This window comes from Rhinichthys klamathensis, unplaced genomic scaffold (genome assembly GCF_029890125.1).
Source record: "Rhinichthys klamathensis goyatoka isolate OS25496 unplaced genomic scaffold, OSU_Roscu_1.1 h1tg000527l_1, whole genome shotgun sequence".
Classification (NCBI taxonomy): Eukaryota; Metazoa; Chordata; class Actinopteri; order Cypriniformes; family Leuciscidae; genus Rhinichthys; species Rhinichthys klamathensis.
In genome coordinates, this window is record NW_026607004.1 from 750,262 (window position 1) to 894,440 (window position 144,179).

General features: G+C 38.9%; 7 protein-coding genes across 7 annotated transcripts in view; 3 read left to right on the plus strand and 4 right to left on the minus strand.

Annotated features, from left to right (window-relative positions):
* Positions 1-37,020: 37,020 nt before the first annotated feature.
* scg2a (secretogranin II a) lies at positions 37,021-39,217 on the plus strand. Its single transcript, XM_056238599.1, has one exon. It carries the CDS (start codon positions 37,060-37,062, stop codon positions 38,875-38,877), a length of 1,818 nt encoding a protein of 605 aa, XP_056094574.1. The 5' UTR covers positions 37,021-37,059; the 3' UTR covers positions 38,878-39,217.
* Positions 39,218-45,042: 5,825 nt separating this feature from the next.
* ap1s3a (adaptor related protein complex 1 subunit sigma 3a) lies at positions 45,043-50,443 on the minus strand. The gene is made up of 5 exons (XM_056238575.1): positions 50,339-50,443; positions 47,735-47,913; positions 46,336-46,444; positions 46,094-46,231; positions 45,043-45,457 (listed from the first exon to the last, which is right to left on the minus strand). The coding sequence occupies exons 1-5, from the start codon at positions 50,339-50,341 to the stop codon at positions 45,422-45,424; spliced, it is 465 nt and encodes a 154-aa protein (XP_056094550.1). The 5' UTR covers positions 50,342-50,443; the 3' UTR covers positions 45,043-45,421.
* Positions 50,444-51,625: 1,182 nt separating this feature from the next.
* On the plus strand, positions 51,626-60,370 carry dhrs12la (dehydrogenase/reductase 12-like a). Its single transcript, XM_056238574.1, has 10 exons — positions 51,626-51,741; positions 54,092-54,225; positions 54,307-54,389; positions 54,714-54,809; positions 55,430-55,511; positions 55,605-55,666; positions 55,737-55,841; positions 56,510-56,600; positions 57,485-57,622; positions 59,532-60,370. The coding sequence occupies exons 1-10, from the start codon at positions 51,686-51,688 to the stop codon at positions 59,645-59,647; spliced, it is 963 nt and encodes a 320-aa protein (XP_056094549.1). The 5' UTR covers positions 51,626-51,685; the 3' UTR covers positions 59,648-60,370.
* Positions 60,371-62,409: 2,039 nt separating this feature from the next.
* Positions 62,410-81,543, minus strand: wdfy1 (WD repeat and FYVE domain containing 1). The gene is made up of 12 exons (XM_056238592.1): positions 81,356-81,543; positions 77,666-77,733; positions 75,549-75,622; positions 74,232-74,286; positions 72,410-72,560; positions 71,094-71,206; positions 69,396-69,522; positions 67,041-67,146; positions 65,989-66,090; positions 64,743-64,873; positions 64,541-64,649; positions 62,410-63,504 (listed from the first exon to the last, which is right to left on the minus strand). The coding sequence occupies exons 1-12, from the start codon at positions 81,490-81,492 to the stop codon at positions 63,445-63,447; spliced, it is 1,233 nt and encodes a 410-aa protein (XP_056094567.1). The 5' UTR covers positions 81,493-81,543; the 3' UTR covers positions 62,410-63,444.
* A 4,100-nt stretch (positions 81,544-85,643) lies between these two features.
* Positions 85,644-99,692, minus strand: serpine2 (serpin peptidase inhibitor, clade E (nexin, plasminogen activator inhibitor type 1), member 2). The gene is made up of 9 exons (XM_056238598.1): positions 99,534-99,692; positions 97,337-97,600; positions 95,487-95,714; positions 94,522-94,719; positions 91,309-91,507; positions 88,892-88,989; positions 86,393-86,479; positions 86,207-86,290; positions 85,644-86,108 (listed from the first exon to the last, which is right to left on the minus strand). The coding sequence occupies exons 2-9, from the start codon at positions 97,584-97,586 to the stop codon at positions 86,071-86,073; spliced, it is 1,182 nt and encodes a 393-aa protein (XP_056094573.1). The 5' UTR covers positions 97,587-97,600; positions 99,534-99,692; the 3' UTR covers positions 85,644-86,070.
* Positions 99,693-100,676: 984 nt separating this feature from the next.
* On the minus strand, positions 100,677-114,586 carry prss16 (serine protease 16). Its single transcript, XM_056238597.1, has 9 exons — positions 114,331-114,586; positions 113,062-113,243; positions 112,431-112,663; positions 109,717-109,852; positions 108,506-108,620; positions 104,573-104,774; positions 103,437-103,527; positions 103,142-103,341; positions 100,677-101,047 (listed from the first exon to the last, which is right to left on the minus strand). Exons 1-9 carry the CDS (start codon positions 114,535-114,537, stop codon positions 100,938-100,940), a joined length of 1,476 nt encoding a protein of 491 aa, XP_056094572.1. The 5' UTR covers positions 114,538-114,586; the 3' UTR covers positions 100,677-100,937.
* A 10,262-nt stretch (positions 114,587-124,848) lies between these two features.
* zgc:85932 (uncharacterized protein LOC405875 homolog) overlaps positions 124,849-144,179 on the plus strand; it is a 38,176-nt gene continuing 18,845 nt past the window's right edge. The window contains exons 1-4 of the mRNA XM_056238623.1: positions 124,849-125,263; positions 132,472-132,541; positions 138,621-138,739; positions 138,812-138,945. Of these exons, the coding sequence (XP_056094598.1) occupies positions 125,033-125,263; positions 132,472-132,541; positions 138,621-138,739; positions 138,812-138,945 (554 nt within the window). The 5' untranslated portion in view covers positions 124,849-125,032. The remainder of the gene's footprint in view (positions 125,264-132,471; positions 132,542-138,620; positions 138,740-138,811; positions 138,946-144,179) is intronic.

A 144,179-nucleotide genomic window follows, 5' to 3' on the forward strand; every position in this document is an offset into this window, starting at 1 on the left:
AAGAAAGGTTAGTGTGACTCATACTCCCTGTAGAGGAAATGAAAAGCACAGCCTCCCTCTCTCTTTGTTTCTCTGAAACATCTATGGCATGGATGGAGAAATCAGGATCCGTGTTATTATTTCTGTGCAACAGTAACTATTTTGTGAATAACTGACCTGGAAACAGCTCTTTTTGGGTGTTTATTTATTTAATTTTTTTGCCAACAGTATTAGGCAGAATAGGGACAATGTTCTGGCTCTTTTGCATACAATGAAAGTGAAATAAATGATAGCTTAATATGAACTCATGATATTGTGGAACAAATTGAAATTGAAGCTATAGTTACTGAAAATGTTGCACTCACACATCCTTTTGAGTCGTGATGCAAATGACATTTGACAACGTTAAGCAGTTATTGAGGATTTATCAGTGAAAACAAAGTAAAAAATAAAATAAAAATTTTGGAGCCTTTTTTTTTTTTTTTTTTTTTTTTTTTGTGATGTCTATCAAATTGAAAAAAGTTTTGTGTGCTGACCTATTGCCCATATCACAATATCACAATAATGTAATGTTGCATTTTTTGGAGCTTAAAGGGATTGTTCACCCAAAAATGAACATGAACATCATTGGTTCTTGCTGAAGCTCAAAGTGATGCGTAACACGAGAATGAACCTCATTGGTTCTTGCAGAAGCTCAAAGTGATGCGTAACACGAGAATGAACCTCATTGGTTCTTGCAGAAGCTCAAAGTGATGCGTAACACGAGAATGAACCTCATTGGTTCTCACACGTCAAGTGAACATGCTTGAGCTTCAGTTTACCACAACTGATGTGTGAGTTGTTGAATGTTTGTTTCTAAATAAAAGCCTAAATTCAATCTGTTCATAAAATAAAGCGATCGAGTCTCTTCAGAAATGTTTTGACAAAACCGCTCAATTCATATGGATTAGTTTTACGATCTGTAATGTAAATTTTACATTTAGATGTATTTTCTACTTTTAGATGTGTTCTTTTATCTTTTAGATGTGTGCAACTTTTTATTAACGTTGAAGATTTATGTACTCATAAGCATTTAAAGGAAGATGTTCATATAAGCTGAAGGACATTATTAAAGATATAACCAAGCTGTTAGAAATGCATAAGTTAAGATAAGCTTTCTGGAACAAAATGTAGGCTATGTGTGACAGAAAACCAAGTAGCAAAGGGACTATGTGTACTCCAAGTAACCTATTGTGTACTTCAAGTGTGAAATGTATGTGTGCAGCTTTTGATCAAACAAGAGAGGCAAGAAGTGGGAATTCGAACACCAGCTAAGAACAGGAAACTTTAACGAAGATAAAGTCATTGTTCTGTCTAGATCAATTTATGTTAGACAAGAGATCTTGAACAAACACGTTTCCTTTTAAGGTAACAAAGGCAATCTTCTGAAACAGATGCAGCCTACACAGGATGTGTTTAGGGTATATAAGTTGGCGAAAGAGACCAGCCCGGTGCCTTCTCATATAGATGCTGTCTGTATTTGAATGCCAATTTTACTTCTTGCAAGAAATAAACATTTGATAATTTGACTTTTAAGGGGTTTCCACTTGTCTCCTTCCTCCTAGCTTTTCGAATAGAATTATTTCCACCACAACAGATCTCTTTATGAACTTTTTGAAGCATTAAAGTGGTAGATGTGTAGCTGTCAATGGAGGGACAGAAAGCTCTCAGATTTCATCAAAAAGATCTTCATTTGTGTTCTGAAGATGAACGAACGTCTTACGGGATTAGAAAGACATGAGGGCGAGTAAATGACAGAATTTACATTTTTGGGTGAACTATCCCTTAAAGGAATGGCTCATGCAGAAAGTAAAAGCTTTTATCATTTAACTTTTTTTTTTTTACAAAGATTAACAGATAAATACAAGTTTCACTTTTTGGCAGTGCACTTGTGCTCAAAATAAACCGTAAAATAAAAGTAATTTCTCTCTCTTTGCTCACTGATTTAGTCACACTGACATTTGATGCTAACATTTACAAAGTAAATCCCTAATACCAAAAAAAACTTTTTTTACCTCTGTCTCTTTCTTCTCTGACCTTTAAGACTTTCCATTTAATGGAAATGTATGTGGCTTGCCATGTTTTAAACGGCAAACAAACTTGTCGATCTGAATAGTCATATGTAATTAGAAAGATCAAGAGTGCCAATAATATTGAGCATATTGATAAGATGCACACACTGACCCAAACCATCCTCTGAGGAGTCTGAACACACGCAAATGTTTCATGTCTCCCGGCTCTTAATGAGAGTTTCTATGGCAACAGGTACAAGAGAAGGGCTTAATTTATCCGGATATCCGGATGGTGCCAGTGCATCCATGTGAGGGGACGTGTTGATGTGTGTGTGGGTGCTCCTGAAAAGTACAAGCAAGCACATAAACATTGAAACATTTAACATAAACAATTTTTTTTTTATTGGGACAAAGCATGTTAATGAACATTTGTATAAAATACACAAAACAAGCCGGATTATGGCAATTATTTGGAAAATTTCGTTTGCATGTAAACTGAGAAAACTGACTTTTAGGCAGCCGATGTCACAGTATGCGACAGAACTTGCACCTGCGTCAAAAGTGCGACCTTGCAAATCGATTCGTTCGATTGGCTAACGTCGGCATAATCACGGGTTCGTGTAAACGAACACTTTTCTGAAAACTGACAGGTGTGCATGATGTTATTTTTCAAAACGGAGAGGGTGAAATGTCCATTTATGAAAACTAGTGCAATGCCCGTGCAAAATCAGTTTTTATGTGTTTTAGTTTTAATTTTAATTTAGAATTAAACATTGTAGCTGACTTACAAATTCAGTTAAATCGCTACTTTTTCAAAAATGAATCGTTACTTTTTCAAAAATGAATTGCTACTTTTCTAAAAGAATCGATACTTAAAAAAAAAAAGAATCTAAACGTTTTCAAAAAGAATCGCTGCTTTTTTCAAAAAAGAATTGATATACTTTTACAAAAAGAATCGTTACTTTTTCCTTTTTCAAAAATGAATCGCTACTTTTACAAAAACGAATCGTTACTTTTTCGAAAGTGAATCGATACTTTTTCAAAAAAGAATCATTACTTTTTAGAAAAAAAATCACTACTTTGTCAATCGCAATTTACTAGTTTTCATAAATTGTAAGAATAATGTGTACATTTATTACATTGTAATTTATAATTACATTGTAATAAATGTATAATTGCACTGTAATAAACGTATAATTACATTGTAATAAATGTATAATAATGCTGTAACAAATGTATAATTACATTTTCTACACTACTTTTTTAAAAAGAGTCGGTACTTTTTCAAAAAGAATCGCTACTTTTTTCATAGAGAATAATGTAACAAAATTGCTACTTTTTCAAAAAGAATTGCTACTTTTTTCAAAAAGAATCGATACTTTTTAGAAGAGTGAATCGATACTTTTTAGAAAAAGAATAACTACTTTGTCAAAAGTGAATCGCTACTTTTTCAAAAAGGATCGCAATTTAATAGTTTTCATAAATTGTAATAAACGTATAACACTAATGTATTGTGATAAATGTATAATAACACTGTAGAAAAAGTATAATTACATTGTAATAAATGTATAATTACGTTGTAATAAATGTATAATAACACTGTAAAAAATTTATAATTACATTGTAATAAATGTATAATAATGCTGTAACAAATGTATAATAACATTTTTTACACTACTTTTTAAAAAAGAATCGATACTTTTTAGAAAAGTGAATCGATACTTTTTAGAAAAACAATCACTACTTTGTCAAAAGTGAATCGCTACTTTTTCAAAAAGGATCGCAATTTAATAGTTTTCATTATTGTAATAAATGTATAACAATGTATAATTACATTGTAATAAACGTATAATAACACTGTAAAAAATGTATTACATTGTAATAAACGTATAATTACATTGTAATAATGTATAATAACACTGTAGAAAATGTATAATTACATTGTAATAAACGTATAATTACATTGTAAAAAATGTATAATAACACTGTAGAAAATGTATAATTACATTGTAATACCTGTATAATAACACTGTAGAAAATGTATAACATTGTAATAAACGTATAATTACATTGTAATAATGTATAATAACACTGTAGAAAATGTATAATTACATTGTAATAAACGTATAATTACATTGTAAAAAATGTATAATAACACTAACAACTGTATAAGACTGTAGAAAATGTATAATTACATTGTAATAAACGTATAATTACATTGTAATAATGTATAATAACACTGTAAAAAATGTATTACATTGTAATAAACGTATAATTACATTGTAATAATGTATAATAACACTGTAGAAAATGTATAATTACATTGTAATAAACGTATAATTACATTGTAAAAAATGTATAATAACACTGTAGAAAATGTATAATTACATTGTAATACCTGTATAATAACACTGTAGAAAATGTATAACATTGTAATAAACGTATAATTACATTGTAATAATGTATAATAACACTGTAGAAAATGTATAATTACATTGTAATAACTGTATAATAAGACTAGAAAATATAATTACATTGTAATAATGTATAATAACACTAAAAAATGTATTACATTGTAATAAACGTATAATTACATTGTAATAAATGTATAATAATGCTGTAACAAATGTATAATAAAATATTTTTACACTACTTTTTCAAAAAGAATCGCTACTTTTTTCATAAACAACAATGTAACAAAATAGCTACTTTTTCAAAAGTGAATCGCTACTTTTTCAAAAAGGATCGCAATTTACTAGTTTTCATAAATTGTAATAAACGTATAACACTGTAGAAAATGTATAATTACATTGTAATAAACGTCAAATAATGCTGTAATAAATGTATAATTACATTGTAATAAATGTATAATAATGCTGTAATAAATGTATAATAATGCTGTAACAAATGTATAATAATTTTTTACACTGCTTTTTTCAAAAATAATCGCTACTTTTTTCATAAACAATAATGTAAAAAAATCGCTACTTTTTCAAAAAGAATCGCTAATAAATATATAATAACACTGTAATAAAAGTATAATAACACTTTAGAAAATGTATAATTACATTGTAATAAACGTATAACTACATTGTAATAAATGTATAATAACACTGTAATAAATGTATAAGACTAACAAATGTATAATTAAAAAATTTTACACTACTTTTTTCAAAAAGAATCGTTACTTTTTTCATAAATAATGTAAAAAAATAATAATGTAACAAATGTATAATAAAAATAATATAACAAATGTATAATAACACTGTAATAAATGTAGAATTACATTGTAATGTATAATAAAACTGTAATAAATGTATAATTACAACCTTGAAAAGAATCGCTACATTTCTCGAAAAGAATCGCTACTTTTTTACTTCAGAAGTAAACAGTGTTTAGCTGACAGAAAGTTTTTTTTTAAATCAAAATTTTTAAACCATAACCTTCTCTAATGTCAGAATGTTTATTTTTAAACCACAACTTCAATGTGTGCTTCTTTTACAGACATAATTAACGATATCTTTTGCATTTCTAATCCAAACAAGGTCAAACTCGGCACTGCACTTACTCTTGCCCGTAGCAAGACACCTGTCAAGTTTGAAATCCATCGGACTAGCGATTCGAGAGATATTCGATTAACAGACAGAGACATGTTTCTGTAATTTACAGATAGATAGCCGGCTACGTGTAATCGTAGCCTAAAGAATCTTTATTTGTTGTTAGAAATGTTATATCAAGCCCATAGGCGTCCTCTGCTTTGGAGCTTTTTAATGTATCAATATTTCCTACTTCTAATTCAGTTATTTCATCTATTTGAAAAATAGGTTGATCAAAATAAAATAGGTCTGTAAGTGATGTCTTTTATAGTAAAAAGCTGGGTTAATTCATCAACTGAATTTATCAAATGTGAATTAAAATTAGTAGCTATAGTTAAAGAATCCTTTACTAAAATGTTGTTAATTTTAAGTTCAAAACTTGTATCCATGTTCTTTTGTTTTCCAGCTAATTTATTAATGGTTTGCCAGATTTGTTTCCCCATCCCCTTTTGACCCCTCAATAATGTTCATAAAAAACTTGCGTTAGCCTTTCGTAAAGTCTGTATTACTTTATTCCTCATAGAAGTATATTTATATCGATCAGTTAAAAAAACAGTTTTTTAAGGAGCCAATCTCTATCCTTCATCAATTTCCTACATTCATTGTTAACCCAGGGCAACGTATTCCATTTTATTTTTGTTAATCGTCCCTTTCTAGTAAACAACTCAAAACACTTCTTTAACTTTTCCCAAAAAATAATCACAGCCTCTCTCTATGTTTTCGCTTTGCAGGACTTCACTCCAATCAATCTCTTTTAAAGCTATTCCAAGATTGTCTTGCTGATTTTGAAACATTATATCCAGGCATATTTACTACTGACTCTGAGGAGGAACAATTTAAACAAGTTTCTGATAATCCTAGAAAGTCAATACCGGAATTACAGAGTAGCCTAGCCTACATGTTCAAGTTGTTCGCGTTTAGGAGTCATAGACTACTCCTGATGTTTAAATGTCCGCCAAACAATCCACTTTACATCGTGTATCCCAGACAATTTTAGCCTGATTCAAAGTTTGGGGGGGAAAAATTGTTGATCGATGCCTTTTCATTACCGGATTCCTCGGTTTGAATGATCTGTTCAAATGTATGTTCGAACAGACAGGTGTTGTAGAGCCGAGTCAAACACTCACCACCACCAACAGGCTCGGCACTTTGCAAGCCAGCGTGCCCATCAAACAAATGCACTCGGTCCACTCTGCAGAGTCCGCACAAGAACACCTCCACGGTTACACACACCAGCAGCAATGCTCGGGGACCCCGAGAGAGCAGGCGTTGTGCCGAATTTTGACCCCCTGCCAAATTATTAACCCCCTCGTTGAAGTCAGTACCTGATTGCCTAATCCTAAACCCGCCCCTAATCCTAACCCCTCCCCCACAACTAATCCTAAACCTACCAATGCTAGGGGGGTAATAATTTGGCGGGGTTTGCACAACCATCACCATTTGATCGTGCCAGAGATTGTACACAGCCAAGGGCAATTTTTCCAGAAGGTTGTGGACCAGTATTAAGTTCTATATCAGCAGCCAAGCATAGGCTAATATTAATTTATTTTTATTTTTTATTTATTAAGTTTATTTGTATAGGGACAGTACAAAAAACATGATCCCAGTCAAAACTGGAAAATATGTATTGCACATAGAGAGTATAGCAAGAGCTAATTTGCATCTCAGGTCCCTAGGAAGGCTTTTCTAAAAAACAAAACAAAAAAAAACAAAACAAAAAAAACTATGACTCATAGAATAAAACTACCACAATGTGTCACTTACAGACAATCAAATACCTACCTATAATTATACATATCAGAAATGAGCTTACAACTTTAACATCACAATACACTTTTATGTTACATTACACTCTTACACTTTAATAAAATAAAATAAAACTTTTACTTTTACATTACATTACACTTTTACATACTAAAATGATTACATTTAAATATGCGTGCAGTTCTGGTTTATTTTAAACCACCGTTTTAACTTCAGTGTAAAGGACTTTATTTCAGGTATTACCTTAAACTCATTTGGCAGCAGGTTCCAGAGTTTGGAGCCCTCTACAGAAAAGGCTCTTTGCCCTTGTGTAGTCTTACGAAAATTAATCCTACAATTACCACCTGCTGAACTCCTAGTGATTCTATTTGTATCATCCTGTCTCTTTATCAATTTACATAAGACTGATGGTGCCTTATTGTGCAAACATTTAAAAATCAATTTTATATATGACACTCGCAAAACTTAGCATATTAGTTTTTTTTTAAAACATTGCAGTGATGCCATTGATTTGGCTTTTTATCCATTATTTTTAGAGCTCGATTATATAACATTTCAATTTTTTTTATTAAGGAATCACTTGTTTGAGTCCAAACTGTAATACAGTATGAAATGCGGGACAATATCATTGCATGCATAAATTGAGATATAATTTCTAATAAGTCTGAAACAATTTAAATTAATCCTTACCATTTTTGAGAGCTTTTTTATATGTTTATCAAATTTAAGTTGTGAGTCTAAAACAACACCTAAAAAATTAAACTCATCTACCTCCTCCATTTCTTTGTTATTTACTTGAATTATTACTTTTTCTTTTTGCTTACGATTAGAAAAGCACATAAAGACAGTTTTCTTAACATTCAGAGTTAGATGATTTTCCTGGAGCCATGTAGATATCCTTTCCATTTGTTCATTTAAAACTGCAGCAACCTTGACAGATGACATAGCCGATGTGTAAATAACTGTGTCATCAGCATAAAGTTGACATTCAACAACAAGGTAGGTCATTTATAAACAAACTAAAAAGCAAGGGGCCTAGAATTGAACCTTGTGGTAAGCCCATTTTGTTTCTTATAAACAATGATTTTGTATTATCAATTTTGACACACTGATCTCTTAGATTTAAATAAGAGGTGAACCACTCAATTGAACGTTTACTAAAATTAAATGCACTTAATTTAGATAAAAGAATAGTGTGGTTAACTGTGTCAAATGCCTTTTTTAGGTCAATGAATACTGCTCCCATCACAAGTCCCTGATCCAAAGAGTGTCTAGCTTTTTCCAAGAAATAGCATATAGCTGTTTCGGTGGAATGCTGGGCTCTAAAACCAAATTGATGTTTATGTAAGAAATTATTACTCTCTAGATAGTTTATTAATTGTTCAGCCACAACCTTCTCCAAAACCTTTGACATAACCGGCAAGATTGATATTGGTCGATAATTTGTAATCAGGCTTGGATCCCCTGATTTAAAGAGCGGTGTTACTACAGCCTTTTTCCATGTATTGGGGAAAACACAGTCTCTAATTGATACATTTGTCAGATGAGTTAACGGACCTATCATCACAGAGCTATATTTTTTTATCAAATTAATATCTAAATTGTAAACATCTTTTGCTGTTGAATTCGGTAGAAGCTTTACAATTTCAGTTGTTCTTTTTTCTTCAATCTCCTTAATAAAAAATGAATTTGGTAGCTCATCCTCCACCTTACTATCTAATGGTATTAGTTTAAAATTTTGAGCCAATTCATCTACTGAACTTATAAAATATGTATAAAACTCATGTGCTAGAAAACTTTTATCATCAATTACTTTTCCATCTATTTGTACCTCTTTAATTGTTTGCTGCTTTTGAGTTTTATTTGTTAAATTATTTAATTGTTTCCATAGGGTTGAGCTTTGACCTTTTGCATTCTCTATTATTCGTGTATAATGTGATACTTTTGACTTCCGTAATTCTTGTACTACTTTATTTCTGAGACTTTTATAGATTAAAATATCTGTATTTAATTTAGAGGATAAAGCCATTTTTAAAGCCAGGTCTCTTTTTTTCATAAGATTACGAATATCACTATTTATCCATGGTAATGATACATTTTTCCTTGAACATTTCAAAGGAGTATGGTATTTATTTACCAAATTAGTGACAGTTTCAGTTAAGGAAGTACAACACAAATTCCCCTCATTTATCTGTAATATATTATCCCAGTCAGTATTATTGATCTCTATTTCAAATTGACCTACTTTAGATTTCGGTATCCCAAACTTAATTCTATCTGGTCTCTGGTTTTTGAATCGGTTTAATCGTTGTTTAGTTAATTTCCTTACTGTTAATACCATATTATGGTCTGATAAACCTGTCAGTAGATTATAATGTTTTATAATACGCTCTTCCCTATGAGTAAAAATAAGATCTATCAAAGTCTTGCTAGTTCTGGTCACTCTTGTTGGCGTTTTTATCAACTGGTCATAATTATATTTGGACATCAGTATTTTTAATTTTTGTCTTCCTCTTTTATCTGCCCAATTTATATTAAAATCACCATAAAATATTGTTTCAATAGAATTATCAAACATTCCCAGTAGTTCTTTCATATCATCATAAAAAGAAAGAGTGTGTGATGGAGGGTTATATAAAACAACAATATTAAATTGCATTCGCGGAGAGAGTATCACTTTTATGGCTAAGCATTCAATTTTTGAGTTTAGATCAACTCTTATACATGATGCAAATAATGCAAATACATGCATAATGCAAAATAAACATATCAGTCCCGAGTTATTGTTGGATAACAATACCTTCTCGCGAGTCACTGAGGTAGGCTACAAGCTGACTTTACATTCCCATCATCGAGTACAGTGCGTGTTGACTCCTCAAAACCAGGGAACGCCATTGATCGCTTTCTTTAATACATCGATGTCGCAATGAGAGTAGCCTACCAATATTGCTAAAATATACAACATTACAGTCCAATTTTATAGAGAGGTTATACTGAGAAATCACATTTTGATGTCGATTCTTATGAGAAAATAGATGGCTTTATCGAACCACACGCAGCACCTGCCAGACGCGCGTGATCTTTAGCCGCCATGATTTATTTCATAACAACATTGCTATGACGAAGATCAAACTGGCCCAAAATACTGAAAAAAAATTATTGAAGAAGAGATTAAACCCTCTGCTATTAAAGATTAATGCACAGTCTGAAGTAAAACTACAAAGGGACACATGCCATTGAAGTTCCATAAAGTACTTTTTATAGTTCTTCAGAAAAACGTGTGTATTGTTGCTTTAAAGAACCTAAAAACTGATATGAAGAACTTTTTTAAATCTCCAAAGACACAAAGAGCAACTCGAGAACCTTAAACAGGCAGTAATGTTCACTGATAAGAAACCTCTTACCCAGCGAAAAAATAATAATGTCTCTTTCATGGATGTTTCATAACTTATTTAATGGAGATTTAATGGAGTTCTCAGTTGTGCTTCAGTCGAGCAACTTATTTTTTCCTAAAATTCCTAATGAGAGATCAAATAGATGCTTGATATACAGTGAGTCAAGTAAGGTATAACTGATGACAGGCCGTTGAACAATTATTAGAAAGTAGGCCTAATGCGAAGCGGAGTGACCGTTACATCTCGGTTGTGAATTGTTTTCTAATAATTGAATGGCCCGGAGTCAATTACTCAGCTTATACTACAGTTACCACACCTCAAGACATTGTTCAGATGTTGTATTTCAAGACTTTTGTCAGATTTCTGTCCTTAAACGCTCTTGTGTGTAGGACTGATTTATTACGCATCTCATCCCACGCCTCCGTTGCTGATTCCAAAACGCCATTTTAGAGCTCGTGACGGAGGCTTGAGCCACTGAGAGCAGAGTAATGCAGTTATTAATGCAGTTATTAGAGAGAGAGAGACAGAGAGAGAGAGAGAGAGAGAGAGAGAGAGAGAGAGAGAGAGAGAGAGAGAGAGAGAGAGAGAGAGAGAGAGAGAGAGAGAGAGAGAGAGAGAGAGAGAGAGATTAAGTGTGTACGGCAGCAGTATCTCTGCTAATAGTGAAACTGTAAGTTTATCTGTTTCAAGAACAGCGCCGTTATTTCCTCGCTAGTGAGAAACGTCATGTAGCGTTTAAGTTGCTAAACTATTTTACTGATAATATCATCAGAGTAGCGATGACAACACGTTTATGTGCGAGTGTGTGTCTCTGCTTTATGTGAGTGTGTGTCTGTATAGAGTGGGAGAAAGAGAGTATGTGCTTTCCGTACATAATAAAACATAATTCTGTGGCTAAAAAACATAGAAGTAATTTGTCATTTTAATTCTGTTGTTTACTATATTTATTGGTTCGGTCAGTGTCGTTGTGGGTTTTGGCTCTTTTGCTGTTGTCGCCTGTAAGGAGGACCTTTGAAATAACTGAAAACATTTGGTGAAGTGATATAAAACTGTAAATCGGTCAAGACCAGCCTGGATCTACTTTATCCGTGTGTTTCCCTGAAAATAACAGCGCACGTTCGTCAACCAATCAGATTCAAGCACTCAGCATCCCTGTAGTATAACATAAATTGAATGTTGGTATAGTTCGGATGATCATTGGGTCTTAGTAGAATTAAATGAAAAATGTTTTCATTTGAGATGTCCAATTTTTAATAGTATTCTCGAGAACTCTTTTGAAACTCTAAAGAAGACACGTGAGATTCCTATAGGGTCTATTTCTCAGAAGAAATAATATAACAAATGATAACCTCTCCAGTTAATAACATTGCTAAGTAGGAGAAATAAACGATATATTAAAGCTGAAGTGTGTAACGTCTCCGCAACATCATCAGATTGGTTGGGTTAGATTTGGTGTGTTGAGATGGTTGAGAAGATATCAGTCTAAAATTACTTAATTATAATAGTCTCTGCATCCTGAACAGAATCATAGAGGAATCATCCCCAAACTCACATCAATGCTTGAGTCAGACATATCGACCTGCTCAAACAAACAGATCAATGTTTTGAAATCATCAGATTCACAGTATTTCACTCTTCAGCCAACTTATATGGCGAGTCTGAACATAAAATTGAAATATGATTAAGAATTTTAACTAAAAATTGCAGCTATGGGCAAAAAAACGCTAAAAACCTTTATTAAAACTTTGGTTTTTACTCACTGATTAGCTGAACTTGACATCACAAAACAAAAGATAAGCTTTATGATTTCGGGAGGGTTGTAAGAGACCACCAGCTGATTTTCCCAAAGCTCTTCATTTCCTGGAGCACGAATACGTGCAGAGACACAAAACTGCCGGAAAACACACAATGCATGTGAACACACGAGAGAAAACTTGCAAAACATAAAACATGATGATGATCACAAGAAATAAGTGACTCTCTGAAAGTATAACTGGAGTGTGTGTGTGTGTGTGTGCTGTAAATCCCATAAATCCCAATGTAACAAGCTTTCACTTTGCAACCAAATCTAATGATAATGCTAACAAGATGTTTTTTTAGAGCTGCCGTCTCTGCGTATTTTGTGAGTTGTGTGTGCCTGAGAATCTTTGATCTTGCTTTCAACTTTGCATTGACCTGGTTGACATTAAAAAAATAGCTGTAAAAGCGTGCATGTTGCGGAGCAGATGATTAGATGTCGTCTGCTTTCATCTCTGCGGGGAGTCACTGCTAGGTTTTACCAGCTCAAGTTTGATTTGAGAGAAAAACAAATACAGGTGCAATTAGTAGGCATTTTGCCAAAAACATACTTTAGTGACACAACAGGGTTATTATCGTCAGCTAAAACATAAACTATCAAAAAAAATTGCTAACTGAAATACAGCTGAAAAAAAAATAAGAATATTACATGAAAAACATATATTTATTTTAGTTAGTTGCCAGCAATATTTTTTTATTTTCATTTACTTTAAGTTGAAGCACTAAAATTGCTAACTGTAAATAAAACAACTGAACTAAAATTAAAATTAAACCTAAATAATAATATTTGAATAAAGCTAAATTACAAAAAGCACATAACAAAATGACTCAATTTAACTCAAACTAAAATAAACACTTAAAGTACAAAAATAAAAGCTATTTAAAATATGAAAAACTATAATAGATTTTTTTCTTCTAAAAATAAATTCACTAAAGCAAAAAAAAAGTTTTATGATTTATGTATGTGTCCACAAAGAAAAATGCGCAAAGAGCTGGTAACACTTTACAAATAAGGTTCAATTTGTCAACATGATAGTTAACTCAATTATAATTCTGTCAATGAAAGTCAATGGGGTCCAAAAACCATTTGACCACACCATTCTTCAAAGCCTTTTGTTTTGTGTTCATGAGAAGAAAAGAAAGTCGTACAGGGTCGGAAAGAAATGTTGAAATGTTAATTTTTGGGTTAACTACCATTTTATTTACAATAGGTGTGGACCTATAGTGGACAGTATAGTGGAATCTCATTGGTCCGAAGTCCAGTTGGTAGTACAGTAAATATATAAGTATAGCATGTAAAAATCAAATATGTTCTGAACATTTTCACTTTGAGCGTAGAAACACATATGACCAGTCGCTGAAAACTTTAGGACACAGCTGGCTGGTGTTCCGCTTGCAGTTACACACACTGCTGTTCAGATCAGATTTATATAATAAATGCTAATAGGCAACTAGTTAAAAGTGGGAATTGAGCCCTAAAATAAAGTATTACCAAAATCTCAATTCAAGTAAAATCTTCTTTAATTAATTCCATATTTGCTTTGTGCCAAAGGCTGTCTAAATATATGTGAGCAAAATTCTGTTAAGCTGGATTTAAATGAAAAGGGTTATGTTGTGTGTGTGGGCACAGATAGTGCCAGAACGGACACGCTTGGAAAGACCGATTGGTGCAATGGTCGATGACTCACCGTTTGGGAGTATTTTTAGCATCCACACACACACACACACACACACACACAAAAAGAAGAAGAAGCTTTTAACCAGAGTATGCAGGGAAAAAAAATCTAATTACTCTCTTTCTCTTTCACATACATGAACAAATACACTTGCTCAAACAAAAACAAATGCTAGATACACGGACAGATAGATAGATGGATGGATGGATGGATGGATGGATGGATGGATGGATGGACAGACTGACAGATAGATGGATGGATGGACAGATGGATAGATGGATGGATGGACAGACAGATAGATGGATAGATGGATAGATGGACAGACGGATAGATGGATGGATGGATGGATGGATGGATGGATGGATGGATGGACAGACAGATAGATAGACAGACAGACACCGACGAATAGATGGATGGACGGACAGACAGATGGACAGAGGGATAGATGGACGGATGGACAAACGGATAGATGGACGGATGGACAGACGGATAGATGGACGGATGGACAGACAGATAGATGGATAGATGGACGGATGGATGGACAGACAGATAGATAGACAGACAGACAAACAGACAGACGAATAGATGGATGGACGGACAGACGGATGGACAGAGGGATAGATTGACGGATAGATGGACGGATGGATGGATAGATGGACGGATAGATGGACAGACGGATAGATGGATGGATGGACAGACGGATAGATAGACAGACGGATAGATGGATGGATGGACAGATGGATGAATGGACAGACGGATAGATGGACAGACGGATAGATGGATGGATAGACAGATGGATAAATGGATGGCTGGACAAATGGATAGATGGAATGGATGGATAGACGGATAGATGGATGGATGGACAGATGGATGGATGGATAGATGGATGGATGGATGGATAGATGGATGGATGGATGGATGGATGGATGGATGGATGGATGGATGGATGGATGGATGGATGGACAGATGGACGGATAGATGGATGGATGGATGGATGGATGAAGAAATGGATAGATGGATGGATGGATGGATAGATGGATGGATGGATGGATGGATGGATGGATGGATGGATGGACAGAGGGATAGATGGATGGATGGATGGATAGATGGATGGCCGGATAGATGGACAGACGGATAGATAGACAGACGGATACATGGATGGATGGACAGATGGACAGACGGATAGATGGATGGATAGACAGATGGATGGATGGACAGATGGATAGATGGATGGACAGATGGATGAATGGACAGACGGATAGATGGACAGACAGATAGATGGATGGATAGACAGATGGATAAATGGATGGATTGACAGATAAGATGGATGGATGGACAGATGGAAAGATGAATGGATGTCTGGACAAATGGATAGATGGAATGGATGGATAGACGGATAGATGGACAGATGGATAGATGGATGGATGGACAGATGGATGAATGGACAGACGGATAGATGGACAGACAGATAGATGGATGGATAGACAGATGGATAAATGGATGGATTGACAGATAAGATGGATGGATGGACAGATGGAAAGATGAATGGATGTCTGGACAAATGGATAGATGGAATGGATGGATAGACGGATAGATGGACAGACGGATAGATGGATGGATGGACAGATGGATGAATGGACAGATGGATAGATGGATGGACAGATGGATGAATGGACAGACGGATAGATGGACAGACAGATAGATGGATGGATAGACAGATGGATAAATGGATGGATTGACAGATAAGATGGATGGATGGACAGATGGAAAGATGAATGGATGTCTGGACAAATGGATAGATGGAATGGATGGATAGACGGATAGATGGACAGATGGATAGATGGATGGATGGACAGATGGATGAATGGACAGACGGATAGATGGACAGACAGATAGATGGATGGATAGACAGATGGATAAATGGATGGATTGACAGATAAGATGGATGGATGGACAGATGGAAAGATGAATGGATGTCTGGACAAATGGATAGATGGAATGGATGGATAGACGGATAGATGGACAGACGGATAGATGGATGGATAGACAGATGGATGGATGGACAGATGGATAGATGAATGGATGGATGGACAAATGGATAGATGAATGGATGGACAGACGGATGGATGGATGGATGGATAGATTTTCAAAGTTGAGCGCGTTAATTTTGTCTGTGAATAAATTCAGCTTAAATGAGAAATAATTAATTGCTCTAATTGACTGGAAGTTGTTGCTCAAGCATAGAACAAGCACGGTTGCCATGGGTCCAGATGTTGACAGCTGCTGTTGCTAGGGGTTCGGCAATAAGATAATGACAACAAGAACACTGCAAAATGTGTTCAGCATGTGTGTTACTATTGATTTTGAATCAGAACAAGGAAGTTTCTCCGTGACATGGTGCCAGTGTAATCAATACACACTTACTGAGTTATTAAAGCTGTTTGTCTTAATATGACAGTGTGTGTGTGTGTGTGTGTGTGTGTGTGTGTGTGTGTGAGTGGTTCCTCGACTCTTTGCTGAGAACAAAACGCTTGAGGAAATTATCTTTTCAACACCAGCCTATTTTATCCTGAGAGAGAGAGAGAGATAACACAACAGTCAGTCAAAATTCAGCCCAACCAAATTTTCAAAGCACAAAAAGAAAATGAACTGACTTATTGGACTGAAACAACACAACAACAAACTTGAATGTTATTTGGCCCTAAACCGAGGCTAAACAACAGCAGAAACCCTTAGTACAGTAAAAGACGGTAAACTAAGAAAAAATAATGTGGAAATTTGGAGAAGAATTCTATCCTAAATTTGAACTTATTTGTCCTAACTTCAGAAAATTGGATAGAAATAACCTAACAACAACCCAAAACATCATAGCAACAGCATAGCAACACCCTGGCAACCATCTACAACACCAAAGCAACATGACAGTGAGATTACTCAATAATCTAGCTTGGTTCGTCACTGTCCCTTCACACGTATATTGCACTGTTTTTCTCTTTTCTCCCCATTAAAGCTGATTTATATTCAGCCACACACACTTCTGACCTTTGAGTCATTGCTGGCAGCACTGCAAAACACTCTTCTATCATCCCATCCTCTTTCTCTCTCTCTCTCTCTCTGTCAGACTGATGTTCTCTTGTTTCTGCTCTCTACGGGCTCCTCCCAGTGTCCTGAGATTACCTGTCAATCACAGGGTCTTGAGAGGTCAGGAGTGTGTCGCCAGCGTCTGCATTAAACACACTTTAATCACAGTTCAGTTTTATGGCTCTTCTCGGTTTCCTTGAGTGGTTTCCTTTTCATTTCGGATGCCCTGGAGCCACACATGGTCCTTTTACTTTTCCTTATCTCTCTCAGAGTCTCTCTTTCTTCGTCTTTACACGTCTGCAGAGCCGCGATAAAGAGAAGTGACCTTGTTATGAGAGGCAATCATACGGCAAACAAAGAGAATCTATCTGAAAGATCTCCGATGCATTATGCCTTCAAATATTTTTCACCATTTTAAAACATTAACATGCGAGTATCTCAAAGCAAAGATGAATTTCAAGTCATCCAATCAAATTGCATGAATGAATTATAAGAATAGAATGAAAATTCAATTATTTACTCACCCTCATTTTGTTCAAAACGTGTATACGATTTTTTCTTCTCAGTCTTGGCTGGTCTTTTTCATGCAATAAAAGTGTTAAACTCCAAAATGGACAAAAAAACTTGAATTAAAGTTTTGAAAAAGTGTTTCTTTTTCACATTTTGGGTGAACTATTTTTTTATTTTTTTTACTAAAACCAAAAAGTAATGTACATAAATAGACAACAACAATAACATGAGGAGGATTACAGCCAAATGAATAGAGATAGGCCTAGATGTTGACAAAGATGATTTCTATACTTTAATATCCATTAAATTTACTTTTCCTTTCTGACGAGATGTGTGTGTGTTTTCCTGATAGCATCTGAACCGATTAAACAAACATCCATAACCTCAAACAGGAAACTACTCTGCTTTTAATGATTGCGTAGGAGGCATCATGGGATATGGAGTCCATTTCAACAATGAAACGGATGGAAATGTTGATCAATAATTGAGAAGAAGGGGAAGAAGAGAGAAAGACTGCACAAATGAGACACACACAGGACTTGTTGGCTCAGATCAGAGAAATGATCTGCTGTTGTGTGTGTGTGTGTGTGTGTTGTGGAGGGGAAGTAATTAAATTGTAATGCGTGTTGATCTGTTTAGAGTCCCTCAACAGGCTGCTGCACTTTCCTCAAGATACTGAAACCAACGAGCTTCTCACACACATACACAAACCAACTACACAAAACACTGCACAACACGAGACAGCAGAGAGGGAGAGGAAGAGAGAAACAGGAGGAAGTAACTAGAGCACAAGAACTGACTCAGGAGAAGTAAGCTATCAGGCGACTACGGACACACAAAACGTCTGTTGAGTTTACAGGCCTACATCTTGCATTATATGTAAGATTGTTGCTTTTTTTTTAAGAGAGAGATACAATTATAAAAATAAAAACGTATCATAAAATGCCCAAAAGAAGCTGCATAAAAATAAGTGGAATAGGCCTATAGTCGTAGTCATTATCAAAAAATAAACACCTATCACTGTCTGGCTGTGCATTGTCTCTCTATAGCTATTCATTTACTGGAAAAAATGTGGATGTGAAATATTGAACTGAGACAAAGTGATTGTGTAATTTTACCTGCATTTTATTTAATACTTTATTGTATTTGAAATATATTCCCTTTTTCAATAGTACATTGCACCCATGAATTGCAGTGCCATGAAAGCGAGGCTGTGAGGGATAGACTTACCGTGTTTCTAATGGCATCCGGTGTAAAAAGCTGTGTTAAGCTCCTAGATCACTTAAAATTTTCCACAGCTTATGTTGTCTGGAGGTTTTTGTCTACTGAAACTTCTTGTAAATACACACTCACCTAAAGGATTATTAGGAACACCATACTAATACTGTGTTTGACCCCGCTTTCGCCTTCAGAACTGCCTTAATTCTACGTGGCATTGATTCAACAAGGTGCTGAAAGCATTCTTTAGAAATCTTGGCCAATATTGATAGGATAGCATCTTGCAGTTGATGGAGATTTGTGGGATGCACATCCAGGGCACAAAGCTCCCGTTCCACCACATCCCAAAGATGCTCTATTGGGTTGAGATCTGGTGACTGTGGGGGCCATTTTAGTACAGTGAACTCATTGTCATGTTCAATAAACCAATTTGAAATGATTCGAGCTTTGTGACATGGTGCATTATCCTGCTGGAAGTAGCCATCAGAGGATGGGTACATGGTGGCCATAAAGGGATGGACATAGTCAGAAACAATGCTCAGGTAGGCCGTGGCATTTAAACGATGCCCAATTGGCACTAAGGAGCCTAAATTGTGCCAAGAAAACATCCCCCTCACCATTACACCGCCACCACCAGCCTGCACAGTGGTAACAAGGCATGATGGATCCATGTTCTCATTCGGTTTACGCCAAATTCTGACTCTACCATCTGAATGTCTCAACAGAAATCGAGACTCATCAGACCAGGCAACATTTTTCCAGTCTTCAACTGTCCAATTTTGGTGAGCTCTTGCAAATTGTAGCCTCTTTTTCCTATTTGTAGTGGAGATGAGTGGTACCCGGTGGGGTCTTCTGCTGTTGTAGCCCATCCGCCTCAAGGTTGTGCGTGTTGTGGCTTCACAAATGCTTTGCTGCATACCTCGGTTGTAACGAGTGGTTATTTCAGTCAAAGTTGCTCTTCTATCAGCTTGAATCAGTCGGCCCATTCTCCTCTGACCATACTGGATGTTTTTCCCTTTTCACACCATTGGTTGTGCGTAAAAATCCCAGTAACTGAGCAGATTGTGAAATACTCGTCTGGCACCAACAACCATGCCACGTTCAAAATTGCTTAAATCACCTTTCTTTCCCATTCTGACATTCAGTTTGGAGTTAAGGAGATTGTCTTGACCAGGACCACGCCCCTAAATGCATTGAAGCAACTGCCATGTGATTGGTTGATGAGATAATTGCATTAATGAGAAATTGAACAGGTGTTCCTAATAATCCTTTAGGTGAGTGTATTTTTGCAGTGTTTCGTCAGCAGAACAATTCAAAAACACATAGTAGAGTACAACCCACTGAAGAGATGTATGTCTATCGCTCTCACAGCCCCGCTTTCATTCCCGTTGAAATCAAAGATGGCGCTAATGTGAATAGCCTAATGTGTTCATGCGTTGTTAAGCGACCTTGCGTCTTTGTGTTCTCGTACGTGATCGTCCACCGCAGCGCTGCCACAGCATATGGACGACACTGGGAAATCTGACCACTGAATGTCGCGATTGACCAATCAGAATCGAGTATTTCAGAACGCTAGCAAGATTGACCAATCAGAATCGAGTATTTCAGAAAGCTAGCAAGAAAAAAATAATTACTTGATCTGCACGAGTTCAAAAGATTACACTTTCAGTTTTTGATCATACATAAAACAGGCTGCAAACAGTCACTGATGTGGAGGCAAACATGAAGCAGCAAGTGTGTGGCAATTTACAGTAACCTAGTATGAACAGTATCATTTGTGACAATTTTGGCATTTTGTTGTGTGGAATATATCTAAATATCAGGGTTAATGCATACTCAATATAGGCAGTACTCAGTTGCAAAACAAAACGCAATTTACAATTTTGCACAAACTTATGAGTACAACTGTAAATACACTCAATTTTACTGAAAATAGCAACTTTTTTTGCATCTCGTCCATAGGAGCACAACACTGTTCGCTCTGATAGAGCGGAAATGTTTTGCGTGTGTCTCAGTGTGGGAGGCACGATTTGATGCCCAGATACAACTGAGGATTCAGTGAAAATCAGGAGAACATTCAGCGCCGGGGGCCATGGGAAAACAGATAGCAAGAAAGGAGTGATGTATGACAGATAAACAAACATAATTTCCCTGAAATGTACACAAAAACTCAATCTTACCAGTTTATCATGTTCTCAATCTCTCCGTTTGTCACTGCACAAATGATATGAGTGATGCCTCACATTGTTTCATGAGAACATAAACTGTAAATACCTGACATTAATTGTAGGGTGTTCTTTCATGCTATAAGCTGTTTTGTATGTGTTTTTTTCCTATACCACAAGCACTACGCAGGGAAATAAACACGAGAAGACGCGTCACAAGAAGATGTGTCGCCGCTGGAAGGTTGCACATGCACAAGTGTGTGATCTCTCCTGTGAAGAAACCCTCAGAGAAAACAACTGACTGGATTAAACAACACCAGACAGTGAGTGCGGGGTTGCATCTTTGTGTAGGTGGAAGACAGTGTGGAAAACACACGGATTGATGCATTGTTTTGGCAGTTCCCTTTGGAGAATGTTTTGGGTTCAGAACAAGTGAAACTAATCAACCACAGCCTACTATAATTCCAACTCATTGAGCGTAATGCACTTACAGTGATTTGTTATTTTGTCATTCTGTCATCATTCACTCATCCTCATGTTGTTCCAAACCCGTACGAATTTTGTTCATCTTCGAAACACAAATGAAGTAGCCTGGCAAGCCAGACCTACATCAAGATGTTAGGTCTGGGAACTCACAATTGGCATACCTCAATCCGAGGGGCGGGATAAACGGTTGTCTTTCAATATCCCTCGGCACGCAATAGGATAGCGCTACAACCAACCAGAGCAACGAACGGCTGTGGCTGAGTGAGTCCCATGCGTTTTTCCACCAGTGAACCAGCTAGTTGGTATATTAAACTTTTGCCGTATCCGGTCGTCAAAACTCTGAACACATCTTCCTTTTTTAGGAATGACTTAAGTGACGTTCTCTTAACTCCAAGTCCTCCAGAGTCGCGGGCTAAGCCGATTCGAAAGACCGCTGTTCGCCAGCAGCATCTTTGTTTTCAAGCAGAGGGAAATCACCTGTGGAAATCACGCGGAACCGTCATAACTCTGCCGTCATTATGTTAAGCCCGCCCACCAACTCTACACGATCTGATTGGCCGGACCAGTTTTTTGTTTTTCCAGCTCAAAAGTCTATGGAGAGTTGCTAGACCACACTTTGCTGCAAAATAATTTTTGCTGCCGCTAGGGTGCGTCTAGATTTCTAGGCTACAAATGAAGATCTTTTTGATGAAATCTGAGAGCTTTCTGTCCCTCCATTGACAGCTACGCGATCTTCAGCTATCTTCATTTGTGTTCCGAAGATGAACGAAAGTCTTACGGGTTGGGAACGACGTGAAAGTGAGCAATTAATGACAGAATTTTCATTTTTGGGTGAACTAACCCCCAAGACAACATCAGTCTAGTGGCAATACTTTCAAAACAGTGAGTATTTAACATTTCATTCGAAACAAAGCTTTGCCTCATCCACGCAATTTTAAAGGGTAACTCTTGCCAAAATTGAACCTAGGCTCTTTTTGTTAATCTACCAGAGTCAAACTTTCGTGTAAAAGCATAATTAGAATGGAAACGCCACTTTTAAGATTGACCGTATTTTCGTTTTAGGTCAAATTGCCTTTTGAATGGGAGTGCATGGGTTCCATGGTAAACCTTGTGTACACAAACAATGTAGTCAATGCTCAAGTTCATGTGTAGAGACCCTGGTGATACTTCAAGCACATGTTGTGTCGAGCCTTCTTAGTGTTTTAAAAATAACGATTTTGATGCTATCATAGAAGTGCCCCATGCAAGAGTTACCCTTTAAGAGCGTTACTGTAAACACAATTTTGTTGTTTTTACAAATGGTGAGTGAAGATTTGACCATTTTCCGTGTTAATCAACAGCAATCAACAGAATGCTTCATTCTTTTTTCATGTACTTTACATCTCTGGAGATTTTTTTCTGTGCATCTCAGTGGCCAATTTAACCTTTTCTCCAGGATGCTATGAAGCCTTGGTTATCTTTGAATGACTTTTGATTTGATTTGTTAAGAAAACATCAGCTTTTATTACGCTAATGTTGGTGCCAATTTATCTGCCTGTTACCTTTTATTTTGGTGCATTGTAACAAGCTTTTTCTTTACTAATAGTCCAGTCATTTTATGAAAAAAGGTTGAACAAATTGCAACAGAAGCAAACTCAACTGATTTTGTATCCTCAATATGTCCTGAGTAAGGAAAAAAAAGCCCCGAATAATCCCATTAGGGGAAAGTTTAGAAAAAGACCCAAATATATCCCATTCATACGCCTATTCATTCTTTTTCTCACGTGAAAAGGGTAAAAAATTTAACCTTTAGATATCATCATGAAAATCGCTGAGTTGATTACTTACATCAAGACAAACAAAAAATGTATTACAAGTTTTTTTTAATTGTTTGTTAACATGGACAAACGGTGCATACTATAATTACGTATTAGCTAATTTGCATAATTACCCAAACAGATCTAAACATTAGGTATAGCAGGTGAAAATGTTTTTTTTTAATCTTGTTGACATATAACAGTAAAAGACTTAATGTTAAGGTCTGAATGGAACCCATTTAGGCTACCCATGAACATTAATACAGGAAGAAGTACTTTAGAAACCAGCCTTTATTAATTATTATTTCAGAGATGGGGTTTGGGCATTGAGTGCATTGTGTACGTAATTAGATTTTTTGATCCAGACACTTTTTATTTCTCCTACCTTTTGTCTTCTGCATTCTCCTTAACCATGTCTCCTGTTCTTCCCTCAAGACTCATCCCCCAGAAACAGCCCACTGACCCCAGCCCCAAACCCCATCTCTGCCATAATAATTAATAAAGGCTGGTTTCTAAAGTACTTCTTCCTGCATTAATGTTCATGGGTAGCCTAAATGGGTTCCATTTAGACCTTAATATTAAATAGTTTACCGTTATATGTCAACAAGATTCAACAAGACATTTTCACCTGCTATATACCCAATGCTTAGATCTGTTTGGGTAATTATGCAAATTAGCACATTATGTAATTAGATTATGCACCATTTGTCCATGTTAAAGCTCCAGTCCGTAACTTTTTTAAGTTAAAAATAATCCAAAATAATTATATTAAAAAAAACTTATTCTGCCAGTGGTCAAAACTATCTGCTTGCCATAGCTAGATTCAAAACGGTTAGCTTGTAATAATGATTTTAATTCCAGTGGTACTGGTGGGTTTCCGCGGGAAATTCGAGCATGTCTTTGCGTCATGACGTCACACCCGTACACATAAAGAAGGAGTTTCGGCTAGCCGGCTATACTGCGCGTGACGAGATGTTTAGATGTATAGGCTTTTCTCGCAGCACTTTACATAATTAAACTTATGGCATCCAGAAAGATCCAAACAACAATCATCAGTGTCAACTGGAGATTCAGCAGTTATAAAACCCAAAAGACTTCGTACTTCGGATTTAAGGTGGCTAGAGAAAGAGAAAGAAACCGTCTCATGCGAACACAAGGATTTCAACATCGGCGGGGCTTTTGAAAAGTGCGTGAACTCCGTGTTTTGAAGGGGTTCAAAACGGAAGAAGAGACGGCTTTTTTCTGCTGAACAAGTAAGACATTTCAATAGTTCAATCGTGTAACAGTACGTTTTCTTAATTCACACAGTTATGGAGTTTCCTTTGTTGTGCCTTTCTCGTTTTGCTATTATGGAGAATATTAATTCTGAACTACGCAGGTAACTATAAAACACATTAAATTTAACATTAGTCACGCAATGCTGATGTGATGTTGTTAACATGAACAATTCAGACTGATCTCATGATATGGCGTATGTATGACACGCCAATTCGTATTTCCATTTTTGGCGTGCTATCAACACGCATAATCGCTTTTCAGCGTGTTTCAACGCCGTTGACTTAACGTTATATTACTGTATATAAATATATGACCTACCCCAACCCCATCCCTAAACCTACCCGTCACTGGGGTTAATACCATTTATGAGTCTTCTCCTACCATCCTAGGAAAAAAAATATCGCTCCCCAGATGTAGATCTACATTTTGCTTCGTTTCGCTCGGACATTTAACGGCGTAGACGTACACGCAAAAGATGACGGTTCGTTTCGGCGTAGACATACACGCGGATAGCTCAAAATGCGTATAGATAACACGCCACTTGACTTGAAAGTGGCGTGTATGTTTACGCAAAGTCATGATGTCATGTTGCACAATTTGAGAACAAAGTAGGCTATAATTTGCACGGTTGCTGTAAATCGCGTTGATTAAATCTAACGAAGCTTATCATGTCGACTGCTTTTTCCCCCTTAGTTGGTCAGAACAAAAATGGATTTTACTTACTTGTTCAGAAGACATTTGTCACGGTTCATGGATTCAGTGACTCGCCCTCGCTATGTGTGTGTGTGTAGTACGAATGGGCGCGGCTCGTCAGCATTGCTCGTTATCCTCGCTGATGAGCTGATTTAGCGCCAGCTGTGTTGAATGAGAATGTCCTATATATTGTGTGTCATATCGTCCTGTCTTTGTCAGATGGTTGTTGAGGTTCTCGGAGTTCACCTGTGTTTCTCCTCGATCTAGTGTTTGTTCCTGTGCTTTGGATATTATTCGGTTTGGAGTTCTTCTGCCTTTTGACTGTCCCTGACCAACGGTGGATACCGTCCTGTTCTGAGTTTTCGCGGCCTGACTACCGTCTGTACCTGTTCCGGTTATCTTCTGGTCCTGATCTGTCTGCCCACGGAGACCTGCGCTATCGAGTCTGGTTTTCATCATCCTGCCGGCATATTCGTCCGAGACTACTGCTCTCTCTCTCTGTGTTTAAATAAACACCTGTTCACTTGCAATTGAATCTACGTCTGTTCTTTATCACCGTGACAGAACCATCTGACCATTCATGGATTCAGCGAGTGCGGAGAACGTCGGGCAGATGGTGGTCGACAACAACGCCCGCATGGATCGCCAAGACGAACAGATCGGAGCTTCGGGTCGGGCTATCCAGGCTCTGGTAGCGCAGGTGTCTGAGCTCACCTCTCAAATACAACGTCTGAGGGGTCCCGCTGTGCCAGCACCGCCCCCGCCTGTTCCCCTTGCACCTCCCAACGTCAATCGTCCTGAGCCGCGCATTCCCACGCCAGAGAGGTATTCGGGTGAACCTAATTTGTGCAGAGCTTTCTTAACTAAATGCTCAATCTTCTTCTCTCTCCAGCCTGTGACATTTTTTTCGGAGGAGAGTAAAGTGGCACTTGTAATGACGTTGCTATCTGGACGCGCGGCTCAGTGGGGAACAGCGGTGTGGCAAAACCAACACGAGTGCTGCTCCTCGTTCCAAGCACTCGAGCAGGAGATGAAGCGCGTGTTCGACCGCGCGGTGGCCGGACGTGAGGCGGCTCGTCAATTGGCCGATCTTCGTCAGAACAACAGTTCCGTGTCCGATTATTCCATCCAGTTTCGAACATTGGCCGCCGAGTGCAAATGGAACGAGGAGGCACAGTGGGACCTATTCCTGCATGGGCTGGCTGACCGTGTTCAACGTGAAATCTACACTGTGGAACTACCGAAGACTCTTGATGGACTGATTGAACTGGCACTACGTGTCGATGCTCGTTTACAACAAGGAACGAAGCGTCAGTTCCAAGTTCCTTTGGTCGACGGAGGAGACTTTTCCGGTCTCAGAGGCACGAGCACGGTCAGCCCCTCGAACGATCCTGAGCCCATGCAGGTAGGTCGAGCTCGACTCTCCCGGGAGGAGAGAGAACACCGTCGCTCGAGAGGTCTGTGTCTCTACTGCGGGGAGGCCGGCCACTTTGTTTCCACCTGTCCTTTAAAAGGCCAAGCCCGGCGGTAGGATGGGGGCTACTGTCGGGCGGATTATTCCGGACCAGACCCTCGAGCGCCACCCTTCTCCCGGTGAGACTCCAGTGGGCAGACGGATCCTTCAACGGCGAGGCACTGGTGGATTCTGGAGCGGAGGGGAACCTGATTGACTCTTCACTGGCCAGAAGACTTCACCTCCCCATCACGACCCTGAACCACCCCATCCACATCCACGCACTCAACGGACAGGAGCTCCCGGGAATCACTCACACCACTGGGGTTATCACACTCGTCACTTCGGGTAACCACACAGAGAGGATCTCACTCTATCTCACCCAGTCACCTCACGCCCCAATTGTCCTGGGTCATCCGTGGTTGGTGAAACACGGGCCCCGGATAGAGTGGGGACAGAACTCAGTGTCCAGTTGGTGTGAACAATGTTATGCCTCGTGTCTTTCGTCTGCTGTTCCGTCTGTTTCTCGTTCTATGTTGCAGGAGGAGCCGGTGAATCTGTCTAACGTGCCACCGGAGTATCTCGACCTGAAGGAAGTGTTCAGTAAGTCCCGGGCTGCTTCTCTTCCTCCGCATCGTCCCTATGACTGTGCTATAGATTTATTACCAGGTATGTCTCCGCCTAAGGGCAAGTTATATTCACTTTCTGTTCCAGAAAGGGAGGCTATGGAGAAATATATTTCTGATTCTCTGGCAGCGGGGTTCATTCGTCCTTCCTCTTCTCCAGCGGGGTCGGGATTCTTTTTCGTGGGGAAAAAGGATGGGTCGTTGCGACCTTGTATTGATTACCGGGGGTTGAACAACATTACGGTAAAGAATACTTATCCTTTACCGTTGATGGCTTCAGCCTTCGAGAGGTTGCAAGGAGCATCCATCTTCACGAAATTGGATTTACGTAATGCTTATCATTTGGTTCGCATCAGGAAGGGGGATGAATGGAAGACCGCGTTTAACACCCCCAGGGGGCACTTTGAATATTTGGTTATGCCGTTCGGGCTTTCCAACTCCCCAGCCGTCTTCCAGGCACTCGTCAATGACGTGTTGAGAGACATGGTAGACCAGTTCATATATGTTTACCTGGATGACATATTGATCTTTTCTTCGTCTCTCCAGGAACACGGTCAACACGTCAGGCGAGTGCTTCAGAGGCTGCTAGAGAATGGGCTTTTTGTCAAGGCGGAGAAATGCGCGTTTCATGCACAGTCTGTTCCTTTTTTAGGGTACATCATTTCGTCTGAGGGAGTGCGGATGGACCCTGAGAAGGTGAAGGCTGTGGTGGAGTGGCCAAGCCCAGATTCCCGTAAGGCCCTACAGAGGTTTCTGGGGTTCGCCAACTTCTACCGGCGTTTCATTCGCAACTTCAGCCAACTAGCCGCGCCTCTGACTGCCTTGACCTCCCCCAGAACGGCGTTCAGGTGGTCAAACACAGCTGAGGCTGTGTTTGCCAAACTGAAGGGCCGCTTCGTTTCAGCCCCTATCCTCATAGCCCCTGATTCATCACGCCAGTTTGTGGTGGAGGTCGACGCGTCAGAGGTGGGGGTAGGAGCAGTGCTGTCGCAACGTTCTCCCACAGACGACAAGATGCATCCCTGCGCGTTTTTTTCCCATCGTTTATCTCCCGCCGAGTGTAACTATGACATTGGTAACCGAGAGTTGTTGGCGGTCAAGTTAGCGTTGGAGGAATGGCGTCATTGGTTAGAGGGGTCGGGGGTACCTTTTATCGTCTGGACCGATCACAAGAACTTAGAATACATTAGAACTGCCAAAAGATTGAACTCCAGGCAGGCTCGGTGGGCACTTTTTTTCGGACGTTTTGATTTTGTTCTCTCGTACCGCCCGGGTTCCAAAAACATCAAACCCGACTCTTTATCTCGTATTTTTGACCGCTCCGAACGCCCGTCTACTCCCGAGTGCATTTTTCCCGAGACCCTAATTGTCTCCACACTCACATGGGAGGTCGAATCGAAGGTCAAGTCGGCCTTAGAAGGGGTAACGCCTCCGCCCGGGTGTCCACCGAACCGATTATTTGTGCCGGAGGGATTACGGTCTGACGTCATTCAGTGGGGGCATTGTTCCAACGTGGCTTGTCATCCAGGAGTCAATCGCACTAGTTTCTTAGTCAAGCAACGATTCTGGTGGCCTCGCATGGCTCGTGACGTACACAGTTTTGTTTTGGCTTGCTCGGTTTGTGCCATTGGTAAGACTTCCAACCAACCCCCAGATGGGTTACTCCAACCGCTGCCTGTCCCTTCGAGACCCTGGTCACACATAGCGCTAGATTTTATCACCGGCCTCCCACCCTCCCAGGGTAACACGGTCGTTTTGACTGTGGTGGACCGGTTCTCGAAGGCGGCCCATTTCATTTCCTTGCCCAAATTACCCTCAGCCAAGGAGACAGCGTTGGCCGTCGTAGATCACGTCTTTCGTTTACATGGCCTCCCGACAGACGTGGTTTCCGACAGAGGTCCCCAGTTTGTGTCCAAATTTTGGAGAGAGTTTTGTAAATTACTGGGAGCGACTGTTAGTCTGTCCTCAGGGTTTCACCCCCAGAGCAATGGTCAAACCGAGAGAGCCAACCAAGATCTGGAAAGGACGTTACGATGTTTAGTCTCTAAGAATCCTTCGTCCTGGAGTCAACAACTTTCTATGGTGGAGTACGCACACAACACGTTGCCAGTGTCGTCCACGGGTCTTTCTCCGTTTGAATGTAGTGTAGGATACCAGCCACCAATTTTTCCCAGTCTGGAATCCGAGGTCGCGGTTCCCTCCGCTTACGCCTTTATCCAGAGGTGTCAGCGCACATGGACCAGAGCCCGTGAGACTCTGCTCCAGGTGCGTGCTCGCACCAAGGCTAAAGCCGATCGCCACCGGTCTAAGCCTCCCGTATACGTCGTGGGTCAAAAAGTGTGGCTTTCTACCAAGAACATTCCGCTCCGCTCCGTCTCTAACAAACTTGCTCCTAAATTTATTGGCCCGTTTACTGTCGCCAAAATGATTAGTCCGGTGACAGTCCGCCTCAACCTGCCTCCAGCGTACAGGAGGATTCACCCCGCCTTCCATGTATCTAAAATTAAACCCATGTTTCGTTCTACCATTAATCCGCCTGCCCCGGTTCCTCCCCCGCCGCGACTCGTAAATGGGGAACCAACTTATTCGGTTAATCGTATACTGGATTCTAGACGGAGGGGACGCGGATTCCAGTATTTGGTGGACTGGGAAGGTTACGGTCCGGAGGAGAGAAGTTGGGTTCCGGCTAGGGACATCTTGGATCACTCCCTTATCGATGATTACAATCGGCAGGTAAGGGGGTCTGAGAACGCCAGGCGGCGTTCTTAGGAGGGGGGGTACTGTCACGGTTCATGGATTCAGTGACTCGCCCTCGCTATGTGTGTGTGTGTAGTACGAATGGGCGCGGCTCGTCAGCATTGCTCGTTATCCTCGCTGATGAGCTGATTTAGCGCCAGCTGTGTTGAATGAGAATGTCCTATATATTGTGTGTCATATCGTCCTGTCTTTGTCAGATGGTTGTTGAGGTTCTCGGAGTTCACCTGTGTTTCTCCTCGATCTAGTGTTTGTTCCTGTGCTTTGGATATTATTCGGTTTGGAGTTCTTCTGCCTTTTGACTGTCCCTGACCAACGGTGGATACCGTCCTGTTCTGAGTTTTCGCGGCCTGACTACCGTCTGTACCTGTTCCGGTTATCTTCTGGTCCTGATCTGTCTGCCCACGGAGACCTGCGCTATCGAGTCTGGTTTTCATCATCCTGCCGGCATATTCGTCCGAGACTACTGCTCTCTCTCTCTGTGTTTAAATAAACACCTGTTCACTTGCAATTGAATCTACGTCTGTTCTTTATCACCGTGACAACATTTTCTTATGAAAATTCTTATGTTGGTCAAACTTTCAAAAAGTGAATCTGTGATTCTGTATGACAGTATCCACACAGCGCGGTGACTGACAGCAGCACTCGCCTCAAAGCACTGTGTTCATCCGCGCTGTTTCATGCCGATTTACAACCCACGTAAAGATGATAATTCCGCGAATCACTGCAGTTACAGATTTCGAACAGAGAGATGGCGACAAAGAGGAAAAGATACGGACTGCAGCTTTAACAAACAATTGCAAAAAACTTGTAATACATTTTTTGTTTGTCTTGATGTAAGTAATCAACTCAGCGATTTTCATGATGATATCTAAAGGTTAAAAATTTTACCCTTTTCACGTGAGGAAAAAAGAATGAATAGGCGTATGAATGGGATATATTTGCGTCTTTTTCTAAACTTTCCCCTAATGGGATTCTTCGGGGCTTTTTTTTTCCTTACTCAGGACATATTGAGGATACAAAATCAGTTGAGTTTGCTTCTGTTGCAATTTGTTCAAGGTTGACCCCCATTTTGGCTTAAAATGACTGGACTATAATGTGCATGTTGCATTATGTATGTTTGCGTCAAACAAACTAATGCAGTTAAAGTAACACCAGGTTACTTTTGCTCTCGGGGTGGGGTCCCCCTACAGTTGGGAAACAGTATTGTCCTCTAGACCTCTACTACTGTCGTAAACTCTGTCATCCTACATGCACGTGCAATTGTTGACAGCCATGATAGCCCTGAACACTGTAGGAGGAGGTCACATGCAGGTGTTCTGCTTGCGTCTTGTCTGAAATGTCTTCATCCCAGGTACAGTGGCATATATTTCAGCATGTCATATGAATATAATTTCATGGGTTTTATTTTTTTCTAACGACAAATGATCGCGATGATCACGTTTACAAGCCAGCGTCATTATAGTAGCCTAGTCTATTGGTTACCGTTTTACTGGATCTATATGATACTTCAATGCAATGTTTGAGTGGTTGACAATAACCATATATCGTCAATATTATAATATCAAGCTACCATAAATGAATCTGCAAATTTTACAAATCGATTTGCATTATAGCTTGAGGCAAGACAAATAAACAAATATCACAGACATGTTAGGTATCCTAAAATATGATTTTGTACATCTTATATATTTACTTGCAAGAATGTAGCGGTAGCCCCTACCAAACTTGTACACGCCGTTTAGACATAGGCTTTCATTTGATTTTTTTTTGTTTTTTTGCCAAGTCCGCATCGGTCGGGCACCCCTCCTCCTCCTTCAGCTCACGCCAGCGAGAAAATGCTGGCCCAATGTTGATCCTCGTTCTGCCTTTAACGCGATCACTTTCTCTTTTTCTCTTTTTGCTTTGCTCCGATAAAACCTTTGCTTTCTTGTTTTTCTGTGCTGCTTCGGCCATGACTATAACATTTGGCTCGCAAGTCCGATTTTAAGGAAGTGGGGGTGGTGGTGGAAGTGACGTATATGCCGTAAACCAGTCGAATTTTGTAGTTCTCTTTGTTCGCCGGTTACTACCCGAAACCCGAAGTTTAAAAGTACGATTAAAAACGCTACAGACCCCGTCAGGCTATGGCAGACGTGTCATTCAACCTATTGTAAGTCGATGTACCATCACAAGAGACTTGGAATATATATTATGAAGGTTGAAAAGTTACCTGGTGTTACTTTAATACCAAAGTGACTACAGTAACTACTTTTCTGTGCATCTCAGTGGCCAATTTAACCTTTTCTCCAGGATGCTGTGAAGCCTTGGTTATCTTTGAATGACTTTTGATTTGATTTGTTAAGAAAACATCAGCTTTTAATTTATCTGCCTGTTACCTTTTATTTTGTTGCATTGTAACAAGCTTTTGCTTTCTGCTAATGTGCATGTTGCATTATGTATGTTTGCGTCAAACAAACTAATGCAGTTAATACCAAAGTGACTAACTACTTGCATATTGTGCATCCTTCAAAACAATGGCAAGCATCCCAAGATAACAGAGGCTTTATGCAATCCACTGAAACAAGCAAAAAACAGCAGCTATATAACATTTTGGTGGGGCTCAACAAAATGACGTGAAAACAATGTTTCCAACGTGAGATTTGCTTGCACACATCTATTTAACAAAACATTAAAGAGGACTTATTATGCTTTTTTCCACGTTCATCTTTCTTTAGTGTGTGATGTTGCTGTTTGAGCATGAAAAAGCTCTGCAAAGTTACAAAGTCCCTCCAGCGGGAGTTATTCTCTATATCAGTGTTTCTGAACTCCCTGAAACGCCTCCATTGTAGTCTTGAGTTTCTTCTGGGAACGAACACGTCACAATATTCCTCATTTAAATAATTCCCGCCCAATGGTTATGCGAAATAAAGGGGCGGGGCCTGGTTGAGTTAGTATGCCCTGTCCCAAATGGCACACTTTAAATGCACTTTCACCGCTTGTCCCATCTACCACTTTAGGTTTCCGAAGGGTGCTCGGAGCGCCCCCTTTGTGGTCGATATACGCCCTCGATGCGCACTTTTGCCGAGCCCGCACTGATGTGAGCTCCGCAGAAGACTTCTTCACCACAGTCAAAGCGGCGTTACGTCATGAATGTGTGGACTCAAAGGAAGACTGCAAGTGTTTATGGTGCCGTTTGTGACAGGGCCGTAGTGTGTTAAAACTCAAGGTTATGGTAAGGGGCAGGACATTTCCCAAACACACTCGAAGTGGTTGACTAATCTTTAATCTCCAAATCTTGAATCCAGCCGACCAATCAGAGCACAGTGTGCTTTTCAGAAGGAGGGGCTTCATAGAGACAGGAACTAAACAGAGCGTTACTGACAGACTGGGAAGAGAGGAGCTGCAACAATGGAGAATATGGGGGAAATAATGTGTAATGTTTAAACATTCATCTTTAAAATCTATTCTAGTAGAGCCCAAGACCAATTTGACATTAAAGACTTGGCTGTTTATTTTTGAACTCCTTCCACCTAGTAGGCAGATGAATATAAAACAGCACTCCAGCTTGAGGCCGTCTCAAGCCACACGTATCCAGACGTGTGTGTGTGCGTGTGTGTGTGTGTGTGATGCTCTGTGTTTCTCTTACATCCTCTATAATGTGATTCCTCTAAAATATGATTTGTCCTCTAAAATATTCAATGCATCCGTCACGCTGTATTCAGAATCAGCCAGAGGAAAACAAACAGCTTTTAGCCCATATACACACTTGCATAACAAAAGAGGTAAATGGAGCACACACACACACACAGGATGTCAACATGAATTGTTTACTGAAGCCATAATGTGCAGGACACAGATGAAAATAAAGGCGCAGTAATAACAATGGTGCACCTGTCTGATCACACACACACACACACACACACAGACGCACACATCTGAACAGCTTTGGGCTTTTTATACACATACAGAGGAACTGTATTACTGCTCCTGTACAGAAGAGAGGAGAGAAGAGAAGAGAAGAGAAGAGAAGAGAAGAGAAGAGAAGAGAAGAGAAGAGAAGAGAAGAGAAGAGAAGAGAAGAGAAGAGAAGAACAGTTGGGATGAGACTCGATGCAATGCCTGATTCTAGTTCGTTCAGCCTCATCTTGCTGAACTCTGTGTGTGTCTGTGTGTGTCTGTGTACAGTCTGATTCTTGTGTCTTGTGAATGGTAGTCGGCCTCCCACAGCAGCAGAGTGGATTTCTGAATGAACGAGTCTCCCGGCTCCTGTCCTGACACACTGCCAAACACACACTCACTTCAGAAAATGAGCTGCCAGACACACGTCAATTCCCATCAAAACACCAACTCCATTCCTGTCTTCCTCTCCGTCTCTCTCCCTGTCTCACACACCCATCCCTCTCCCCTCCTCTGCGGCTCCGCTGGTGACTCATCGTTCGCCAGACGCTTTACAGATGAAGTGAAATCAACATGACCAGAAGCCCACAGCCACCCGGTTCTGACACACACCAGTAACAGACGTCTGTGTGCACGTGAGAAAGACAGAAAGAGATGCATTCTGCTTACCGTACAGCTCATTTTCAAAATGCTTAAAAGGATTAAATGGCTTTTTTGGCACAAAAGCAGCTACTGTGTTCCCCATGATCAAATAAAAGATGAGCTAACGAGATCTCCCAAGAGCATTTTAGAAAGCAAAGTACCATCGCTCTTCAATGATCGACTGTTATCATAATATCACAATCAAACTGGAGAGCTTCAACTTCACATGATAAGAGGAGTCATAATGAGTGGGTTCTCTTCTTCACCGGGGGCCCTTTGGCACTGAAACCTCTAATCAGAGAAGTTGATAGGCGCTCTTTACAAACCATTACCATTGTAACCACAGTTTGCACCAAAATATACTCATGCAACCCTGAACAAAATTTCAACCCAGTAAATTTTAGTACAAGTTAATTGCTGATTTTGAAGTTAAATCAAAGTAAAGCCAAAGTTACAACAGTTTATAAGTTCATTGCACTTAGCATGTTAAATTTGATTAAATGTGTGTGTGTGTCCCCACATGTTTTGGTCCCCCCATGAGGAAAACAGCTTATAAATCATAGTAATTAATGTTTTTTGAAAATGTAAAAATGCAACAAAAAATCATTATGTCAATGAGAAGTCCCCATAAAACACGAAAACACATTTGTGTGTGTGTGTCCGTCCGGTTTTGCGTATGTTGTTTCAGTGACGCACGAATCAGATGGCGTCTCTTATAACGGGCGGAGCTGTCCGCGGTGCTGACGAGAGAGATATTCCGTGCTCGTGCACAGCCATAAACACACCGAGAGCGCGAGAGAGATGCGCAACGCACTCACGACTCGCCGTTAAAACAGACCGAAAGCAAAGGTAAGAGGGCTTTTGCCTCTGAACACTCATTTGTGCGTTGTTTTGAACGGAATGCATCACTGTTATGTCTGGTTTGTCTCTTTAGAAACGTGTGTAGACTTTATTCTTTATATCAACAACCTGCTGCACGCAAACCCGTGAGACGCGTAATTTAAGACGCGTTCGAACAAGACGCGTTCATAAACAGCTCGAAAGTTTAACAAATGTGTGCAAAAGTGTCTTTTATGAAAACCTACTTATTTTATCCCGCGATTATTTTTATTTAAAAGCTTACTAATGTTCGTTTTAATTGGTCAAATACATTAATTAAGAACGTTAATTTATACGTTCATTCCTAATATATGCATTAGGAAAAATATCCATGCTAAAGTTCTACATGCATTATTTCACACTCAAAAGCAAGTATAACATCTAACAGATTGAAGCATGTAGGGGGCCGTGCTCCGTTCTCTCTCATCCTCCTCTCCGTTTGACGGCACTTTGCGGTTCAACAGCAGTGCGGATCCGCGCACGGTCTCCCGTAGCAACGGGGTATGACTCATTTAGTCGTGGCAGCAATTTAGAAACTAATGAGATTTTCAGCGCAAGCTGCACGCGCGCTCTCTCGAGTGCTCCGCAAACACTCATCAACAGGCTTTCAACAGATACACGAGAGAGAGAGAGAGAGAGAGAGAGAGAGAGAGAGAGAGAGAGAGAGAGAGAGAGAGAGAGAGAGAGAGAGAGAGAGAGAGAGAGAGAGAGAGAGAGAGAGAGAGAGAGAGAGAGAGAGAGAGATTCAAACAGAGCGAGACCGAGTGGAGACCGTGATGGTCAATTTAACAATGTAAACAAGACTGCAATAACTCATCAATGGTAGATCTTTGTAACGAGATAAAGGAATAGCTCATCCGAATTACATTCTGTCATCATTTACTCACCCTCATATCTTTCCAAACCTGTATAACTTACTTTCTTTTCTCTGTGAAACACAAATTAACTGATTTTGTCTGTACACTGAAAGTGAAAAACATTGACTTTCATTGTATTGACACCGAGACAGGTTTGGAATGACATGAATGGGGATGAAGACTGAACAATTTATGTGTATGAAATTGTTAGTGCATATGTGTTTGTGCATGTGCTGATACTCTCTCAGAACAAAACAAAAAAAGTAGTATCTGGTGTGGTATCTTTTCTAAACATACACCCTTTGTACCTTATTTACCACTAAAGAGTGCATACCTTAAAGGTACATATTAGTACCTAAATTGTCCGTTTTAGTGCCTTTTGAAAAGGGTTCTGCCCTAAGGAAAGCATTTATCTTTTTTTCATGGAATAACTGTCTGACTCACCATCTCTCATCTTTCCCTCCCTCCCGCTCTCAGGTAAAACATGTCGTCATCATCTAGATGCTGTTCAACAGGGGTGTTCGTCCTCCCCTCGCTCCTCCTTCTGCCTCTTTTCCTCTCTCTCGTTTTTGGAGTTCAAGGAGCCACACTAAGAGAGCATCGCCTCAGTGGAAGTGAACCCGTCACTTATGGACCTGCGTCCCAGATCCGCCCTCCTCCGAGTGCTGAGATGCTCAGAGCTCTCCGATACATCCAAAGCCTCAGCCAGAGATCCCCCCCACCTGATCCCTTTACCGACGATCGTCAACCAGAAGAAGAAGAGGATGACATGGAGAGCATCCGATCCATGCTACAACTGGCAGCGCCAGGCCGGATGGATAGAGGCATGGAGGAGAGAGAGGAAGAAAGAGACAACACTCAAGAGTTGCTTCAAGCTGTGCTTAAGACACTACAACAAACTGAGGAACACAAGATGCCCAAGAAGGTCATTGCAACTCAACCTCAATACACCATCCACCCCTTTCCAAGGCCAAAACAACAACTAGAGGTCGAAACGCCAGCTGAGAACTATGGGAGGACCTCATGGTCCAATCAAGAAAGCCGGAGACGACACAGGCAGTATCCAATTATGCTTGAGGATCCGGAGGATCAGGAACAGCCGCTCAAACGGACCAATGAGAATGCGGAAGAACAGTACACACCCCAGAAACTGGCGACCCTTCAGTCTGTGTTTGAGGAACTGAGTGGGATCTCCACATCTAAGGTCAACAGCAAACGAGATGATGGTGAAGATGATGAGGAGGATGATGATGATGATGATAATGACTTGTACAGGCAGAGGAAGATGGCCTTGGAGGACATCATGGGAACAGACGAATGGGAACCTCTGGAGGAGCAAATAGAGACTGAAGAAGAAGAAAGAGAGAGGCATGGTTTTAATCGTGACCTTGAGGATGATGACCAGGAGGAAGACGAAGATGATGTCAAAAGATCAAACCAATCCAGCTGGAAAAGGACAGGAAAAGAGGAGGACCCTGAGGACATCGCAAAGCTTCTGGACTACTATCTTCTCCAAGTCCTTGAAAAGAAAGAGCAGGAGCAGCAGAAAAGACAAGAGGCCAGCAGGAGCGAGCAAGAAAGCAACCGAGAGATGGAGAAAAAAGATGTGGATGAAGACGAAGATGAGGAGGAGGAGGAGGAGAGGGAAATTAAGCCGATGCACAACACAATCCCCGAGTCTTTGTCCCAGATAATCAAACTCTCACAGCAGCTTCGGATCCCACCAAAGGAAGTCCTTGACCTTCTTCAAAACGAAAGGCAGAAGGATTTATTGGGACAGTCACGTACACCCTACGCAACCACTCACAACACACACAAGACTTTCTCCACAGCACCTCATCGAGTTTCGCCGCTCGAGACATCGGAGAGGAACAGCGTCGCCCAGGACATCCTGAGCATCCTTGAGTTGGTTAATGCAGCACAGCAAAACAACAAACGACCAACGCAACCCAACGCGCCACGTTATTACGAGAGGGAAACCAGCAAGGATGATTACGACAACACCGCTGGCGAGGAAGACGAATTGGCCAGTTACCTGGCATCTGAAATGCTCGCACAGGGACAGAGACGTGCACGGCCAACGCCATTGCGCAACGTGGATCAACCCCGGTATGGAAATCTGGAGCGCGCCGTCCAGGACTACTTTGATAAAAGCGCGCCAGAAAAAAGAACGGCGGAGCACGAGAACGCAGACATCGGATTAGATAACAACACAATGATGAAAATCATGAGGTTACTGGAACCGGAGAGCGACAACACCGACGAAACAGACTCTGAGGAAAAAACAGTCCCTGAAATGTAGATAACCATTATATTCATTGTTTAAATTGGCATATAATAAAGTATTTTGAAACAAATATATTCCCTAACTGCGTTTAGTCAATGTAGTGCTCCAGCTTTTCTCATTTGTCTTCTGTATAGCGCAAAATAAAGAGTATTTTAGTAAACCTGATTAACTTCTTTCTTAGTTAGTGACAAGAACATTGTTAAATGTCACCGGCTTTACCTCTTCAACATATGAACACACTCAGATTTTCTCCCTCTTAAAGACGCCAGCTATGTTTTTTTTCAGTCAGTATCTTGTGCGTGTGATGAGGTCATGTGTGATGTGGCAGAGGTAAATAAAGCATTTGTTCACACTATGGTCCTCTGTTTGTGTAATGTGTCTCTCACTGCCGAGCAACCTTGGCAACCTTTGCATGACATGAAATCATCGTTAATATTGTTTTAAATCAAAACTCATTTAGAGGTTATTTCAGCATACATGCAACCATTTTATAGAAATGAATTAACTATTTAATTCAGTTGGACAAATATTGAACACACATGATGAGCGAGGGATGCAGCGATTACCGGATTTCACAATTAAAGGTTCTCTAAGCGATCCTGGGTGACGTCACTTCTTGTTGACGTTCGAACTATTGTCAAACAAAACGGAGGCTAGCTAGACCCTCCCTCCTCCTCATCCGCACACTAACCCCCCAAACCACACCCCCAAACCATTCTTGTCGGTCATTGGCTGGAACAGTTTGTTATGTTTTGGGGAGCGGGTCGCTGCAGTTTGTTTTTGGTGCTGTTTGTGAAGCATGGGCTGTCTACAGAGATCGCGTTTCTTTACAGTGTGTTCAGGGGACAGGCAGCCAGCGGATAGTGAGGAGATGTTTGCTGTATGTGACAAAAAATGTTTTGGCCTAAAAAACACATGACATCGCTTAGAGCACCTTTAACCGCGCTTTAAAACGTCACGGTTAATTAATCGTAAAGACTATGCTACACCGAGTGTTCTGCACGGAACGGAACCATACCTGTCAAGTATCCCGTTTTGGCCGGGAAAGTCCCGTATTTAACCCTTCTTTCCCGCCGTCCTCCCGTATTAGGATTTTCCCGTAAATCTCCCGTATTTTAACCTTTAACAAAAAAACAAACAAAAACAGAGACGGATGATGGACGCTATGACAGAGCAAGGTACTCCTGCCAAAAAACCAAAACCCTCATGTACTAAATACCGCGATCAATGGGATAGCGAATTTACTTTTCTGAAGAGGAGCAGGGTGGGGGACAGTCACGCGTTTTGTAAGTTAACTGCGACTTTAGCATCTCACACGGGGAAGGAATGATGTATGTCAGCACGAGAAAGGGTGTTTTAGCATGGTACGAAAGATTGTTACAGAGAATAGGATGACGTTCCAGAACTGTTTGCTCTACTCTCATGTAAAATTAACCACTCTGGCCCAGCCCACAAATACACTCCTTCCAAAACAGTTAAAGTCTGCAACAAATTTGTTCAATAACTCACTAAAAGAGTAAAGAAAGGTTATGTGAAATGAAAAGAAAAACTGCAAATGAAAAGAAAAACTGTGAAAGAAAAGCAATATGAAATGAAAATAATGTGTGGAATGAAAATAAAATGTAAATGTAAAGACAAGCAATGTTAAATGAACAGAAAATATGCAAATAAGCCTTTAAATAAATGCTCTGAATACCCTATAATGTTACCATACATAGGCCTATTAAGACAGGTGTTATAGCCTAAATGAAACACACACACACACATATATTTATATGTGTGTGTGTGTGTGTTTTTTCATTTAGGCTATAACACCTGTCTTAAAATGTAAGGGATACTGGAGCTTGGTTGGGGTGGTGGGACTGCTCGCAGTGGGCGCCGGAAAATTTCCCTTATTTTCAAATCCAAAACTTGACAGGTATGAACGGAACTTTTGCACCTAACACAAAACGAAAACAAAGTTACACCAGCGGTGCGCCAGCTTAAAGTGCCGTGCTCGTCAACCACTGAGGGACTAAGCAGCAACGCTCTATTTCCACCGAAAAAACGCCTTGGGGCCTGTTCACAGATCGCGTCTTTTGCGCGCTCAAGTTCATTTCAAATGTAGGCGCACGGTATGCGCGCTCATAATGGAAGCGACGCGCTCGTTTTTTCCAAGCGCGTCCGCGCTGCATCGAGATAAAAACATCTCAACTTTTCAGAATGCCGCAAGCGCACCGTGGGTCAAGTGACAAGAACTAACAGAGCAACGACAGACGGCTCCGGAGCGCAACCGCCCTAGCGCTTTGGACAAAGGAGGACGCAGCGTGCAACTTTCAGCTTCCAGTGCAACGTAAAAAAACAACAACAACAAAACAGCGGAATGTTTTGGTTACGCAAGTCTGTGGAAAACAGAATATGACGTGCTCTCAAGAGTTTCAGTCAGTGAACATTTAACTTAATATCCTATTGCTTTCTCCTGTCTGTGTTGAGTAAATGTTAGGCTTTGTAGTTTTAATATGCCCGGTGCAAAACACTAACATAAGATCAGGGCCGTGTAGACGACTACCAACTGCATTTCAGTTATTAATAACACTGCATGAGAGATGTTCTCAGTTTCTTTCTATAATTTGTACTCAAACTTCAAACAAACAAACCAAAATAATGAGATTATAATAGATGATTTCCTAAAGGCACATGCAAAATTTGGATTAATAATTAAAAAAGAGTATTAAAATAAGTACAATAATATTGGTGGTAGGGTGTAACGGTACACAAAAATCACGGTTCGGTACGTACCTCGGTTTTAAAGTCACGGTTCGGTACGTTTTCGATACAGCAAAAAGAAAGAAATGCCAGAGAAATTTCTTATTTGTTAAAAGAAAAAATATTTTTAAATAGGCCTAACTGAGTTTTCCTACATCTTGAAACTTTCAGGTTTATAAATGGGGGTCATCTTTGAAGGATGAACAAATCATGTTTTGGTCATCACATTAAAAATAACATTTAAATATATATTTATTTATTTATATATTATTTGAGTTTTGAAGAGCTGGAAAAAGATGTGTGAAGTACTTGAAAGCAGTTCACTATTCCAGCCAAACTGGTTACAGTTGGTTACTATATTAAATCCATGGTGAATGTTGCTGGTCTGTGGACGTAAAGTATTACTAGTTCATTCATGGCACAATGTTTCTCCTGGTTTCCACGTCAGCGCTGTTTGATCTAATAGAGATCTACGGTTATTAACGGAGAAATGTGAATGCTTCTCACTAGATCTCGCAGCGATGTTCAGTGGCGAATTCAAATGTTTTCTTTACTGGATCTCTTAGCGCTGTGTTGTAACAGTGTGACTTGATCGAGATCGGCTCGCGCTGCACAGATGTTGCTGGTCAAACGATCCGTGAAGCACAATATAATGAGTAGCGCAGTTTCGTTCCGCTTTCATTACGTTTGCCATTTGATGTTGCGCAACGTTGTGGTGATCGCGCCAGCGCGAATTTTGTCGGCAAGAAAAATGGTCCAAGGAATCGTTCGGTTTGTATGCGTACCGAACCGGAAGCCTCGAACCGAAACGGTTCAATACGAATACATGTACCGTTACACCCCTAATTGGTGGATAACATTTGGACTATATTTGTTTTCTTTTAAAAGAAATACATAGGCCTAATATTTAGCTTGCATTTAATTCAATAGAGAGCCCTAGCTGCAGCCCTGCAGCCTTTGACTTAATTTGTTATTTTTAAAAGAAAAATGCTGGATGTTTACAAAGCACTTCTCTTTAATTCCAAAGGAAGAGATTGATTATTATTTGTCATTTTATAATTGTGTACTGTGTTGTGGCAGCAATAAATAACACATTACAATCTAGTGTTGAGTGTTCATGTGATATTATACATTAGTAGTGTTGTGAAATTAATTGATGCATAATAATCGTGATAATCGTTAAATCGTGATTATTTCTCAGACAATAATCGTACTTACAAAATCTGTAATCGTTGCATCCCTAAGCGCCACCACAATGTCGTTAATACGAGTGGGAAGATCAGGATTTTCACAATGAGAAGCATCGCAAAATGCAAAATTCACTTTTACATGGCGTTTGAACATAAATGTGTGTTGGCAGTGCGTACACAACCACCCTATAATGATAAAAAATTCACCCAGTGCTTTTTTTTAAATCCCCATAAATCATAAGCATTGTCTCAGAACAAGCCGTTCTCAGATTCAGGGCAATGTGACGTCCTTTTGCATATTAAAGCCCCGCCCACGACTGTTAACTGACACTGCAGTTTTAGCATAGCCCCGCCCTGAGTGAGCTAAACACCGTCCAACATTGTTTCGACGCTGGGGCAGATGTAGACAAGGGGGTAATCCATCGACCGGAAGTTGAAGCCGGACGGGTGCCGCCATGTTGTAGCAGAACTTCACTTGCGTTAGCATTTCCATTGACTCCCATTCATTTTTGCGTCACTTTGACAGCGAATAACTTTACATCTGAGGCGTTTAAAGACTCCATTTGTCCATTATTTATTTCTAAAGAAACACGACAATGTATAAAGGGCTCCATTACCTTCTATGTTACACTATGGCCCCGTAGAAACAGATTTAGTAAAAATAGGCTAACGATTGCGTCATAACCACTCGACTCTCTGTCGCGCTGTACAGAAGTTACCGTACAGACAGGAGGAGAAGCTCGCAGGCAATCGGGGGGACGTCCCGTCAAGGGAGAAGCCCATTGATAATGAGTCCATAAAAGCAACGGAATTCTTACTCCTGCTCACTCACGCCAAAGAACTCTTTGCTCAAGTTCCCCGTCTCTGCAAGATTAACGTTGGCCGTTTTCACGCACAGCTACTAGAAGATTAACGTCTGTCAGACAGGTTGCTCACCATCAAGCTTAGTTTGAGTCGGTCTGAGTCTGCGCGTCAGGAACGGAAGTTCTCAAAAATCGCTAAAAGTGGGCTTCAACTGTCTCAACTGAGTTCCAATGAGATCGCTCTGTCCATTTCTTTTACTGTCTATGGATGTAGACAAGAATGTCTTCTAAAGGGTCTTGGGGTGTTTTGTTGTTGGATGTAAGAACAGTCTTCATTTACTCTAGTTGTTAGTTGAGGATGGATCTGTACCAACTGCATGCAATATAACTATATAATATGTAGGCTAACGACAAAGTTGACAGTTGCTTCATAAATTCATTAAAAACATAAAAAGCAAAACACACCTGATGCACATTCTTTGTTGTCCATTTACTAGAAGAATAGATTTACAAACCTTGCTGTATTTTGTGTAGTCAATTAAGAGAAGGTACACCGCCATCTTAATCCGACGAGTAAACACGACTTCCCACCTCGTAAATACGAACATCTCAGGAGGACTGAAGCACCAAGAGTCGCAGCAGGAGTCAGATTTCATTTATCACGTGACTAGAGTATGGAGAGATGATTGACAGGGCGAGCGTCATTGCCAAATAGCCTTATCTTGTAAAATGTGCGGCCTGAACCGTGATCGCGAATTCGAGCGAGAATTCAAAAGTGATTTCAATACGATATTATATCGCTATTGTGGCAGTAGGTTTCTATAGCCTACCATGTGCAAATTTCCTCACCGTTAGTTACCCCTAATGTATTTATTTAACTACAATTTAGCCTACATTAATAAAAAAAACACACACATTTTTATTAAAAAAGCATTTTAATATTTATTATCAAAGCTTGGGCAGTCCATGCAAAACTTATTTTTTTAGATTAAGCATAATAAAAAAAAATCTTTCAGTTCAAAACAAGAAAATCTAAGATCTGTCTGAAGGTTATTGACTGATTGTCAGCCCGCAGAGAAAAATAAAAAATCTAATTTACCTCAAACTAAGAAGAAACCTGAGGGTTCATTTCACAGTGTAGTCAAGTGGTTAAAAGATATGGGGTCGGTTCAGATTTTCTAATGTTTTTAAAGACTCTTATGCTCACCAAGGCTGCATTTATTTTGTCAAAAATTCAGTAAAACCGTAATATTATTACAACATATGTTATACAACATAAAAACAGTTTTCTGTTTGAAAATATTTTAAAATGTAATTTATTCCTGTGAACCAAAGCTGTATATTCAGCATAATTACTCCAGTCTTCAGTGTCACATGATCCTTCAGAAATCACTCTAATATGATTTATGACACATTTTCAGGATTCTTTGATGTATAGAAAGTTCAATAGACAGGCATTTATTTAAAACAGAAATCTTTAGTAACATTATAAATGTAATCTTAGATCAATTTAATGCATCCTTGCTGAATAAAAGTATTAATTACTTTTAAAAAATCTTACTGACCCCAAACTTTTGAGCGCTAATGTACATGAGTGCCTCTCTCCCTTTCTGATTGTCTACAGCCAAAAACAGTGTGCCGAATTTCATAATAAATCCTATCATTTAATAATAGTATTGTCACTATCTCAAAAGTCTGAGTAAGGCAAAGTGTTGCTGTTTCAGTGTCGGAATGGCAACATAATTAAACACATTCAGCATATGAAGTTCTTGTTATTGTGTCTGAAGACTGAGGTGATGGCTGTGATTATCTGAAGATCCTTCAGTATGTGGGTTTGTTTAAATACTCCTCCATCGTCTGTCAAAAATAAACACAACACACGATGTCTCTTAATTATCACTTGTAAGAATTCATGAATTCATTCATGCTGTTATTATGATACTCATCTGTAATAACTTATTTGGTCAAGCAGACAAGATCAGGTTTTGTAACAACATCTGTGAAAATGTGATGAATCTCATCAAAAAGTGTGTGTGTGTGAGAGCGTGTGTCTGGTGTGTGCGTGTGTCTGTGAATGAGTTTTTGTGGGTGTGTGTGTATGAGCATGTGTCTGTGTGTGTGCGGCGCGCGTGTGTGTGTGGCGTGCGTGTGTGTGTGTGTGTGTGCGTGCACGTCTGTGTGTCTATTTGTGTCTGCGTGTGTGTGAATGAGTTTTTGTGTGTGTGCGAGTGTGTGTGTGTGTGTGTGTGTGCGAGAGTGTGTGTAAGTTTGTGTGTGTGTGTGAGTTTGTGTTTATGTCTGCGTGTGAGTGTGTGTGTTTGTGCATGTCTGTGTGTTTTTGTATGTCTGTGTGTGTGTGTGTGTGCGTGCATGTCTGTGTCTGTGTGTGTGTGTGTGTGTGTGTCTGGTGTTTGCGTGTGTGTGTGTGTCTGGTGTTTGCGTGTGTGTGTGTGTGTGTGTGTGTGTGTCTGTCTGTGTGTGTGTGTGTTTCACCTCCTGAAGAGAATCTGCCTCCTCCATTGATTTGGCCACAGACGCTTTAGATGTTTCCTGCACCTCTCCACCAATGACAAACTCATCCAGGATAAAGTAAGCCTTTTCAAAGTTAAAAATGAGGTCTAATTCACACACCTGCAACACACAAACATATATATAAAAAAATATATATATATTCACCAAAACCCTAATTTCAAGATTCAGAAAACAGGCGCTAGTGTACATGACCCAAACCTTACATTGCCAAAGTACTGATCCAGCAGCTCGACGTATCTGTGCAGAAGCTCCAGTGTGAGCAGCTCGTTGTCCTCTTCTTCCAAACCACAGCAGAAATACAGGCTCGCATACCTGCGGGTCAGAGGTCACGAGAAGCTCACACAACACAAGCTGACTGCAAGGTCATTGGGTTTCACAGAGGTGACTGCAATGTTTTTACATACAACAACACACAATCATAGGCTGGTTCGTCAGTACTTTCCTAAAAATACACATTTTCCACTTTTATTCTCAAGAACCATATTTGGCTGAATACTTTTATTCTGGAACCATATTTGCCTGAATAGGGTTTTTTGAGTTTTGTTTTCGAAGGAACCTTTTCGAGTAAAGGCTCTTGTATGGCACCATATGAACTTAAAGTCACCATGAAATCAAAATTGACAATTCTGGTTCCTTTATGAAATATTGCAGTAATTATTATAAATTATTTACTGGTGAAACTCGAAAAATTAGAATATCATACAAAAATGTATTTCAGTAATTCAACTTAAAAGGTGAAACTAAAATATTATATAGACTCATTACATGCGAAGTGAGATATTTCAAGCCTTTATTTGTTATAATTTTGATGATTATGGCTTACAGCTTATGAAAACCACAAGAGGCTTTCATAGCTGTAAGCCATAATCATCAAAATTATAACAAATAAAGGCTTGGAATATCTCACTTTGCATGTAATGAGTCTATATAATATTTTAGTTTCACCTTTTAAGTTGAATAACTGAAATAAATGAACTTTTGCACAATATTCTAATTTTTCGAGTTTCACCTGTATGTGTGCGTTATTATTTTTTTTAATTCATGTGCCTCGTAATATTTAACCAAAATGACTTCCCTTCCTTTGCAGCGACTTCTCGTCTCTGATGACGTTTATTGGCGCGAGGGCGGGGCAACCTGTCACTCAAACGAGCTCGACCAATAGCAAACCACAACATCTAATCAATTCCTCAAGGGCAAAATCAAGCCCCGCCCTACCAATTTCCTTGTTTGAGAAGCCGTTTCACTCGGATTTATATAATTTATTGTTCAGTGTCTATACTTTTACTATGCAAAGTTCCCTTTATGTAGTAAAGCAGAACTGAAACGACACTGATGCATCATGTTTACTCATTTACTGGATGTTTCATGTTAGTTTCTTCAGACTGAATAGCAGATACTAAACCTTAATCATGTGCAAAGATCTGAAACTCTATTTGCCTGTAAACGCAGCGCGGCGCTTTAGGGCTTGATGGCTGATCATTAACTGGGCTCAAAGGTTGTGTTCGATTATTCTACGGGAGAGAGAGAGCGACCGAGTTGGAAAGTTACAGAAAGCATTGTAATGACGAAGAAAGAACATGAGATAAGAAGGTGACCTCTGACCTCCTGTAGACGATCTTCAGATCCCTCCACTGCAGGAAGTTGCAGGCCTTCGGGGGTCGAGCCAGCACCATTTGTGTGACGTCCCGTATGATCTTCTTCTTGTCCCGATCGCCGAGAGCCGTGAACCATTTCTGCAGTCGCAGCTTCCCCTGACGGCTGAACAGCAGCAGAAAGCGCATCTACAGCCAACACACACATTCATTTCTCCAGGAAAATGTCTGAAAGCTTCATTAAGCTGCTTTTGAAAATGTGATAGACTACAACGTGACGTATTGACCTGAATACGGCACAAAACACACACACACACACACACACACCTACTGTATAGGTTAAGTACCACATGCTTTGTCATGGTCAGAATGTCAAATAACGCAGGACTATCACAGTTAATGTATTACTAGGAGTAATAATTAGGGTAATCTGTGCTGACACACACACACACACACACACCTTTCCGGCAGCATAGAAAAGCATTGAGCGTAAGACTCCTTGCTGAGACCCCAGTGGGAATCTGTGTTTGACATTTTAAGGCTGTTGCCAAGAGCCTGCATCCCTGTTAACACACACACACACACACACACACACCCACGTGTTGGGTTTCCATGTTTTATGGGGACTCTCCATAGACATAATGATTTTTATACTGTACAAACTATATATTCTCTCCCCTTACACTAACTCTACCCCTAAACCTACCCGTCACACACACACACAAACACACACACTAACCCGACCCCTAAACCTACCCGTCTCTAACACACACACACACACACACACACACACACACACACACACACACACACACACACACACACACTAACCTGACCCCTAAACCTACCCGTCTCACACACACACACACACACACACTAACTCTACCCCTAAACCTACCCGTCACACACACACTAACCCGACCCCTAAACCTACCCATCACACACACACACACACACACACACACACACACACACACACACTAACCCGACCCCTAAACCTACCCATCACACACACACACACACACACACACACACACACACACACACACACACACACACTAACCCGACCCCTAAACCTACCCGTCTCTCACACACACACACACACTAACTTGACCCCTAAACCTACCCGTCTCACACACACACACACTAACTCTACCCCTAAACCTACCCGTCACACACACTAACCCGACCCCTAAACCTACCCGTCACACACACACTAACCCGACCCCTAAACCTACCCATCACACACACTAACCCGACCCCTAAACCTACCCATCACACACACACACACACACACACACACTAACCCGACCCCTAAACCTACCCGTCACACACTTTCTGCATTCTTACATTTTCAAAAAACATAATATAGTAAGATTTATAAGCTGTTTTCCTCATGGGGACCAAAAAAATGTTCCCTACATCTGAGGAGGCATTTTGTAATATTTTTTATCATTAAAATTTATTTTGTGACGGGACAGAAATTTACAAATATATGATGTGAGATATATATATATATATATATATATATATATATGAAATGATTAGTAAAAAGACAATTACAAATAATTATTGTATAATTACAATGTATATTGTAATCTTCCATGGAAAGAATTTGTAATAGAAATTTTTAATAAATAAATTATTATGTATTTATTTATTAAAAATTACTATTACAATTTCTTGCCATGGAAGAATACAATATATACATTGTAATTATACAATAATTATTAGTACCGGTAATTGTTTTTTTACTAATCATTTCATATATATATATATATATATATATATATATATATATATATATATATATATATATATATGACCATTTGAAAAGGCAAAAAGGTTGTTAAAAAGTGTGAAGAACTGAAATGGTGACCAGTTAATTTAATTTATAATTACAATAAATGATAATTAGTGCTGTCAAATCGATTAATTGCGATTAATCACATCTAACATAAAAGTTTGTGTGTGTGTGTTACATCTTTATAAACTAAAAACTTGATACTGATAAATAACAAGCACGTGAAAAAGAAGGTTGAGCAGGACACTAATACACCAGTGCCAAGGTCATGGGTTTGATTCTCAGGAAACTGTACCGCTAAAGTTGATCCCTTCACTGCACTGTACGCTAATGCCACATGCATGCAATGGAATAATAAATAAAACTGCTTTTCAGACTAAAAATACACTATATGAATCATTTCACCTTTAATAACGTCCTGAGAATGAAGTATAGTTTACATACACACACACACACACACACACACTGTGTACATGCACTTCTCTCTGGGTGGTGAGCAATGAGAAACTGCAAACCAAGAAAAGAGGGATAAAGGCAACAAATGCACCTTTGTCTTCTTGGTACAAAAAGGAAATACAAATGTCCCTCTTATCAGCCAAAGAACAGTGTTTGTGTGCAGTAAAACACAACAAAAGCTCCCAGACAAACAGCTCTACAGAAGCGAGATACAAAGCACTATCTGACCGCGGCCTGACACTCTGACTCTTATCTGATAGTTTGATCTGTTTGTGATGCTAATGCAAGAAAATGACAGCAACATTAATAACAAGACAATAAATGATGATCAGCAATTGCACATCGTGACCTCACCATCCTGAGGCTTCAGAAGTCCTGGTCGACCCTGTGTGGTTTGCAGCGCGGGTTCATGTCTCTCTGTTACGGCCGCGTCCCCGCGACTCTCTCACCTCGCCCCGGTGTGTGTTTCTGTGTTTGTGCTCGTGCACAGGTGTGCACCAATCACAGGCGGCGCACGGGCAGAAGGGGGCGGGGCTGAGATCTGCGCGCGTCTGTGTCTGATTCCCACCTGCTGCTTTTACCTGGTCAGGTGTAGCGAGGACATTCTTTACACTTCAGTCAATTCCCCAGAGATGTTTTAAAATGCGATTTGATAATAACGATCTACCTGTGTAACCTCATGTGTTCTTCTAGCCAAACAAAAACAATATAATCTAAACATTATAAACAAAGCAGCAGCAACGCTATGTGTTTTATTGCCTATATTTTAAATTTATCAGAGAACATTCTGTGCTTATTATTTTCATTTAGGTCTATATAGGCTACAGGCTTAATAATAACGTTACGATCTTTGTTTTTCTAACTCACTCTCTCTCACACACACACGCGCGCACACAATGACACACACGTTATTGATATGTTAGATCTCAGTCTGAACAAATTTGCCTCAAGTTGGCTACCACTGCTGTCAATCAAATCTTTCATGAAATATTTGAGAATATTTTAAAATAATACTAATATTTTTTGGGAACTAGTCCGACTCCTAGACCAATAATTATTAAAACAGATTCGGATTAAACGTCAGTATTCGGATGGCTATAACAGGGTCATTTAAAATATGGGCGAGACAGTTTACCTAAAAACATTCAGGCCACAAAGATGCAATATTTTATGGAGATCTGGAAATATGTGCCGTAATAACAGTTATAACGGTGAAAATTAGAGGTCAATGGTAAATTAGCTGAAATGGTTGGAAATGGTCTTGTAATAGGCTATATTTTAGCGCATGCGCAAAGGCCTGAAAGCGCTTTGAACGCCGGTAATTGATTGCAGTATTTTTTTCATATATACAATTATTATTAATAATAGTCTTTAATTTAAATCGAACGACTATTATTAATAATATTGTGATATTGTCATTAAATATACGGTTTTATTTATCTGTAGCTATTCATTCAGGCAGCTACTGGATCTATCAAACTGTCCACATACAGCAGGCACAGATGAATTGCTTTTAACCATCTGACAGTCTGAAGCGTGTTGTGTCGTTCATCACCGGTAGAGGGCAGGCCGTGTCTCGGAGCCCCGGTGAGTGAGTGGCGTGGGCCTCTACGTGCACTCATGTGACCCCGGGGCCGGTTAAAAGCACCGGGAGCCTCCACGCGCACAGCGGGCGACCAGAGCGACAGCGCGGGCGTGAGAATGTCTCTGTACCGGAACTCAGCATGGTTCCTCAAAGGACTCACCGAATTCACCAAGTAAGAGCTGCACTGCTTCAAAAATAACACTTTATAACAACACTAACAAACATAATGCTTCATGGATGCACATCTAATAATATAATATATATAATATAATATAAAATGATTATAAATGATAAAATTTACCATGATATTTTACATTTTATAATTAAAATGTTAAATATAATAAATGTTAAATATTGGGTCAGATTTCAGTCATTCTACAACTGTTTATCTCTCTTAAGTATTTTAATAGAATTTATTTAATGCAATTTTTACTATGAATTCTGTATTTATACATTTGTCCTCATTAGTATGAGTTTGATTAAAGATTATATACAACCAAAAGTATAACAAACAACATGTCCAAATATTTTGATGAATTTCAATTCATATTTAAGGTTAGAAACCTTAAATTTTGAATTTCAATTCATCTAAATATTTCGACATTTAAGATTAAAAACGTCCAGCATTTTGTCTGCAGGCCTACCTGGACTTTTACTCCCACGTTAAATTATGTAAATGCTGTAATTAAAACATTAGCTTTTATGAATGTTAATTTTCTAACATCTAGAAACATTTTTTTAGTCAGTATATGGTGGACCAAAAATATGATGCACTCTTACAACAATTTCTTTAACACATTCTGCGAGCTCAAGGTCAACACATAGACACATGTTGCTTTTCGTTTTACAAATGATTATAGTTTATAGTCTTTCAATGGCCTCTGCATCTGTTTTTTCCTCCTGATACTTTGTTACCCGGGTCGACCTCTCACGTCCCATAATGAGACACACATCACCCTTAACAGTGCACGCATTTACTGAGAAAAGCTTGTTTGCCCCCGCCACCTCCTCGCTCCTCTTCATCCCTCTTCTGGCCTGGCACGCGTGGACAAAGCCAGTCTTTGAGATGCTGATACCAGGAGCGGTGCTATCAGAGGACGCACTGATACTAGCTCTCATTAGCTAAGCCATGACGCAAGGCGGCACATTAGGACACTGCTTAATGCTTCTCAACTGGTTTCGCTTCAGGACATTAGGATGCAAACAAATACAGAACCTCATTTTTTTTATCGTACAAAATTAAATCGAAATCACCACGTACAGTTGAGAAGCTCTGCTTTAAGATTGTTCTCCCATTGCCATGTGCTCCACCTTAAAGGGGTCCTATTATGCCTTTTTACATGTTTATCTTTCTGTAGTGTGTAATGTTGCTGTTTGAGCACTATAACAAAGTGTGCAAAGTCTTAACAGCGGGAGTTATTCTCTATATCAGGGTCAGTGTTTCTGAACTCCCTGAAACGCCTCCGTTGTAGTCTTGAGTTTCTTCCGGGAACGAACACGTCACAATATTCCTCATTTAAAAAATTACCGCCCACAGGATATACAAAATAAAGGGGCGGGGCCTTGTTGAGTTAGTTAGTAGTGTGTTGAAACCATAGACTATAAATAGAAAAAAGATGGATGACGTGTGTCCACTTCCTTCCACTGTAGAAAAATAAAGCCAAAATATCCCAGAAATGGCCGTTGACATCGTTCGGCGATTACGGGCCCCGAGTCGTAGTTGTAATCCTGAGGTGGAGCCACAGTTATTTTTAGGGTGCGTTCACGGCATGTCATAATAACCGTCATTACAAGATTTCAACTTGTAAAATGCGTTCACATCCTGGTCCTTGTAGAGCTTGTAATTACAACTTGAGCGCCTACTTGTACCACCTGACCCCTGCAGATTAATTTAGGCATTGGTATTGTTGCCTGTAGAAACGCAAAATTCAACTCAGAGTAGAAAGTCATGTGTTGTCATCTCAAAATTATGGTAATTATGACATGGCATGAACGCAGCAAATAACTAACTAAAACCAAACATACGTAAGCATGATGAGAACTATCTAAAATGACAGAAATGTTCTTAGAAAAAAATTAAGTTTAAGGCACTTGGATTCAAGATATTTGAAATTCGTGGTTATGATAAGGGCGTGGCTTTTCACAAACACGCTTAAAACGTTTGACCAATCACAACACACTGATCATCCAGCCGACCAATCAGAGCACAGTGTGCTTTTCAGAAGGAGGGGCTTCACAGAGACAGGAACTAAACAGAGCGTTACTGACAGACTGGGAAGAGAGGAGCTGCAACAATAGAGAATATGAGAAAATTATGTGTTTTTGAACTTTCAAACAAGAAAACTTATTCTAGTAGAGCCCAAAAATGAAATCAAGACTTTGTAAAAGGGCATAACAGGTCCCCTTTAAAAAAGTGTGTTCAAAGCATGAACTAATTAGTTAACTGAAGTGATCTAGCAGTGTTTCTGAGGGTGCACCGGTTACCCCGTCACATTTCAAGACTAATTAAATGTGTGTCTCAGGGGGGCGTTTCTGTCGGTATCTAAAAACTTTGTTGAGAAAGACCTGGAGGTGTCGATGGCAGGCCGGTCCTTCATGATCACTGGAGCGAACAGTGGAATCGGGAAAGCAACCGCCATGGCCATCGCCAAGAAAGGTGCGTGTTGGGAAAAACAGCAGTTTTAGTTACTTTTCTTGGGGCCCGGAGTGTAACCTATTGACCATCTTTTTCTTTAAGGTGGTACAATCCACATGGTCTGCAGGAACAAGGACAAGGCGGAAGAAGCCAGAGCGGAGATCGTCAAAGAGTCTGGAAACAAAGTATGAGTTTGTATTTGAATGACTGGGGTTTTTAGGTTGTGGTTTAGTAGTTGAAGGACACAGAAGGCTGTAGAATCAAAACCTAGAAGCTTCCACCAACGTGCCTTTTTGAGCAAGTGATTTATATAATCTGCATTATGAAGAATAATGTAATAGTGTGTAAATAAACAATTTAGCATTTGGACACAAACTCAGTGAATCATTAAAATGACCCTCTTATTTATCTACACGCTGTCTGGAAACAGATTGACATCTCTAGATCTGTTTGTAATGCGAGATGTTTTTATAAAAGGCATGACTTTTGGCCTCTGTGTCTGGTTGCAGGAAATCTATGTGCATCTTTTGGATCTGACTGAGACCAAAAAGGTGTGGGAGTTTGCGGAGTCCTTTAAGAAAAAGTACAAAACTCTCAACGTCCTGGTGAGGCAATCTCTCATCACTCTGCTTTAACAATTGCATATACACTATAGGGTCAAAAGTTTGGGGTCAGTCATTTTTGAAGATATATGCAATAACATAATTTGGCCGATATATTAAAGCCAAATAAATAATGGATTATTTCCTTCAGCTGAGACTCTTCATGGTTTTGAATTGCTTGAAAAATGATTGAAATAAATTGATCAGAAGTGACAGTAAAGACATTTATAATGTTACAAAAGATTTCTATTTCAAATCAATTCTCTTCTTTTGAACTTTATATTCATAGAAGAATCCTGTAAAATCATAGTTTCCACAAAAATATGAAGCAGCACAACTGTTTTCAACATTGATAATAATCAGAAATGTTTCTTCATCATATTAGAGTGATTTCTGAAGGATCATGTGACACTGAAGACTGGAGTAATGATGCTGAAAATCCAGCTTTGATTTTAAAATGTATTCAAATAGAAAACAGCTATTTTAAATTGTAACAATATTTCACAATATTACTGTATTTTATAACTGTTACCAACCACAAACTTTTTGAATGGTGGTGTAAATATAATATTTTGAATAACATTACCAGCCGTTTGATTGGTTGATTGATTTGATTGTGACAGATCAATAACGCCGGCTGTATGATGACTAAGAGGGAGGTGAATGGAGAGGATTTGGAGAAAAGCTTCGCCAGCAACACTCTAGGTAAAGATCTCTGACAGATCTTTCCTTTATAATACGTCTAACAGCTTACCCGACTGTTTTCACCTGACCCCTGTGCTGTGTTGTGTTGTTCAGCCGTGTACATCCTCATCAAGAGCCTCATTCCTCTGCTGGAGAAGAGCCCTGACCCCAGAGTGGTGAGTAAACCAGAGACTGCGAGCGGGAGACAGGGCTCAGACGGGTCACCATCTCTCTCCTCTCTTCCAGATAACAGTTTCATCCGGTGGGATGCTGGTGCAGAAACTGCGAACCGGAAACCTGCAGTCTCAGAGGGGCAGATATGACGGCACTATGGTGTACGCACAGAACAAGGTATATACATACACAGTCAAAAGTAAAGCTTGTGTCCATATACAGAAACACTATTTGTTATGATGCCATTTGCTAGTTTATTCTTTTATGTTATTGAGCTCATTGTTTGATTACTGTACTACTTAAAGGGAACCTATTATGCAAAATTCACTTTTATAAGGTGTTTGAACAAGGATGTGTCCACAGTGTGTGTAAATAAGCAGTCTGTAATGGTAAAAATCCACCCACTCATAAAAATCAGAAACTAATAAATTCTAAAAGTCTCTCCATCCAAAGCATGAGCTGTAAAGGCTCCGCCCTTTTCTGAAAAGGGGGCGGGGAGCAGCGGCTCATTTGCATTTAAAGGGACACACGTAAAAATGCTGTTTTTGCTCACACCCAAACACGGGCAAATTTGACAAGCTTTAATGAATGATCTGTGGGGTATTTTGAGCTGAAACTTCACAGACACATTCTGGGGAAACCAGAGACTTATATCACATCTTGTGAAAAGAGGCATAATAGGTCCCCTTTAAAGTATTTTTGATTAGTATAATTCATATTCAATTCTTTAAAAAAGGTTATGTTGGTAAAATTATTGTAAAAATGATCCGTGACTTTTCTGTTTCTCTGATTTAGTAGCTGATTCAGACGTGACTTCAGTATTTTCTTCATTGGTTGTGTTTCAGAGGCAGCAGGTGGTGATGACGGAGCAGTTTGCTAAAGCTCATCCCAACATCCACTTCTCTGTAATGCACCCCGGATGGGTCGACACGCCAAGTAATTGCAAACGCACAATGATCATAAATTTAAATGACGGAACTGTGCATGTATGATTACAGACGCAGTTTCCAGAGACTACATGGAATATTTTTGCTTAAAGTTGGCATGAAACGGAAGTTGCATAATTCAGCAGTTCAGTCTGAAGATACTAAAAATTAAACAGCATTTTCTAAACTTTGACCTGCTGAGCAAACATTGCATTTGCACGTGATGCATCAGTGTTGTTGCAATGGTAGCTGTCATCGATGAAGGGAACTTTGCATAGCAGTGCACACTGAAAAATAAAGATTTGCAAACATGTTTGATAGACTTTAAAGTCGGCATGAAACGGAAGTTGCAAGTGTCTTTTTCAATAGTCAGTAGTCTTCCATATTGTGACATTTATCTGAGTGAAACGGCTTCTCGAACAAGAACAAATGTAGGGCGGGGCTTGATTGTATGGTTGCGGTTTGCTATTGGTCGATCTCATGTGATTGACAGGTTGCCCCGCCCTCACGCCAGTAAACACATCATCAGAGAAGAGATGTCGCTGTGAGAGGGAGGGGAAGTTATTCTGATTAAAGTTTATGAGACACATGAATTTAGGGGGGGAATGGTCAATTTTGATTTCATGGTGACTTTAAATATGAAGTAAACTGCAATTGTTTATAATAAATAGAGCACCTAAAGCATGCAGTTTCCATCACACATTCGTTTTAATGACATACATTTTAACCTGAAAGCTTGATGTTGAACAAAAAAACAATAGATGTTATTTACAATGAATACATTCTGAGTGGCTTTGGATATAAGCTCCTGCTAAACGCACACATGTAAATATGTATTTATTCAGACCGATTTGAAGACGTCTAATGGATTTGTTCTCGCCTCTTGTTCTTTAGCCATAGCGAACGCGATGCCTGATTTCCACAGCTCTATGAAGGAGCGCTTGCGGACACCGGAGCAAGGGGCCGATACGGTCGTGTGGCTCGCTGTGTCCGAGGCGGCCGTCAAGAGTGCCAGCGGGGGGTTTTTTCAGGGTGAGCAATCACACACACACACACACACACACACACTGGCTGTGTTTCAAAACCTAGTCAGCCACCTTGAGGCCTACATAGGCAGCATGCTAACTGCAAACTAAATCTCATAAATCTCCACGAGCCACACAAACAGCACTACTAATGTGAAGCACATGGGAGACACAACTGATTGCAATAGAGTTTGGCATTAACAGGTTGCTAAAGGAAAAAAAATAATATTCTAAATATTGCATTTTAAATTTGATTAATCGCCTTTTGAATAGATATTTTTAGGAATTAAATCGCTCAGTTTATTGTACTTATAAGTTATATTAAGGCAACATAGTTACACTTTATTTTAAAGTTTCAGTGTTGCACTGTAATTATAGATTTATGCACCGAGTAATAATAATTCACTACATGTACTTACTATAGGTTTAGGATTAGGTTTGGTTTAGTGGCATGTAATAATGCACAATTTATAGAAATTACTATTGTAACATCATGTAAAATAAAGTGTTACCATATTTTCACCAGAACTGAAATTAAGTTCTGTGTAATTATAAACATTAATATTTTACTCAATATTTGTGCATTTTGTGTATCTTTATACTTATTAGAGTATTGCTGTATGTATTAGTGCTAAAACTCTATTGGGATCAGTTTTGAGTTTATTCCTTCATGGTGCACAACATCGCGGCCAGTGTACAGTGAAACCGAGCTGCCGTCTTTCTCTCCGTCTCCTCCAATAAGGCATCCGTCTGTTTCAATATAAAACAAGCGAGCCTTTCAGGAGACAAAGAATGGATGAAAGACGTTGATGAAAGCAAGAAAAGCAGGAGTGGTACAGAGAAGACGAAGAGAATACAAAGGAAGACTGGACAATGAAAGTGAACGAGAGAATGAAAGGAGAAGGAGGGAGGGAGAGAGATGAAGAAAGGGAAAGCGAGTTGGCGGATCTCCAGTGCAGCTGTAGTGGGCAGAGCTTCTGTACCAGACACGACCGGAGTGACTCAAGACGACCTTATGACCTTTGGAAACAGGGAAACCAAGAGTTACTCCAGCACTGCTCAGTCTTTTAATACAAGACACTATAGTTGATAGGCTCAAAATTAAAGAGGCCATATTATGCCTTTTCATAAAGTCTTGATTTTGTTTTTGGGCTCTACTAGAACAGGTTTTCAAGCTTGAATGTTCATTATTTTCCCATATTCTCCATAGTTGCAGCTCCTCTCTCCCCAGTCTGTCAGTAACGCTCTGTTTAGTTCCTGTCTCTATGAAGCCCCTCCTTCTGAAAAGCACACTGTGCTCTGATTGGTCGGCTGGATCAGTGTGTTGTGATTGGTCAAGCGCTTAGAGTGTGTTTGGGAAATGTCCCGCCCCTTACCTCGAGTTTCAACACACTACTAACTAACTCAACCAGGCTCCGCCCATTTATTTTGCGTATGAATTATTTAAATGAGGAATATTGTGACGTGTTCGTTTCCGGAAGAAACTCAAGACTACAATGGAGGCGTTTCAGGGAGTTCAGAAACACTGACACTGAAATAGAGAATCTTAATTTAGGTTTGATTGACCAATACGAATGAACCATTGCAAAACCAGATTGGTGCACCACTATATTTCTGAAGTCATTTATTTATGGTACATAGTCATATAAAGTTACCTAGCGACTGGAGCTTCTGCAAACACTCACTTCTGTGGCATTTCCATGGTAATGACGACTTCCTCGGTCGGTGGATCTTGCTTCAGGATGATATATTTAGAGAGGATTATCATAATTTAACAACTTCTGAATGGAATTCTCACAATCATTCTCTCAACTCAATGTGCATATTGATTCTTCAGCCAATAGGAGTCTTTTCTCCAGACTGCATGTTTTTAACATCCTTATGTGTTTGTTTGTGTGTGTTTTTACATGCATTAGATCGGCAGATGGTGTCGGCTCATCTTCCCTTGGCCTGGACACACAGTTCACAGCTGGAAGATCAGAAATTCATGAGCGTCATGGAGGATCTGGCCAAGGGCTTCCAGCCTCACTAAATACACTCGCATTTAACAACTGCAACACAAATAAATGTAGGACACTAACATCGTTAACTGTTTAGACACATTATTCTCACTCGTAAAAGCAGTGTGAATGTACTTACAGTACCTCACCATAACTTTTAGCTGTAGATTAAAATGTCCTCCTGAGCTCTGAAAGACTGTTATGCTCAATAAATGCTTAAATACGTTTAAGTCTTTTACCACAATGACTACTTCCTGTTTCTTCCTGTTCTGCTTCCTCGTACATTTCAATTCTCTCCTATCATTGGTCACGGCAGACGCAGGATTCGTTCTTTTCCGACAGCTTTGTTCTGACACCATGTGATCAATCTCAGCCAATCGCAGTGCGTTCTCACTCTCACTGTGTCGGTGACTCCAACAAATCAGGTCAATCAGGTGGGAACCCGTTCTGACCGGAGTCACCCTAGCTGTCAATCACTCACTCACGGCCAATCACGTGGTGAAGCACAGGGAACTGTGGGAAAGGACATTTCCTGCTTTTGGGGGCCTGTGATTGGACGTTTCTTTGGTTTGAGTGTGTCACCAGATGTTCCAGAGAATGAGGAAGTGATGTGTAGTTTTTTTATTATTATTTGTTCTGACAATAATGTATGATTACATTCCTACATATATAGACTGTGTTAATAACCATTTAATTATGACATGACTGTAATTTCACACGTTTTCATCCAACATTAATAAATATCTCTGAAGGTGTGATGGTGTATGTGGGAAAGCGAATGCATATTATTTTTTTCATCCCATCTCATGTCTTTTCCATCACTTTTAGGAGTTCAGGAGGATTCACCCAAGAAACGTACAAATAAAAAATAAACAATTTTAAACATGCAATTCAAATGACTAGGAAAAACTATATATACCTTGCATGTGAGATACAGCTTAGAACTTTATTGTAATATTTCGTTCAATCTCTGAATGGGCAGAAACTACCAGTCAGCATTAAGACTTGTGTCAGTATTCATATTAGCGGCAAGAGATTTTCGTATGAAAAATACAGATGTTCGAGCGTTCCAGCACAGAAGCTCAACTTTGTACACATAGAGAGAATAATACTTAAGTACTACTGAAGTAAAGCAAGTCTTAGAAAAAAGAACATAGAAAAACAGGTCTCAAAGTCATTTAGAGTTATTTACAGGTTTAGAGTTCGAGCATTAGAAGCGTGGTGAAATGTACAGTGGTTTCAATGTCTGAAGATAAAGAAAACAAGTTTTTCAATTTTACATGGTGGTTAAACTGAACTGTGATCTCTGCAATACGGTGTGACTCTGAAAGTGTCAGTTTCAGTAAAATAGATGTTAAAGAGATCCACCCAAAAAAAAATATTTCTGTCATCATTTAGCCTACTCACCCTCAAGTTGTTCCAAACTTGTATGAATTTCTGTCTAATTTTGAAGATATTTTGAAGAATATGGTTAGTTAACCAGTTGATGGACCCCATTGACTTCTATGGGAAAAAAAATACTATGGAAGTTAATGGGACTCATCAACCGTCTGGTTACCAACATTCTTCAAAATATCTTCTTTTGTGTTCAGCAGAAGAAAAATTCATACAGTTTTGGAACAACTTGAGGGTGAGTAAATGATGATAGACATTTAATTTTTAGGTGAACTATCCCTTTAAGAACGATATTAAATGAAAATGAAAGATGAGATGAGAAATTACATCTATCCAATCAAATGACACAAAAATGTCATACAAAACACAAAATCTGCTTTTTGTCTCTTCATTCTGTCTCATCTTGGATTTTACACAAAGCAAATATTAGGAAAATAAGTTTATGAATGGGAATTAGATTATTTACAAAGCGCGGGATGTCACGTAGGCCAAATCAAAACGAGCGGTGTGAAGCAAGCGCTTTACAAAGGCACAAATCAGCCATTTAATGCAAACTCTCGCACAAACGCCGCTTGTACCCACAGATCATGAACGCACACAGACTGTGCAATTCAGTGCAAGGAACAGAGAACTCGTCAAGACAATGAACGACCTAGATAACGACTGAGGGAAACTCCAGACGCGATGAGTCAAGGTATCGAAAGTAACGTTAAGCCAGACACAGCGCTGGTCAGTTATAATGTTTGTAAACAGGTTATAGTTCTATCTTCGCATTGGCCAGTGTTACATTAGTGAGCTGTATGTAACTTTAAATCCTCTAAAAGCTGCTTCCAGTGGCACAGCTCGAGTCTGAAGCCCAATCCTTAAAGAAATAGTGCACGCAAAAATGACAATTATGCCATCATTTACTCACGCCGTTTCAAATCTGTATTATTTTCTTACTTCAGTGGAACACAATTTTTTTATTTATATATTCCAAGTAGCTTTGTATCAGGGACTGAAATGCTAGAAATCTCACGTCTCTCAGATCTCATTTGCATATCTATTCGCTGGCGCGAAATAATAATACCACTGGTTGTCTCGTTACTACAGAGCCCATTAAAGTGACACGGTAATAATAAAAAAATCTATGAGATAGGAGAAATATTTTTATGTCAATGTATTTGCGTTCTCTAACAAAATGCTCACAAAACTTGTGAGGTTTTTACAAGCCAACACAAAGGTTTTTTTCTAAACATCTCATATTTTTCCCATCACCATGTCCCCTTAGGATTAGGGGCTCTGTACGTATGCAAATGCAAAATGGCAACTTAAAATATGCAAACAATGAGATTTTAACCACTACTATGAAGAAAAACAAGTCAATTTTTTGGTAATATAGTGCACTTAATACACCGCATAGGTCGTAAAGACTCATTTTATTGTTCATTTTTGGTTGTGGAAGCTATCATTCGGCTTCAGAAGAGTTGTTATATAGTGCACACGTCGTATGGACTCATTTTACAATTTTTGGAGCCCAAGTTCTCATTCACTTCTATTGTATGGAAAGAACAGCATCAACATTCTGCTAAACGTCTAATTTTCTGTTCCACAGAAGAAAGTGAATAAATGTTGACAGATTTTCATTTATGAGTTAACCATCACTTTAATTTGTCCCTAAACCACAGAGAAACAATGACTAGTGCTATAAATAGTGTTTAACAGAAGAACTCTACAAACATTGTGTACTAACTAAATGTGTTTAGTCATAAAATGTTTCATGGATTTTATATGCTACATTTAATTATCCTCACCTACCTGACCTGAACCCGTCTGTCTCTGAGTTTGAGCTTTAGTGGGTTTACAGTGACACTTTTTTGTATGTTTTAGCAAGTTTGTATGAGAATGTATGCAAGTGCTGGTTACTATAGCCAGTAGTGGCACTCAAATTCAAAAAGTGAAAGACAGATAAACAAGACAGATGGATAAATAAACAGGATGTTAGATGAAAAAAATGCTTCCTGTTTGTTAGAATGGTACTTATGCATAGAGGGACACACCGTCCGAGAGAGAGAGAGAGAGAGAGAGAGAGAGAGGGAGAGAGAGAGAGAGAGAGAGAGAGAGAGAGAGAGAGAGAGAGAGAGAGAGAGAGAGAGAGAGAGAGAGAGAGAGAGAGAGAGAGAGAGCAAATATTGTGCTTTTAGAAGTACCTTGAGTTCATGTTCGCTCAAATCCAGGCCATCATACCTCATATGAGCCATGAATGCCTCTGATTCAGAAAATCAAGGACCATCCCAATAACACACACATATTGACATACACCGTATTGAACTGTCCGTTTTGCGTAGACTCCACAGCTGAAGGACGAGAGAGTTAGACATGTAGGTGAGTGTTTCCATGATCCTCGACAGATATCCGTTGTTGGAGTGTGGGCGGAGCCTTCAGAAACAGCCAATCAGCGGGCAGAGAATCCCGCCGCTACACTGCTGCCCACCACCTGCGTCATGTCCCAGATCTGTGGACAGACCAATCAAACGATTAGCAGGGAGGACCAATCAGAGGGCAGGAGAAGACTTCATTCATCAAACACAATCGGAACAAATTTGAGTAAATTGGATTGAAAACCCTTCACACGTAACACGAACAAATAGATTTATGAACAAATTCTATAATATACTAGCAGTGTTATTTTAGTATTATTTATATACAATTAAAGTATTTATTAATATTTTGAATCAGCTATTTTTTATGTTCGGTTTAGTTTTAGTTTTAGAAATTTTGTGTAGTACTTTTGTATAGTACTATAATTTAAACAGTTATTTCAGTTAGTTGCCAAAGCAACATTTCTCATTGTCATTCAATTTAAATTATTAAATTATATTAGGGCTGTCAAATCGATTAATCGCATCTAACATAAAGGTTTGTGTTGATATATATATATATATATGCACACACATGCTTATGTTAGATGCGATTATTCATGATTAATCAATTTTGTATATATAATTTTGAAATAGAATGGGGTAGCGATCAAAATAGAGTAAATCATGTTTAGAAAGTATCTTGATTCTTTAAATAATGATTATATCAATTAAATCATTACACCAGTAGGTGGAGACAACTGACTGTTATTTGTCAATGAATGTATTTGCCAATGAATAATTCATTCAAGAGATTCCTTCAAAAACGCTGATTCATTCATTAATGAAACAAGTGAAGCCTTAAGCAAAAAAATTATAATCATTTTATTAAAAACTAATAATATATATATATATATATATATATCCAATCAAAAAATCAATTCATGTAGATGTTTTAAAATCCTGGCTAATATTGTTTATTTAATTTGTCTCAAGTGAAAATGAAAAGTTGGGTGCATTGCATTGTGGAATATGATGTTTATTGCAGTGTGATCTGGTTATATTCTGCACAGTTTAACAAATGTAGTAAGTCATCTGGAAAGTCTATGCATATTTTAAAAAACCAATTAGCTCCTTCAAGCATAGTCACTAAAACACTAGAATGAAAGAGATCAGGCATGTGTGTATGACCTTAACAACTCGATCAGTCCCACATGTGACCATCAGTCCTCGGCTCGGGTCCATGTCCATGTGAGCGATGTTGTGTTTCCCTTCATGAAACGTAGCCAGAGGAGTCCGACTGCAATGTGCAAATGTAAATACACAAGAATAAGGACCAAACAGAAAAGTAAAGAGAACAGAAAGAAGACAAACTTAAAATAAAACAACTCACTCTTCCTCTTTTATCGTGTCGTAGCAGTCGTCACACATGCGCACCTGGAACTCAAAGCCCATGACGGGGTACGTGGAGCGTTTAGAACTACACTTCCCACAAATGGCCTTGCCACACTTCCTGCAGTGATGCTGAGGACAGGATATGACACGGGCATTACATCGTGAAGCACTGAGACGCTGCATTAACACAGCTTAGAAAGTGCAGATGAATAACAGGCTTAAAGGGATAGTTCACACAAAAATTTAAATTAGCCCATGATTTACTAACCCTCAAGCCATCCTAGGTGTATATGACATTCTTCTTTCAGACGAATACAATCAAGAGTTATTTAAAAAAAATGTCTTCCAAGCTTTATAAATGGCAGTGAATTGCCGTTTCTGTTTTAAAGTCCATAAAAGTGCATCTATCATCATAAAAGTGCATCTATCCATCATAAAAGTGCATCTATCCATCATAAAAGTGCATCATAAAAGTGCATCTATCCATCAAAAAAGTGCATCTATCCATCATAAAAGTGCATCTATCCATCATAAAAGTGCATCTATCCATCATAAAAGTGCATCTATCCATCATAAAAGTGCATCTATCCATCAAAAAAGTGCATCTATCCATCATAAAAGTGCATCTATCCATCATAAAAGTGCATCTATCCATCATAAAAGTGCATCTATCCATCATAAAAGTGCATCTATCCATCATAAAAGTGCATCTATCCATCATAAAAGTGCATCTATCCATCATAAAAGTGCATCTATGCATCTATCCATCATAAAAGTGCATCTATCCATCATAAAAGAACTACACACGGCTCCACTGTTAATAAAGGCCTTCTGAGGCGAAGCAAAGAAAAGCGAAGCGATGAGTTTGTAACATGTTAAATATGAAATATTTTTCTCACACAAAGTGAAATGATGGATAGATGCACTTTTATGATGGATAGATGCACTTTTATGATGGACGGATGCACTTTTATGATGGACGGATGCACTTTTATGATGGACGGATGCACTTTTATGATGGACGGATGCACTTTTATGGACTTTAAAACAGAAACGGCAATTCACTGCCATTATAAAGCTTGGAAGACATTTTTTTAAATATAACTTCGATTGTATTCGTCTGAAAGAAGAAAGTCATATACACCTAGGATAACTTGAGGGTGAGTAAATCATGGGCTAATTTTCATTTATTCATTGGGTGAACTATCCCTTTAAAAGCAAAAGGTTTGAGATAGCGGCGGTACCTGTCGGAGCCCCAGGGTCTTAGTGTCCCACATCTGCTTTATATTCCAAAAAAACGGCTGTTCGCATTTCTGACAGGAATCACTCTCCAGCCACTGTGGAGCCTGAAAACAGAGAGTTACAGAGAGAGAGAGAGAGAGATGACATTTTGAGTCTGAGCTGCTTTCAGGTTACCATAGAGATGGATGTGACTGTAATGACTGACGCAGGGGTTGCCATGACGACACCCAGAAAACTTCATCACTGCTCCATGAATAGACATTTGGCCATGGATGTATTCAAGAATATGTTCTGATATAGGTGTTTGTGTCCAGTGTGGGATTGAGCTTGTACTTCACTGCCCGGCCAAAAAAAGTCGCTGTTTGGATTTAAATAGGCAAATGCTTAAGAGTCTATGATTGGATCATTATTGCAGTGATTATTATGTTTCTAGCATGTTATATGTTTGGCAACAGTTCTTCTAACCCTTATTGATGGAGTGTGTAGCTGTTCATTTCTTAAACAACCATAGGGAGACACATCATGGCCATATTCCAGGATGACAGTCAAGATTCATCAGGATCAAACTGTGAGAGAATGTTTGTGAGGAGCTTGAAGAAGAATCAGTTTCACACATGAATCGGCTCCTCTGAGTCCAGATCTTGAACTCATTGAAAGTCTTTGGGATGTGCTGGAGGAGACTTTACAGAGTGCTGGACTCTCGCATTGACAATCTAACATCTCTACATTTATTTCCATCAAGAGGTGCATTCATTTTTGGTCAAGATCTTGATCTCTCATAGTATGAGCCTGATGAATCTTGACATTGTCATCCTGGAATAAGAAATGAAAAGCTACACACTCCATCAGTAAGGGTTAGAAGAACTGTTGCCAAACATATAATATGCTAGAAACATAATAATCACTGCAATAATGATCCAATCAGCGACTTTTTATTTTTGGCCGGGCAGTGTATATTAATAAAACAGATAGTTCCCGTCCAGGATGCTAATGCTAAAACATGAAATAGTAACATATACGTCCATATATATCATGTCAACTACTGTATAAGCACCTCTTCTCGAGTCGTGTCCATGTTCCACACTGTCATTCCTCCGTCAGCAGAGCAGGACACCAACTGATGGGTCAAGTGCAGATACCTCAACGCCTGGACCTTCTCACTGAGACACAGACAGACACAGCATGACTGACTGGACCAGACAACTGGCTACTCCTGTCACACTTGCGTTCAAATGTTAGGGGTCGGATTCGATGTTTTATAGTTGTTGAAAGAAGTCTCTTCTGCTCACCAAGGCTGCATTTATTTGATCACATTACAGTAAAAACAGTGAAAAATTATTACAATTTCAAGACACTGTTTTCTATTGTAATATATGTTAATACGTAATTTATTCCTGTGATCAAAGCTGAATTTTTAGCATCATCATTACTCCAGTCTTCAGTGTCACATGATCCTTCAGAAATCACTCTAATACAGGGGTCTCAAACTCAACTTAACTGGGGGCCGCTAGAGGTAGAGTCGGGGTCAGGCTGGGCCGCATCAAGTATTCCACAAAAAAATAGTATTCAAGTATTCCAAAAAAGGAGCACAACTGATCCAATCTTCTCAATATTTATTAACGTTTCTTCTGAACTGTTCCTCTGAATTTGAACATTCCTTTCTGTACATGATTGGTTCTTCATGAGCTGTCCTTCTGACAGTTGAAGTTCATTTTACAAACTTTCTTTGTCTATAACACATATTTGTGATATTTATATTTGCTTATGTCCTTTTTATTTTCTTTATACAACACATTAATGATATTGAATGTTTTTTTTGGAAGGCACATTTCCTTTTATTATACTTAGAAAAACAATTATTGCTTTTGAAATACAAATATTTGCAGTCATGTCTGCCCGTCTTATTGAATTCTTTGTATAGTGTCTCAAATTACTGACTGCACAAATCAAAGCAAACCTTCTTATCAACCTGTTGGACACATATTACAAGCTCAAAATGATTATTCTCACATTGTTTTAGAGCAGGGTCTCTCTCCAACACGTCGCTCGCGAGCTGCCAGTAGCTCGTGGCCTGATTGGTGGCAGCTCGCCAAGGGGCCTGTTCACATATCGCGCTCACATATTTTGCGCGCTCAAGTTCGTAATTTCAAATGTAGGCGCGCGGCAAGCGCGCTCATAATTGAAGCGACGCGCTCATTTTTTCCAGGCGCAGTATGTTTGTACTTCGCGGTTGTCTATGACAACTATTGACAACAACCCCTCCGTAAGCTGTCACGAGACTATCTATGGTAGCTCATAAGGGATACTTTTTTTTTTTTTTTTTTTACGCGGCACACGCAACGACGGGCCGCACTAACATTAAACTTTAATGTCAAGTAGGGGGCCACAAAAAATCACCCCGCGGGCCGCAAATGGCCCGCGAGTTTGAGACCCCTGCTCTAATATGATGATTCGCTGCTCAAAAAACATTTCTGATTATTATCAATGTTGAAAAAAGTTGTGCTGCTGTATATTTTTTGCGGAAACGATGATGCTTTCTTTTCAGGAGTCTTTGATAAATAGAAAGTCCTGAATTTAAAAAAGAAATATTTTGTAACATTATTAATGCATTTAATGTCACTTTTAAACAATTTAACGAGCACTTGCTCCATGGTCCGTGGTCTCTTTAATCTCGCTTAATAAAATAATTCAAACAATCTCAAATCAATCTTTCATGTTCATTTACTGACTTATTTTGTTAATATTTATTAAATGTATAGGTAATAAATGTAGAGTCAGAAGGTTATTACAACACACTAAACCCCATAAAGGTCTAGTTTCACCCTAAAGTGATTTATTTTGTGCAAAGGAATCTACGTTCTCTCTTACACCACTACTTTTACACCACACGTTTAGAAGAATGCTCCCGCTCAAAGATAGTTAATGTAACTGAAAGTCATGAAAATCATTAAGTTTCAGTATTTTCTTTTAAAGAAATGGAACTGAAAATAGAGAAATACTTATATTTCTCAATAGTTCTCAATTTTGGTTTCTTATGCAATTCACAGCCTAGTAGCACTATAGCAGTGTGTGTGTGTGTGTGGGGGGTTCTTGTATATATGATTTATGAGGATACATATGTGTAAAATGACATGGGTATTACAACGTAAACATGGTTTATTGTGTCCTTGTAAACCAAATGGCTTTTTAAAAAAAAACATCCAAAACTGTGTTTTTTTAGATAAATTAAGAAAGTTTTCTATGAGAGGTAGGTTTAGGGGTCGGGTTAGTGTAAGGGGAGAGAATATACAGTTTGTACAGTATAAAAACCATTATGCCTATGGAGTGTGTGTGTGTGTGTGTGTGTGTGTGTGTGTGTGTGTGTGTGTGTGTGTGTGTGTGTGTGTGTGTGTGTGTGTGTGTCTCTCACTGGTGTCCCTGCAGTAGTAATGTGCGTCCCTGTCTGCCACCAATGTCCCACATGATCACACTGTGATCAGATGCTCCGGAAAACAGCCACCTCTGAACTGGATCCCAATATAACACAGCAACACTACCTACAGACAGACAGACAGACAGACAGACAGGTGGAAGAGTGTTAAAAAAAGTTTAGGTGTGAAATCAGTACTTTCACAAAACTGTGAAACCAGTTACAAACGACACTCAGATGTGTATATGTGTTGAGAAAAAGCTATAGTTCGGAGACAAAACTGTCCTCAAAAGTGAGCTAAATCTGACCAAATTTCCCTTTTAGCTCTAAACTGCTTAATGTGGACCATAAAGGCCCTGATATACTTCCAGTGAAATCGAAGAACGAACTGGTGTGATGTCATTTCAAAGAAAATCAGGCCAAAAATAAAGGAGTTTGGAGTTTGTTTCAGGGGATTTCAAAACAGCTTGCCAAAGTGAATTTTCCGGAGAGGTTCGCTCTGGCTGGTGAACACCTCTGAACTACCATTGGCACATGGCGATGATGTAATAGGTGGGTGTGGCTCTGAGGCTCCGCCTTCTTTGACTTGGAAATCTTCTCCTTTTCATTTCTTCTGTTCAGTCCAAAACATGAACACACTGGAGAGCTGCTTTACAGTAGAAACTGAGCTTGTAATTCTAATTGAAAGAGACAGACACTGTTTTTTTCTGTAAAGCTGCTTGCTTTTAACCAATCTATTGTATAAAGTGGTATATAAATAAAGTGACGTAACTTGACTGGAAAGCTGAATTGCAGAGTTTGTGCAAACGTATTAAAATTGCTATATCAGATGCTTTCTTTACTGATGTTTTCTCACCTCTGTTATTTTATTTGTTATTTTGTTATTGAGAGGAAAGCGCAAAGCACATATTTACATATTCATCTAAACACCACTCTCAGTGTCGGGATGTTCGCTAACAGTAAACCGCTGGTCACACATTTAAAAATTATTTTTACCTCTTCGTGAAGAACGAAAAAGAACTTCGCCGTGACTATATCGGGGCCTTAAGGTATTATAGACATTGAAAATAGCTATACAAATCAAATTAAAACTTGACCTTTGATGTGGCCATATATACACTACCGTTCAAAAGTTTGGGGTCAGTGAGAATTTTATTTTTATTTTTTGGAGGAAAGAAATCAATACTTTTATTTATCAAGGACAGTAAAGACATTTATAATGTTACAAAAGATTCTATTTCAAACAAATGCTGTTCTTTTGAACTTCCTATTCATCAAAGAATCCTAAAAAAAAAAAAAAAAAAAAAACTGTACAACTGACAGACCAACAACTGTTTCAACATTGATAATAATAATAAATGTTTCTTGAGCATCAAATCCTCATATTATACTGATTTGTGAAGGATCATTTTGACACTGAAGACACTGACACTGGTGATGCTGAAAATTCAGCTTTGATCACAGGAATAAATTACACTTTACTATATATTCACACAGAAAACAGCTGATTTACACTGGAATAATATTTAATACTATAACTGATTTTTGTTGTATTTTTAATCAAATAAGCGCAGCCATGGTTAGCAGAAGAGAATTCTAAGTAAGTATTTAAAATCGTACCGACCCCAAACTTTTGAACGGTAGTGTATATATATCTATATCTATATCTATATAAACGTGTATTTGTAGGCGTGTTACCTTCATGTCCCTTTAGTGTGGTAATGATAGAACACGACTGCTCATCCAGTTTCAGTAGCGTGATCTGCCCTGAATGATCTCCCACAAAGGCATGCTGGGTATCGTTATCATATCTGCATATGTAGTCAAGAAAACAAGACAGAAGAGAGGAAATAATCCTAATAACAAAAATCATATTTAAACCAGTATAAGACACTAGACATTCATTTGCCAATCCATTAATTTATAATGAATCTATTTAGTGATACACGATATATGGGCCACCATATCGGTATCAGCCGATATATTTTCATTTTTAATGCTATCTTTATCGGCCCAATAAGAAAATTTGGCCGATATATTAAAGCTGAGAAAATAATGTATCATTTCCTTCAGCTGAGACACTTCAGATGCGCACTGTTCAACATGATGACCTTGAATTGCTTGAAATATGATTGGAATCACTTCAAAAAAGGAAAGTACAGTTAAGTGCAACATGTGCAGCACAAGTCTTTCATATCGGCTACATAAAATTATAATGAAAACATTATAATTGTGAGCTTGAGACATGGCTTTTAATGGAGAGACTTTTGTTTTTGTAATCAGGCTCTGAAAAATTACATAAAAAAAATGGATTCAGATTTATCGGTCAAAATATCGGTTATCGGCTTTCAGATATAAAGAAGTATCGGTTATTAAAATTTTCATATCGGTGCATCCCTAAATCTATTTAATCAAAATGTCTTTGAAAGATATTCAGGGACTTGTAAACTAGATATGCAGAACTACGGTTTCCACAAAAATATGAAGCAGCACAACTGTTTTCAACATTGATAATAATCATAAATGTTTCTTGAGCATCATATTAGCATATTATACTGATTTCTGAAGGATCATGTGAGACTGAAGACTGGAGTAATGATGCTGAAAATTCAGCTTTGATCACTGGAATAAATTACATTTGAACATATATTCAAATAGAAAACAGTTAATATTTCACAATATTACAGTTTCTACTGTATTTTCGATCAAATAAATGAAGCCTTGGTGAGCAAAAGAGGTTTCAAAAACATTAAAAATCTTACAGACCCCAAACTGGACAGAAATTCTGACCAAAGTGCATACACATTTTAAAGTAACAACAATATAATAGATAATAGTTTTTTATATTATTACCGATAATAATATACAAAAGCAACTGTATTAACACATGTAACGTAACCTCCAACACTGCACACTACCCCTACAGAAACCACTGCGATCCAGAGAAATCGCATGCATAAAATGTAAAAATGCATTAGAAATATTTCTCAGGGAGAGACTGAAGTCAAGGATACTGTAAACAGGAAGCCCATGAGCCGAAGCTGTGGCGTCCCAGCATAGAGCCGCTCTGAGTGCTCATCCAGCTGATGCTTTTATCATGACCCGTACTGATCACCCACTGACTCTCCAGAGAGAAGATGAGGTCCGACACACGGTTCTGATGGGCTGCACACACACACACACACACACACTGGGTGAAAATCAAGGTTCAAAAGGTCTGAGACTATATGTGCGTCCCAATGTTGTGTACTTGTGCACTATTCTATGCCGTTTTGTAGTGTAAATAGTGTGAGTAGTTTGTTCAAACTGAAAAATCCAAATAGAACTTTAAATACTCGAATGATGCACTAAATTAACTGAAAAAACGTGTGGAATGTTGGAACCTTCATGCTCTCAACATTACGATGTTGAATGACAAAATGTCCTTATAAAGTTCATACACTACAACACCGATGAGTACATAGGGGATAAATGCATAGTGTATAGCGTGTCATTTGGGACACAACCTATGTTAGGAAAGGAACACTAGTGTTCATTTAAATAGTATGCGAAACTGTCTGCTTAATGCATGATAAACTGTAGCATGCGACATTGTTGTCACATGATCTCATTTAAATTAGGGTTATTATTGTCAACTAAAATTACTAAAAACAGTTTTGTTAAAAAAAAAAACGTAAAAAAACCCCTAAAATTAGAAATGATGCCTTGGCAACTAATCGAAACACTAAATTATAACTGGAAATAAATAAAAACTAACCAGTAATATATATATATATATATATATTAAAAAAATTACAATGACAAAAGCACAAATAAAAATTAGCCTACAAAAGATTGAACAAAAATTAAAATTAAAACCGAATTCAAAATATTATTCTAATTCAAAATATTAATATTTGAAAAATAAAAAAAAATACTAAAGTTACAGGGGTTTTTTTGCATGCATGTTTAATTAATTATAAAAATATATATATAGTTATTTAGAATTTTAATTAATTAAATTTTTAATATTTGTAATGATTTGGGGTCAAATGTCTTAACCTTTGGCAGTTCAATCAAATAATGAGTTAAAAAAAACAATTATTATTTCGTCACACAGGACACAAAAGATGAAGCCGAGCGAACTGCGATGTGGGATGCAGTATTCCACGAATGGAGGATAATGTGGATCAGTAAGATTCGGCACACAGACACACTTTTGAGATTTTGAGAGTTAGTGTGTTGAGATGTTTGTGAGACGATGTCATCATCTGATGATGTCACTGTGTGTCCTGGTAGGGCAACTAACAGTGTAACTGTATCTGATCAGAAAGGAACATAATGCAGAACACAATACCAGCTAATTCCTTCAAATTAAGTCAACTAAAATATTTGACCGTTACAAGCCGGAATACCGTCTCTCACACACACATGCTTTCCTGGCATTGTCCGGTTTTCTCCAGACACATTTTCCAGAGCAGCTCTGACTCATGCAGCCATAATGATCTTGTGTGTGAGTGTCTAGTGTCTCGTGAACGCTCACATGGGAGTCTTAGCCCTAGGGCATGCTGGGAAAAAAACAAATGATCCTCGAGTGATAGGGTGGGCCAAAGGAAAGTAGGGTAGTGAGTGAGTGAGTGTGTGTGTGTGTGTGTGTGTGTGTGTGTGTGTGTGTGTGTGTGTGTGTGTGTGTGTGTGTGTGTGTGTGTGTGTGTGTGTGTGTGTGTGTGTGTGTGTGTGTGTGTGTGTGTGTGTGTGTGTGTGTGTGTGTCATACAAACAGAGTTTAGTGCTCCAACCCGTCATCTAAAGTATGTTGGGACACTAATGGAAATAACACACAAGTCTCTGGTTTTACCTGGGTATGTTTTTACATGGTTCATTTTGTTGAAATCTTCTGAGATGAGGAACTCCTGTGAGAGACAGAAAGAAGATTACAGAATTACTCGATGGCTTAGTTTACCCTCTTACTCACCCTCGTGTGGATACAAACCCAGATGACTTTCACCTTTTTGTGACACGCAAAATAAGAGCTCTTTTCCATACAGTGATCGGGACACTCAAGATCCAAATAAGGACAATGAAAGCATCATTTATGCATATATTTCAAGTCTTCTGATTACTTTTATGGTGCTTTTTGTCCACAGTCCCTATATAAACTACAGTTCAAACATTAGGGGTCAGTAAGATAATTTTTTTTGAAATAAATTCATACTTTTATTCAACAAGGATGCATTGAATTGATCTAAATTAACAGTAAAGACATTTATAATGTCATAAAAGATTTATATTACAAATAAATACTGGTTTCAACTTCTATTCATCAAACAGCCAATAAAAAAAGCAACTGTTTTCAATATTGATGATAATCATAAATGTTTCTTGAGCAGCAAATCATCATATTAGACTGATTTCTGAAGGATCATGTGACGCTGAAGACTGGAGTAATGATGCTGAATATACAGCTTTGATCACAGGAATAAATTACACTTTACAATATATTCACATAGAAAATACTTATTTTAAATTGTAATAATATTAATGATTTTACACAATTTTTTTTAATCAAATAAATGCAGCCTTGGTGAAAAGAAGAGACTAAAATCATTTAAAAATAATAATTAAAATAATTCTAACCAACACCCAGTTTTTAACAGTAGTATACGTCCATTGTATCAAAAAAGAGCAGTGTGAAAATTCGGCTAAACATCTTAATCTGTTCTCCGCAGAAAACCATACAGGTTGGGAGTGAGATTTCTTTGGGTGAGCTATCGCTTTAATTGACAGATATGTACAGTTGCCCTCATACAGGCATCTAAAGAGATTCGGCTGCATATCTCGACGGCCACGTCTCAGTCTGAAGAATCCTTGAAATGCAGCCTTCGTTTCGCATCCTTTATTCGGCTCATTTTGAAGGATATCCTTCAATAACCCACAATCCTTTGCACACATTCCAATTCACGACACATAACTGATGGAAAATGAGTCTGCACTGAATGAAATGTAGGACGTTTTCGGAGATTAAGGCATAAATGTTATATTTTATTTTAGCCTACAAGCCTCAGAAGGACTAAAGGACACAACCTCACTAGGGTTGAGAAGCACATAGAGATATAATATTCAACATTTGATAACACTTAGGCCCTCGGGGTGGGGGCGATACAGTGACACTTACCACAACGGCCCCATTGTCCTGTCCTATGAAGATCCGCTTGCTCTCATGGTGATATGACATACAGGAACACGGAGCTGGACAGAAAGAGAAACACTTGATCTACTTCCTCTGAGATTTGATTTCTGCTGCTTAAAGGTGAAGTGCATCATTTCTGTGCAACTAGCGGCACCAAAAACAACACTTCGGTTCTTTAATTGAAAGCTAAAATAATAGAAAATATAAATATTAGACCTGAACTTTAAAAAAACTTAGAAATGCTGCCTTGAAAACTACTGGAAACAGGTTGAAGTACTATAGTCTAGAGCTGAACGATTAATCGCTAAAAGATCTGCGTTCTGACCCAGAGAGAGCGGTTCTCATGTGTAGATATGAAACAGCTTCACAAACAGTCTTTTCAACCACACAGTATCAATATTTCTGTCTTACAATCATTCAGATTATTTCAGAAGTACTGAGATAAAAGTTTATAGTTCGGATATAAACACTGATGTCTAGGGAAGCGACCAAAATTTGCACTTCAATTAGCAATTGTATCATTACATCGTTTACGCCAGTAGGGGGCGACAAGAGAATGTGCAAAATATGTACGTGTCATTGAATCATTCATTCAAGAGATTCGTTCAAAAACGCTGATTCATGAATACAGTAATGAAACAAGTGAAGTATTTATCATTCACGCAAACCGCTTTTCTTTTTAAATAATCCATTGAAATTAATTCAACATTTTTAAATAGACTGCAGCGATTAACATTTTGTCTGAACCTCTAGTAGAGAATTACATGTTATTTCGTTTAGTTTTCTGATCAGAATCGTGGGAGAATCGTGATCTCTTTAAAAAAAAATAAAAAACGTCATTCTCAATTTTTCTAGAGTCGTGCCGCTCCAAGTACCACTAAATCAAAAACTGAAAATAAAATACATTAAAGCTAAATAGAAATATTAGACTAAACTAATAAATATGACAAAAATCACATTTCAAAATGACTAATTTTAAAATAAAGCTAATCAAAAATACTAAATAAATACTATAAAAGTATTTTTTTAAAAATTACAATTTTTCTCCAACAATCCTCCTTTTTCTCAAACACAGATCCGGTTTGATCCAGAATTTGACATGTCAATCAACTCAAACAAAGAGAGCAATGGCACATTAAACCTTCATGCACTTACTGGTGACACTGGTGAATGTACAGTGTGTGAGACAACAGGAGACTGTGTGTTAAAGACGTGTTAATCCTCAAAGTGTCAGTCACGTCAAACCTGCTCTCAGCATATTTGTAGGGGTGGGGGGAAAAATCGATTCTTAGATGCATCGCGATGCGGACGTGGACGATTCTGAATCGATTCACAATTGTCAAAAATCGATTTAAAAAAAAAAAAAAAAAATTTTTTAGATATATATTTATAATAACGTAATATTGACGGAACGCGAAAGACGGAACTCTGAAGTGCGGAAGTGCAGTGGCCGGACCGTCTGTGGCGTGCACGTAACGGACGCGGACGCGATGGCTGAGCGCCAAATCCAAACACCCTCCTCGTTAAAAGCTGACGTGTGGAAATATTTTGGCTTCTGAAGTTGAAGGGGGAAAGGAGCTGGACAAGAGCCACACTAGTTGTAAGCTTTGTAGAGTAAAACTAAAATATTTCGGAAACAAGACACATGAAGCCAAATGACACGTTTCCAGCCAGAGGAGGAAAAACACTCGGCTGTAACGTTACCGGTCGTTGTTATATTATTAATTTACTACAAATATGCTGCTGCTAGTTCAGACACACATGTATTTTCCTGTTGGTTCTTTGCAATGTTAATAAAATATATTGTACGTTAATTCTTTATGGGTCATTACTTTGTACTTTTAAAGCAAAGTATTTATAGTCACACACACACAAAAAAAAGATTCTGATAATCGATTTAGCATCGAATCGCAGCCCTCTGAATCGTAATCGAATCGAATCGTGAGGTGCCTAGAGATTCCCACCCTATTTGAGATTACATTCACTTTCATTGTAAAGAAAATGACAGCGTGAACATTACGCTAAACACACTCCACTGTTAGGAACATATTACGAGTGAGAAATGATGACAGGATTTTCCTTTTTGGTTAAGTGATACTCACAGGACACCGTGTGGTAGATGCTGGGCCAGTACTGTCCACTGTCCCGCTTCAGCCAAACTCGAATCGTCCTGAAATAAACAAACAAGACATTCAAATAAGACTTGAAATACCATATAAGAATCATCTCAAATTAATATTAATTATTTGTTTGGAACATGAAAAGAAAGTAATATACACTACCGTTCAAAAGTTTGGGGTCGGTACGATTTTAAATACTTTTAAAAGAATTCTCTTCTGCTAACCATGGCTGCGCTTATTTGATTAAAAATACAACAAAAATCAGTTATAGTATTAAATATTATTCCAGTGTAAATCAGCTGTTTTCTGTGTGAATATATAGTAAAGTGTAATTTATTCCTGTGATCAAAGCTGACTTTTCAGCATCACCAGTGTCAGTGTCTTCAGTGTCAAATGATCCTTCACAAATCAGTATAGTATGAGGATTTGATGCTCAAGAAACATTTATTATTATTATCAATGTTGAAACAGTTGTTGGTCTGTCAGTTGTACAGTTTTTTGGGGTTTTTTAGGATTCTTTGATGAATAGGAAGTTCAAAAGAACAGCATTTGTTTGAAATAGAATCTTTTGTAACATTATAAATGTCTTTACTGTCCTTGATAAATAAAAGTATTGATTTCTTTCCTCCAAAAAATAAAATTCTCACTGACCCCAAAATTTTGAACGGTAGTGTATAATAGAATATTTATATATATATATATAAAAAGCCTCAAACGTAGGCTAGATATAATAAAATATAATTATTGCTTTCAAATCGATTAATCGCCATTAATTGCATCTAACATAAAAATTAACATATATGGGTGTGTGTATATATATATATATATATATATAAAAATGAAAAATAATATATGTGCGGTCAAATTGATTAATCGTGATGAATTGTTTCTAACCTAAAAATTTTAGAATATATTTGTATATGTATGTATATATATATATATATATATATATATATATATATATATATATATATATATACACACACACTATGTATGTATACATGTATTTATATATATATATTTGGGCTGTCAAATGATTAATCACATCCAAAATAAAAGTTTTTTTTTACATAATATATGTGGGTGCACTGTGTATAATTATTTTGTATATATATAAATACACACACATGCATGTATATTTAAGAAAAAAATATTATTTATATATAAAATATTTATATTTATATATAATATAAATTATATATAAATCTATATACAGTATATACATGAAAATATTTCTTAAATATATACAAGCATGTGTGTGTATTTATATATATAAAATAATTATACACAGTGCACCCACATATATTATGTAAAAAAAACTTTTATTTTGGATGTGATTAATCATTTGACAGCCCTAATATATATATATATTTTTTTTAAATTAGGTTAGATGCAATTCATCACTATTAACCCTCTGATGTTCTTCGGGATTATATTATATTATTTATTGCTGTCAAAATAACCATGATTAATAAAATCTAACATAAGTTTTTATATATATATATATATATATATATATATATATATATACACATATACACACACACACTATGTATGTATACATGTATTTATATATATATATATATATGTATATATATAAACTTATGTTAGATTTGATTAATCGTGGTTATTTTGACAGCAATAAATAATATAATATAATATAATAATATTATAAAAAATAGCTGAAGTGTGATGGTCATGCACAGAAACACACACACGTGTCTCCAGAGCAGCTGAACTCTGTTCGTTTAGTTTCAGTTCCTGCTAAAACCTCAAGCGTTTCATATGTGTGTGTGTGCACCTGCTCTCACATGGCGAATAATGCAGGTAATCAGGACATGAACACACACGTCTCTCCGACTACACGAACACCGTTCTGTCGAGCCAGAATCATTCAAATGTCAAATATATTCAGAGATGAAAAAACTCAGTCCATAGGAGCAAAGCATGTTCATTCACAACTATATAAATGATTCAAACTCATCTCTGAGATGTGCTTCTCTAACGCCACGTGTTGAACTCTGGAGCTGTTTTCTAGCTAACTGATCATCTTTAAGCTTCCCGTAATGGCCATCTGGAAACACATGCTGTCGATGCCAGTTGTTTCTCCTGTTTAGCATTTAAAAACATGTTTAAATCCCATTTTAAAAGGATGTCATTGTTTTGAAACATTAAGACGAGTATGTTGAAATGCATGAAGACATCAGATATGATTTCCCTTGCAGAAACAAAGCAAGAGAGGAACTTAACCGACGTCACTGAAAGAAGATTTCTTAAACCAAAGGTGCTTTGCTGAACTTTTAGGCTGACAAAATATCCAAAACCCCAGTAACACTTTCAGATAATGTTGTCCCACGTACAGTTGAATTTAAAGTAGTAAATTATGGTTATTTTTCTTACAAAAACGCACCGATTCACTTCAGAAGGCCTTTATTAACCCCCTGGATCCATAAGGATAACTTTTATGATGGAAGTTTTTATGGGCTTCAAGATCCAAGTTACCATTCACTCCCATTATAAACCTTGGAAGACCCAGGATATTTTTTTATATAACTCTGATTGTGTTTGGCTGAAAGAAGAGAGTCATAAACACCTAGGATGGCTTGAGGGTGAGTAAATTATGGGATCATTTTCATTTTTGAGTGAACTAACCACTAAGTTGCATTTTCCATAAAAACCAGGTGAACAACAGAAATAATATTATCCAAAAATACATTTAAATGGAGCACAATATCTATGTTAGAAAAACGTGTCAAAATTACCATGGTAACCACCTTTTATTAAGATAATAATATAATATGGGATGTTCTTCAAAGTGTAAGAAGCTGTCAGTAAATCAGGCATCGTCAAGCTACCACAATAACTACAATAATCCACAGTAGTAATAAATAAAACATAGTATATGGGCCTGTAATCTATCCTCATACTTGATAGCCTAAGTCCAAAAGACATTTCATAATATGAAATCATGACATAAGCTACCAAGTCATATTTATGAGATAACTTTCCAACTTATCATATTTTCAACTTTTCGTCTCAGAAATATGACTATAAAGTCAGTTCTACTGTATAGTTCAGTTCAGTTCAGTTCTGAAGTATAAAGTCAGTTCTACTTTTTACGTCATAATTATGATTTACAAAAGCATTTTTTTTCTACTGCTGCAGAAATGCTTCCATTTACTACAATTATTGTTAAGTGTAAAATCTAAATAAATGAACACAAGATCTTCAAACACTGTGGGAAGCTTTAAGTATCATTCTAGTTTTGATTTGTGGTCACATTATGGCAGTTGTGTGGCAAACACGTCACACACGTGTCACGTAGCCTATCACATTTTTACTGTAGTACACATATCCTCTATGATGACCATGGTAATTCATAATTCATCTTCAATTCTGAAGTTTTCAAGCAACAATCTAGCTTGTAAACTTCAAGTGCATTCAAAACACTAACAAACAGTGCCATGATGTTTTGGACATGTATCATGGAAGTAACGTTACCCTAAACATGGTAATCCTATAGTACCATGGTATTACCATGCCCCGCTATTCTTGTAGGAGAATAATCACGCATGTTTTAAAACAAATAAACAGATAAACGAGACAAGTGTAGATTTCAGCGTTGTCACATTCTGTGTTCGTGTTTACACGGGCGCGTGTAACGTTAGTTACCTGTCCTCGCTGACCGTAATAACCCCGTCCTCCTTCGGGATCAGCACGGCCGTGTTCACGGTGTCGCTGTGGCCCTCGATCTTGTTTAACAGGACGGGTCTGAAGCTCTGAGGCCTCGAGTGGATCTCCGCCGCCATCGCTGTTTTCCCCTCGATTCCCTCTCTCTCTGTGTGTGTGTGTGATGATTCCTCCTCTCGAGTCAGCTGAGCGTTCAGCGTTGAGGAAGTTCAACCGCAACAGCGCGATACCGTAACTCTCCGTAAAAACGCGTCCGTTAAAAAAACACAAACACCCCCAGATAGCAGACGCACGTCTTCAAGATGTCTGTTGAAGATCACTTTGTCTGGAAAGCATCTGCTGTTTACTAACATCTGATAGACGTCTTTAAGATGTCAAAAAAATATTCTAAAAGATAAACATCTCAAAGACATTTGAGATGTCTATTTGACATCTGACAGGAAACGTCCTAAAGACGTCTGTGTGATGTACGTGTGCTATCTGGGACCAAGGTTTACTTCCAAACTATGCTGTATAATTTTAACAATTCAATTCAAATTTATTTGTATAGTGCTTTTCACAATACATATTGTTTCAAAGCAGCTTTACAGAAAGTGCATTTCAGAAATGTACATAGAAAAAATACAGTTAGTTAATCATGTATTAATTTAGGGCATATCGCCGGCGTTGAGTCGTCTCTTCATGGGCGTTTAGTAGCTCGTGTGTACATCATTTTTGTGTCTGTCATCGTGTACCATAAATTATTAATGGATTTTTTTGCAAACAGGGCCTAAAACTAACTTTTTTTGTTGCCACACCTGCCAATGACCAGTGATTTAAAGGGGTGGTTGGTTGATTGTGATTTCACTTTTCTAACTTTAGTTAATGTGTAATGTTGCTGTTTGAGCATAAACAACATCGGCAAAGTCACAACACTCAAAGATATTTGCTTTTAAAGAAATCCCTTTTTTAGGATTTTTAATCTCATATAGATGCTGTCTGTATTTGAATGCCAATTTTACTTCTTGCAAGAAATAAACATTTACTAATTTGACTTTTAAGGGGTTTCCACTTGTCTCCTTCCTCCTAGCTTTTCGAATAGAATTATATCCACAACACGTGATTTATAGATTATCATGACAGAATATGCTAATCAATGACTAGAAGATAACTTCACATAAGCAACAAATTCATCAACTAACCATTCAGAAATGTCTACATGTTGTCACTTCTTCTTGAGTCTCTCCATCTTTGTCTAACTCTGTTTTGAACATAAAAGGCTAAAAGTTTTTGAAATTTTCAGGACACAAGCTCTTGAAGCTCCGCCCCCTGTTCCGTGAGCAGCAGCTCATTTGCATTTAAAGGGACAGACACAAAAACGGTGCGTTTTTGCTCACCCGTTGATATAAAAATATCTGTGGGGTATTTTGAGCTAAAACTTCACATATAAACTCTGGGGACATCAGAGACTTATTTCACATCTTGTGAAAAGGGTATTATACCACCCCTTTAAGAAAATGTAGGCTACCGGCCATAAATATTTTTTACCAGCCAGTTATGATGCAAAAAATCTTAGATACCAGTAAAACATCTTTTATGTAAAATATCTTATTCAGGACAGTACTAAATAAAAAAACATGCATTTTGTATGATCCCCCTCATTTTGTTAAAATAATTAACATTTTGCAGATTCCGCAAGGTGCATGTAACCTTTTGAGCATGACTGTATCGATGTACTTTATTAATATCAGTTTTCAGTAATTAATTACTAGCTAATTACAGTGTAATTATTTTACTGTACTAGTTCATCTCTCTAAAAAGTATTGACTACTTATTACTAGGGGTGACCCAGAATAGTCGAAGATTCGATGCTTCGATAGGAGGAGCCTGATTCGACTACCAATCTCACGGTCGAATCTTCGCAGATGTGTTGTTAAACGAGGATTATGTCATTTTGGCTATATGAGTGTGCTCAATGTCTGATTTCACATAGAACTACTGGTTTTCTGTCAATACGTTAATATACAGCCTATTATGATAATGCTGTCAATAAAAATGTGCAAAGAAAGAAGCTTTTAATAAATATTTTTTAACGTGCGTGCAGCGTGAATAAATCCAAACACCCCGTGAGCCGTGACAGATTTAAGTTTCACTTTCGATCCGTGACCGACAGAGGAGCGTCTTGTCGGCAGGGATTTAAATCTTTGAAAATGTCTGGGATAAGAAAATCTAAATGCACACCATCAGAAAGGATATTCTCCAAGGCTGGATTTTCATTTTCATCAGGAAAACCATGATCGCACTTCTGCCGGCCAACGTTAACAGGTTTTCCTCGGGATGTTCTAAAATGCCTAACGTGAAAAAAGCTTTTAAAACGCTTAAATGGCACTTTTACGAGCGTAATGTATGTACAAAGTAGGCTACACACCTTAAGAAACCATTCTATGTGCAGATAAGCAGATGAACCCAGAATATGAACGCAACGCGTTTCTCCTATAGAAAGTCACGTAAAGCTTTTTCTTTAACGGTTTTCAATGGGAGGAAAATGCTTAACGTAGCCTATAATAAAACGCGTTGCGTTCATATTCTGGGCTCATCTGCTTTTCTGTAGACTATATAGTATGCTTTATTAATAAGGTGTGTACAGAATTTGATCTTTTAATATAACAGTTTTAGGACAAAGCCGTTAAGCGTTTTTCACGTTAAGCGTTTTAGAAGGTATTTTATCCGCGCACACAATTTTGAAAGACTCAAACGGACACAGGCCGAGTGAAAGACTGGATTTTGTTTTTTCGATCAGGTATGGGTACAAGTGATTTCAAAACATTTCAGCCGGTTCTAATTTGATTTTTGGATACTGTACACGTTTAGCTAAAAAGACTGCCGCTCCAGTTGAGCGTTTATTGTTGTTTCTGCTGTTAAAAAGACAAAGTTGACAATCCTGGCCATACTTTCGTTATTTTAATAATTTCTTTATTTTTATTTTATTAATTGATCACTCAGGGTGATCTAATTTAACTATTTGTGACTTGTGTTATGAATATTTGTTCCCCTGCACTTTAGGCATTTTGCACACATTTGTTCTGCTTCTTGTGACTTGATTCTGACTTATTTCGTTTTGTATTTTTATTTATTATAAATGTATATTGTGTTCTTAATTGTTGATTATTTTTCAGTGCATCGATGTTGCGCTGTAGGCCTACTTAGAGCATGCTCATACAGGCAATTCAGCCGATTTAATTTGCATGTAAAATGCAAATCCTATCTAAAGTGTGGCCTTTCTGCAGTTATTTATGTTATTTCTTAGTTTTATTGATCAAAAATGTTTTTATACATTTTCTTCTATATCTTTGTGTGATGTTCTGTACATCGCGGCATTAAAATGTTAAAGCCCCGCCCCCTTCCCAACACCACACACATGATTCGACTATTAGTCGACTATAGGCAGGACTTGACGAATCTGATTCGACTATGAAAATCCTTAGTCGGGGACACCCCTACTTATTACTTTCTAAATCCCATATCAACCTCGATCAGTTGACAAATACAAGGATAGAAATAAAACTGCTCTTTTAATTCTTACAAATAAACAATTGCCTAATTTATTCTTGAACTGACCAAAGTGTGTAAAGCGAGAAGGTTACATTAAAAACATACATTTTAACATTACATTTTGATGTTAAATCCAATATTGTTTTGTATAGATTTGTTGTATAGTCTAAACAGTATTTAATGCAATTACATCAGAAGGAACTATAATTAAATTACAGAAAAATTAAAAGTAGTCTACTTTACTTTAAGGGAAAAGTCATTAATTTGAGATTAATAAGTAATTAATTACACCCAACACTGATTAAAATATTACATTGAGCATTACATGAATGTGAAATTATTATATTAAGTTACAATATTTACATTTATATTATTTTTTGATAATTATATGTAATTGTGCATATATTTAGCCTAACATTTGTATAAATATAACATAGTATACATTTAATATATTATAATATAAGTACAACAAAACTAATTTTGTATTTGTTCTGAAAAATGTTAGCACTATTATTTGTTTAAACCAATTTTACTTTAAATCACCATTATACATGATATGGACTATAGTTTATTAGTGAACTTGTCTAACTATTAATAGTATCTAGTATTATATATCAGTGTTAATCAAACATAATAAATACAACTACAAAAGCGACAAAACAAGTACATTTAGTGTACTTTATTAAATAAAGAACAAATGTTGTAAAAAGTCGTCTGAGATTTGGAAAAGACAAAGTGAACCAGTTTAAGTACCTTATTTAATAAAATATAACTCGATGCAGGAAAATGTATCATTAATATGCCAAATAAATTGACACTATTAAGAACAAAAATGATCTCAGTTAAAGTTAAACAAAAGTTATCTCAGCATTTAAGTTGCACACATTTTGTGAGAACGTTTGCATTAGACACAAATTATAAACCATGTATAAAATCTTATAAAATGTTCCCCAAGAATATAAAGAAAACAGAAATGCAATACAAAGACAAAGTAAAAATTATGGTAAAAAGACACTTGAGAAATTGAATAGGCACAGAACACGCAGTCCAGGACAAAAGTTTAAAATATCCATGCGTTTGTGTGCGTGTGTGTGTGTGTGTGTGTGTGTGTGTGTGTGTGTGTCACTGATGAGACATACAGGAAGAAACCCCTATGATCTCCGGGCTCAAGGTTTGTTGATCTGGCCAGCAAACAGGATGGTTCCTGAGAGGAGAACGGGATCAGATTTCACAGTCAGGACATTTTAATATTACAGATTCATAACTATGAAACAGATATGAGCGGTTTGTGTGTGTGTGTACCTGTAGCATTGTGTCTGATAAGAAACAGGAATGGTCTGTCCACAGCCATCCATGGAGGAGAAGATCGGGCGTGCAAGATTGCAGCTGAGATGAGAGAGAACACGTGGATCATGACCACTGGTGAAGGCTGATTGTGAGTTGCCAACAACTTCTGACTTTAAAAGCATTGATGACACAGTGACTTACTTGTGGCAGCAGAGGCTTTGGTTCCATCCTCATTGACCTCTATCTTGGCTTTCTGAAGGGCTTTGGACACGTAAACAAACTCTGAACCTGTTGCAAACACAAACATAAAGACTACACTTTTAACACAATATAATCATCAAATCTTTTGTGATGTTGCACAGCAATAAACAGTCATACATGTTATTTGTATTAGTTATTAGTATTCATAACCATATAAAATAATCTGTATTCAGCTAATAGAGCAGATCTGCTACATCCTAATTTCATCCATCCACCATAGACAGTCATCATGTCATTTCATCAGACGGCCACACTGGGGCAACAGAACAACACTTCAAACTGCAGTGCCAGCTGGGCCTCCAGCGCTTGCTAAACCCCTTCCTTCCTTCCTATAGTTCAGAATCATCTTCTTTAGTTCATAATCATCTTCTTTTATACTCTTTCTCTCTGTACTTTAGTATGTATTTATATCTGTCCCTCTCATTTTTCCACAGATTCTCTTGGCCATTTCTGATATTTTCCAGCTTGATACTTAAACATTGTATGAAAGTCCATTTCCACCACACACACACACACACACACACACACACACACACACACACACACAAATCATCCTTTGGTAAATCATAATTATAACATAAAATATATTAATTATGAGAATAAAAGCCATGACAATAAGTCAAAATGATGTTGTAATGTTGAGATACTAAATCATAACTACGATATAAAAAAGTCATTACAAAAATTCGAAATTATGACAAAAAGCAGTCTGACAGCCAAGAAGATTATGACAAAAAGTTGTAACAATGATATATTAAGTCAAAACTATAATATAAAAAGCCATAATTATGACAAAAAGTTGTTATTATAAGATACTAAGTGATAATTATAATAATAAGAAAGCCCAAAATTATGACGGTCAAAATTATGACAGTCAAAATTATGACGGAAAGTTGTAACTATGATATATTACCGGTAAGTCAAAACTATAATATAAAAAGCCATAATTATGACAAAAAGTTGTTATTATAAGATACTAAGTGATAATTATGATAATAAAAAAGCCCCAAATTATGACAAAAAGTCAAAATTATGATGAAAAGTTGTAACTATGATATATTAAGTAAAAACTATGATATAAAAGTCATAATTATGACAAAAAGTTGATATTATAAGATACTACGTGATAATTATGATAATAAAAAAGCCCCAAATTATGACAAAAAGTCAAATTTATGATGAAAAGTTGTAACTATGATATATTAAGTAAAAACTATGATATAAAAGTCATAATTATGACAAAAAGTTGATATTATAAGATACTACGTGATAATTATGATAATAAAAAAGCCCCAAATTATGACAAAAAGTCAAATTTATGATGAAAAGTTGTAACTATGATATATTAAGTAAAAACTATGATATAAAAGTCATAATTATGACAAAAAGTTGATATTATAAGATACTACGTGATAATTGTGATAATAAAAGCCAAACATTATGACAAAAGTTGACATTATGAGATAAAAAGTCATAACTATGAGACACCAGGTCATAATTATGAAATAAAAAGTCAAAATGATGGAAAATGAAGTAATTATTATGACATTAAAATTCATAATAATGACAAAGCCAAAACTTCTGATGTAAATAGTAACTATAATATACTAAGTTATAACTATGATATAAAAAGAAGTCATAATTATGACAAAAAAAAGTCAATATGAGATAAAAAATCATAACTTTGAGATACTAAGTCATAATAATGAGATAAAAGGTCATAATTATGAAAAAATCATAATTTGAGAGTCATAATAATGACTCTCATCTCATACTTTCAACTATGATTTATGATGACTATGATTATGATTTATCAAAGGATGACGTTTGTTTTCTTACGTGGCACAAATTAGCTTCCATAACACTGAATTTCTGCCCTCGTTAAAATACTTTGGCTTTTCTAAACACCAAAAATCAAGGTTTAAGAACAGAAAGGGCTCACAAAGTCATCATTTACGCATCTTCACATGGTCCCAAACCTGTATGACTTTCTTCTATTGTCCATACAATGATATTTCATAGTGCCTGTCAAGCTCCAAAAAGAGCTTTTATGATCGTTTTTGACTGACATGTTTTTGTACGGGGGAAAAAAATCTCCTTTTGTGTTGCATTGAAAACATAACATGTGTGTGTTTCTTTTCTGGGTGAACTTGAACTATGACTTTTAGCTTTTCTTTGATTCACTGCTGGCAGCAATTGAGGTTAAAGTTTGTGGTTTCACAGCATGAATGACGGTAATAAAGCAAAGGCTCTGAGGAGGATAGTCTGTTTGGAGCTCATCTGGCACTGGGATAGTGACCAGCCACTCTGACTCATTTTCACACATCACTGAGAGACGTGATTCATGCGGCTGAAGTTCACAGTCAACAACCAACGATATCATTAGTTCAAGCACAAACACATGAACTCATGAACGCATGACTGACAGCTGTCACTCACTCAGGTGTCTGAAATCAGCTTTGCTCTGACTGAAGATGTTTTTGATTCCCATCGCTGTAAGAGGAGCCTCCAAATCCACCTCTTCGTCGGCTGTGAATCTACTCGAAGAAGAGGAGACAGACAGACGCCGTTATTAGTGGTGCTTGTCCTGGCTAATAATGAGTCCACAAAGTATGTCAGATTCACTACAGGTCATACTAGTATTGGTATTGTGGGTTATGTTATGTACCCACAATAAATTATGTTATGTTTTAATTATGTTAACTAAAACTAAAAAATTTATTAATTAGTTTTTGTAATTGAAATAAAATAAAAAATACTAAATAAACATGAGATAAAAAGCCAAAAGTTACAATGACATAAAAAGTCGAAATTATGAGATACAAAAGTCATTATAGACAAAGTCAAAATGATGAGGAAAGTCAAGATTATAGGATAAAAAGTCCAAATGATGACAGTCAGAATTATGAGATAAAAAGTCAAAATTATGACAGTTAACATTATGGCATAAAGTCAAAAGTATGACATACTAAGATCATATTTATGAGATAAAAAGTCAATTATGGCAGTCAAAATTATATACTAAGTGAAAATAATGATAAAAAACTCAAAATTATGACAGTCAAAATGTCAATTACAACAGTCAAAATGATAATATACCAAGTCAAAATTATGATAAAACGTCAAAATTGTGACAGTTTAAATGATGACATACCTACTAATAAGTCTTAATTATGAGATAAAAAGTAAATTATGACAGTCAAAATGATGTATTTAAAATTATGTCGGGTCATAATTATGACTTAAAAAGTAAATTAGCACAATCAAAATTATATACCAAGTCAAAATTATGAGATATAAAGTCAAAATTATGAGATAAAAGTCGAGAGTATAGCATAAAAAGTAAAAATGTTGAGATAAAAAGTCATAATTATAAAAAATAAAAAAATCAGACATTTGTATCTCATAATTGTGACTGTGATTATTGCTCAAATAATGACTTTTTTTTCTTATGTGGCAAAAATGAGCTTCCATAACACTGAATTTCTGCACTTTGCATCTATTTCAGCTTTTCTAAAGACTAAATCCAGGTTTAAGTATGTAAAGGGTTTCAAATATAAGCCTAGTCCACCAAAACCAATCAACATCCTGTCATCGTTTACACACCCTCATGTCATTCATAACCTGCATGCCTTGAGAAAATATCAGACGCAAACCTTCAAACTTAAAAATTAAGCAAAAATTCGCTGTTTGCATAAGTTTTAGTTGAAGTACTACAATTAGTAAAAATAAAATAAAATAAATTAATAATATATAGAAATATTAAAAAAGATACAAAAAAACTAAACTAAAATTACAATGGAAACTGAAAATATAAAAATTAGAAAACTATAATAGTATGAATAATGCTAAAATAGCACTGCATCATAGAAAAGATGCCTTTTAAAATGACTTATTTGAAGGGGGGGAAGTCCAAGGCTGAATCCGAAATAGGGCGTTATTTGAATGGACAGCCATTTGTAGTGGTGTCCGAAACCATAGTGCACGTTATTGAGTGCACTTATTCAATCCCACAGTGCACTGCAACGAGTGTACAACCGATGTACGCTCAAGGGCTGTCTGAATTCGCTCACTCCTTTTCATTCACTCCTTCAAGTGAACGGTATTAGGGGACTAACGTAGGGAATAGTGAATGAGGGTTTAGTGGGTGATTTCGGATTCAGCCCAAGGGAACATTAAAGGGCTGATTGGTTGATTATGATTTCACTTTTCTAACTTTAGTTAGTGTGTACTGTTGGTGTTTGAGCATAAACAACATCTGCAAAGTCACAACACTCAAAGATATGAGTAAAGAAATTTAAAATTTCTTTTAAAGAAATGGCTTTTTAAGGACTACAACAAACGGCTGGTAGGGACTACACGACATTCCTCCTGGGTTAGTGACATCACTAACCCAAAAATTTACATAAACCCCGCCCCCGGGAACGTGATTTATAGATTATCATGACAGAATATGCTAATCAATGACTAGAATATAACTACACATAAGCGACGTAAATTCATCAACTAACCATTCAGAAATGTTGTCACTTCTTCTTGAGTCCATCTTCCGGTTTGAACATAAAAGGCTAAAGGTTTTGAAATCTTCAAAAGTAATCGAAGGTGCTATTGGACACAAGCTCTTGAAGCTCCGCCCCCAGCTCATTTGCATTTAAAGGGCCACACACAAAAACGGTGCGTTTTTGCTCACCCTCAAAAAGTGACAACTTTAACATGCTATATAAAAATATCTGTGGGGTATTTTGAGCTAAAACTTCACATACACACTCTGGGGACATTAGAGATTTATTTAGCATCTTGTGAAAAGGGCATTATACCACCCCTTTAAAGGATTAGGGTGACGACGGGTGTCTCACTTCGGAATCAGGAAGCGCATCCTCCTCGGGACCAGCTGTTTGGTCCAGCTCTGGACAGTCGCTGTGGAGATGTGAGGTAAGATGGCCGAAAGGGGCGTGGCCTCTTCTGACGGCAACGCAATGAACATGCTCATGCTATTACCATGATACGGCAGCTCGATCACTGTGTACTTCAAACCTTCTGGAGTGCTGGCTTGACCTGCCGAGAAAACAAGAACAAAGAAACGGATGAGGCTTTATGCTGCACACTCGGTCTCTCAACTATTAAAGAGGACCTATTATGCTTTTTTTCCATGTTCATCTTTCTGTAGTGCAGCGTTTCTCAAAGTGTGGGGCGCGCCCCACTGGTGGGGAATGGAAGCATGACAAGTGGGGCGCGACAAACGGAGAAAATGTGGTAATTTGTGTGCCCATCTCTATTAATTTCTTTATTTATTGAGCATAAACTCTAAACAAAACAACGACACATTTAAATGTAAGCCTTACTTAACCTTTTCACACGTAAGTTTAAAAGTTTTTAGAGGCGCCCGTTATTTAGATCGTATCCCTTTATGGTTTCCATGGTGGCGCGTCATTGCTTGTCACACCGCAGCCACAATAGCGCTGAATGACTGATTATCTGCTTTTATTTCACAAATTTGTTGGCTATAGCAGGAAATATCTGATATTCCGATTGTCAAATATGAGCAAATGGATGCGTTTTGTTGTTTAAACACCTTAGTTGAGCTAACGTTATACGCGATGGCCGTTATAGTTTATGCCGGATTTTAGAGAATCGGATCTGTTGGATTTAACAAACGTCAATTTATCCACTTCTCCCGAAATACATGAAAGTAAGTGGCCGATGAACTGGGAGAAGCATAGAGTAAACTTGAAAGTTACTTACACGATGTGTATTTGATATGAATAATACGTGTCGTCTAATTATAATGGAATAATTATTATTGCCGCTTCCATAGACATAAGTGTGTATTTGACAAACTCTAAATGTATTGCTTTTTTAGGACTTATGTGAATTTAAATGTCTGAAACTTAAAATAAACATTGTGGTTGAAAACACTGAATAGTTGTGATGTCAAGCGGTGAGCGCTCTCCGTCTCTGGCTCAGAAAATATAGCATACTACAAAACAGGCTCATTGCAGACACTAAATTAGTTAACGTTAATCACTTAATGTTGAACTTTCAAAGTGCACCAGATTTATGAATTTATCTTTAAAACGTACAAACTTTTCTTCCGGGGGAACATGCCCCCGGACCTCCCTATAGGGGTGCAGAGGTCCACACCACACGCAAAATACTGTGGGAAACAGTAGCTTATATGATAGTCCTCGAAAAATACAAAATACAATTATTATTATAAAAATACCTAAAATACGTACATTAGGATTTTACCACCTCCGCCTCGTTTTGAGCCAGGAAAAACCCTGAGATTACTATTATTCTTTTTCAATTTTGTTTGTTCTTTTTGCATGCAATTTGCGAAGTGACAAAATAGTAAAGCAAAGCACAACTAGTCCACACTTTTATTTTCTCCCGTTTCTGAATTTGATGTTATCAGAGGCAAAATACAAACACAATTGCATTATTATTTTTATCTACTGTCATGTTCATGTTTTTAAAATGTCATGTTAATAAAATACATTTTAACTTAAAGCCTAGTTTATTAACATTTTGTTGGGGCGATTGCATAAGGACAGGTGGGGCACGAACCCTTCCCTACCTTCAAAGTGGGGAATGGCAGAAAAAGTTTGAGAAACACTGCTGTAGTGTGTGATGTTGCTGTTTGAGCATGAAAAAGCTCTGCAAAGTTACAAAGTCCCTCCAGCGGGAGTTATTCTCTATATCAGGGTCAGTGTTTCTGAACTCCCTGAAACGCCTTGAGTTTCTTCCGGGAACAAACACGTCACAATATTCCTCATTTAACTAATTAATATGCAGGATAAAGGGGAAGGGCCTGGTTGAGTTGGTTAGTAGTGTGTTGAAACTGGTGGTTATGGTAAGGGGCGGGACATTTCCCAAACACGCTTGAAGCGCTTGACCAATCACAGCACACTGATCCAGCCGACCAATCAGAGCACAGTGTGCTTTTCAGAAGGAGGGGCTTCATAGAGACAGGAACTAAACAAAGCGTTACTGACAGACTGGGAAGAGAGGAGCTGCAACTATGAAAGCTTGTTTCCACCACAGAATAAAACGTTTTAAAAGATAAAAAAAGAGATAAGACTCGCAATTGTGAGTTTAACATCTCGCAATTCTGACTTTATTTCTCAGAATTGCGAGATATAAAGTCACAATTGCGTGTAAAGGTCCTTGCACACTCCAGAGTCCAAACTTTTTCGTATGCATTTTTTTTTTCTTATTCGTCATTCGGTGGCTCTGAATTGTCAAAACACCATCAAAATACTTGCTACGGATGCGAAAACCGCAGAAACTCGAATAATCAAATTGTGAGAAATAAACTCACACAATTCTGACTATTATATCTTTTTATGTAAACTCATCACACAATAAGAGAAAAAAAGTCAGAGTTGTGAGATAAAAAGTCGCAATTACCTTTTTTATTCTTTGGCGGAAACAAGCTTCCATATGCAGCAATGGAGAATATGGGGAAAATAATGTGTGTTATGAACATTCAAGCATGAAAACCTATTCTTGTAGAGCCCATAAACAAAACCAAGACTTCTATAAATATGGCCTCTTTAAAATATTAGTTTTATGAACCTAAATTTCAGTATATAAAAAAACAAAACCTGACACATGCGTGTATGGATCATATCCCAGTCACCCCGGTGAACTTTATAAGTGCAGTCTATAAAACACTTAATTCTGCTTGTAAAGGGCTAATATCAAAGCTAGTAAAAGAACTAAAGTTTATTGGTGTTTTCATGGATTAAATCCTTCTGCTGATGGCCAGACACACTCTTGGCTCTTACATTAGAACTCAATTAATTCACATTTTGCACTATTTTATTCCCATCTCCTGGGTTATGAGGAATTGTAAAGTTAAAATACTCCAGAGTTCCCAGATATTTAAAAAGTAGCCACGTTTTTATTGCATCGTCGTCTCTGGAAAAGAGTTCGACAAGTAGCCAGACAATGGCATGATTCATGTAGCAGGAAAATCTTTCAGTTCTGTGTGTGTGTGTGTGTGTGTGTGTGTGTGTGTGTGTTTAATAGCTGGTGCAACCTGTGAGGAAATCCCACCATCTCACCGTAGTTGAAGACGGAGAGCTGGGACATCATGGGCACTTTGTATGACTTTCCATCTCCTGCAGTAAAGCTTCTGGGTTTGGTGTTCTGGGCTTGGAAACGGGACTTCCACAGGCCTTTGAAGTAAATGGAGTTTACAGCCACCAAACGAGTCAGAACCGGATCGAACATATCCGCCTGGACAAGGCTGGGAATATGGCCTGAAGAAATAAAAAGACAAAAAAACAGAGCATGTTATAGTATAACATAATATTACAAATTAATTGGCACACAAATAGAGTACTAAATATGGCAGGAAAAGTTATTTTTCAACAAATGGTCACTGAACGGACAACATCAGGAGGTCTAACTAACTAAATATTATATCAGCTGTTTTCTATTTTATGTCCATTTTGTCTAAGAATTGAAATTTTTGCAACAAAAAAAATGGAGGGGGGGGGATGTGGGACATAAATAAAGTTTAAAATAATGATTTGTGTGATTGATATAAATAAATAAAACGTTTTTTTATTTGAAAAATTTTTGGTTTTCAGTTTTTGATAAACTTAATTAGGTTTAAGTCAATTAATTTTCAATAATTCAGCTTATATTTTCCTTATAATTTTTGTTATATGACTTGGAAAATGTTCTTAAGATTAATAATAAAAGATACAAATTAATTAATAAATAAACAAACAAACAAATAAAGATTGTGTATTGGAATCAAATATTAAAAAAAATGAATGGGAACTCATTTTGTAGCCTATTAATGGCTATTACATGAACATACCAATATATACATGTAATAAATAAATAAATAAAATTATATTAACATTGAACATTAAAAGCACTAATCTTAGGGCTTAGACCTTATTTAGGGATAAATATCACATTTCGAGAGAAGTTGCATTGAAAAATCCTTTTTCAGTAATCCAGGCTAGAGGTCAGGGTATCAGATCCAGGGGTCAGAGGTCAACGTGAGGTGTACCTTTAGTGCTGTTCTTCACCCATTCATTAATGGTTTCTGCAGCCTTCTCTGGGTCGCTGTAGTTAATGGTTTGACTGTGGCACAGGAAGTTCTCCCTGTTGGCTGTCAGGAAGTCTTCTTTCATGCTGAAGCCCTCGTTGGGGAACAGCGCGTTGGCGATCGTCACAATATCAGCGTTGGATTTGGTCGTTAGGGCCTTATGCAACTTCCGCAACATCTTATATGGACCTAAGAGCAAAACAAACACACGAAAGGAATTTATATATCAATTACAGGGTTGAAATTGCTATTTTCAATCGCCCATTGTATAGTCTGCCAGGCAAAAATCAATTGAACATTTATGATACTCCACATGCTACTTTTTTTGAGGCGTCCAAAAGGCATCTGTGGCACTGAATTACACACTAAGAGCCAGAACTACTAAACTGTTCAAATTAGCGTGAAGCCACAATCTAATGAAACGCAGATGGGAGTGCAAACTGGTGCGGGTGATCTAATGACAATGCACTAGAGCTAATGATTAATGCAGTCTATTTAAAAATGTTTAATTAATTAGAATGAATTTTATTTTATTTTTTTTGGTTTGAAATGAATGATTCAATGACTCACTCATAAAGACTTGAGCATGCGTTTTTGAACGAATCTCTTGAATGAATGATTCAATGACTCACTCATAAAAACTTGAATCAGCGTTTTTGAACAAATCTCTTGAATGAATGATTCGATGACTCACTCATAAAAACTTGAATCAGCATCTTTGAACGAATCTCTTGAATGAATGATTCAATGACTCACTCATGAAAACTTGAATCAGCGTTTTTGAACAAATCTCTTGAATGAATGATTCAATGACTCACTCATAAAAACTTGAATCAGCATCTTTGAACGAATCTCTTGAATGAATGATTCAATGACTCACTCATAAAGACTTGAATCAGCGTTTTTGAACGAATCTCTTGAATGAATGATTCAATGACTCACTCATAAAAACTTGAATCAGCGTTTTTGAACGAATCTCTTGAATGAATGATTCAATGACTCACTCATAAAGACTTGAATTAGAGTTTTTGAACGAATCTCTTGAATGAATGATTCAATGACTCACTCATAAAGACTTGAATCAGCGTTTTTGAACAAATCTCTTGAATGAATGATTCAATGACTCTGTTTCATATCTACACATGATAACCGCTCTCTCTGGATCAGGATCTCAATGTTCCGGTATGATTTTGTTAAAGGTTTAATAGACAAAGGCAAATCCTTGTAATTTAGGAATAAGATCATGTGGGTGTTTAAATCGAGATCTACAATGCACAAATTCAATGTCATGTCAGGTGCAAAATCAGGTTAGACATGCTTTTTTTAGGGCGGTTAATAATGGTGCAAATACCAGTAAATTGACAAGCGCAAACCTTAGTAAATCATGTTGCAAGATTCATTTAAATACTCTCCTCCCATAAATGTAGTGGTTTGACAGGGAAACTGCTAATGAATGATTCAATGACTCCCTCAAAAAAAGACTTTAACGATTAATCGTGCAGCTCTACAATGCACAAATTCAATGTTATGTTAATGTGCAAAAGCAGTAAAGACATGCTTTTTCAGGGCGGTAAGTAATAGAGCAAATCATGTTGCATGATTCATTTAAAATACTCTCCTCCCATAAATTAAGTGGTTTGACAGGGAAACCATATGCATTTTTATCCCTCATTTCTAACAGCGTGTCTTTAGTAAATCCTGTTTCTTAATGCAAAATAGGGTTTGCACTGACACAAGCATTTAGTAAATCTGGCCTTATGTGTTAATGCTGAAGGAATGCAAATGAAAGCAGAGCAAACACACACACACACCCGTCCTCTTGTATTTGAGGCCGGTGACTATCTGTCGGCGAGTGTCCCCGTGGGCCCCCGGGAGCAGCATGCCCAGGACAGAGGCCACGCCGTGAGGGGACATGACCACGTTCTCCAGGGGTTTGTCCTGGACCACACGCAGAAACAGCTGCAGGCCCAGATCAGAGCCTCGTTCTCCGTAAGACGGGGACGCAGACACACTCAGAGAACACACCGCCAGCAGCACGCACAGGTGCAGTGAGACACACATCGTGAGGGACACACCTGGAGGAGAGAGAGACGATGAAGTAAAACTATACTTTTTGCAATTACGCATTTCATTGTTTTCATACACTTCGTTGTTAATGGATTACAAACAAAAGGTGTGCTTGAAAGATGGAATTGAATGGCATATTTACTGACGGACGGACAGATTTCAACAAACACAAACCACAACTCAAATACCAGCTTCTGTCAGAGATCTCTGATTTCCCTCGATCTAATCAGTATTCTCCAGAGCAGAACGATTTTCCGGGACACAGACCTGTTTTTTGGGGGGGTTTTTTTGCATTAGCGTTTCTTGAATAAAGGACGGACGGCTCCGAGCAACACCTCCTCCGGTCTCTTGGATCGGTGCTGCACACACACTCACACACTCCTGAGCTATTCTATTTCCCGTCACACAGGCCTGCGGCTCAGGAATTTATTTGATTAAGGATAGTGTGTGTGTGTGTGTAATTGAGTGTAAGTGTGTGTGTGTGTGTGTGAGAGAGAGAGAGAGAGAGAGAGAGTGAGCTTGAGTGTATATGTGAATGTGTGTGTGTGTGTGTGTGTGTGTGTGTGTGTGTGTGTGTGTGTGTGTGTGTGTGTGTGTGTGTGTGTGTGTGTGTGTGTGTGTGTGTGTGTGTGTGTGTAAGTAAGTGAGTGTGTGAGTAAGTGAGTGTGAGTGTGTGTGTGTGTGTGTGTGTGAGTGTGTGTGTGTGTGTGTGTGTGTGTGTGTGTGTGTGTGTGTGTGAGTGTGTGTGTGTGTGTGTGTGTGAGTGTGTGTGTGTGTGTGTGTGTGTGTGTGTGTGTGTGTGTGTGTGTGTGTGTGTGTGTGTGTGTGTGTGTGTGTGTGAATGTGACTGCTTAAAATTGACTTCATATTACATTGTTACATCATAACTCTGACATATTTTGCCAACAGACTGTTGTGATAAATGATTCATTAGTGCATTTCATAACTATGAGTCTACGGTACAACTATCAATCCTGTTAAATGTTAAAACTGTTTTACTGTGCATTAAAAACATTTTAAACACACAATCCTTCATAGACCTTCAATAAATAACTGATTTAGATAAAACAGTTAGTCTCAGAACAGTTAAACATATCACATCTCATCTAATATTAGTCTTAGGCTGGCAAAAACACATCTAATGTTCCTACAGATACTGTACATAAACAGTCAATCAACAGAGTCTTAAGAACTAGTCTGACCAACTAGCAGTTAACCAAGAGGTAACCGGTCTTACTTTTTAGATTTAAAACCAACCAATCACCAGTTTTAAAGGACAAAATCAGATGACTAACTTGTAAGACTAGTCTAAGCAACTGTACTTTGTCCTAATGTTAGTCCACATTCTGATTTGGTCTTGTAACAGTTTAACTGATCTGATCAGGGGCCAAATTGGATGAGCAGTTGGGTTAGTTAGGGGTAATTAGTTACTTTTCGGTATCAAACTAGACCAACTTACATTTGACATATTTTAACTGACTAATGAAAGTTATGAACAGTCTTAAAGAAAACTTGCAAGACTATAGTCTTAGATGGTTTAAATGCAACCGGTCCCTGGTCTGATATACGTTTAATGTCAGATATTAGTCTGATGACAGTTGAACGGGGTTTTCTGTATATTGCACAAGTAAAGCGTTATTTTACGACGACCGCAGGACACTTTTTATAGCCGCTTCAGCAAGTGTGTTTAATTATAGGCTTTAAAACCCAGTCTGAGCACAAATAGGGGCGGGGGTTTGCAACTCAAAGTCAACAACTCCAAATAACAAGCCTCTGTATGTTTGTAGTATCCTACATTAAAAAAAAAAACATCTGACAAACATCCAGGAATAAAAGCAGCTGTTAGGCTACTAATGCATGATTTAAGTATAGGCTATAAAACAAACTGTGTATGAGGAGAAAAAAATAAGATGCGATATTTATATAATATGCTTCACTAACCTGGACAAGCACGTCTATTCGTTAGATACGCAGGTAGAGAGCGCGTGTCTTCCGCGAGCGTCCGTGTTTCTCCTCGCGCTCGCTAAAGCGCCTCCGTTTATTTCTTTCGGTCCTCCTCAGCGTCGAACTCCGCCTTCTCATACATACGAACACTGCAACATTCTGAATATTAATTAGGGAACCCTGACGTATGTGGTTGACGTAAACACGCACAACCAACGGCTGTCGAACGTTCCGTTACGTAATTAATATTCATGAGTCAAACAGTCGCCGTTTGTAGAATTTGAAGAGACACAAAAAGCCCTTCAGCGAAACTTTGATTAAACTCTCCTCGATGTAAACAGGAAATTACATCAACGCGGAAGAATTGGATAATTAGTGCGGAGATTAATTATATGCTTTCACAAAACAATAACACATCAGCATCATTCAGGACTCAACTGTTGCGCAACTGGTTTACCAAACGGAAGTGACTAACGGGAAAGGTACCATATAAGTTTTATGATACAATGTTTTACACACAAGTATTTATTTAGGTTTGATATTAACTAGTGTTTTTACCTCCTCCCCATTACCCCCAACCATTTTTTCTAGCAAAAACACACCAAACAATATCAACAAATAAAGTAACTTGAACACACTCATTAGCTTTCAGACACACTGTACCGATAGTATCTAAATACCATGGTAAATGAGTATGGTTTATTTTACCACAGGTTTTGGACATGGTAATACCATACAATACTATAGTATAATGCATTGGAGTACCTTGAAAAATTAATATATATGTTATGTTATATAACGTTACATTATATATATGTTTTTGCTAAAACAGTGATCGCAATTCTGACTTTATAACTCGTAATTCTGACTTTTTTTCATTTTCAAAATCGATAGATGAGATATGAACTCGAAATTGTGAGGGGAAAAAAGGAAAAAAAATTAGATGTATTCGCTTCCATAGTATTTATTGCCAATTCCTAGGAAGCTCGTTTCCTCTTATAATTTTTACATTTTACAAGTATTTATTTAGGCTTGTTATTAACTCGTGTTTTTACCTCCTCCCCATTACTCCCAACCCTTTTTCTACCAAAAACACACCAAATCAATCTGCAACACAGCATGAAATCAACCACAGCCATGTTTTCGACATCACAAAACTTCCTTTATTGAGAAACTGCAAAATATACAAGTGATTTACATCAAGAAAAAAGACATTCATTCATTCATACTTTCATAAACATATTACAAACTAAACTGATTGTTAAAAAAATGATTGTAATAAAAACAGTGCCAAAACGGATTTCTAAAGCAAGAATTTCCTTAGTACCATTAGACAGCAGAAGCACCTGATTGGCCATTACACATGCGTCTGAGCATCTGATTGGCCGCTGTTGCTGTCAATCACTCGGCCAGCCACTTTTGGAGCAGGATGAAGATGCGGTCCCGTGCCAGACCCAGCTGAGGAAGGTCTTCTGCTCGGGGCGGGTACATGTTTGCACAATGAGCCGTTCCTGAGAGAGAGAGAGAGAGAGAGAGAGAGAGAGAGAGAGAGAGAGAGAGAGAGAGAGAGAGAGAGAGAGAGAGAGTGTGAGAGAGGGGATCAAGTTCACCTTTATTATTACAATTGACTTGCTATTATTACAAAAGATTCACAGCTGATTTACAAAAAAAAAAATACACGAAAAAATACATAAATTCAATTTTCTGTCATTTAAAAAAAAAATAAACCTCAAAACCAATTCATTGTCATACAGTGTACATAATATTTCATCTATTCCACATAATTTTATAAACTTTGGTAGGGATGCTAACCGATGACCGTTTGACCGATGGTTGACCGTATCAACATTAACCGATCAAAGTTGTCGGTAGTCGGTTAAAAAAAAAGTGATCTCTAAATTAGGCTATTATAGACAGTGGACTAAACCCTACTACAGTTAGCAATCTCATTCCAAGGTATTTTTGTGTGAAGTGAACAAATCCCTCACACTAAATTTTTCATAACTCGCCTGTTTGTACTCATTAAACCAATAAAAACATTTGGTGCGAGGTCACAGCGTTTGGGTTTGCGAAAAGTAAAGGCTACAGGCTAAAACACTCGAGGTTAGAGCCAGGGCAGACGACAGGATGAAGCGTGCAAAGTAAAGTAGTGTGTGGGACCATTTCACGAAAAAGAATGACACAGATGTAAGTTGCAACTTGTGTAATACAGTGCTTAAATACAGCCGTAGCACATCATCTATGATGCATCACCTGAAAACGCGACACCCGCATTAGATTTGGAAATACATTACATCTACATTTCAGTGGTAACAGATAAGGTGATGATGATCATCATCTTTCTTTATTATTGTTAGCACTAACGTTACCTCAAACTAAATCGGCGTCTCTTCGGAGCTGTCATTTTCTTAAATGAGCCGCGCCAATGTTTCAAATGAGCTTCTAACGCTAGACTAACGCCTTTATTTTCAACGCGATCACCTTGTACCCAAACCATTTCGAAACTAAGGAGCCATTTGTCCTCCGATTACATACAAGCTCCTCGGCGCCGCGTTTGCGCCGCGTTTGCGCTGTAGGGGATTTTAAAAAAAGTGACGTGAGTGGAAGGGCGGCGCTGGGGCGAAATTGCAGAAAAATTGCGAAATTGCAGGCGCGGCTCGAAATGGCTGTTATTTCAAATAGCATGGCATATTTTAAACTAATCGGTTAACCGGTTAATGAGGCTCGGTGGTCGGTCAAGAAATTTTTTAGTTTTCGCCATCCCTAGTAGAGATTCCACCAACTTCTAGTATGCATTCTCCACCCTGCCCTCAACCGAGAAGCCACCAAACCTAAAAACATAGGCACAATTGACCTTATTGACCTTCGCCACAACAGTCTGTTTTTCCTTGTCTTCCAAATAGAGAGAGAGAGAGCGAGTGAGAGAGAGCGAGTGAGAGAGAGAGAGAGAAAGAGAGAGAAAGCGAGAGAGCGAGTGAGAGAGAGGGAGAGAGTGAGCGAGAGAGAGAGAGTGAGAGAGAGAGAGAGAGAAAGCGAGTGAGAGAGAGGGAGAGAGTGAGCGAGAGAGAAAGCGAGAGAGCGAGTGAGAGAGAGGGAGAGAGTGAGCGAGAGAGAAAGCGAGAGAGCGAGTGAGAGAGAGGGAGAGAGTGAGCGAGAGAGAGAGAGAGAGTGAGTGAGTGAGCGAGCGAGCGAGTGAGAGAGAGAGAGAGAGAGAGAGAGAGAGAGTGAGAGAGAGAGAGAGAGAGAGAAAGCGAGAGAGAGAGTGAGAGAGAGAGAGAGAGAGTGAGAGAGAGAGAGAGAGAGAAAGCGAGAGAGCGAGTGAGAGAGAGAGAGAGAAAGCGAGAGAGCGAGTGAGAGAGAGGGAGAGAGTGAGCGAGAGAGAAAGCGAGAGAGCGAGTGAGAGAGAGGGAGAGAGTGAGCGAGAGAGAAAGCGAGAGAGCGAGTGAGAGAGAGGGAGAGAGTGAGCGAGAGAGAGAGAGTGAGTGAGTGAGCGAGCGAGTGAGAGAGAGAGAGAGAGAGAGAGAGAGAGAGAGAGAGAGAGAGATAATGGCACCAGCGAGATTCAGCGGGAAAAAGAGATGAATGTAAATGGAGACGGGACAGACCTTTGATGAAGACAGCCGGAAGGTCACTTGCGATGTCCTGGGTCACTCCGAGAGCGTGCCAGGGGTCAATCGAACCGTTGGGGAAGACGATGCGAGTGCTTTTGATGTCATATCCTCCGTATTCCTCATTGGTCTGCTGAATAGCATCATCTAACGAGGTGCTCAGGTTATATATATCAGCGCACTGCTGCAGGAAATACCTGCACAACAGAAGACCGTTTGATGCGTTTAAACACTCAATGCTATTGCAAAGTGCAACGAAACCAATGTCAAGACCACAGCTACACACACTCACGGTAAGGGAAAACCATTGAAGGGCTGGTTCGGTGAATCGGTGCTCTGATAAAACCCAAATTCAGTGCAGGTCTGATACACCCACTGCCGCCCTAAACACAGAAACCAAATTCAGCTTCATTTTTATGATATAATACAACATTTGTGAATAATTGCAAGATGTCTTCTAATGCCTGGGTGATATTTCATCCCCAAAAAAATACAAATTAAATACAAAAAAAAATAAAATAAATTATAAACAAGAAAAATATCTAAAAACAAAAACATTAAATAAAAAAATATAACTAAATAAATAAATTAATACAATAAATAAATACAAAACAAATAAAATAAAACTGAAATATAACAAAAAAATAACTAAATTAATAAAATAAACAAATACAAAAACTAATAAAATAAAACATTCATTAGGCCTTATTTTTGTTTATGCTAAATATTATTTTTCATAAACATGTTACTTACAGTACGATACAACATTTCTGATCAATTGCAAGATGTCTCTAATGCCTGGGTGATATTTTATCCACACAAAAAATTAAATACAATAAATAAATAAATAAAAATAAACAAGAAATAAAACAATATCTAAAAAAAAAACATGAAATAAAATATAACAAAACAATAAATAAATTAATAAAATAAATAAATACAAAACAAACATAAAATAAAACTGAAATATAACAAAACAATAAATTAATTAAATAAATAATTACAAAACAAACAAAGGCTTTATTTTTTGTTAATGCTAAATATAATTCTTGGGACATCATTCATACTTTCATAAACCTATTAATTACAAAACTGATTCTGAATTCAAGATTGTTAATAAAAAAAAGTGCCTAAAACATGAAAACCCTTCTTTGCATTGCAATAGTACTAAATAACCAAAATAAAACAAAATTAAGTAAAAAAAAGTACATAAATACATTTATTAGGCTTCATTTTCATTATGCTAAATGTAATTTTTTGAGCATATTTTCATGAGATCCAGTGAAATCACACATTAAATACTGGTTCTCATTCAGACAGAAAATAAGCGGAAAAACCCATAAAAACATGAGAAAGGACAAAAGCAGGGAACATCACATATATAAACACAGTGTGTGACATAAGGACAGTCACACTGCACACACACACCTCCTCCGGCCTCCGGGCCGCTCCAGCTGGTGTTGCTCATGTCCTGGACGTAGCTGTTGTACTGGGTGTTTATGCAGGACTGGGAGAAGGTGTTCTGCATCAGACGAGCCACAGCGGCGTATCGGTCGTACGGCCCGCCTAGAGAAGAGTCCAGCATCACACTGCACAACACCTTTATCGTGATGTTAGTGCCCACAGCGCCCTGAAACACACACACAAATATACACTATACACTTGCATATTCTATTGCTTTAATATAAAGCTCATTTTAATGACTTATACAATCCTATCCAAAAACATGTTGCATGAGTAAAGAAGATGTTTCAAGAGAAATGGGTGAGAAAAAGTGATTTTTTTTTTCACCGAAATGAATTAATTATAACCAATTTGTAAGCCTAAATTGATAATCAATGTGCTTCTACTATAAATTCTGAAGTAATTTTATTGATCAATTATTTAGGTATCTTTATTTAATTTGGAAGATTAAACAAATATTTTGTATGGTAAATAGTCTTAAGAAATTAGGTTTCTTTATATCTTTTTTGGTATGTTAAATGTTATTATGGAATGTTTTTGTGTGTCGCTGTTGTTTTATTTTGCCGTGGATGTTTGTTTTCTTATTGTTTCATTTTAAATAAAAATATTTTTTGGAATTAAAAATCAAAATTTAAATCATTTTTATCCCACTAGAAATGAAGGGTTTTGTCTGATTTTGCTCACTTGTAGAAACTGTTTTGTCAAACATTAAAGTGAAAGAAAAAGCCTTCGGGGCATTTGAGGACAAGAGTCTCGGAGCCGCTGGTAATCAGGATGTGAGCTGTAATCTATCAGAACCAGAACCGAGATTCCAAGAACACTCAGAGATTGGAGTCTGATTACACAGACACGCCTCTCAATCCAAAATACACTTACACACTTCATCACTGCTTGGATCACGCCAGGGAATGTGTGTGTGTGTGTGAGAGAGTGTCTGTGTGTGAGAGAGAAAGTGAGGGAGTGAGTGTGTGTGTGTGAGAGAGAGAGGGGGAGTGTGTGTGTGTGTGTATGTATGTGTGTTTGTGTGAGTGAGAATGTGTGTCTGTGTGAGTGAGTGTCTGTCTGTGTGTGAGAGAGAGAAAGTGAGGGAGTGAGTGTGTGTGTGTGTGAGAGAGAGAGAGGGAGAGTGTGTGTGTGTGTGTGTGTGTGTGTGTGTGTCTGTCTGTGTGTGTGAGAGAGTGTCTGTGTGTGTGAGAGAGTGTCTGTGTGTGTGTGTGTGTGTGTGTGAGTGAATGAGTGAGTGTCTGTGTGTGTGTGAGAGTGTGTGTGTGTGTGTGTGAGTGAGTGTGTGTCTGTGTGAGTGAGTGTGTGTCTGTGAGTGAGTGAGTGAGTGAGTGAGTGTGTGAGTGAGAGTGAGTGAGTGAGTGAGTGAGTGAGTGAGTGAGTGTGTGAGTGAGTGAGTGTGAGTGAGTGAGTGAGTGAGTGTGTGAGTGAGTGTGAGTGAGTGAGTGAGTGAGTGAGTGAGTGTGTGAGTGAGTGAGTGTGTGAGTGAGTGAGTGAGTGAGTGAGTGTGTGTCTGTGTGAGTGAGTGAGTGTGTGAGTGAGTGTGTGTGTGAGTGAGTGTGAGTCTGTGTGAGTGAGTGAGTGAGTGAGTGAGTGAGTGAGTGAGTGAGTGAGTGAGTGAGTGAGTGAGTGTGTGAGTGAGTGAGTGTGTGTGTGAGTGAGTGAGTGAGAGTGAGTGAGTGAGTGAGTGAGTGTGTGTGTGTGTGTGTGTGTGAGTGAGTGAGTGAGTGTGAGTGAGTGTGTGAGTGTGTGAGTGAGTGAGTGTGTGAGTGAGTGTGAGTGAGTGAGTGAGTGAGTGAGTGTGTGTGAGTGAGTGAGTGTGAGTGAGTGTGAGTGAGTGAGTGAGTGAGTGAGTGTGTGAGTGAGTGAGTGAGTGTGAGTGTGAGTGAGTGTGTGAGTGTGTGAGTGAGTGAGTGAGTGTGTGAGTGAGTGAGTGAGTGTGAGTGAGTGAGTGAGTGTGTGTGAGTGAGTGAGTGTGAGTGAGTGAGTGAGTGTGAGTGAGTGAGTGAGTGTGAGTGAGTGAGTGAGTGAGTGAGTGAGTGTGAGTGTGAGTGAGTGTGTGAGTGTGAGTGAGTGAGTGAGTGTGAGTGAGTGTGAGTGAGTGAGTGGTTCACAAAACAAATCTGGATTCATCTGGAGTTTGAATTTAGTCAAATGTAAATCATGGGTTTTTACGTTTTCAGGTACAGAGTAAATCTAGGACTGGATTTTGCATCCAAATTCTCATTCTATCTATATAATACAATATGCAAGAGCGTCCAGAATCACAGGAGACTCAAAATAAAGCTGTCCAGTGGATCTCAAGGAGTGCATCTCTGCATGCTTTATGGGCGAATATTACCCACAACTCCTTGCGCTATAAAAGACAGGAGTTTGTGGCAGCTCTTGCAACTTTAAGAAAATGTCGAGGAAAACAAGAATGAAGTCATTTTAAGAAGTGAAGTCATGGATTATAATTCACATTTACTGCACTGTTGCAGATGCAAAAAAATCTGCCTGTGCTGTAAGAAAAAAATACACTTATTCACTATAAATTGAATGAAAAATAATCTTAAATTTACTTGAGAAGCAACACAGCTAAGATTAATTTTCATTGATTGAATTCAATTCATTCAATTGTGTCTTAATGCACTGGCAGAAAGACCATTTTTTACACCTATAGAAGGCCACCACAAACAAAATCATAAATCATAATGAGATGAAAAGTCGAAATAAGAAAGTTGAAATTATAATGACATACTAAATCGAAATTATGAGATTCAAATTCAAAATTATAGCATACAAAGTCAAAGTTATAGCATTAAATCAAAATTATAACATGCTAAATCGAAATTATGACTTGAAAACTTAAAATTATGATTTTAAAAAGTCGGTATTATGACTTACTAAATCAAAATTATGATTTACATGGATTACAAATTCGAAATTATGACATACTAAATCAAATTAATGAGATTTAAAAGTCAAAATTATGATGAAAAAAGTCAGAATTATGAAATACAAAATTTAAATATGATTAACATGTTTTATAAATCTGAAATTATGAATAACATGATTTAAAAAGTCAAAATTATGAGATTTAAAAAATCTAAATTATGAATTAAAAAAATCTAAATTATGACATACTAAATCGAAGTTATAGCATGAGTCAACATTGACAAAGAGTCGAAATCATAACCTGACTTTTTGTGTCATAATTTTGACTTTTTAAATCATAGTTTACTTTTTTGTCATAATTATGATTTACCAGAGCATGATTTTATTTTTTACAGAAGTGACCATTTTTAATTTAGAATTTTTTTAAAAGAAATTTTAGATTTCATAATGTAAAACAAGTAAAAAAACAAACAAATAATTAATAAAAACTATTGAAAATCCTTCTTTTTTGTAGCATATGTTGGTATGTGCTAATAAAGGCCTACTTTCTTACTACACACATATAGAATGTATGTCCTTCCCTGTCATCAGGAGCAGAAGTATGCAAACAGGGATGCAGGATCTTTATACTAACCCAAATCCAGCTCATTTTATACTTCACAAGTGACAACTAAGAATAAACATGAACAACCCAAACGTTTCCCATTATAAACACGGCTGTTGTTTCTCTCTCTCTCTCTCATTCATTCAGCTGCTCTCTCTCTCTCTGAAACTCAATCCTGCACCTCTAAAAGCTCCTGTGGTTTATTGGTAATCTGACCAGACAATATCCAGCCTCTTATCTGTCTCATACACACACTCTCCAACAAATGACTAATCTTGTTTCTGACTCGGGCTTTTCTGACTCTTTGACCCGAGTAATGCCTTTAGTACAGAGTCTTCATGAGCTCTGACCATTTCATTTTTGTGCTTGTGGTCATAATGTGGTGTGCCGGACAATCTCTCTAACTCACACACCTCAAAGCCCCGGTTGTCCTCGTTGTATTGCACCACATCCATGAAATTCCCAGCCAAAGACTCCAGAAGATACGCAGAATCCATCTTGGACTGGATCTGGAGCTTAGAGCACAACCTGAGACACAGAGAAATGATCATACACACTAAATAATGTGCGTACTGCAGTACACTTGTATTGCATTCCTCACAAAGCCAGAATCATGACAGCAGGAAGGAAGGAAGAGAAAGATGAAGGATGTTTTAGATTGAGTGTTTTCTTTCTGCGGGTCGTGCCGAGACGACTGACCCTGGTCCATATCTGAGCCGGGGAGCACAGACGGCATTCCAGGATCTCACAATCCTGACACACACACACACAGATCACAAGTCGAACGGAACTAAGAAGGACACTGAAACCAGGATAGTCACAGTCCAGCAACTGCAACAGAAAGGCCTTTTCAGTCCTTCCAAAACACACATGTATTAGACATAGTCTCATGTTCCTATGCCATTACAAACCTATATAATCCCCAATTCTAGTAGTTTAAATAGATGCATCCTTTCAAGGTGTGTTTTTAAGTCAAGATGAAATTAATTAAAATAAGTACCCTTTTTAATTGCCCTAATAAACTAAATATATAGTGAATATACTGAATGATGTAACTTGCTCCACCTCAGATATGACTGCTTTTCTCCTTCTGACGTAATTAAAAGACATATTATCCATTTATGCAATAGGATCCTAATGAGTAAAAAATCCAAGCATTATCACTTAGTTTCACTTAGTAATGTTGCTTTATTAAGATGAATGCCATTTTATGTTGTCTGTTAAATTAAATCTCAATTAAAAAGCAACTAAAATGACACTATTCACTACGATTCAAAAGTTTGAGGGCAGAAATATGTTTTAATGTTTTTGAAAGGAGTCTCTTCTGCTCACCAAGGCTGCATTTATTTGGTCAAAAATACTGTAAAATCAGTGCAATATAAATATAACCGTTAAAATAACGTTTTTTTCATTTGAATATATTGTAAAATGTAGTTTATTCCAGTGATCAAAGCTGTATTTCCAGCATCATTACCCCAGTCTTCAGTGTCACATGATCCTTCAGAAATCACTCTAATATGATTATTAGGTCTAATATGATTATTAAGAAACATTATAAATGTCTTTACTGTCACTTAAAGCATCCTTGCTGAATTAAAGCATTCATTTCACGTGAGTGAGTTACCTGAAGTCCTTTGTGATGTTGTCATACGTTTTCGGGTCGCTGAGCCGATCAACCAACATGTCCGATGCTTTCTTCACCAGTAGGGGGCAGTCTGGGTTCTCCGCCGCCAGCGATCGCCACACCACCTCTAAATATTCTGCAGACATAGAAGAAAATTACACAACATCCATTACTCAACAAAATTCTGTTCGATTTGACTTGTGTAGATATGAAACTGCTTCAGAAACGGTCTTTTCAACCACACTTTCTCTGTGTTACAAATATTCACATTATCACGGAAGTACTAAGATAAAAGTTTATAGTTGGGATATAAACATTGATGTCTACGGTAGCGACCAATCATAGTAAATCAGCTTTTGAAAGTGACGTGACGCTTCAAATAATGATTATATCATTAAATCGTTACGCCAGTAGGTGGAGACATCTGTTAGAAACTGTATTCGTCATTGAATCATTCATTCAAGAGTTTTGTTCAAAAACACTGATTCAAGTCTTTATGAGTGAGTCATTGAATCATTCATTCAATAGATTCGTTCAAAAACGCTGATTCAAGTCTTTATGAGTGAGTCGTTGAATCATCACTCAAACCGATTTTTTTTTTACATTTTAAACCGACTGCAACAATGAACATTTTGTGAGAACCTCTAGTAAATGACATGGTATTTAGTTTAGATGTGTGTTCAGAATCGTGGGAGAATCTTGATTAAATCATATATTGGAGCTGCTACTTTTATTCAGCCATTCGGTTTGTAACATTATTATTACTTTTAGGCTAAAGGCCCGTTCACAGCAAGAGCGATCACAATAGCGATTTATGCGCAAGGTCTTTAAAAGCAGGATGGATTCTGATTGGCTGTCAATGTTTTTATCAGTTTTTACGAGAAACAATATTATTGGAATCACTTTAAAAAAGAAAAAAGTCCAGCTGATGAACGATAAAAAGCTGTAAAGAGCTTGCGCATTTAAAGCGGCAGACGATAAAACTGCAGAATAAACAGAACGATATCGTCCACTGGTTTAGCGTTAATATAGTTATCGTAATAGTGATTGTTCTTGGTGTGAACGGGCCTATAGTCAAAAAGTAATAGTAATGTTGCAAACCGAACGGCTGGATAAAAGCAGCTGCTCCAATATGATGTTATTGCATGTTTGAAAGATATTTAGATTTACTTTGAGGTATTTAGTTTGAGATTTGCATGAGATCTCAATCCATTATCTGCCCCTTCCCTCCTATTTCAGAGTGATAAATGAGAGCAGTCCCAATGAAACAGCCGTCAACATCATCATGCATGTGCAAACTGAGGAGATCCTGCATTGCACACGCTCTCCAACTAAACAACGAGAGATGAGATTATGAGACGAGAGGACACAACATGAGAGGCTATTGTTCTAGCGCTGGAGTGATCTAAGAGCTGCGGACAATGAAGAGCTCTGTGAAAGTGGTCAGTGCGACATCACTATCCTGAGGAGCGGTGCCACACTTGAGCCGAAGCTCCACCGCAGGACAGACATGGAGTCATCCGCCGTCATCAAACCACACAGACGGAGAGGTTTGAGATTCTCCTTACAGGCAAAACACACATGCATCTGGTCTCTCCGCACTGGAGACAGTTGCTCATCGCCATAATTAACCCTCGATTTATATTTAATGTTAATGTCTGTACGGAGGCGTTGTTTTAAATATGACCCAACAGACATAATAAACACCCTCTCAGACCGACTGGTGATTAATGTGTGTGTGTGTGTGTGTGTGTGTGTGTGTGTGTGTGTGTGTGTAGCTGTAGGTCAGGGAAAGGTCTCTGTTCAAAGTTTTTCCGATGTCGTGGTGACACACAGCTGTTCACAGGGATGGAGGGAAGAGGGGGAGAACGGAGGGAAAAAGCTAATAAGACAAGAAAAGCAGACTGAGAACAAGACAGAAAGAAATGATAGAGACAAGAAAAAAAAAAGTACAAACTAAACTAAGTTTATAACATTGATCTTTTTGGAAAGAAATTAATAGTTTTTATTCAGCAAGGATGCATTCAATTGATCAAAAGTGACAGTTATATTATATTTCAAATAAATACTGTTCTTTTGAACATTCTCTTTAGAACCCTGAAACACTTGATCATGGTTTCCCCAGAAATCTGAAGCTGTTGTCAACATTGATAATAATCATAAATGTTTCTTGAGCTTCAAATCATCATATTAGACTGATTTCTGAAGGATCATGTGACACTGAAGACTGGAGTAATGATGCTGGAAATACAGCTTTGATCACTGGAATAATTTACAATTGAACATATTCAAATAGAAAACAGTTATTATAAATTCATAATATTTCAGAATATTACTGAGAAAATTACAAAATTGACCCATTTCAATTGCAGAACTTGATGTATTTCTGAGTAAAACCAGGACGTTGAACAAGAAACATTGTAGAGGGAATTTAGACATGTTTTTCTCAATTTTGTCCATCAAGAATTGACTGAATGGTAAAAAAAAAGAAAGAGAAAAAAAAAAAGCATATTTATATGACAGATGGTTGGAAAGCCAAAAGGAAAATTGTTTCAGGAAGCGGAGCAAGATATAAAACAAAGTTCTTTCTTAGCACTAAGTGCAGTAATAAAACATGCACAATACGACCAGGAGCATGTATTAATTATGATGTCATGTTGACTTCCATCATGTTAGATCACAGTAATCGACTGCTTTATCCTCACAGTGCTCACCTGGGAAGTTGACCGTGGCGTGTACGGGTGCGCTGGTCGCCACAGAAGCGTGGACCAGGTGCGGGTACTTCAGACGGAACCAGGCAGCAAGGGATCCTGGGTAAGAGCCCCCAAATGCAACCCACTTGCTATTGGTCAGGCCTCGTGTTGCTGCAGTGACTGAGCGGAAGTGAGCGAGATCGGCCAGAGCCTGACGACTACTGAGGAAACGCAGATTCCCTGCGCTCAGATCCCTGACAACACACAACACAACAATCTATCAGCAGCTGTTGAGGTACGGATGGTCAGACAGACAGACGGACGGACGGATGGATGGATCAAATTGGATTAATGGATAGATAGACAGATAGATAGATAGATATCATCATCATCATTTCTTTATTCAGGACATACATATAAAATGGTCCATAGCACTATACATAGATATAGTATATAGATACAGTAAGTAGATAGATAGATAGATAGATAGATAGATAGATAGATAGATAGATAGATAGATAGATAGATAGATAGATAGATAGATAGATAGATAGACAGATAGATAGATAGATAGATATCCACTATGTGAAAGAACAGCAGTGTTATTGACTTGTAGTGCCATCTAGTGTTCATAAGCCAGTGTTTCACTCACTCGGTCGGGTGACTCTTCCCGTAGAAGCGGTGCTCCAGTAATAAACACAGGGCTCCCAGTTTCTGTGCGTAGAGCATCCAGGACCCGTACTGCATCCAGGCGGGGCTAGCCGGACCTTCCCCCCCGATCATCAGGAACACCGGACCACCGGCTCTATAGAAACTCTCATTCACAAAGTATCTCTGCAGGAGGAAAAGGTTTAGTTTCATTTAAGGTTTAGTTGAACCTTTATTGTCATATGTACTTTTAAAATGAGTGCTTTCGCATGCATGCATACACACACCCCGCTATCTAAATGGGGACTTTTCATAGACGTAATAGTTTTTATACTGTACAAAAACTGTGTATTCTCTCCCCTTACATTGACTCTACCCCTAAACCTACTCATCACACAAAACTTGTAGCATTTAATTTTTTTTTTATAAACCTTTAATTACTTTATTTTTTATACCAGATGTACAAATGAGGACGTCCCTAATGGGAGGTTTTTGGAGATTTTTTTCAGGTTTTGGTCACTGCTGGGTACAAATTTGTCCCCAAAATATAGTTAAGTATGTAGTAGGTACACACACACACACACACACACACGTCAAATGTTTGGAATCATTGCGATTTTTAATTGTCTCTGAAATAAGTCTCTTCTGCTCCCAAAGGCTGCATAAAAATACAGTAAAAATATTGATTAAATCGTAATTTATTACACCGATCAAAGCTGTATATTCAGCATCATTACTCCAGTCTTCAGTGTCACATGATCCTTCAGAAATCACTCTAATAATATGATGATTTGCTGCTCAAGAAACATTTCTGATTATTATCAAAGTTGAAAACAGTTGTGCTGCTTAATATTACTGTGAAAACCGTAATTCAAAAGTTTGGGCCGAGTAAGATTTTAAAATAATAATAAAAAAAAAAAAAAATTATTCAGCAAGGATTCATTAAATTGATCAAAGGCATCAGTAATGACATGTGTAACATTACAAAAGATTTATATTTCAAATAAATGCTGTTCTTTTGAATTTTCTATACATCAAAGAATCCTGAAAGAAAATGCGTTTCGTTTCCATAACAATATGAAGCAGCACAGCTGTTTTCAATATAATCAGAAATGTTTGTGACAGAAATTATTTCTGAAGGATAATACCTTGGTATTCTTTGAAGTACCATTTAAATGTCATGGTGCATGTATCATTAGCACCAGTATGTTTCTCTCTCTCAGAGACCAGTATGTTTCTTCTCTCTCAGTCTCATGCACGGAAGCAGCGGTACCTGTTTCCAGACTCGAGTGTCTGCGCCGTTGAAGTGATCCAGTCTCTGAGTGAACCACTGCTCGTGCACATCAGACTTCACGTGCACCAGAGCTTCATTTCTGCGCGAGCTTCTGTAGTGAGCAGCGCACGGGGCGAGGAAAACACACGCCAAAACAGTCACTACAACAGCTGGATATTTCTCTAAACTATTACAGCCTAAAGCCATTTTGAAGTGGAACTGCTTCTCTGTCGTGTGATCATGTGTTTATAATCATGTGATATGTCATCTCTTCTCTTCCCCCACTACGCAGAGCCGTTGAAAAACTGTTTAACGGCTCTGGCACTACGGTAAAGGCTGAGCTCATTAATATTAAGTAGTTCCACGCTATCCTTCCAATAGCGAGGTCCTTGCTCATGAATATTCATTTTTAACGGCTGACGTTATGTTCTTGCCTTCCAATGGCGAAGCTCGGAAAATGAATATTTAGACTCAAGCCTTCGTCGTAGTAACTCAATACCATACATATATTTCAAAATAAAAGCGACTCGATTGGCTTCACAAAATTAAAAAAACAAACAAATTAAAACTGTTATTTTCGCGTTAAAGATGTATGATCATGCAAAGAAGAGTTATGCCGTGTCCCTCTGAAGAGAAATTACGCGAAATGCGGCGGAATGAGCAACAGTCTGTAGCCTACCTGACAGACTACCGTAAATTCTGTAATATGGTGTGTTTCTTCAAGTTAGTTTACTTAAAGGGATAGTTCACTCAAAAATGAAAATTCTGTCATCATTTATCGACCCTCGGGATTCGGGTTGTTCCAAACCTGTATGAATTTCATGCTTCTTCCGAACACAAAAGAAGAACATTTGAAGAATGAAGGTAACCAAACTGTTGCTGGGCCCCATTGACTTCCATTAGTATTTTTTTTTTATTCAAGTGAAGCTCATGCTTGAGATGAAAATATCAAAATATTCTATTCTGCATAATTTCTAATTAAAATGTAATTTTGTAAAATTATGTAGGCTATGTGTGTGTGTTTAAATGTAGGCCTAGGTCTTTTTCATAAATTTCATGGTACACTTTGGTATATCATTATTTTTTTTAAACGCATTAAAAGGACAAAAAAATGTTTGTGTGAGAGAGATGTTAAATAAACTATTATCTATAAAATTAGCCATGTCCCTTTATTTATTCATTCATTTATTCATTTTATAATTGCTGTCTGTTTAATCTTGATGCTTGTTGTTAGAAAACAACAATCACATTATCTTAAACTGTATTATTTTAATAGAACATATAAGAAGCACCTCATCTAATGGCGAAGCACCTCCTTTCACTGAATATTTGATGAAAAACATCGTTTTTAAAAGTTTCAGGCTCTATTTTGTGCAATATTTATGGAAAGGACCATACATTAACTTAATGATTATTTATTGTGTTTTATGTTCCATCAGTGTTGAAAAGTCTAATCTATTCCACAGAATTTGACAAGCAGACTTCAACATGTTTGTGCAAGATGTTCCACGTAGGCCTACCATCACGAACCTCTTCCAACATTGTGGTTGTGGGTTTTACATCTGCAAGCAACACTTACATTTTCACCAGAAAAATAGCAAAATTAGTTCCTTCTATACTGGACAGCTGATGCTTCATTTCTAAAATTAGGCATAAACGGTCACCGAAGGATAAGATGACATTGTTACGGCTCACAAAGTTACAAGGTCTCAACAGATCACATCATTCGTCTCCCAAGTGTGTTTTGCTGTCAGATTGTTTAAAGGTCAGAGACAGCATTATATCTCTGTCAAAGATAGAAAGCCAAGACTGCACAACTATTGCCTTGAGAAGAGGTCAACAGTGTTACTTTGTGATGTTTCATAAAATGCATATAAATCGTCGTATCTGCCAATAAGATGATATTTAAATGCTTCGTTTTATGATTAAAGCTCTGTGTTTCAAAACATGTCATGCATACAACCGAAATGAACCAATAAAACTTCCTCAAAAGCCTGATGATCATGATTGAGACTTGTGATATAAAATGATGTCTGGATAATCAAGTAAACCTACTTCAGTCCAGTAAGTATTCATAACAATTTCAAAGTTTCTCTTATGTTTTGTTTACATCAGAAAACATGTGGATAAAGTATCATATATGATACAGAAGGCTTTATAGGGTTAAAAAGATCTGCACTGCATGCATTTGTTCATAAACCTGTGACCTCACAGTGTCATTTGCATATTAAACATAATATCCTCTGATCGACCCGGATGTTCTTTGCACTCATTGGTTTATTTGCAAATCAGCTGATGAGGACATGGTCCTGTTTACATTTGACATGATGATATTATCAGTCCAGGAGACGCGCAGGAATGATCACTCAGATTCCTGTTTACCATTTCGATCTTCCAGGCACATTTCTAAACTGTTTGCCACTATAGTTCTCTTACGAGAGGTTCTCTCGTATTGCGTAAGCTAGCTTACGCTGCGGGAAAGATTCATCTTTGCTGAGAGTTTGAAGCCAAAAAATTATTTCATAATTTGTATCCATTGACAACGCAGTTCCTCTGCGGCAGACCTAGAGCAGGCTAGCTAGCAGCTCATTGGTTCGCTCAGAGAGAACTGCTTAAGCCTATGGGAGAGCGGGGCTGAACCCGCTGCCAATGAGAAGCGCCCGCGCGCTCATTGCATCATGGCCCGCCAGAATGGGCGTGGCTATGGTGTATATAACAGTCTCTCCCAGGCTTACATGTTGATTCATTTCATCTTCAGCAAGCTACACGCTTCTGCTGTCCTGAGAAAAGCCGTCGCCGTCGAGAAGGCATCACTCTAGCGAGCTCCCGGACCGTGAAGAAGCCGGCCGTCTTCGCCACCTTCAGCCGCCCTGCAAGCTAGCGCCATCCGACGACTGTATCCTTCTTTTCTCTATATCTAAAAGAGCCGAGCGTCTTTTTAAAGATGTCTCGTTTTTCCTGCGGCTCTTGCCGCGCTCCTCTCGAGGACGGAGACCGCCATGTCATTTGCGCTCTCTGCCTGGGACTCCAGCACGCAGAACTCGCCCTCGCGGATGGAGGATGCGACTTCTGTGAGAGCCTGCCGTTGTCGTCCCTGCGGGCACGACTTCTGGCGGCAAAATCCGCTCCCGCGCCGCCTCTCTCTTCGCCGCGTAAAAAGAAACGCCGCTCCCAGAGGCCGCCGGAGCCCCCTGCGGAACCATGCGGGCCGCCGCTTCCCGCTTCCCGCTCTCCCTCCCCGCCCCAGCCGGACATACAGTTGCCGCCGAGTGGCCGCTCTGTCGCTTCCGATGACGCCGCGGAGGAGAAGGATTCCTGTTCACTGCTCGCGTCAGACAGTGAGGAATGGTCATCTCTCGGATCCACGAGAGAGTCGGCGGGGTCTCCTCCACCCGAGCAGGCCCCGAACCGGATGGACGGCAGCTTTTTTCATCGGCGCTCGACCCCCGCGTGCAACCGGGCCGCCCCATTCCTGCCTGAACTTCACACAGAGCTGACGAAGTCCTGGAATGCCCCGCTCTCGGCTAGAAACCGCTCCGATATATCCGCCTCGCTGCGCTCGGTGGACGGAGCCGCCGAAAAAGGTTATTCAGCCATGCCGCCCGTTGAGGACTTGGTCGCCGCACACCTCTGCCCGCCCTCTGCTAGATGGCGCTCTTCCCCCACGCTTCCTTCGAAAGCTTGCAGAGCGACCTCGAGCTTTCATGCTCGCGCCTACGCCGCCGCCGGTCAGGCCGCCGCAGCGCTGCATTCTATGTCTGTCCTCCAAGTGTTACAGAGCGATATTCTCCGTGAGTGGGCCGAGAGCGGTAGAAACCCCTCCCCCGCTGTCACGGATCTGAGAAATGCTACGGACCTCGCCCTTCGCGCCACTAAAGCCGCCGCACAAGCTCTGGGGAGATGCATGGCCAGCCTTTGTGTATCCGAGAGACACTTATGGCTCACGCTCGCCGACATGGGAGATTCTGAGCGCGCCGCGTTTCTTAACGCGCCCCTCTCCCCGACGGGCCTTTTTGGATCTGCTGTCACGGGAATCGTCGATCGCTTTTCCGAGCTCCAGAAAGCCACTCAGGCCATGAATTTGTTTCTGCCCCGCCGCGCTAGCTCTTCCGCAGGCCGCTCTCGCGAGCCTCCTGCCAGAGCTCCACCACAGCGCCCTCCTCCGCAGACTCAAACAGCCCAGCGCAGACAGGGCGGCCGCCCTCGCTCTCGCTCTGACAGCCGCCGCAGACCGCCGCCCCCACGGGGCCCGCGACCCAAGATCACGCTGAAGCCTGATCATCAGAAGTCTGCCTAGCAAAGTTAAGAAAACGACGGCGCTCTCCCGCTGCGGCCGGACCGCCGTCAAAGCTTCGCCCTCTGCCAGTCCCCGTTGTTTCGCCGACTGCTGTAGTGTTGACCGCCACAAACAAGCCGGTGTCCCAGCCCGCTTGCGAGCGACAAAAAGCCGTTTTCAAGGCTACCCAGAGAAATCTCAAAAAGAGAAAATATGCCAGTTGTGTAGAAAATGTGCCCACAATCATGTGCTCACCCATACACACAAGCATAACATATCCCGTGTCTCTCTCAGAGCCCTATCACATGAAACGGGCACAGCCCGCTCTAATATCAGAGAACATAAACACGCCCACGAGCTCATGCGCGTGTCCCCTCTCTGCTCGCTCTGTTTCACGGCCCATAGACTCCTCTCTGAGTGCAAATCCCGTTGCCACACACATTCAAAGCGCGCCCACACACTGTGTCCAGCCCGCTATGTGCAGCAATCAGGGCGATATAGCCATTCGGCCACTAGCCGCATGCTCCAAAGCGTGGGAAGCCATTCCAGGCATTTCCCCGTGGGTGCTAAGCATTATAAAGAACGGCTATCTGCTACAGTTTCGCCGCCGCCCGCCTCGTGCGCGCGCTCGGCTCGAATCTACTGTCAGCCCGCTGGCCGCCGGCACGCTCCGCTCAGAAATTGCGACGCTGTTGCAAAAGGGCGCCATAGAGAGAGTCCCACCATCTATGACCGAGTCGGGGTTTTACGGCCGTTATTTTCTGGTTCCCAAGAAAGACGGCGGCCTCAGACCGATTTTAGATCTCAGGTTTTTGAACAAAGTGCTCATGAAGAGACCGTTCAAGATGCTCACTACCAGGAAACTCCTCGCGCAGGTGCGCCAGGGGGACTGGTTCGTCTCTCTAGACCTGAAAGACGCCTATTTTCAGATCCAGATAAATCCCCGTCACAGGCCATTCTTACGTTTCGCCTTCGAGGGTCATGTTTATCAATACGCCGTTCTCCCGTTCGGCTTATCCCTGGCGCCCCGTACATTCACGAAGTGCATGGATACGGCGCTCGCCCCCTGCGGAGCCAGGGGCTGCGCATATTGAATTATCTGGACGACTGGCTGATTTTGGCCCAATCACAGACGGAGCTTATGTCGCACCGCGCAGTTCTCCTCGACCATCTGAAAACGCTGGGCCTCTCTGTCAACTGGACAAAGAGCTCCCTTCAACCCAGTCAATCGATTTCCTTTCTAGGAATAGATTTGAACTCGGTCACGATGACGGCTCGCCTGTCCACACAGCGCGGGCGCAGTGTTCAGCGACTTGCCGCCTCGTTTCAGATGGGCACCCGCACACCTCTGAAAACTTTTCAGAGGATGCTGGGTTACATGGCCTCAGCCTCCGCTGTGCTTCAGCTGGGCCTTCTGCACATGCGCCCGCTTCAGCTTTGGTTAAACAGCCGTGTACCCCACCGCGCGTGGAACACAGGCCGCCAGCTGATCAGAGTTACGCAGACATGTCTCACGGCGCTGCAGCCATGGACAGTAGCAGAATGGTTTCGGCAGGGCGTCACGATGGGGACCTTTTCCCGCCGAAAAGTCATCTCGACAGATGCATCCAACACGGGTTGGGGTGCAGTCTGCGAGGGCTCACCGGCCTTCGGCCATTGGTCGACACAGGAAAGCCCCTTACACATAAACTGTCTGGAAATGCTTGCGGTCGAGAACGCGCTCTCGCGCTTCCTCCCGCTCATTCGGGGACACCACGTCCTGATCCGTTCGTACAACATGGCTGTGGTCTCCTATCTCAACCGTCAGGGCGGTGTCAGATCCAGGAATCTCTTCCTACTGACACACCGCATTTTAGTTTGGTCTCAGAGCCGCCTGCTCTCGCTCAGAGCGACGCAAGTGCCGGGCCATCTGAACGACGGTCCAGACATACTGTCCAGGAACCTCATCTCCTCAGGAGAATGGTCCCTGAACACACAAACGGTCCAAATACTGTGGCGGCGATTCGGCAGAGCAGAAGTGGACCTCTTCGCGTCAGAAGAGAACGCTCACTGCCCAACATTTTTTTCAAGGAGCGAGGACGCGCTAGCCCAGGAATGGCCTCGCCGCCCGCTCTATGCATTCCCTCCGATCACTCTGCTACCACAGGTAATTCAGAGGATCAGGGACACACGCCACTCGGTGCTCCTCATAGCCCCGCGTTGGGAGAGTCAGAATTGGGTTCCGGAGCTCACTCAGCTGTCACAGACAGCCCCGTGGCCCATCCCAGTCAGAGCAGATCTCCTCTCTCAAGCTCGCGGCACGATCTGGCACCCCCATCCACGGCGCTGGGCGCTACATGCATGGGTGATCAACGACTATTCGTCGATTTGCCAGAGGGAGTAAGAAACACTATCATACAGGCTAGAGCACCTTCCACGAGAAGGCTCTATGCGTCTAAATGGTCTGTGTTCTCAAAATGGTGCACCGACAAACATCTGGACCCACGGTCATGCGAGGTGCCGTCTTTGCTTGTTTTCCTTCAAGAGATGCTGGACAAGGGCAGGTCCCCCTCCACTCTCAAGGTTTACGTGGCAGCCGTCGCGGCGTTCTCTGAACCCCGACGCGCTCAGTCCCTGGGCAAAGACGAGTTAGTCATCCGCTTCCTCAGGGGAGCTAAGAGGATGAACCCTCCGCGCCCCCCTTCGGTTCCTATCTGGGATCTTTCTATAGTTCTCGAAGCTATGAAAGCACCCCCGTTCGAACCGCTCGAGTCTGTGGACCTAAAATACCTCTCGATCAAAACCGTTTTTCTGACGGCTCTGTCCTCAGTAAAACGCGTGGGGGATCTTCACGCGCTCTCATCCAGCGCCGCGTGTCTTGAGTTTGGACCGAATGATTCTGTTGTCATTCTCAAACCTAGGCATGGCTATGTCCCGAAGGCGATTGGTACCCCGTTCAGGGCTCAGATTATTTCCCTATCGGCTCTGCCTTCATCCGATAGTGAGCGCGACGCCAATCTCCTCTGCCCGGTGCGGGCTCTGAGATTGTACACTACGCGCGCTGCCGCGTTCAGACGCGCTGAGCAGCTTTTCGTGTCGTTTGGGGGGCGCACCAAAGGTCTGGCCGCCTCTAAACAGACACTGTCTAGATGGATAGTAGACGCTATCGCCTCTGCTTACGCATCTAAATGCCTGCCCTGCCCTCTGGGCATCAGGGCGCACTCCACTAGAGGCATGGCCTCATCGTGGGCATGGTCCTGTGGAATTTCCATTCATGACATTTGTGTGGCCGCGGGATGGGCCTCCCCATCCACTTTTGTCAGATTTTACAACTTGGAAGTTCCCGCCTTGCAGGCAAAATTACTAGCTGTCTAACGACCAGCTCCCTAAGAAGCTGCATTACTGGGAGTCCCTCACACAACCGGTTCGCCCCTTGTGCTCTCCTTAGATGCTTATGTATATACTTCATGTGCCCGCTCTGCCGGCCTCATATTACATTCACTCCACGTTAAAAATCCCCCGGTATCACCCTGGGATTCATGAGTGGATTCATAGCGCGCACGGCGTTGACCAGGTGTTCCCGCAGCGTAAGCTAGCTTACGCAATACGAGAGAACCTCTCGTAAGAGAACGAATCGGTTACCTAACGTAACCTCGGTTCTCTCTAGAAGAGGGAACGAGTATTGCGTTCCCGGCCGTGCTTGCGCTACTAGCGTTTCGCTTCACGCTGAAATAAATCAACATATAAGCCTGGGAGAGACTGTTATATACACCATAGCCACGCCCATTCTGGCGGGCCATGATGCAATGAGCGCGCGGGCGCTTCTCATTGGCAGCGGGTTCAGCCCCGCTCTCCCATAGGCTTAAGCAGTTCTCTCTGAGCGAACCAATGAGCTGCTAGCTAGCCTGCTCTAGGTCTGCCGCAGAGGAACTGCGTTGTCAATGGATACAAATTATGAAATAATTTTTTGGCTTCAAACTCTCAGCAAAGATGAATCTTTCCCGCAGCGTAAGCTAGCTTACGCAATACTCGTTCCCTCTTCTAAAGAGAACCGAGGTTACGTTAGGTAACCGATTCGTTTTCATAGATCTAAAAGATATTAGTTATTTTCATTCGTATTTTATCAGTTAACTGTGGTACCTCGGGGTTATGTTCATGCATTTCAATGACAGATTTCACATTCATGTCGGTGGAGGAATGATATTTCCAGCTCTCTCTCTCTCTTAATCTTCAAGAAGCATCAACTCTTCCACAAGCACATTCATCACACTATCATGATAATAATAATAGCCTACTTTCTGGGGTGATTGCTCAGATATTTTACAGTCACCACCATCAAACAACGTCAATACATCACATAAGACTTATAAGGGAAAAACACATTTAAAAAAACATAAATACTTCACGTCTCCATGCACAAAAAAACTTCCTCCTTTGCATAATGAAATATACACTAAACCCTGTTCTACTGTTTCACCGTCACATGTCTACTTCTTAGAAACTTTGAGGAAATGCTTCTCATGTTACTGTTGCTTCAGGGTGAATTCCTCATTTGCAATTCATTTTGGATTAAAACGTCTACTATGAATAAAGGTAGCCTATTGTAAATGTTTCCTGATGACAGCAGATGATTGATGGCTGTTTTAATTAAACCACAGCATAGTCTGTTTTTAATACTTACTGCATCGAAAATTAAATCTAAATTCACCTGTCAAAAAATGCTAATTATTTAGCATTAAATGTTCTGGTCAGATGCATCATAATCAAGTTAAATAAGAAATTATATTTGTGCACTATTTTGTACTATTACAATTCTGTATTCATTTGCTTTATGCCAGTTGTTATGACAGGAAATACATAATGTTACAAAAGATTTCTATTTCACATAAACGCTGTTCTTTTGAACATTCAGAATTCAGAAAAAAAAATATCATGGTTTCCACAAAAATTCCAACTTTTCAACATTGCTGATAATCATAAATGTTTCTTGAGCAACAAATCATAGACTGATTTCTGAAGGATCATGTGACGCTGAAGACTGGAGTAATGATGCTGAAAATTCAGCTCTGCATCCCATGAATAAATGACATTTTAACATATATTCAAATAGATAATATTTCACTGTTTTACTGTATTTCTGATTAAATAAATGCAGCCTTGGTGAGCAGTAGATCTTCTTGTTTTTTTTACATTTTGAAAATCTTACTGCCACCAAATGTTTGAACTAGTGTTTCTGAATGGGGTGAAATATGATCTGGACGTGTCTTCTTGTTTGTCGACAGGCTTTGTGAGACTCATCCTTCGTCTCTATTCTCTGGTCTACTGACTCATCAAGTTCTTTACATCAGTCTATACAGTACAGATCTAAACCTTTTACAGATTTGAGTCCTTTTTACAGCAGTGTTGAAGGAAGGGCTGTAGGATACAGCAGTGTTTGTTGAAGGAAGGGCTGTACGGATGAAGGGTCCAAAATGAACTTTTTGCCACACCTGCATGCCAATAGTGGCTGAAATTATAAAATTTACTGTCCATAAATTCTAACCAGCCATAAAAATGTGTGATTATATTACTGTTATTCAAAATACTATATTTTCTTCCAAAGACAATATTGTTTAGCTCATTTAGTTGTTTTCCCCTTTCTGTTTTCTGCTTTCTGCATCTCAGTAACTAAAATGTGTGTGTATATCAACGCTTTCCCAGCCAACAAAAATTATGTTCTAAAAGACTTTTACTAACGTTCCCATTAAGTTAAAACTTTATTTCTGAATGGAATGTTCCCCGAACGTTCAATCGTCCAGTTCTTCAAAAATGTTTTAAAACGTTTTATTTTTCCTGAACATTCCATTTGATTATTCTTCAAACATTATGGGAACGTTATACTTTTGAATGTTCTCTGAAATAGTAGGCTAACATTTAAAAAATAATTAGACGACCATCCAACTATAAACCTATCTATAAAAAAAAACGTTCCATGAAAGAATGTATTGGTTTTAGAGTTTTGAGAACATTATTAAAGGCCATGACTTCGAACGAACGTTCTATTAACGTTACTAACGTTTATTCATAACTTTTAAAGAACCTAGAACATTAGCCAAGGTTCTGAGATAGTGGTTTGTGCCTCATAATTGTTATACGCTTTTTGCTATGTATGGTTCATTTTCCACTGTGGTTGTCACTTGTCATTGATCATGACAGATGTTTTCTCTCGTGACAGTTCGTGTGTATTTGTTATGGGTGCGCGCGAGCAGCTCTTCAGGTGAGGGAGGAGCTGGTTAAAGGTGAAGTGAGGAAGACCTGCTTTATAAACGCACTTTACCACACACCGACGACTCGCTGACATTGTTGACATTAGGGATAACTCGAATTGCGTATTTCTGCATTCAGGCACACACTCGCTTCCTAACACATTAGCATTAGATCGAGGAGGTTTAAAAGTCGCGCGCGATCATGAGCGGATCCCCGAGGCAAGAGTTTTTGACGCAGTCCAGTATGTCCATAACAAAGAAACAGTCGAGCACGGACTCGTCCGACTCGAACGCCTGGGATAGTTTGGGCAGCCCGACTCTTCTGTGGTCTCCCAGCTCCGGGATTCCTCTGCAGGACGGCCTGTACATGGACGCGCGGTTCCCGGTGCAGAACATGCCGATTCAGACCGATGTGGTTTGGAAACGACCAAAGGTGAGGCGAAGTTCCAGCACACACCTCCTCCTGAGAGCCACTGTAAAGATGAGTGTTGACATATAATCTACATATAGGCCAAACATGCTTACAAGCATCCTGAACTCTTCTCTGATATCTGCTGTCTGCTGGTGTAAGCAATGTTATAGGCTATACATACGTAGGCTAGTATTTGGACGCACTGCTTTGTTGTAAAGTTATCACTCTCAGCAGAAAATATATAATAATATATATAACCTTTTAGGGATTCCTGTCATGACATTATTTTATGGATTTACTTTAAATGAACTTATTTTTTTAAACGTTTTTAATTAAGCAGCTCAAAGTATAAGTATAAACATATACTTTACACTCTCAGAAAAAAAAGGTACAAAAGCTGTCACTGGGGCAGTACATTTTTTAAAAGGTACACTTTTGTTCCTAGGCTACCAATACCCTTTAGGCAAAAAAGTGTACCTTTTGAAAAGGTTCCGCCACCGTGACAGCTTTTGTACCTTTCTTTCTGAGTGTACCACAAGAAAAGATTGAAATAACCTTTTAAACATGGTTCAATAATTTAAGACATTTCTCCTTATAAAGAACCTTTTTGGCATAAAGGGTTCTTTTAAATTGAACCCTTGGGATCTATAGAACCCCATTGAAACTTTTTCAGTGTGCACTAAGAAATAAAAAAAGTATTTGGTTACTTAAGTCACACTATGTCTGAATGGGATTGCATTGCATTAAAAACAAACTAAGCAAGTGCCATTATTTTAAAGATAGCAGACATTCAGACATTATGTGACATCTGTGTCTATTATTTATTTCTCAGACCGTGCATAACTTTATGCAACATTATTCTGATGCAGAAACATCTAATGGCATTTGGCATTTGTATTGTTGGGTCTCTTGTAAGGTTTGTAGGATGTATAGATGCTGGAAGGCCTCAAGTAACATGACAATTACATGTGAGTTTGATCAGGGTTTGAGCTAAAGGGCACATTTGGATTTGGGGAAGCAAAGTAAAGTAGTCATTTAGCAGACACTTTACAATCAGTCCCTCTGGAGCCAAGTCTCCTAATCAAAGGAGAGATACTAATAGTTTTTAGAAGGATTTAAAATCTTTAATGTTTTTTTTTTTTTTTTTTTTTCGCCCGCCACCACCCCCCCTCTTTGGAGGACAACTTTATTTTTAATAAAACAGAAAAAGAGCATATATACACAATATATTACAATACAGACAATAAATGTGTATACAGTAACTATTCAAGTAACTATTACTATTGCTATTACTATCACAGTAACTGTGAATAGCATAACTATTCACCCCGTTCAGTGTGAGCCTGGGTACATAAGTGAAGGGGGGGTTATAGCACCATGTTCAAGGTGTAACACGTAACATAGGACAAGTGACAGACAAACAACAACAGAGAACACATCTTGATGCAAATTATTCTTATTCTTATTCTTATTATTCCTTCCCTTTTCTCTCCTCTTTTCTTCCCCCTCTTCCTTCCCCTTCTCCCCTCCCTCCCTCCCTCTTCCTCCTCTCCCTCCCCTCCCTCCCCTTCTCCTCTCCTCTCCCTCCCCTCTCCGCCTCCCCCCCTTTCTGTTGATCTGAAATGTAGGCTATATTAGTTGATCATGGTTAAGGTGTTTGAGGGAAAGGGGGTTTGAAAACATGTTATGCATGAGTGTAGATGCATATATGTATGTATGAAGTGATAGCTGCAGTAACAGAAGGGGTGAGGTATGTGTCTGGTTATATACACGGCTTATAGTTATGTTTGTGCGATATTGAGAGATGTCAAGATGTCAAAAATGTAAGAAAAGGGGACCATATATCTTCATAGGCTGATATTTGCTTTATTCTGTACGCATTGTATTTCTCAATTGAAATATATTCTGATATTAAATTTATCCAGTGATTGATGTGGCAGGATCAGAGCCGGACAGTAACGGAGTACATTTACTTGAGTACAGTACTTGAGTACAATTTTGAGGGATCTGTACTTTACTCGAGTATCATTTTTGGGGAGTACTCATGACTTTACTCAAGTACATTTGAGAGGCAAATATTGTACTCTTTACTCCAATACATTTCTATCCATAACCGTGAGTACCCGAGTAAAAAAAAAAAAGAACAAGAAAAATCTCGGACACCCTCAATTTGTTGTTTCCCTCTCAAACGTGATTGGATTGTGCAGGCGCCACTGATTGGGACAGCCTATCAGCAATCACTTTCAGCTTTCCGCCAAAGTCAACTCTATGGTCAGATTTTATATTACACATTAATGTAAGCCAAGCATTTGGTTTGATGTTCTTGAGTATGTGGTGTGTTTAACACAGTCAGGTCCAAATGTGGCAGTGGCGTAGCCACTAGGGCTGCAACAAACGATTATTTTGATAATCGATTAATCTAACGATTATTGGAACGATTAATCGACTAATCATCGATTATTTTCGCAGACTAATCAGTAAGTTTGGAACGATTATTCAGCTTTTCCAATTATTTAAAACATTGAGTTATACATATTCTAACTATAATATAAAAAAAGAAAATCACTTCAGCTTTTGAAATAGTTGTTTTAATGAACTTTGAGCCAACTAAACAGGTCATTCTCTTTAAGTTTTCAGATTTCGGTCCAACTCAAATCACACACAAATGCTCTCTAAGCATTGTTTAATAGGCCCACTGCTTTTCTTAGAACTGAAACAGAAAAAGGGACATTTACTTCAGGACACAAAGAATGGTAAAATATTAATCTGCAAACAATTATTATAATTATAAAATTACAATCTTTTTTTACATGACAATTGAGCTGACAGAGACGTTCTCATTCACCTTTTAATTTATAGTATGAAAAAGTAACTGCCATGATATTCTTCCTATATCATAGGAAGGATAGGCCTATAACATCTCGTTTTGTAAGTCTTCATGATTATTGAACAAAATACAGGCAAGTGATAAGACTATAATAATACCTAATATACTAATAGTGTTACAATAATAAAAACAGCCCTGACTCCTAAGCTGGATCAAGCTTTATTCTATACAAAATAAGTCATCACATTACTGTAATTATATTACTATTGATAATATTATTACTATTATTAGTAGTATTGCATTCTCTAATAAAGAGAGATTTACCGCTGGTTAGTAACGTTAAGCTCCAGCCGGAGAACACTCACTTCTCACCGGCTCCTCTTTTGCCGGGATGTTTCCTCTTGCACTCCAACATGCATGTTGTGCTCCCATGAAAATTGCACACGACAGCATTCTTGATTTGAAGTTTTGTGAAACTTTCCCAAACCTAAACCTTGCTAGTTCGGATTCGTTTGCACTGTCATAATTCGCGCTGTATTTTCTTCTACCGCAATAGCATTTGTAAGGGCTGCACTACACTCTAGCGCTACAGCGCCGTAGCGGTCAAATCGCGGGATTGCAGGCCCTTACATTAGGTCACGTGAGATCAAACGACTACTCGACAACAAAGATATTTGTCGACAAATTTTTATTGTCGACGTTGTCGACAACGTCGACTAATCGTTGCAGCCCTAGTAGCCACGAGGGATTTCGGATTTCTTTAAAAAAAAACTTTAGGAGGCAAAATATATTTTTACTGATTATGTGAATTACACTGCGCAAACCAAAGTAGGCTAATACCCAGCGAATGAAGAAGGGTTGGCACTCAGTCTCCACAGTACATAAAATATTCATTTTGTTTTATTTTATTTTTCGGGTTTGCATTTATGAGGAAAAAACAATGTTATGGACGTGTTCTCCGTTACGGACGTGAGCGCTCTGAAAGCGGCATAAAAAATGCTTTAAAACTTTCACAGAGACATCAAACAGAAAACACAAAACCTTTCTTTAACCTGAACTTCGTTTTGCATTAATTGTATCTTAATTTGAATCAATGTTTCATCAACCAATTGCCTGGGTTTAATAAATAAGAAGTAAATAGCAGACGATAGATAAGAAACGGAGGCGCCGGCACGTGAACTGGATCTCGTCTCATAAATGAACCGAAACACAGTGTATAAGGTAGCCTACTTGCCTCTCACAGACATGTCTACTTTTAAACAGAAAAATTCAAAACGAAAGAAAACAGACTACAGACTGCTCTCTGCTTATGTAATCCGTATGAAATGTGCATTTCTCTCTGGCGCGTTCACTACTGAAGATCGCGAGTCAGCATCGTCAACTTTATCTAGCCGACACTGACAAAGAAAACACTTGTTTATTAACAAGTGTTTATTAATAAACAATTAAAATATCTCCTTGCTATATTTTACATATTCATAATCATTCCTTTTGCCGGTTCTTTGTGACAGCTTTTAGGTGCTTTATTGGCAGCGCCACCCTTACATGTGGTGTGTGTGTGTGTGTGTGTGTTGTCCCCGCATTTAAAGATGGGACCCCCCAAAAATTTAATTTAATTAAATAAAGCAACATGGTAAAAAGATGAAAATGACTTGATTTTACTTTCAATTCCTTTTACATTCTCCAAGGTATTAACATTAACATTTTTCATAACTCCATGTAGGACGTTTCTGTGCATAAATGTAAGCACTGTGGCAGTAGATTAGTAATGCAATATTTAGAAAATCTACTCTTGTACTCTTGATACTCAAGTACTTTTAAAAACAAGTACTTTAGTACTTTTACTTAAGTAGACATCTGAATGTAGTACTTTTACTTGTACTTGAGTAAAATTTAGCAAGGGGTATCTGTACTTTTACTCAAGTAACAAAGCTGTGTACTCTGTCCGCCTCTGGGCAGGATTTCTTTGATTTCCAGTTTTGGAGAACTACTTTCTTGGCGACAGCTAAAGAGATGAGCAACGGATTCCTATATTTTTGTGAGATATGGATTTCGGAAAGGTCGCCTATGAGACAAAGTATTGGGGATAATGGGATTCTGTGGCTCATAATGGTGGTGAGCGTCTCAGTAACTGTAATCCAAAAAGAATAGACTGGTTTGCAATGCCACATGGCGTGCAAATAGTCATCTGTACTACCTAAAGTACATTGTGAACAGATATGAGTGTTGTGTAGGCCCATTTTGAACATTTTACTTTGGGTAATATGAGTTCTGTGAATGACTTTATATTGTATAAGTTGCAGGTTTGTGTTATTGGTCATAAGAAAAGTGTTCCTACAAATTTGTTCCCAGTACTCAGGGTTGGGAGAGATGGCCAGGTCGGTTTCCCATTTGGTTGTTGGGAGTGTTATTGTTGTGTTTTGGTTCGAAATCATTGTATATAGTTGGGAGGTTAATTTTTTTAAGTTATTAATTTTCAAAAGTTCTTCTATGAGCTGAGAAGGTTGTAATGTATTGTTTGTAAGTGTGGTTTTATTTTTAATTAGGAGTCTAAGTTGTTGATATTTAAGAAATTGTTCCCTCCCAACCCCATATTTCTGTATGAGTGTGTTAAATGACATAAAATAGTGGTTCTCAAATAAGTGGTGAAGCTGTGTGATTCCTTTTTGTGCCCATGTGGGGAAATAAAGAGGTTTATTCTATCTTTAATGTTTTTACGTCAAACTGCTGCATATAAAAGCAAGTTGTGTGAAAGTAAGGGGGTGTTTCATTGAAATATCAGGGACTTGAGTGTGTTTGAGTGAAGATCTGTCCAGGCTTGTGTCTGGTGAGCAGCTGCCACACACACACACACACACACACACACACACACACACACACACACACACGCACACGCACACGCACACGCACACGCACACACACAATCTGCCCAAAGGAAGATACAGTTTAGAAATTGAATGTTTAAAAATGATGTTCCTCAACTGTAATATTTCTATTGCTGCTCTTCAGTTTTCCTTCAGTTCAGCAAATAACTTTCTTCCCATAAAGATCCTTTCTCTTGTGTAGGTTCTTCAGATCAGTGGCTTCTGGGTCCTTTACACTTCACAATGAAGTCCCATTAGTTAATGCATATACTAACATTAAGTTACAATACAACACATTTGTTGACGTTCGTTAATAAAAATACAGTTCATTGTTAGTTAAAGGAGCTGTATGTAAGATTGTGGCCAAAACTAGTACTGCAATCACTTTCAAATTACTGTAGAGTGGTGTATCCCCTCCCCCTCCTCCCTGACTCGAGGTTGCCAGATCGGCTGCAGGATCCAGCAGGAACGTGACGAGCTGCAGAAGTGGTAACTAGAGCAGAGCTGGCAACCCGGATGCCGCAACACTACTGACTTCGTGATTGGTAGATAGATGGAGGGAGGAGCATCAGACCAAAACACAACATGACAACATCAACATCAGTTGAGGGCTGCAACTTCACTTTTTAAATGACAATATCCTGGCCAGACTACTGTTGTCAGTGATATAAGTATTTGAAATGTACATGATTTTTTAATGTGTAGTGACATTTCAGGGCCATTTTATGATTAATTGAAATAAATTTCTTACATACAGCTCCTTTAATGTTCGCTCAGGTTCATTAAATAATACTAACAGATACAACTTTTGATTTTGATAATGTATATGTATGTTGAAATTAACATAACATTAATAATAAATTATTTAGAAGTATTTTCATTGTCAGTTCATATTCAGTAATGCAAACAGATGGAAACTTATTGTAAGTGTTAAGAAAATAAATTCTAAAAAATATTTAAAAATGACATAAATTGTAAAACTTGGAACTGTTTTGTTTAAGTCATTCCAAACATCACCCATTAATGAAAGTACTCCCCCCCCCCCCACACACACACACCCCACCGCACCATAAAATATCATAAAAGTAATCAGTTTGACTCATGCATTATATTCGAAGTGTTCTGAAGTCATATGATACATAGCTTTATGTGAGGAACAAACTCATATTTAAGTTGATTTTAACTTTAGTGCTCATTGGTTCTCATGTTTTGTAATTGTTCACAGCTGCACAGTTTATATATTGTTTTAAAATTACATAATTCTGTCAGGCATGATTAAGGTCGTGAGACCGAAACGTTGCTAATAAAACATTTTTATATTACTTGCAAGTACTGATAGTGTGCGGGAGTTCCTTAATTGCAGATTTGTCGACCTACCTATTTGGTCTTCTTTTTCTACGCACCTATCACCTGGCGTTTGTTGATTGATTAACTCATGTCATTCCAAAATATATTTATAAACTCTGTGCAGTCATTCTTTTTCCTAAATATCCTTTGATCCTAAAATGATCCTTTGTGTTTTCTCCTCTCTTTTCCAGGAGATGTGTCCGTTTCCCCAGTTTATAGTGGATGGAGCCACACGCATGGACGTCTGCCAGGGAGTTCTGAGTGAGATCTTAATCCTCAACCATTTAAACGATAAGAATTTGCATTGAGAATAACACATGTGCTGCAGGTTTTTGCAGGCTCTCGTGTAAGCAACATGTTGTGGCACCAAAAAGCTTTAGTGTTTAGCAAATAGCTGTGATCTTATCACCTGGTGGGTCGCAGGTCTTTTCTGAGGATCACAGAAAGCTAAATAATACAGTGCAACACTTCCAAATCTTTTGTTGCTAAAGTCCCCCTGTAGTCAATCATTTTATCCCTAAAAACTCACCTTTGATCACCAAAATGACATATTTAAATGTTTTTTCCTTGGGAAAAAATTACTTTATGCCTTAAAATAGCTTGAATGTAACTCTACACCCTTGCCTCATTTAGTATACGCGGTTCTATGAATATGCAAATGAGCCCCGCCTCCACTCACTCACTCCAGCTCAGAGTTCCACTCGCTGACGATCACACGTTGATCTGATTGGTTACAAGGTAGTTTGGGACGCCAGAAACACCAGCGATTTCAAACCGTGTTTTTGAGACTTGTCGTTTCTTTGTTCTGTTGAACAAAAAATAAGATATTTTAGAGAATGTTGGTAACACGGTTGACGGAATTCATACTATGGAAGTCAATGGAGTCCATCAACTCAACTGTCTGGTTAACAACATTCTTTAAAATATCATCTTTTGTGCTCAACAGAACAAAGAAATTTGCACAGGTTTGGAACAAGAAGTGAGTAAATGATTGACAAAATTTCCTTTTTGGGTGAAATATCCCTTTAAGGTCAAAAGTCATGCATCCAATCAAACTCTTCAGTTGGTGCGAATCGTTCGGTGACTTGGTAGAAGCTCGTCAAATTAGACAAATGCCAACATGGGCATGTTGCATGACACCCTCATCCTCAAAAACATGAATAAAATTACAGAGGATAAAAGAAAATACCACTCTAAAGTCGGACATATGAAATAATCGTAAAAAAAGAAAAAGTTTGAAATGAAACAGTTTATTGAAACTTTTGATAAAATAAAATATATTTAAAAAATGCGTGTGTTTTTGGTGAGTGTCTCATATTTGATCCATCAGGCTTTTATGGCACATATGATATAGTGAGAATATGGAGATCAAACTGAGGGAGGAAAAAAATTTTTTTATTCAAAACCAATTTTATTTTATTTATAAAAGGTACACTACTGACGATGCGCTCCCCAAATTTCACGATGCGCTCCCCAAATTTTATCAGGCTCACTGTTCATGAACTCTTGGAAGTGCTTGCACAAAGGATAGTAAAATCTCATCCTGTGTTCTTGGAATCTGAATATCTGGACTTGTCCAGTGACTACTGAGAAAGATCAGCTGACAACAGGGGAAAGTCCTTGTGGCAGCACGGAGAGACGGCTGACAGGAGGGAATAGACCCCACTGGGACAGTCACGGGTTAGCTTCCCATTTCTGTAGTTTCCCATGCTTCGCAGTATGTTGGAAACACCCGCTTTAGCTACAGAAAGGCAAAATACGAGAATACCCCTAGAGTCTGCGAGAGCGGGGGCGGAAGATGACTCATTGACTGACAACATGATAACGACAGGACTGGAAACGACTACGAGTAATAAGAGCACAGCACAAGAGAACACCACAGCAACTGTCACAAGTTCCGCTGTAACGGCGGGCCACAAACAGATGCAGGTATGTGTCTGTGGTTGGAGGAAAGTTACATCACATCATGGGTTGAGGATCCACCAGGGGAAGAAGGGGTGTTTGGGTATAGAGAGACAGAGGCCTCGCATTGATCACTTTCTGCAAAAGCGATCAAATCAGTCGAATGAAGCACAGCAACTGGACGCAAACCATAGCTTGCAGTGCATCAGTACCACTGTCATGGAGGATGTAAACTCAAGCACCGAAGTAACAACTGAGGTGGAACCAACAACAGGTGTGGATCTCACCCAGCCTCCCAGACCTGCAGTCGAGAGGAGACTGCCAGGGCACAGATCGTATGTGAAGTGGCCTGGCGCCAGTGACAAGAAGTTGTGGGATACAGTGAATACTGACCTTACCTTGATCCTCGGAAAACTTCGAGGCACAGTGGAGAAGAAGTTGGAAGGGATGGGGGACATCATTTATGAGTACGGGGTAGAACGTTTTGGAGTGCAAGAGGCAAAAGGCGGGAGAAAGGTTCCAACCCCACCAGTTCCCAGGAGGCAACAAGAACTTAAGCGCCTCGTTCAAGAAAGGAGACAGCTTAAGAAACAGTGGAAGAAGGGCTCGGAGGTGGAAAAGGCGGGCATAGAGGCACTTCAGGCTGACATTAAAACCCGGTTGGCATCCCTCCGTAGAGCAGAGAACCTACGGAAACGCAGAAGGAAGAAAGAGCAAACTAGAACTCGATTCTATAAAGATCCCTTCAAGTTCCTTAAAAGTCTCTTCACGAAGGAAAAAAAGTGGAGCTCTAAAAACAACAAAGAAAGACCTAGAGGAGCACCTGAGAATAACAAACTTTGACTCAAAGCGACATGAACATCTGGCTATCCCATCAGATATCCCACCCATTGAACCCCCGGAACATCATATTGAGACCAGCCCTCCGACATGGAAAGAGGTGGAAAACATAGTTCGACGGGCAAGATCAGCATCAGCCCCGGGGCCAAATGGAGTCCCGTACAAAGTGTATAAGAACGCACCAGATGTCCTGAGGTTCCTCTGGAGGCTTATGAGAACGGCATGACAGAAGAAGATAATACCCAAAGTGTGGCGTAGGGCAGGCGGGGTCCTGATCCCTAAGGAGAAGAATGCAGTGAACATCAGCCAATTCCGCCCAATTTCCTTACTGAATGCCGAGGGTAAAATCTTCTTTAGGGTCATTGCCCAGAGGATGGCCGTGTTCCTGCAAAGGAATGCGTACGTCGATACATCTGTACAGAAGGCAGGAATATCAGGGTTCTCTGGCTGCTTGGAACATTCCAGCATGATCTGGCACCAGATCCAAATGGCCAAAGTGGAGAAAAGGGACCTCCATGTAGTTTTCCTCGACCTCGCCAATGCATTTGGTTCTGTGCCCCATGAACTCCTGTGGTCTGCCTTCAGATTTTTCCACATACCGGTCACAATCACAACCCTAGTGAAGGCGTACTTCCAGGATCTGCAGTTCTGTTTCACCACCTCAGGGTTCACCACCTCATGGCAATGCCTGAATGTAGGTATAATGGCGGGATGTACAATTTCTCCGTTAGCATTTATAATAGCAATGGAGGTTATCATCAGATCCTCAAAATGGGTTGCTGGTGGACAGCGTGTCGACTCTGGCTTCCGTCTCCCTCCACTTAGAGCCTACATGGATGACATTACAACATTGACCACCACTGTTCCATGCACCAGGAGACTGCTCAGAAAACTCGAGGAGAACATCAGCTGGGCCTGTATGAAGATTAAACCATCTAAATCACGCAGCATCTCGATTGTGAAGGGAGTACTGTCTGACCTGAAATTCTTCATCGGAGATGACCAAATCCCAACAGTGTCTGAGCAGCCAGTAAAAAGCCTTGGAAGGTGGTATGATGCAAACCTGAAGGACAAAGACCAGGTGCAACAGCTGTGCAAAGACATCAGTAGTAGCCTACAGTCCATCGACAACACCCAGCTACCTGGAAGGTTAAAGGCCTGGTGTCTGCAGTTTGGTCTCCTACCCCGGGTGTTGTGGCCCCTAGTAGTGTATGAGGTCCCAATCACAATAGTTGAGAAGATGGAAAGAGGAGTCACAGGCTACTTAAAAAAGTGGCTCGGAGTTCCACGATGCCTTACCTCCATAGGCCTCTATGGAGATGGTGTCCTCAAGCTGCCCCTCACCAGTCTAACAGAGGAATTCAAGTGTGCAAAAACCAGGCTCCAGATGACACTGAATGAATCTCGAGACCCAGTGGTGAGTAACAACGCACCGACCTTGGCAACCGGGCGTAAATGGAGGCCAGGAAAAGCAGTCCAGAAGGCAACTGCAGCCCTCAGACATGCTGATATTGTGGGTCATGTTCAGCAAGGGAGAGGAGGCCTTGGGTTAACTAGCCATGCTGTTTGGAGTAAGGCTACTGCAACAGAGCGGCGGCAGATGGTAGTGCAGGAGGTACGCCATCAGGAGGAGGCTGCAAGGTGGGCCAAGGCAGTCTCTCTTGCCAAACAGGGACAGTGGACTAGATGGGACAGTGTGGAGAAGAGGAAGATTAGCTGGAAGGATCTGTGGGCCATGGAAGCGAGGCGGTTGAGCTTTTCCATCAGAGCAACGTATGACGTCCTTCCAACACCAGTTAATCTTCACCAATGGTATGGTGAAGATCCGGACTGTGCCCTCTGTTCCATGCCAGCCAACCTCAGGCATATTCTCACAGGGTGTAAAACAAGCCTCACCCAAGGACGCTATACTTGGCGTCACAACCAAGTCCTAAAAAACCTTGCGTCCGCCCTGGAGGACAAGCGAGCTGCCACCAACTCCCTACCACCCCCAACAGCATCACACCCCTTACGGACGACTTTTGTCCGTGAAGGGGCAAAACCACCGAAGAGCAGCTCTACACCATCAGAGCGAGACCAGCTGCGCTTGGCCCGCGACTGGAAAATGCTAGCTGACATTGGTCGGCAACTTGTGTTTCCTCCCGAGATCGTAACCACCACCCTAAGACCTGACATGGTCCTCTGGTCCAGTTCACTCAAGAAGGTCTTCATTATTAAGCTCACAGTACCCTGGGAGGACTCAGTAGGTGAGGCTTATGAGCGAAAACATCTGCGCTATGGCGATCTAGCTACCGAAGCACGGCATCATGGTTGGAACACAGAAGTCCGACCAGTGGAGGTGGGCTGCAGAGGTTTTGTGGCAACATCTACGACCAGACTGCTTAAAGACCTGGGAGAGCCAGCGTTCTGCAATCAGAGCTGTATCGGAGGCGGCAGAAGGTAGCAGTCAGTGGCTCTGGATGTAGAGGAAAGACCCCAGCTGGGCCCCGAAGTGAGAGGGCCAGGAGGTATGCGGTCAACAATGCTTGACTCAGGGAGGAGGACGCCCCTGCTATGCATAGTCCCACGGGATGTTGGCTATCAACAACAAGGCAACTCCTATGACTAATTGGGAATGGGACGCAAGCGTAGGATTGATCACCCTGTCGCTGGCCGCCTGTGGGGAGGGTGTATAGTGTGAAAGGCCGAAACACCCTAGGAACCAAAGGTACACTACTGACGATGCGCTCCCCAAATTTCACGATGCGCTCCCCAAATTTTATCAGGCTCACTGTTCATGAACTCTTGGAAGTGCTTGCACAAAGGATAGTAAAATCTCATCCTGTGTTCTTGGAATCAGAGGCCCAAACTGAGCAAAATATGCAGTTTGGTGCAGATCCTGATATTTATATGGACAGAAAGTAAGATGAAATTCTGATGTTTGTAATGTAAATCAATCAGATCTTCATAACAGTATAACTACTACTGACATAAAATACATATATTTCAGTCGTCACTCTATATCTGCCTACAATATGTCTTAGTAAGAATATATTTAAAAGCTTATAGTTTTCAAAAGTTGCTTCAGTCCAGTTAGTGTCCATCTTGAAATATTACTAACAATATAAAAGGTCATACGTTTACTAAATAAAAATAAAAATCAGTGAAGATTTCACAGCAAAAACAACCTGAACCACCATCATAAGCTGAAGGTGGACATTTTTACAATTATACTCAAAGGGCTTTTACTTCTAAAAATCACATTGTGTACAAAGTTTTGATCAGTTTGATATGGTTAAAATCTAAAGAAGAAAAAAAAGTGGGATTTATTGGCTGCTGATAGTGTTATTGTATTATGGTTGTTATTTTTGTTAATAATCAATTTAAATGTTTGATTTTTATGATTATTTCTGTTCACTTTAGCATGATTAACAATTTCGGTGCTGTCACGGCACGTCCACATGTCCTAAAGCTAAAACAGTTGGGAACTAGTGTAGTAAAGTGTACTTTTTTTCTTTTTTTTTTACCACATAGCTACTATTCAAATAATCATTTATAAGCAAATTAGAGGTAAAACTTGTTTTAACGTGGTTTAATATGCTTTAACTCTCTCTCTCAGGTGATTGTTGGTTCTTGTCTGCCGTGGCGTCTCTCTCTCTCTACCCTTCCCTTCTGGATCGTGTCGTTCCCTCAGGCCAGGGTTTTCAGAAGGGCTACAACGGCTGCTTCTATTTTCAGGTGAGTGGCGTGTGCTACTGCGCTGAATGAAGCGGTTATGATGGCTCTAATGGCGTCTCTCTGTTTGTCTAGTTTTGGCAGTATGGTGAGTGGAATCGGGTGCGAGTCGATGACCGCTTGCCCACACGTGACGGTCAGCTGATCTATCTACATTCATCAAGCAGAGAGGAATTCTGGAGCGCTCTGCTGGAGAAGGCTTATGCCAAGTCAGTAACAGCAGGGCCGCGTTAAGAGCTCACTGGGCCCCGGGGCTATGAGTTACTGCAGGGCCCCCCCACCACCACTTTAGGTCACCAACTACATGAGCTAAATGTTATATCATTATACGAGTCATTTTATCTATCTATGATATAGCCTACTTCACAGTCAAGTTATATTAATTTTAATATGATTTTTATTATTTAAAATTTAATGCCACTAAAATTTCATAATTCTTGAGACCAATTTCAATATCACAATAAATAATAGTAGTTTAAGAAAAGAATCTCAAGCTTACTGATGACAAGAGTCCCAGATAACAATAGAACAAAGGCACATAAGAAATCGACCTACTTGAAAAACTTAAAGCACTGAATATTATATTGTAAAAAGTAATCAAATATACAATACATAGTTTTCACTATAAATTCAACACTCATTTTTATTTATTTTACAAAAGTGATTCAGTCAAGAGCAGTAAATTACTTTCTTTCTTATGTTTGATTAACATTATTGACACAAATGGCGACAGCAGCTTTATTAGCAGCTACTGTCACTTTAAGACCTCAGGGTCGGAACTCAAGTGCGCTGCGGCTGTGCAAAACCGTCTCAAGTTCACCATGGTCTCAAAACGAGCATTTACTAAATGAATTCTCTCCCGCTGCTTACTGTGCCTGATCAGTTTAAAATAGTTTGTATCTAAACCACAATTAAAAACGCGTTTAAATTATTAACTTACATCATGATGGCGCAGCAAAATTAACATATTTCTACCGGATATATTATCGCCACGCCAGCCCTTTAGCCGAATATAGAGTTTGATCAAACACAAAAAGCAATATCCATCAAGTTAATAATCAAACTTACCGAAAATTGGTGGGGTCGATGATGTCTTAAGAATAGTCTAGATTCTAGAATGAAGTGAAGAGTGGAGGCGATTGATAGGTTGATGCGTAGGCTATATTTTAATCAGGCTCAGGCAGCCATCATCTGATAGGCCTACGTACAGCAGCAGGTCGATTGTTCACGCGTTAAATATAGAATAAATATATTTGATTGGTAGATCAAATTAAAACGTGACGTTTCAATTTACCATGCCCTGCTGCCCACGGGGGTTTGATTGACAGGCGAACTGGCCAATCATAACGCCGAATACGCAATTTTGTCCGACAACAAAGCTGTCAGTGGATTAACGTCGGTGGACTTGAACGTGAAAAACGGTATTGTTTAAATTACTTAAATGACAATATTTGAAAGTTGAGACTTTGTTTCATATCAACAGTCTGAGCCCTCTCTTGTATGTAGTCACTCAGTGTAAAGTTAGTCTTTGCCCCGCGATGTATTTTTCACTGCGTGAGAACATGATGTGCTTGACTCTTGAGAGCCGCCTGGCTTGTCACACAGTAACTAAAAAAGGCGGGTCTTTGCGAACGGTCACTATAATATTAATGATAATGATTCCATGATAATGCATGGAATATACGGCAAAGCCCCACTAAATAACAGGACCAATTTGTGGGGGGCGTGGTAAGGCTTTGGAAATCAGATTGCTAGTAGTAGTCAATCTGCACCACAGCCAATCACGGGCCCCCTCCTTGCTCGGGCCCCGGGGCTTTAGCCCCGCCTAGCCCTATTGTTAATGCGGCCGTGAGTAACACATAAAAGTGCCTTAAAGTCCCTCTGTAGTCAATAATTTTAACCCTTAACTAATTTTTGATCACCAAAATGACATATTTAAACTTTTTTTCCCTTAAAAAAATAATTTCTTCATGCCTTAAAATAGCTTGAATGTAACTCTACAGTACACCCTTGCTTTGTTTATTATACGCGGCTCTATGAATATGCAAATGAGCCCCGCCTCCACTCACTCACTCCAGCTCAGAGATCCACTCGTTGACAATCACACGTTGATCTGATTGGTTACAAGGTAGTTTGTGACGTCAGAAACACCAGCGATTTCAAAACGTGTTTTTGAGACTCTTTTTTATGGAAAACTTATGAATTTACACATGGTTTGTCTTAAAGCATATTAAAAACATCACATAGATATATATAAACAACATTAAAAGTTGGATTTTCACCACAGGGGGACTTTAATATAATTGCATTAGAGAATATTAAAGCGATGTCTGCAAACAAATGATGCCACTGATTGTTATTATAGGCAACTACTGCTCAAAAGTTTGGGGCGGTGAGATTTTTTTAAATGTTTTTGAAATATTATTTTTTAATGATCATTAAGGCTGCATTTATTTGATCAAAATACAGTGGGCACTTTCGAAACACTGCTTCGTGAACCAGTGATTCGGAGCGTGTATCAAAATGCCAAAGTCATGTGATTTTTGTAAACGAGGCTTTGTTACGCCGTAAAACCTTGCCAGCCACCGCCAGCATTTTTGATCATTTTCACAAAAGTTTCATGGCCCCTGGATATTTAGTTGTATGAATATCTGAACATGCAATTTATCAAAGGAGAGAACAGACCCTCTACTTTAAAAAAAAAACCAACAACAACATTTATTCTAGCTTTATGCATTCTTTTTTTATTAACACTTGAATGTGGATAAGTTTCATAAAAAAGGTAACAAAAAGCTGAGAAAATCAAGTTTTTGTCAAAGACTACATTCAGATCAGATTTAGAACGATGGTCAAAACACAGATGGAGTAGATCGAGTCCATCAACACCCCTAAAGCTTCACAGTCCAGTTCTGGGTCGACATTTCATTCACATTAGGCAGATGTGATTTAAATGCTGTTTAATGTTGATGATTGCGTTATTTTACATATGGATATGATTACATATGATATCGCTCATTTCTGCATCTTCTTCACCTGTGTTTTGATCAGGAGATTCAGCACTCTTTCAGAAGATGTGTCATAGCGCCCCCTACTGTATTACAGTGAAAACACAGAAAGCCTGAAAATACCATCAATGGCGGGAAAAGAGTTAATAGTTTCATAAATAGCGGAAATTTCCATCTATGGCGGGAAAAGTTAATAGTCTCATAAATGGCGGAAATTTCCATCAATGGCGGGAAAAGTTAATAGTCTCATAAATGTCTTAAATTTCCATCAATGGCAGGGAAAGAGTTAATAGTCTCATAAATGTCTTAAATTTCCATCAATGGCGGGAAAAGAGTTAATAGTCTCATAAATGTCTTAAATTTCCATCAATGGCGGGAAAAGAGTTAATAGTCTCATAAATGTCTTAAATTTCCATCAATGGCAGGGAAAGAGTTAATAGTCTCATAAATGTCTTACATTTCCATCAATGGTGGGGAAATAGTTAATCGTCTCATAAATGTCTTAAATTTCCATCAATGGCGGGAAAAGAGTTAATAGTCTCATAAATGTCGGGAATTTCCTTCAATGGCGGGAAAAGAGTTAATAGTCTCATAAATGGCGGGAATTTCCATCAATGGCAGGGAAAGAGTTAATAGTCTCATAAATGGCGGGAATTTCCATCAATGGCGGGAAAAGAGTTAATAGTCTCATAAATGGCGGGAATTTCCTTCAATGGCGGGAAAAGAGTTAATAGTCTCATAAATGGCGGGAATTTCCATCAATGGCAGGGAAAGAGTTAATAGTCTCATAAATGTCGGGAATTTCCTTCAATGGCGGGAAAAGAGTTAATAGTCTCATAAATGTCGGGAATTTCCTTCAATGGCGGGAAAAGAGTTAATAGTCTCATTAATGGCGGGAATTTCCATCAATGGCGGGGAAAGAGTTAATAGTCTCATAAATGGCGGGAATTTCCATCAATGGCGGGGAAAGAGTTAATAGTCTCATAAATGTCTTAAATTTCCATCAATGAAGGGGAAAGAGTTAATAGTCTCATAAATGGCGGGAATTTCCATCAATGGCAGGGAAAGAGTTAATAGTCTCATAAATGGCGGAAATTTCCATCAATGGCGGGGAAAGAGTTTATAGTCTCATAAATGTCTTAAATTTCCATCAATGGCGGGAAAAGAGTTAATCGTCTCATAAATGTCTTAAATTTCCATCAATGGCGGGAAAAGAGTTAACCGTCTCATAAATGTCTTAAATTTCCATCAATGGCGGGAAAAGAGTTAATCGTCTCATAAATGTCTTAAATTTCCATCAATGGCGGGAAAAGAGTTAATAGTCTCATAAATGTCTTAAATTTCCATCAATGGCGGGGAAAGAGTTAATCGTCTCATAAATGTCTTAAATTTCCATCAATGGCGGGAAAAGAGTTAATCGTCTCATAAATGTCTTAAATTTCCATCAATGGCGGGAAAGGAGTTAATAGTCTCATAATTGTCTTAAATTTCCATCAATGGCAGGGAAAGAGTTAATAGTCTCATAAATGGCAGGGAAAGAGTTAATAGTCTCATTAATGGCGGGAATTTCCATCAATGGCGGGAAAGAGTTAATAGTCTCATAAATGTCTTAAATTTCCATCAATGGCGGGAAAAGAGTTAATAGTCTCATAAATGGCGGGAATTTCCTTCAATGGCGGGAAAAGAGTTAATAGTCTCATAAATGGCGGGAATTTCCATCAATGGCAGGGAAAGAGTTAATAGTCTCATAAATGTCGGGAATTTCCTTCAATGGCGGGAAAAGAGTTAATAGTCTCATAAATGTCGGGAATTTCCTTCAATGGCGGGAAAAGAGTTAATAGTCTCATAAATGGCGGGAATTTCCATCAATGGCGGGGAAAGAGTTAATAGTCTCATAAATGGCGGGAATTTCCATCAATGGCGGGGAAAGAGTTAATAGTCTCATAAATGTCTTAAATTTCCATCAATGAAGGGGAAAGAGTTAATAGTCTCATAAATGGCGGGAATTTCCATCAATGGCAGGGAAAGAGTTAATAGTCTCATAAATGGCGGAAATTTCCATCAATGGCGGGGAAAGAGTTAATAGTCTCATAAATGTCTTAAATTTCCATCAATGGCGGGAAAAGAGTTAATCGTCTCATAAATGTCTTAAATTTCCATCAATGGCGGGAAAAGAGTTAACCGTCTCATAAATGTCTTAAATTTCCATCAATGGCGGGAAAAGAGTTAATCGTCTCATAAATGTCTTAAATTTCCATCAATGGCGGGAAAAGAGTTAATAGTCTCATAAATGTCTTAAATTTCCATCAATGGCGGAGAAAGAGTTAATCGTCTCATAAATGTCTTAAATTTCCATCAATGGCGGGAAAAGAGTTAATCGTCTCATAAATGTCTTAAATTTCCATCAATGGCGGGAAAGGAGTTAATAGTCTCATAAT

Coding starts and splice junctions, on each gene's coding strand:
- scg2a (XM_056238599.1), top strand. CDS start 37,060: ATGTCGTCATCATCTAGATGCTGTTCAACAGGGGTGTTCGTCCTCCCC.
- ap1s3a (XM_056238575.1), bottom strand. Junction 46,445..47,734: donor CTGAAGATCGTCTACAGGAG/GTCAGAGGTCAC, acceptor TCTGACCCGCAG/GTATGCGAGCCTGTATTTCT. Junction 45,458..46,093: donor AGGCAGATTCTCTTCAGGAG/GTGAAACACACA, acceptor TATTTTTGACAG/ACGATGGAGGAGTATTTAAA.
- dhrs12la (XM_056238574.1), top strand. CDS start 51,686: ATGTCTCTGTACCGGAACTCAGCATGGTTCCTCAAAGGACTCACCGAA. Junction 51,742..54,091: donor GGACTCACCGAATTCACCAA/GTAAGAGCTGCA, acceptor TGTGTGTCTCAG/GGGGGCGTTTCTGTCGGTAT. Junction 54,226..54,306: donor CATGGCCATCGCCAAGAAAG/GTGCGTGTTGGG, acceptor TTTTTCTTTAAG/GTGGTACAATCCACATGGTC.
- wdfy1 (XM_056238592.1), bottom strand. CDS start 81,492: ATGGCGGCGGAGATCCACTCGAGGCCTCAGAGCTTCAGACCCGTCCTG. Junction 64,650..64,742: donor GACACGATAAAAGAGGAAGA/GTGAGTTGTTTT, acceptor TGCACATTGCAG/TCGGACTCCTCTGGCTACGT. Junction 63,505..64,540: donor GGACTGATCGAGTTGTTAAG/GTCATACACACA, acceptor GTCTGTCCACAG/ATCTGGGACATGACGCAGGT.
- serpine2 (XM_056238598.1), bottom strand. CDS start 97,586: ATGTGTGTCTCACTGCACCTGTGCGTGCTGCTGGCGGTGTGTTCTCTG. Junction 91,508..94,521: donor GCTCTCCGTCTTCAACTACG/GTGAGATGGTGG, acceptor TTTTCTCGGCAG/GTCAAGCCAGCACTCCAGAA. Junction 86,480..88,891: donor AGCTGATTTCAGACACCTGA/GTGAGTGACAGC, acceptor TGTTTGCAACAG/GTTCAGAGTTTGTTTACGTG.
- prss16 (XM_056238597.1), bottom strand. CDS start 114,537: ATGGCTTTAGGCTGTAATAGTTTAGAGAAATATCCAGCTGTTGTAGTG. Junction 113,244..114,330: donor ACACTCGAGTCTGGAAACAG/GTACCGCTGCTT, acceptor TTCCTCCTGCAG/AGATACTTTGTGAATGAGAG. Junction 103,528..104,572: donor CGGCCCGGAGGCCGGAGGAG/GTGTGTGTGTGC, acceptor TTCTGTGTTTAG/GGCGGCAGTGGGTGTATCAG.